The sequence below is a fragment of the Pediculus humanus genome, genomic scaffold (genome assembly GCF_000006295.1).
Source record: "Pediculus humanus corporis 1103172108302 genomic scaffold, whole genome shotgun sequence".
Classification (NCBI taxonomy): Eukaryota; Metazoa; Arthropoda; class Insecta; order Psocodea; family Pediculidae; genus Pediculus; species Pediculus humanus.
This window is the reverse complement of record NW_002987871.1, coordinates 221,435-340,033: the sequence shown is the minus strand read 5'-3', so window position 1 is coordinate 340,033 and position 118,599 is coordinate 221,435. Positions and strand designations below refer to the sequence as shown.

The following is a 118,599-nucleotide window of genomic DNA, read 5'->3' as shown; positions in this document are numbered from 1 at the left end:
GTTTATAGAAGCCACTCACCTAACCAGTTTTCTTTCTTTTTTCTCTCTCTCTCTCTCTCTCTCTCTCTCTCCATTTCACTTCTTTATCATATTTTTCCTACCGGCATTTTCATTTGATTGAAAAATCTTGAACTTGAAAATTTAGAAAATATTGTTTTGATATAAATAAATTTGTTTTTTTTCTTTGCCAAGACATTGAATATGTTGCCTCGAGTCCTTTTACGTCTCAAATTTTGCGACCTACAACATGTTTTCCATTTTTAATTTTTTTTTGTTTTCGTGTGAAACAGCAAAAGTAATTGATTTTCAGAATAGAGCTCCCCTTTCAAACACGATCGTTTTGGAATGATGTACGAAGTATCTTCTTTTTCTTATTTACGCCAATAACATATAAATGTTAAAATTACGTGATTTAGTCGTGGTAATGGCGGTGGTGGTAGTGGTGATGATTTTCAATCAATCGCAAAACGTTGCCCAATTTTAATTCAGGTTATGTCATTGAAATCCTTGTGGCGTTGTATACAAACAAACAGGCATTCATTCTCATTGCGAAACAACCAAGATGTATTATTCTATTAGGTATTCTTACATGTTAGTATCAGAATTTTGTGTTTCTTATCGTGTATACTTTAATCAGTTTTCATTTTCCTTTTTCTTTTTTTTTTTCTCTTCCTTTGACGGACCGCTTCGTACAAGAATCCCAATTTTTCGGTATATTAGTTACCATTGATAAAAAAAATTTTCTTTAATTTTTCTTCTTATCTGGTCAGGGCTCACGATTTGAATATTTTGAATTTTTGAACCTTATAATAATAATAATAATAATTAAAGATAGTAATTTTGATTTGTTGTTTTTCATTCGTAAATGTTAAAAATTATTACCGATGATGATGATGATGATGATGATTGATTTTATTATGAAACATAGTTTTAGGCTATCGAATTATTATTATTATTAGTCAATGAAATTATTACTTATCGGAATTGCAAAACGAATAATGTTAAACATTACGACCTAAAACAAGAGAAAAATTTGTGCGCAGCAGGTATTTTTTATCAAATCTTGTGGGTAATTGATTTTTTTTTTTTAATTGATTCCAATTATTATTATTATTATTTGCATAAATTACTTTAACATCAATTATAAAAAAAAAAAAAAAAAAAAAAAGTTAATTCATAAAGGGGGGAAAATTTGTTTTTTTTTTTTTTTTCTTTCCCTTTTCGCGTGATGAAAATAACGTTAAATTTATGCCAAAAGGTTTGTATTTATATATTGTGAAAATGATTAAATTTTAATATTAAAAAAATTTATTTATAAAAAAGTAGAATTTTTTGCATGGCGACTCGAGGGTTTAAAGTTGATCTACTACTATCATGTTAAGGATATGATTGACTCAGAACATTTACTATAACCTCCTTAAAAAATTTTATTATATATTTAACGGGATTTTAAATTTAAAAAAAAAAAACTACCTTTAAGACATTAATTATAAATTTTATTTTGAAAATGATTTGAAGGAGATGATGATGATGATGATGATTGTCGTCATGGAAAAATACTTAAATTTTAAAATTGCAAATTAATAATAATAATAATTTATTTGGCATTTGCAAATTTTTACACACGCAAGGTTTTTTGAAAAATTATTTTTACTGGGTCGTATTTTCTTTTTTTCTTTACCAATCAGTTTTGTAATTATTTCCTTTAATTAAAAAAAAAAAAATGTCAGGAAAATGTGTCAAAGTCGGAAAAATAACAGAAGATAATTTTCTTCAAACTTTTCGCAAAGGAAAAATAAATTTTTTTTTCTATAATAAAACGAGTTTGAATGTGTTTTACCGATTTCGTAATGTTTACTACCTTTTTTACGCTCGGACGTTTCATTGAAAAATAATAGTAATAATAATAATAATAATAATAATGATAGTGCATTGGCCCACATATTCAACTAACCATTCATTATTAATAGTTGGAAATGTTTGAATGTTTTTTTTTTTTATTGCAATTTAAATTTATATAAAATTATAATATTGCTATGAAGCTTTCACATATATATATATATATATATATATATATATTTACCGCCATTTTGTTTTTGAAATATATTAATTTTTTCCATTTATTTTTATCACTATCCAAAAAATTAATAATTTTTTTTTGATTCGTATCGTGTATCTGTCTGTTTTTCACGCATCGATTATTTTATTATTATTATTACTCACATAAACAATTGGAATTTATTTTTAATTTTCCTGAAAAAAAAAACCGCAAGTAAATTAAATTCATTGATTGTCATTATTATCATAACATCCGTTTAAATATATTTATAAAGGAAAATATTAAATATGATTCACAACATTCTTTTTTAACTGTTGTCATTGTTCTAGAAGTTTTATTCGGTTTTTTTTTTTTTTTTTTTTTAACGGTAAGGAAAACATCATAATTTGTTTTTTTTTGTGTTTCTGTGCACGAGTGAAATTTTTGTTTAAAAAAATGAATTTATTTTATATTTAAAGTTTTAAAAAATTTTTGTGAAAGTTTTATAAGTGATTCCCCTCCCCCCTTACGTTGAATTAAATTTAATTTCGTTATTTATCGACTTCAGAATGGGTGGGTGGGGGTGGGGGGTAAAGAAAAAAGGCGAGTCAAGTAAAAAAAAAAACATATTGATTCTAAACAAAAAAGATTATCATTATATTATTATTTATTTTCAGGTGTTAATATCACGTTATATAATAAAGTCAAAGGTTATTTTTTTTATAATATATAAATATTATTATTATGCGGTTGTAATATTATGCGATTCATTCATTGTCTATTATTAAATTTATACTGAAATGAGTACAAAGTAAATAAAACATTTTTACGATTTTCAGTTAATGATCGATTTATCATCATTATCACGTTATTATTATTATTATTATTATTATTTACTGAAATAAATCTCACGAAGTTTAAGGGGAAAAAAAAATTTTAAATCGATATATTTGTACGATTGGTATTATTATTATTATTATTATTATTATTATTATTATTATTAATTTTTTTGATTATTTTGTATTTTGATATACGTAATTCATTTTATTTGCGTATCGCATAATTGTAACGTAATATCATGTGTGCTGTTTGCGGTATCGTATTATATATATATGTGATTAAAATGATAACCGTACATTTAAATATTATTATTATTATTATTATTATTACGATATGCGTTATTTTAATTATTTATCAAAAAAAAAGTTATACTAAATTATATATATTTATTTATTTAATATATATTATTGTTTATATTTTCCAGGTGGTTCGAGATCGCATTTGTCTAAAAATAACAAAATGAAGCAAAAAATCAAGTTTTGTAAGTTTATATTATATATTTTTAATATAACTTGGGTGATTGGTTTAAATTGTTTACGCAAAAATATTGAACAATAACAAATATTAAAGCAGACGACGTGTGTTGACCGTTAAAGAAAGGGGAAGGGGAAAAAATTAAACTGTTACGAATTTTTTTTTTGGAAATTAAGGTTTCCACAAATATTTTATATATGAGCTATGGGGCATAAAAAAAAATAAGGTTTTTTTAAGGTTCAAAGTTTAAATTTATCATCATTAGGAATAATTTTTAGTTTAAAGGAGTGGGAAAAACAAGAGAGAGAGAGAGAGCCTAAAGGGTCAACGAAAGTTTGCTATAATTTTTTCGATGACGGTTTGTGATACGTAACGTACACGTAGAAATTTTTTCGTGGGAGATTATTCGTATAAAAAGTCGAGGAATTTTTTTTTTTTTTAAATAATTTTTTAAAGAAAATATTATCTGATGTTATGCTTAAAAAAAAAAGAAAAACTTTCGGCATTTAAATTGTTTCATTAAATATTATCAAAATAATCTCTCTCTCTCTCTCTCTCTCTCTCTCTCTCTCGATTGTAAATCTCTTGCTTACTTACGTAGATTTTCCTACGTAAGTTACGAAAATGTATATACGTGTAACAATAACCATTTTGATTCTTACGAATTGATCATTTATTATTATTATTATTATTATTATTATTATTATTATTATTATTATTACGTCGTTTATTAACGTTAAAAACAACTTATGTAAAATTTTTTTTTTTTTAAATCAACAAGTTTTATCTAAAGATCGTTGATTAAACTTTTTTAAATGACGGTTAAATGTAAAAAAAAATTTTACATCTTTTTCACGATGAAAAGCAAAAAGTGACATACATTTTATACACGTACGGAAAATTATCTATTTGCGGAAAAATCTTTTCATATATTTTCCAAATTGAATTTTTCTTTTTTTTGTAACACATTTTTATCCTTGCAACAATATGTAAAACTAATGACCTTATTTTAAACAAATCGCACGACGAATTACAATTTTACGCAGTTAATATACGGATTATGAAAAGTTCGGAAAAATGGCGGAGACGTTGAGCAAATCAAAGATGTTATTTTTTAAATATTTAGGAAATAATTTTTTTATAAGTAATACGAGTATTGATTTGCAAACATGTCAATTCGAATGTCTTCGATTTTCTAATTATCGTTTATTAACGAAACCTTTCACCATCTATCTATCTATCTATCTAGCTAGTTAACTTTCACTTGACTTAATTTTTCTTTTTACGAAAAAAAATTTATTTACTTCTAATTTTTTTTTTTTTTTTTTTTTTTTTTTGCGGTTAATTCCGTTATTTCGATGGGGTAACGACGATTTAAATTTACTAGTTTTTAGAAAATTATTATTATTATTATTTTTTTTTTTAATTTAAATATTATATTAAAAATCGAAACGAAAAATTTTAAAACGATGATGAATAAACAGAGCGAGAAAAAAGTTCGTAATTCGAATTGAAAGGGGGAAATCCTTTGTTTATCATTCGGTTAGGGGAAACCCCTTTTTTTCGATTATGAAAATCTCCCGCAAAAAATTTAAATTCTAACGAAATAGTAGAAAATTTTATTTATGTACGAACGACTTAGTTTACGCCATTTTAAATCTATCGTAATGATAATGTTTTCTCGGGGGGGCGAACAAGTTAATATTCTTCCCGTTTGACCATTTTATTCTAAACTCATTTAGTCGGTTCGAAATTCTAAAGTTTTCCCGAAACTTTCTCCCACGGGTTTTTTTTTTTTTTTTTTTTTTGCGAGAATTAAATTTTCTTTTGGTTTTTCCAATAATATTAGGGATTCCATCACAAACACGAGTTTAATAAAAAATGATTAAAATTTTAACAATAGGTTGGTCAAAAGATTTGTGGGAACCTTATATAAAAATAAAAAAAATTGTTTATTTACCGTGACGATCATCATTATTATTATTATTATTATTATTATTATTATTATTATTATTATTATTATTATCATTAAATCATTCACGTAACCAAATGATCATCAGATTTATGGAGTCGAAATCAAATAACGTTTATTAAATAAAAAAAAATGTTGTTTGTAAATTTTCGACGATAAGGTCTTAGTTTATGTGTAATTAAAATATAGCGCGTGCGCGTACTTTACCAACTCGGTGATAATAATAATAATAATAATAATAATAATAATAATAATAATTTTTTTTTAAATAAAATTTTATTCGTGCAAGTCACGATTAGAATTATTTACGTTTCGCTATTAGGAAAAAAAAAAAAATTAAAAAACGTTTAATATTAATAAGTTAATTAAACAAATAAATTAAATTTTAACGTTTAATGTAATCGTTAAATCGATTATTATTATTATTATTATTATTATTATTATTATTATTATTATTATTATTAATGTGCGAAGATTTTATTTAAAAAGTAGATCGAAACCTCAATACGATATGTTTAAATAATGAATAATTTTTTTAAAGTTAAATAATGATTACATGTAAAAAATGGATTTATAATTGCGTAGTGCGTATTAACACACACGCACACGCACACGTACACGCACATATACACACAGTCGTATTTTTACCTTTCTATATTTTTTTATTAGATTGTCAGGAAAAGAATGGAGGCTGAAAAAAAAAAAAAAAATTATTCGATATTCAAATTTTTTATCAATTTAATTATAATTTAATTTGATGTCGGGGAGTGGAGGGAGGGGGGGGTTATAATTTCTTGTTATTTACACGACGAAACCACAATATTTTCTCTCTCTCTCTCTCACTCACTATTTTTTTCTGTGGAAATTTATTTCCAGACACAACATGAGTTAATTTGTTTTGTCCTTTGTATGTTTTTTTTTAATTTTTTTCAACACGCTATTCGAATTGTGTGCGTGCGTGTGCGTGTGTGTGTGTGCGCGTGTGCTTCACATCATTTTTATTTTTTATTTTAAATCTGTAATAATTATCATTTTCGATAACGTTTTTGTATCCATTTTCACCTGGTTTCGAATGCAAGATCAAGGAAGTTTGAAAACATCTTTTCTAGTTTTTCTGTTACGTTTACGTATATATCGAATATTTTCCTTCCTCTTCCGACTTGGTTTTGCGTTTCTTAACATTTTTTTTTTTTTTTCATTAATTATCATTTTAATAATTAGTACGTATTGCGTTTTTTTAATAAGCCCCCCACCCCTTACTTTATTATTTTGATCATTGCACACCTGGTTTGTAGGAATTTCCTGTATCGTTCGTCCTTCCTTAACAATTCGAATTAAATAAATGAAAAAATGAAAAAAAAAAATATGCGTAAGCAATCCGATAGTCTAATAATAAAATGTTTATTATTTATTGCCCTCCATTTAATAACGAGCAATCATTTAATAAAAAGCCTTTAACTACGCTAATGTAATTTTATACAGTTAGGTTTTCAGGTAAATAATAATAATAATAATAAGGTCAGTAGTATTAAAAGTCTTTATCGTCTGCTGTGATTTCACGTGTTAAGCGTGTTCATCGAAAAGTATTAGTATAGTGACACATATTAATTTTTTAATTTATTTAATAATAATAATAATTGGCACAATCAATCAATCAATCAATCAATCGTCGATAATCGTCGATAATTATATAAAAAATTTATTTATTTATTATTATTATTATTATTATTATTTTAAGCGGGAAAACGGTGTTTTTTTTTTAGTGCGGGAAAATTATCGAAATGTGAAAGTTATATTATTTAAATGTGATCGCGATTTAAAAAATAATTTCATTATCGTTCGATAATCGATTGACAATCGATCGATCGATCGACCGGCTCCATTTTGCAAAAAATTAAAGAAACCGGAAATAGAAATTAAATTTTTTTTATTTTAATAATATAGTTAATGCTAACGTCGTAAAATTCACGAAATTTTTTATTTTATAGATAAAATGAATCCCGATGGATGAAATTTGAATTACCGACTGACTGACGAAACGAACAAAAATAATAATAATAATAATAAATTTATTACGGTAACAAAAAAACGCGAGTGAAAAAAGTTATAAACGAGCGACGAAAAAACGTTTTTACCCCTTCGCGGTTTTTTTTTTGTTTTTATTACTCTATGCCGGAAAAAAAGAGGGAAAACATGTTGGAAAAACGGGAGTCATTGCCTTTGGCGACCATATCGGAAATAGTTAAAGACGAAGATCGGAAAATCGAAAGGAAAAAATCAACGACGCGAAGCGAAGATAATTTAATACTTCAAAAAAATAAAACGCGAAAGAAAACGGTTATGATTTTCGGTAAGTTTTTTCTTTTTCAAGTTTTCTTTTACCCCCCGTACCCCCCCCCTCGTCACCCCCCCGTTCCCCCCGTTCGTTTTACAAATCGTGGTCGGAAATCAATTTAAAATTTTTTTTTCCCCGTGGAATTTTCCCGCGTGTGCGACCGTAAACGTTTTTACTCCATCGAATCCATTGAATACCTGAAAATAATAATAATAATAATAATGATAATGATAATAATAATTTGCTGACTTTGTGACATGCTAAACAAAACGAAACGAAAAAAAAAAAAAAAAAAGGTTGCCAACGTTTGTGTTTTTTTTTTTTTTTTTTTTTTAATTTAAGGTATATCAGGTCGAAATAATTGGTATAATATTTTGCCTTGGAATATTTTAAACACGGTTAAATTATACGGTAATCAATAATAATAATAATAATGATAGATTTTTTTTTTTTTTTTATAAATAACTTTTTTTAGTTTCGGTCTAAAAAATTTTGCGTTTTTAGGTTTTTCGGTTTTTTTTTTTTTTTTTTTTTTATAAATATATATTAAATATTTTAATATTATTAAAAAAAAAAGTGCGTAAAAATTAATTTTAATTTTTTTTTTTTACGGTCGTTTGTTTGTTTCGTCGCTTTCTATTGTTAATTTAAAAAAAAAAAAAAAAAAAAAAAAATTTGAATTTTTAATAAATATTCGACAAGGCGGTGGAAAAACAAAAACAAAAACAAAACACGTCATCAACTTTTTAAAAAAATAAAATAAAATTAGGTTAAACAAATCAGTTATTTGTTCCAACTCTTTCAAATATTGCGAAAGGCGTAAAACTATTAATAATAATAATAATAATAATTGTCGTTTTTATTAATTATGATTATTATTATTATTATTACCACCACGAAGGATTTGCGATAAGTCCAGGGTTTTAGTTAAACGTGTGTTTTTTTTTAATTGATGAAAAGGTCGGAAAATTTTATGTATAGCACGCGAAGGAAAGGGCATCGAATTTTCACATCGAAATGATTTACAATTTAATTTTATTGTGGATTAGTAATGATAATAATAATGATAATAATAATAATAATAATAATAATAATAATAATAATATAATATTATTAATAGCACCAACGAAATTCGAGCATTTATCCCTAAGGAATCGGGTAGGAACCTGGAATAAATGCTTAAAAACCCCGACAAATAAGAGCCTTGTCGTGTTTAAGAGTGATTAGTAATAATAATAATAATAATAATAATAATAATAGGAAAAGCGCGAGAAATTATGATAGTCGGAAATGGTAAATAAATTATTAATAAGAAATGATTTGCATTCAATAGTAATAAAAAAATTTAATTTTTTGGACCTTAATAGAAAAACCTTAGGTTTTTTTTTTTCGTTGCAATTTTCAAGGTGTACGAGGTTAGAATTTTTTTTTTTTTCTAAATTGCAAAAGGGATATGGTTAAATTTACGTGGCAACAACAAAAGTTGAAACGTTTGTTCGTTTGTTTATAGGAAAATCGGAAGTAAAAACGCTTCAACGCGAATCCGATCGTAAATTGTGGCGTATTATGTAAATACTAAACAATAATAATAAATCGCATTAATTATCAATTTAAGTTTTAAAACAATCGTAAAAATTTTTATTTGCCAAAGGCCGCGTTTTTTTTTTTTTTTTTTTTGGTATTAATTGCACGCATCGTCATCATCATCATCATCATCGTCACATCTTCTTCTCGGGTATATTGTTTTGCAACACTCTCACCTGAGAAAATTTAAGTCGTTTAGTTGATTGCATTTGGTCATTTAAAATAATTTTAATTACCTTTTTAACACATTTGCAGGTGATATTAAAAAAAAAAAAAAAAAACTTTCATACGAATACTTAGTAATAGGGGATAATAATTTTGGGGAGATTATTATTATTATTATTATTATTATTATTTGTTTTGTTCCGCATGTTCTAGTTTTATTAATATTAATATAATTAACCGTAATGACTTCATCACTTCCCTTCTTTCTTTTTTTTTTCTTTTTTTTCGAGAAAATTTAAATTTTGGGTGCGATAAATGTCGACGTTGCTTGTCCCATAATCTTCTAGTTTTTACCTCGGGCACGTTTTCCGTTCATTTTAAATTTTCCCGTCGAGTTTTCCCTTTTTTTTGGTTTTCCCAATCGAAATTTTATTCGATGAAATTGTATTCGTTTCCGTTTTTGTTAAGGTGGCAACGATGAAAATTTGACATAACATTTTTTAACGTTTTTTTTTTTTTTTTGCAATAAACGCCTTAAATTTTAAGTGACACGTGTATTTCTTACACGTGTTGAAATAGCATATAGTAAGTAAATACTTTTTAATTTTTCACGAAAACAATTTAAAACGCACACGTGTGTGTATTAGGTATTTCGATGAGTGCTTCCATCTATCTTTTATTTTTGTAAATAATTTTTTGTTTTAATAAAAATTCGCTAGGAGCGCTGTTAAAATAAACTTTCTCTTTTTTTTTTATATTTATATATCGGCTTCGCGTTTGTTCGCTTCGTTTGTCCTCCTTAGGTACGTCAGGTACGATACTCGTCCTTACCACTTACTTCGTCCAATAAATTTATTTACAAAAAAAAACAAACGATGCTGTTTGTTTTGTAGCTGTTTTGTAAAAAAAAAAAAAAAAAAAAAAGTACTCAAGGCAATCATTTGAACTTCTAATGATTCATATAAATTTATTGAACGATTCACATATATTTGAGTTTTGTAATTGTTTGTTTGTTTGTTTCTTTTTTTCCGGAAGTCGAGTTTTCTTATGTACTTTTACAATAACAAACAATGATGATTGGTTGGTTGAAACGTATCACGTAAATATCACATTATAATAACGAATATCATGTCATTTTTATTGTTTATAAAATTCGAATGACCCCAACAAGAATGTTTCGTTTTCGTTATGCAATTATTCTTCCGCGTTTGTATTAGGTTTCCCCCACCCCCCATCTCCCACCCCCCCTTCGTTACATCTTCCATAGATTTATATATTTGAAAATAAAAAATAAAAAAAAAATTTGAGATTAAAACGATAGCACATTGAAAGCATACAGGTAGTTGACATTTTGAAATTATAGTATACATAATAATAATAATAATTAAAAAAAAAAGTTTTTTTTTACGTAAGAAAAATTTTATCAACTCGAAACTTTCCCCCCCCCCCGTACCTGAAATAAAATTTTATTAAAAATTGCGTAAAATATATTTTTTTTATAATTACGACGAATTGGAGTAAGAGGTTTTCATGGAATTTCGTGTGTGTGCGTGTGCGTGTGTTGTCTCTTAAAAGTGTCAAAAACTTTGGAACGCCAAGGTTAACTAGGTTATACCTGATTCGCCGCTGTTGATTTTTTTTTCTTTTTATTATCCATGCGAACGTTTTTATTATCTTTCATAAATTGGAAACCGTCATAGTTTGTCGTGTCGTCTCTTTCTTCCTCGTGCTCTTCGTTTGTTTGTTTTTGTGTATTTGACCATCGAACGAGGATAGTGAATTCCCTCGCGTAGGTAGGGTTACATCCGAACATCGTCAAGGTTAGGACACGATGATTAAGAGAGGAAGTGATTCAGGGTTGATCGATCGATCGATCGATCGATCGTTCGATTCGCGTGATTCATTGTTTTTTCGTACGTGTGTTTGTTTTTATAATTGAAATCGAATTAAAATCTAATGCCACGACGCGATGTTTTTCGTACGTGTGTTTTTATAATCGAATTAAAAATCTAATACCACGACGCGATGTTAAAATTTTATAAAAAACCTTTGACGAAAAATTTTCATACCGAAACGACGTGTCATTAATTACATTATTATTATTATCATTTCAACGATGTAACGATGTCCTCTGGAACGATTTGTTTGTTTGTTTGTTTGTTTGTAGATTTTCATTAAAGTGAAAAAATAATAATAATAATAATAATAAATGTGACGTTAAACCTGGGGTTAAAATAAATAAATAAGGAAATGAGTTGTCTCTCTTTCTCTCTTTCTCTCTCTCTCGCACACACAGTGCATACCTTTGGGCTCTGCTTAAAGAAAATTATTTAAATATAATTATGTAAATAAGGAATTAAATTCATTGACGTCATTTTCTTTTTTTAAAAAAACGTTTACGTTTTAATATATTTTATTGCAATTTTTTTTTTATTATAAATTTTTGACGTACTTTTTAAAATTCTCGTTTGGAATTTGTGATGATGATGATGATGATGATGACACGTCGAAAAGTAAAACTTGGTAATTTTTTTTTATAAATAGGTAGGAAGTTATTACAAAGTTCAAAGTTAAAAGTTACACAAGATCAAATTGACTAAATTTTTCCAACTGAAAACAAACGAAAAGAAAATTCAAATCTTTTTAAATTTAATTTGCTAAAAAATTTTCCCTATTGAAATTTTATTATTAATTGGAAATTTTAATTGTAAAAAAAAAGGAAGTGACGACAACAACCGCTTGTATGACGTCATTAATTGACATAGGGTTGGGTTTACGAAATGTCGAAATATTTTCGAAATGTGAAACGAACATTTAAAAAAAAATTTACCGTCGCCGAAAAAAAAATTAAACAAACAAAATGAATCGTTGTTTGTTTGTTCGATCGTTTGTTTGTTTGTTTGTTTGCCTCGAATTAAATCGTTTAATTAATTTAATTTTTCTTTTTTTTTTTTATTCTCACGAAAATTTTTCAATTATAATACGTTCGACACTTTCGTTACGATTGTTAATTCTTTTGCCAAAAACAAAAAAAAAAGTTTCGATTTCGTTTCACGACATTTTTCTCATCTTTCAAATTCGTTATAAAAGAAAAAAAGAAATTATCATCATCATCATCATCATCATCATCATCATCATCATTATTATTATTATTATTATTATTTCAATTTTTTTTTCTTTTGTAGTTAATTGAAGTTTAAGTGAATCGGTTTCGCGGTTAAAAGGAAGCCATTAAAAAAAAAATCGTTTTTTTTTTTTTTACACTTTCGAGTTAAAATTTTATTATTATTATTATTAGGTCGTAGCTTTTACTTGTAGAAAATTCGTTCGTTTGTTTGTTTGTTTGTTTGTTTGTATTCGTTAATTCGGCAAACCTTTTGTCATTCTTTTTGTTTTTGTTTGTTTACATATCCCGATTTTGTAATTCGAAGTACTCCGTTATAGTAAATTTACGATATAAAAACTAATGATAATAATATTTTTAGCAAAAAACAAACAAACAAACGAACAGACACAAACGCAAACCGTGTGAAATTGTCCGAACCATACGTACTAAAAATAAATAAGATGTATATTTTTTATTGCAATCGTGAATATGAATTAAAATATTGCGAATTCGCTATTAAAAATTGTTGCTTACTCACATGTTGTTTGTTTTCCTCTCTCTCTCTCTCTCTCTCGTATAGTCAGTCATATAGTTTTAAACATGGAGTAGTTAGCAGACGTCATTTTATTTAATAGCATTCTATTGCACGGTTAAAAATCGTAATGGATTTCGTATTTTAATTTAATAATTAGGTTTTTAAATTTTTTTTCGCACGCACGCATAGTGTTTTAGAAAAACTCGACACAATACGAGGGAAAAGAAAGGGTGTTACAAGCACGTGCACACGCACACACACACACACACAAACAAACAAACAAACACACACAAAGGTTTAGGGGAAAAATTTATGACGAAACAAAGCGCAATGCCATTGTAAAAACGTCGTTACATTTTTGTTATTTGTTTTTTTGTTTTTGTTTTGGTTGTTGTTGTAAGCAGACGACAAAGATAAATATGGCGAAATAACGGGTAGCAAGCCATTCATTCCCTGATTGTTACATAAGCACTTTTATGATTTCAATAATTAATTTTTTTTAAACTGATAAATATATTTTCACGGGGGGGGGGGGGAAAAACGCGAAAAGATATTTTGAACAACGCGACAATATTATTATTATTATTAATTATTTAATTAATTAATTTATTTATTTCGAGATCATTTTCTAATTACGATCGTTAGGGTAGAGAAAACATTGAATTTTTTACCCCCCAGCAGGAATTTGAATTAATTAATTTTTGTAAAAACGTTACCACATGCACGTCCACCTCATCACCTTATCATCATCATCATCATCCCTTCTTCTGCCATCTCCCCCTCTCTCCTCCATCTTTCTCTCATTCATTTAGATTTTAGGGTTGGTTCTAAACAATTAACTTAAAATAATATGGGGGGGGGAAATGTTTTTACAGTAAAAAAAAAAAATTCGTCTGCCGTGAAATCATTTCACGAATGAAAAATTATTATTATTATTATTATTATTATTACGTAACGATTCATTGACGTTGTTTTTTTATTACTTTGAAATTTATTTAATTTAAAAGTTGAGGATTTTTGTCGCAATATTTTCATATATATTCCATTTGAATAATGGCGACATTTTCATTTTCGTTTTCCCTTTTGTTTTGTTTTTGTTTTTCGTTTTCGCATTGATTTTCATTAGAAAATTAAATTGAATTAACAAACAACAATCGTAGAAATAATAATAATGGACGTTAAAGAAAATATTTTCATTGGTTACAAATTGGACAACAATTCGCAGACTTTCTTGAAAAGTGAAATTAAACAATAAAAATACAAAAAAAAAAAAAAAATGAAATTATAAAAATTATATTTATCACGATTGTCTGTTTGTCGACGGTTGTTACAACAACTTTCACTTTTATCCGCTTATCCGCCATTTTGAAAAAAAATACACAACATATAAACGAGTAATTATTATTACGCGTGGTCTTTTTTTTTCTGTTATTGAATCTCGGCGACATTTTTTTTAATTTTCATTGATTCCATTCTTGCAACAACCGTAAAACAAACAACACATTTCGTTTGTTAATTATTATTATTATTAAAAAGAATGAATTTTAATTGATACTCGTAGTACAAAGTTACATATTCGTTTAAGTTTTTTAATTGTTTTTTTTTTTTTAATTTACCGTTTCCGGTAATTTTGTTTATTTTTTCGCACCTGACGAACGGTTGGCTAAATGAACAAAGAAAAAAAGCAGAAGAGAAGTTAATTAATCGAAATTTACGTGTAGAAAAAAAAAAAACAAAAACAAAATGACTATATTAACCTCAATATAGCGTACCTAAATACAAATTTAATGATGACTCATACGCGCGCGAAAAATTTATGACGTCACGTTTGTCCGCACAACAAAATTTACCTTTGGGGGGTAAACATAAGACTAAGAGGTCGTTTGTGTGTTGACTTATGATGACGTCACAACGATTTTATTTTATGAGTATTATTAATAATTTCTAGAAATTTGATGAAACTTTACTTTATTATTATTATTATCATTACCGAAAACGCTAGGCTTTATCGTTAATCCAGAAAAAAATAGAAAATTTTTTCGTTGTAATGTTGTCGAACTGATCGATTAATCGATCGATCGATCGATTTATCGCTTTTTTCGGGTCCTTGATGAGAAATTGTCAAAAAAAATAAAAAATCGTCCGAGAGAAAGTTTGCGATTTAAAAATAAAAATAATAAAAATAATAATAATGATTACGATAATGATTTTTTAAACGATCGAATCGATGAGAAAATTAAATAAATGGTAGCAAAAATGAATATATATCATTGAACGGTAGCAAATCGTTAAGAAAAAAAAATAAAATAGAAATTTCGTCGATTAAAAAATAATAATTAAACGGATAGGTGTTTGTTTTTTTTTATAATAAATATTAACCCCATTTAAATTTGTCTTCTTCCACGACATAAACGTCATCATAGTGTAAATGACGAGTAGTATTAGTAGCAGTAGTCATTTTTCATTTACTTTTACTTATAATTTTTTTTTTTTTTTAGTCCACTCTTATCGAAATCTTGTTTTTTTTTTTTTTTTTTTTTTTTGGTTTTCACCTTCGTTAATTTATTTAAATCGTCAAAGGATTTTCTATGCCAACCAACTCTCTCGGTCACCGCACAATAAATATTTTTAAAAAATTTATTATTATTATTATTATTATTAATGGAAACGTTAGCATGTTTGTTTTTAAAACTGCTACCACGTTTTCATCTCGAATACGAAATTCGTATAACGAATGAACGAGGACGAACGTAAGAAACAAACAAACAAACAAAAAAATCGTATTGATAAGGTCGGAAACGTATAACCTTCCGCGTTTGCGTTTAGGCTAAAAACAAAACAAACAAACAAACAAATTTTTGTTGTCGTTGTCGTCGTCGTCGTCGTCGATCACGTGATCGTTTTATACGACATGAGCTAAATTATATATATTTTCGCACGTGAATTTTGTTTTTCTCGCGCATTTTCCGTTAAATTTGCGTCGCGAAGCATTTTTCTTTTTTTTTTTTATTAAAAATAAATAAATAATGTTTACGAATAGTTTATAAAATTCAGGTTTTCGAAATTTTTCGATTTCGAAAAATTTCTATAAATTATAAAACCACGTCAATCAATAATTATTAATTATTATAATTCATTCATGGATTTATAATTCGAAAAATTAAAAACATGGCGGAAGAAACGTGTCAACGAGTATAAAACTTATAAACATTCACCGTTCGGGTAGAGGGAGGGGAAAGGGGGAAAGGGGAAAGGGAAACAAACAAACAAACAAACCTTTGCCCGAGTTTTTTGACGTAATCAAATGTTTTGATCCGATTCGTAAGAAAAAAAAACAAACTCGTTAAAATAGAATATAAATTTTTTTTTATATAAAGCAAAGGATAACGTCGTGTCTTTAGATTATATTTATTAACGCGCCACTTTCAAAAAAATTATTAATGATAATAATAATAATGTTAAGGATGAATTTTTTTTTTTTAATTATTATTTATTAATTAAAATTGTTTCTTGTTTGTAATTGCATATCTTAAACGTTGTTATTTCTCTTCCGTTTGTATATATGTATTTCTCTTCTCGTTTGTTGTTGTTGTTGTTGTTGTTGTCGTGTACAAACCCGCGGTGTGTGTGTGTGTGTTTGTGTCGTCCTTGACTCTTTGGAACCATTTTTTTTTCTAATGTATCATCGTGATTAAGTATTTTTTATATTTCTCTCGATTTTTATTTAAAAAAATGAAACTTTATTAAAATTCTAATTTTGATTTCGTTTTCCCAGTACCTTGTACGGTGCGTGTGCGTGTGTGCGTGTGTGCGTGAGTGCGTGTGCGTGCGTGCGTAATTTTTTTCCTTCTTTAAAAATAAATGAAGAAATGTTGGCTTAGTGAAATCTAAAGATTTTAAATCTCAGATTTTTCGTAATTTTTTCTATCTCTCTCTTTCTCTTTCTCTCTCTCTCCCATATTTATTTTGCGTTTGTGTTTGTTGTTGTTGTTAATTATTATTATTATTTTTTTGAAAAAAAACTCTGCGAATATTTTTTTTTTTGTAAATAGAGTAATAATGACGAAAAACTTTTAATTGCAATGATTTTAATGATTTATTGTTATTATTATTATTATTATTATAATTATTCCCTTATTATTAAAACGTTAAATAAAAGAAATAATGCGTAATAATAATAATAATGATGATGATGATGATGATGATAATAATAATTACAAAATTTTCACAGGGTCAAATTAAAAAAAAAAAAAAAATATTTGGTAACTTTTATTAAGCGGATCAAATTTTATGTAAAGACGGTTGAGAATATTTTTTTTTTTTTTGTTTATTTATTGCGTTGCTGGAGAAAAAAAAAAAAAATTTAACCAATTAAAGTCAAACGGTTGAAGGTCGTCCACTTGTGTTCCAGACTTTTTTTTTTTTTTCTTCCATGCCATTCTTTTCATTTCTTCTGCCCTCGAAACATATCGAAATATCGAGAGAAGGAAGAAATCGAGTGTCGAAAAAAAAAAAAAAAAAATTTTTTATCGGCCATGTTGTTTCTCTCTGTTTTTGAGTTATTAAACAGGAAACAAACGCAGGTGGACAGGGGAAAAAAAATTTTTGTTTATTTCCACGACTTCCGTTTCGTTTGTTTGCTGTCTTCGTCCACGTTTCCCCCCTGCCTCCTGCCCCTCCCAATTAGGAAGAATCGATTACGATAATTCTCCGTAAACTGTTTTGTTTTTTTTTGTTTTCTCTTCCAAGTTTTTTTTTTTTTTTTTTTATTATTTTATGGGAAAATTATGTATTAATTTTTTGCTCATTGTAAAATGACGTAATTGAAAAATGTAATAATAATAATGATAATAATAATAATAATGATAATAATATCGTTACATAATTATTAATAATTTAAATACAAAGTTTTTTTCTTTCTCTTTATCACGTTTTCTCATTGATGTAAGAAATAATTTTTTTTTTTTTTTTTTCGTTTCGTTTCGTGTAAAAACTTTTCTCTCTCTCTCCCTCTCTCTCTCTCTCTCTCTCTCCCCTCTTTCTCTCTTTTATTTTTCTCTAAATTTTTAAACAAAAAAAAAACTTAGAAAAATTTCTAACGGTTAAAATTTTAGGGGAAAAGAAAGGTTATTATAAACAGGTAGAATGAAATCGTATTACGTAATAAAATATTATGGCGCGTACGTGAAAAATTTAAAGTGGCACAAGACAATCCAATCACTCGTTGGTTTTTTAAAAATCGTTTCAATTGAAAAAATAAACTCGAACGGATATCGAACCGGTTTCGATATTTTTCTTTCTTTCTATCGTTTTTTTCGAATTTGATTTAATTAAACGAAGGAAAATTTTTTTATTTTATCAACTTTTTCAAATTGCGACAGAATTGTAGTGGTAGTAAGACAAAATTTAAATTTTTTGTCTCTCTCTCTCTCTCTCTCTCTCTCTCTCTCTCTCTCTCTCTCCTATCTACTGCCACTACTGCCACACCGTAAGATAAAAGTAATTAAAAAATTTTACGACGGGACCAAAAAGAAAAAAAAAAAAAAGTTAAATTAATTACGCGAAACATTAAATTATAAATAAACTTAAAATTTCCCTTTTTTTGTAATTACGTAGGCAAACATTATCATTATTATCATCATCATTATTATTATTATTATTATTATTATTATTATTATTATTATCATTATTATTATTACTATTAATAGAAGAAGAAGAAGGTTCGAATTAAATTATATATTTTCCCCTCTCTTTTATAACGAATTTTTTTTTTTTGTAATTATCGTAACTTAGGCTAAAGAATCCGGAAAAGGGAAAATTATTTTCCCGACGGTGATGATGATGATGATGATGATGATGATGATGATGATGATTTCCCCCCCCTTCCCCCCCGAGTAGGTTTCGTAATTATCATTATTTCTATTTTTTTTTCAACGAAAAAAAAAAAAAGATTGGATAGGATAAAATAAAAGATTTCATTGACGGAAAAGTAAATTTTCTTTTGGAAAACACCTGGGGAGGTAAAAATGGCGGACGGTTATTATCATTAATTATCACTCGAAATTGTTTTTAAAATTTTAGTAAAAATTAACGAATTGTTTAAAATCCTTCTAGAAATTTTTATTTATTTATTTTTGTGTGTGTGTATTTTTTCCAAGGGTTCACCTCGAAATAATAATTTTAAAAAAAAAAATTGTTTGGGTTAATAAACAATATCGATGATTGTAACGATAGTAATAATAATATTAAACGGAAGTCAATGATAATAACATTGTCGAGAATCAAATTATTAACGATAGGATTTAAAAAATTCAGTATTGCCAACTTTTAAGAAACGATAAGGTGGAAGGGGTGGGAGGTAGGGAGTAGAAACGTGCGAGAATTTATTTTTCTACAGACTTTTCACGTGTTTTCTCTCTCTCTCTCTCTCTCGTTATAATTGTTATTTCGGGTTCCCTCGAGATTTTTTTTTTAAAGTTAATTATTGGTATCTTTTATTGTTGGCAAATTTTTGTGAGATCTTTACGAAAAGAGTTTTTGTTATGCAAAAATCATTGTTTATAAAAAATTTTAACAAACGTTAAAACAATAATAATAATAATAATAATAATAGTAAAGCGTCGTTGCGCAATTTAAATTTTCTTCGCTTTTTTCGCCACTTTTTGTAATATATTTTAAGCGCCAGAAAAGAAAAAATTATTTAATTTATTGCAAAAAATAATAATAATAATAATAGTTTTTTAATTGGTTACAATTAGTTACGTGCGTATACGGAGGATTTTTTTTTTTTTTTTATTAACGTAATTAATCATTGGTCGATTTGTTCATAATATTTATCACGTGACCGTCGAAAATCGCTTTTCTTTGATATTTTCTCGGTTGATTTAAAAAAAAAAAAAAAAATTTTATTCCGGGAATTTTATTTATCCCTTCGTTTAGACATTTATCCAGGTTTTTGTGTGAAAAATTTTAGGAACGATACCTGAATACTTTCGTTTACCCCCCCACAAAGTCAGCATACATTTTAGTTAGGTTCTTTCGTCGTCGACATCATGGAATCCGATACGGGAAAAAATAAAAACGCGATGATGATGATGATGACGAGTATTATTAAAATCAAGGCCAAGGTAAAAATACAAATCGGGGACGATTGGGGAGGAGGGAAGGGATTGGGGGAAGGGAAGGGAGAGTAGAAAGGTGAGGGAAAGGTAATGGAAAGTTTGTATAAGTAGAAATCGTAAGTAGTATAACTCTTATCGATATCTACCCAAAAAAAAAATGAAAGTAGCAGTTTTAAACAATTTGAAAAGTAGTGGTAGTAATAGTATTAGGTAGTAGTAGTAGTAGGAGGAGTAGGAGGTTTTTAATGGGTAGTATAGTAAGTAGTTTTCGCGCGGAAAAATTACATTTAAAAAATTTTATGTGTTGGTATTGGGTTAACGATATCGACGGTTTTTCCGTGAAAAAAAAAAAGAAAATGGCGGGGATATTTTCCTTGCTCTTTCGCATCAATGCCGATTGTTTGTTGTTTGTTGTTGATTTTTGTAGATTTCAAAGACGCGCTAAAAAAAAAAAATGATGGCCATAATAATAATAATAAACTAATATTTATTTTTATTCTTTGACTAGTAAAAAAAAAGACTTAGACTTAGGCGTATGACCCCCTTTTTTTGGATCGTGTCTATTCGAAAATGAAAAGTTACAGGGGGAGCCCCTTTTTTTGTGGGATTCGTCTCCCATTCCAAAAGGAAAAAAAATTTTTTCTAGAAGGTTTATTATCATTGGGCTAGATATTTCAGGTACATGACGTTTAAGAAAAATTCGCGCCCCCCCCCATCAAAATCCAACGATAATAATGACGTTTTTCACGTGACCGTTAAGCTCTTTTTCTATAATTATTCGTTAAACTTTTCTCCCCGAAAAAAACAAAAAACCGCACATACATATATTTACCTTTGTTTCCTTTGAATCATTGGTATTGTATTTCGTACCTGTATATTTAAATCGCCAAGGAATGTGCAAGAGTAAAAAAACATCATTTTAATGACCCTGTAAATAATAATGTTCGTTATGTTTAACTTACGTATCGAAAAGTTTTCTACCAACAACATCGCCGACAATTTTTTTTTTTTTTTTTCTCTTAATCCAGTATTAAACTTAACCGAGTTGTTTCCACCATGGAGTGTCACTGGCTGGCAGGCACCGTCAGTTAGGTACGGATATCGGAGTTATCAACAACAACTTTAATTATTTTTTTATTTAGAAAATCGCAACAACAACAAACAAAAATTTTTTTTTTTTTTTTCGTTAATAAAATTTAAATATAAAATAGTATTATTAACATTGGATTATTGTGATTGTTATTCCGCGTGTTTGAATTGTTTAAAAGTAAATTTTTACGTGTTTTTATTCATTATTATTATTATTATTATTATTATTATTATTATTATTATTATTATTATTATTATCATCATCATTATTATTATTTTTTGACGTTACGCCGGATTCGTTATTGTTGTGATTCGTTTTGTGCAATTTTGCAAAGTTTTTCGTTTTTTTTTTTTGTTTTTTTCTTTGTAATTTAATTCTAAACGTTTTTATTATTATTATTATCATTATTATTATCATTATTATTATTATTATTATTATTATTATTATTATTATTATTATTGTTTTAAATTTGATTCAAAGAAACGTTAAAAAAATTATTATTATTATTATTATTATTATTACATGTAAATTTAAAAACGTTGATGCGTGGGCACAAGAGAAGAAAAATTCGTTAAAATAACGAGTTTTTTTTTTTTTTTCGTTTGTCTTCTGCCCCGATAAAATAAGAGTGACCGATCAATGACTTCTCATATTCTTTTTTTTTTCGTTTCGATTCGAGATGATGCGAGCGGTTTTGTTTAGTTTTTTTACTGTAACTGGAAAAAAAAAAGAAAAAAATTCAACGGGAATTTTTTTTTTTTCAAAAGTTGTCGACGTTGTTTTTTTTTTTTTTTTTCATTCGTATTCAAGTTACACGACGATAATTGGAATAATATTTACAATAAAATATAACGAAAAGTAATGACGTAGTAGTTGTCAGTTTAAAAAAAAAAAAAAAAATTGCTTTAAAAGTAGTTGTGGTAGAAAAATATATATTATTATTTAACTTTTACAACTCGTTCGTTTTAAGTAGGTTAGTTGTAATGAAAATAATTTTTTTATAACAAAATGTTTTATTAAGGATAAAAACTCGAAAAAAATTATAAAAACAATTTTTTTTTTTTTTTTTGACGGTTGTCGTGGCAGGAAACAAATTAAGAGAAAAAAAAATTTTAAAATTTTCGTCGTTTGTTTTTATTTAATTTAAAAAAAAAAAAAAAAAAATCCGTGATTTAAGTTTACGTATTTTTTTTTAACGAACATGACGAGTCGAAACGAACGGTTAGCTTCCCCTCACCTCCCCTACCTCCCATACCGCCTCCCCCCAAAAAAACGTTGCTAGGTTGATTGCAATACAAAGTGAAAGGAAAAATTAATTAATTAATTGTGTCATTACTTCCTGCGACGACAAGTGTCGTCGCGAACGAGAGGGGAGAAAGGAGAGGAAGAGGGGGAGAAGGGGACAAGGGAGAGAAGAGGGAAGTGAGAGAAAATCCCGGTAAAATTTAAACGACATTTTAATGTTTTTAAAAATGATAATAATAATAATAATAATCAAGGGTAAAAAACGTTCAGAAAAATAATTACTAATAATAATAATAATAATGGTTTGCCTTGCTGGTTAAACCTTTCAAATCGAACTTGTTTGATGACGGGGAAAGAAGAAAAAAAATTTTAACGTGTCACCAGAACCGTTTTTTTTATTATTATTATTACTATTAACGCAACGGTGTTATTTTTTTTTTTAACTTTTTTTTACTGTTACTTTTACTGTTTTTTTTTTTTTAATTTTTATTTTATTGCCGCGTATTGTGTGCGTGTGTGTGCGTGCGTGCGTGTGCGTAGGCCTTGTGTGATTATATATATATATTTATTTAGTAGCGTAAATGACACGTCAAACACGTTTTTTTTTTTTTTTCTGTAATTGTCGAATTAATTAATATATATGGTTTTTAAATTTCTTCCTGATACGGCACTGATTAAAATTATGTCATGAAATCAATTATCTCGTTATTAACAATTTTTTTTTCTTTTTTTTTCCTTCCGCCCGTTAAGAAAACAATAGAAATTAATTTTGTAGTAAAAGTAGTAGTAGTATTTGTTAGGAAATAGGAAAAAATTAGGAAAATGAGGAAAATTATTTTTGTTTACTTCCGGTATGACGATTTATTTGTATTTGGAAAATTCCTCAGCATGCATACACACATAAACACGCAATATTTATTTACAATTAAAGTCCCGACAATTTTAAAGTAGACATTGTTGATTCAAATTAAAAAAAAAAATATTTGACAATATTATTATTATTATTATTATTATTTATTTCCGGTTTTCGTGACTCATTATTGTATTATTGTTCGTAAAAAAAAAAAAAAGAAAAAAAATTTTCCTTTTTTCCGACATTTGTTTTTGCGAGTTTTTGGTGACTTTTTCGTCTGTTGTTTTTTTTTTAATATCATCTGGATAAAAAGTTTTTTTTGTTTTCAAAAGTTGGACACGTTGATTTTCGTAAATTTGAATTTCCCTCCTTCCTCCCCCTCCCCGTCTTATTACCCCAACTCGTTCAGCATGAATGAATTCATTTTCAATATTTAATTTACCACCCCCAACATAAAAATCATCATCATTATCATCATCTTCGTAAAACGAGTTCGATACTTGAATACTTTCGAATATGCGAATAATAATAATAATAATAATAATAATAATAATAATAATAATAATAATAATAATAATAATAATAATAATAATAATAATAATAACGCCGGCGTTCTTCCATTTTTTTTTTTTTTTTGCTTTCACTCGTCATCATCAATTCGACTTTCATTGCATGAAAATCCAAGAACAAAACAAAATCATTATTATTATTATTATAAATAAAAGACGAAGAATGGATTGCCATTAGGTTGTTTCGAATTAGAATTTTTTATAATAATAATAATAATAATAATATTTCTATTTATTCCAGACCTCTAATAACAAATTGAAAAACTAATTCGATTGTTAGTTTTTTTTATTATAAAAGTGTACGCGTTAAAAAACTAAAAAACTAAATTAATTATGCCATAAAAAAGTATTACGAGTTAATTAATTAATAAAAAGTGTTTTTTTTTTTTTTTATAATTTTAATAACGTAAATAATTAGTTTTTTCCATTGACATTTTGATTAAAAAAAAGGAAAATGCAAGGGAACAAAGGAAAATTTTCAAAATTTTACAGTTCTTTTTTAAGAAAGTGGTGTAAGTATATTATATATATTTATTTTTCTAAAGATTTGTGTGTCACGATGTTTTCTTTTTTTTTTTTTTTTTTTTAATTACTCTATGATAATTTCGTAAGGCGTACGAATTGTTTTGTTGTTGTAATCGACAAGGCGGTGAGAAAGTTGAAGTGTCAAGGGAAATTTTGCAAATGGGAAAAATAAATATTATTATTATTGCTTTAAAAAAAAAAAAAAAACGTTACAACGCTCGTTTTGTTTAGTATTATTTATTATTATTATTATTATTATTATTATTATTATTATTATTATTATTATTAGTTAATTTTTGTTAATCAAACATAATAATAATGATATTGACGATATTAGTTTAAGAAGAAAAAAAAAATAAATCGTTGGGGGGGGGGTAAAAATCGTTACGAGTTTTTTACTTCCGCTTTCGATGTTTACACACTCTATGATTTTTAATTTTTCGCTACCGACTTTGCGCGCGTAAATTTAAAATTTAAATTATTATGATGTCTTAACGTAATTGCGTGTAAAGGTGATAGAGTGAGAAAGAGAGAGAGAGGGGGGGGAGGGAAGGATTTTCCAAGAATAAAATAATAATAATTATTATTATTAGTATTTTTAAAAATTAATTAATTACTCGTAAATGTGATGTGATTGATGTGATGATGGAAAAAAAGGCTTTCGAGGTACGATGACGAGGGTTTAGTAAGTAAATCAGGTTCGTCCCAGTTCGAAATTTTCGCGGAATTTTCTCCCGGTAATAAGTCACGCGTTTAAAATTCACGCCCATTCGCGACGACGATATCAAATCGATAGTCATAACAAATAAGTTGAAAAAGGTATTCCAGGTAGGCGAGGGATTCGTTTACAAGGTTTATCTTATCGAAAAAAAAAAAAAAATGGCGTAAGTGTAAAAAGTAGTGCGAATAATTGTCTCGTAGTAGGTATGATAGAAATCTATCTAGGATATGAGGATATTTTCTTATCGGAAAAGTAAATCAATGTCAAATGTGACAGTGGAGGGGGGGGCAGTCATAAAAAAAAATTTCACTCTTTGAGAACTTTGACGTGAAAATGAACCTAGACCAAAGGTTTCCGCCGCCATTTTTTTTTTTTTAACCTTAATTATTTAACGGTTAGAATCGAGGGGGGAAAAAAAAAATTGACATTCGTGACGAAAAACGACCGTTAAATATTTTTTGTGCGAGTTTAAATTTTGAATTTTTTTTTAATTTTAATTTTAATTTTCTGGGGAAATGGGGGGGGGGGGGTTAAACCGACGATTAAGGCGACCCAGACGGTGACGAATAAAATTTTTTTTTTTTTTTAACAAATGAGTTAACCAATTATAAAATGCCTGAAAGGAAATTTTTGTAAATTTTATTTTTATTTTATTTACAAACAATGCCACGTCGTCGTCGTTACCGGATATTCCGTTTAAAAAAAAATGTTGCCAACATTTCAAAAAATAAATAAATTTATTACCAAATTTATAAAATTTGGAATTTTAAAAAATTTTAATTGGATATGTTAACGAATCAAAATTTTGTTACGCCCTTAAAAATGTATTTTTTTTTATTTTCGACTCATGCAAACCTAAAAAAAAATTTATTACAGGTTTTATTATTATTATTTTTTTTGTCAGTGTTGCGACAGGTACGTGGTTCTTTCTTCTCTCTCTCTCTCTCTCTCGCTTTTATTTCGTGTAAGAAAATTTTGACGTTGACGAACTTGCAAAACTTTTGCTTCTTCTTGGATATTAATTGCACCCTTGAATTGTCAGGTATCGTATTTGCACTGAGGCGACCTATCATTTCCCTTGTTTAAAATATTTATTCAAAGATACTCGTGTACCTTGAAAGAAGGATCGTGTATATAGGTGTACCACGGACATTTTTTCTTTTTTTTTTTTTTAATAAGGTACTATCATTATTATTATTTATAAAGTCGAACCATTTAATTTTAATTACATTAATCACGGCAGGCATTACAAAGAATATGGAAAACTCGTATTAATAATTCGAGTATCGAGGCATTGCCCGGAAGTTTACTCATATTTCTAAGAAAATTCGTGACGTAATAGAGGGATTCGATAAACCTGAAATCATTATTATTATTATCATCATTTAAAATTGGATCTAATTAAAAAATTTTTTTTTCTATTCCCTAACCTTTAGGGATACTAATTAAAACGTATAAAAATTAATTTTTTTTTTGACGTCATAAAGTTGCCAACATTGAAAAATTAAAAATAAAAAAAAAATCGTAGAGTCGATATAGATTTTTTTTTTTTTTTAAATGGCGTCCGTCAGGTGAAAATTTTATTAAAGGGAAAAACGTCGTCAATGTCACTCTGTTCGAATGATTTTTCCGCAAAAGTTTTCCGCCATTTTTTTTTTTTTATATCGATTGCATTGACGATTGCAAATGATAATATTTTCATTCAGGATTACCAACGTGATATTATTCAAATTGGTTTTTGGTTGGGTTCGAATATTGATATCCGCCATTTTCTTTTTCGTTAGAAGCAAGTTTAAGATACTCGTTGAGGTAATTTTTTTATTACTATTAAAAAAATTCTCGTTTCGCGTTATTTATAAAAAAAATATTCGTTTTTAATATTCATTGAGCGTAAAACTGGCTTTTTTTTTATTCAATTTAATTTTGTACAGTTCAATGAATTCGTGTCGTTAAAAAATATGCCTGATTATCTTTTCTTTCGGTTTTGAAAAAGAGAGAGAAAGAGAAAGAGAGGGAAAGAGAAAGAGAGAGAGAGAGAGAGAGAGAAAGAGAGAGAGAAAGAGAGAAAGAGAGAAAGAGAGAGAGAGAGAGAGTGAGTGAGTGTGTGAAAGAAATGGAAAATATTTAGTAAATTACATTACAAACGTTGTAAAACGGTAAATTCAAAATTTGTTCGCGTTTTATTTTCTATTATCATTATTATTAAAATAAAGCCATCGCCGACCGCCGGGGCACCAGAATAAACTTATAGAGAAAGCGGGTTAAATTTAAAAGTTTTAAAAACACAAAATTTGTTTTTTATCTCATCGTTCGCGTATCAAAATCATTTTAAAAAACAATAATAATAATAATACAAGAGGATGTTACGTCATTTTAATAAAAAAAAAAATAGATTATTAATTAAATTTCTGGTTCGATAATATTTCGATTATCGACTTCTTCCTAGTGCCACGTCAAATTCGTCTACACGTTTAAATTCATTAGAAATTTTTATTTTATTTTTTTTTCGAAGAATAAAATTTTTCTGTGCGTTCGAATTCGATAGAAAAATATTTGGGAGCATCGTTGTTTACACGTCAATTAAAATTACTGTTCTACTGCCACGTTTTTTTTTTTTTTTAGATCGGATTGATCGAGCGCTTACTGATATTCCTTAATATCCTTAATAATTCCTTAATATTTTTTTTTTTTTTTTGAAAGTAAAAAGAAAGTGATTTCTTGCCATTTGAATGAAAAACCCTTGAAAAATATATTATTATTATTATTTTTCTAACTCGGATAATATCGATCGATAATTTTTCGATAGATCGATCGATCTATCGGATCGATATTTAAAAAAAAAAAATTAAAATTTTTTTATTTATTTTATTTTCAGGGTTCGTCTTATTAGTTTCACTGTGCCTTCTTCTCATCGGAGTTTTAATAGTCATATTCTTCGGATCTTTATTTAATTTAATATTGGATAAGGTGAGTTTATCATCATTATTATCATTATCATTATCATTATTATTATTATCATTATTATTATTTTTTCTTCCTTCGAATGCGTCATCACACGCGTATATTTGTTCGGCTCATTAAGTGTTGGAGAATACTAAAAATGTTTGTTTATTAATTTTTTTTTTTTTTTCCGCGAAAACAGCGAGTTTAATACCTGAATCAGGTACTCACTCTTTCGCTGGAGAGTGAGAAAGAGAGAGAGAGAGAGAAAAGGTGTAATATTTACGCAAAAGATTATAACGAAAAAAAAAAAACTTTTTTTATTGGCTTTTTTTATTTATTTGCGGGGTTAAAGTTTAAGGTACGGAGGCTGGGACATTTTAAAAAAAAAAAAAAAAATCTCACTACTCGTTGAGATTTCATCATAAAAAAAAAAAAAAATTTATAATTTTTATTTATTAATAACTAAATAATAATAATAATAATAAAAACGACAGAGACGAAATTCAGGTCTGATCGAATCGAATAAAAACTTTTTGTTTAAATAATTATTTTTGTGCGGTTTGAAAATGGAGAAAAAACGGTTGAATATTTATTTAAACAATTATTACTGCCACGACTTTTGTGTATATAAATAATAATAATAATAATAATAAATTTGACACAGTTTAAAATTGGGTAATTTTATTATATTCATGTTGGCAGTGCCAAAAGTTACGAACGATCTCGGTTGAAAAATTTATAAATGTCGTGTCGTGTCGTAAAAAAAAAAAATTTTTTTTAAATATATTTAAAATACTAGAGTAAACCGTTTTAGGTTATTATTATTATTATTATTACTATTCAGGTACGGGTAACGTTAAAATTTTCGTTATTTATTAAATAAATAAATAAATGCACGACGGTGGCGACGATGGCGGTGGAAATTTGAAATTTTCTTTTAAAAAAAAATAATGTGCCATTTATTATTATTATTATTATTATTATTATTATTAATATTATTATTATTATTATTATTATTATTATTATTTGAAATTTTATTTTAGTATATGCGGGTAAACGGATAATTTAAAAAAAGATATAATAATAATAATTTTGAACTTTAAACTCGGTTCGCGTTTTTTAAATGAAAGATTTCATTAAAAAATATTCTAGTTTGCTTCTTTCTTAAAAATTTCACGTTCTACTATTTCGATTTAAATCTTAATAGTTAAAATGACGAGTTGATTTCGTTGTGTTGGTAACACTGTTTTTAGAAATTTAAATTTAAATTTTACCGCGCAATCGATATCTAAATTTAATTTTTTTTTTTTCCCCCTAAATTTCAACATTTAATTGAATCCGATTTGGTTTTTCTTTTTCAATCAGTTAAGATCATTTTAATTACAAGATATTATCATTATTATTATCATTATTATCATTATCATTATTGTTAAATTTTTCTTAGTGACGTCATCGGTAATTTTATTTAAAATAATCTCGTAATTCGAAAGTTAATAAAAAAAAAATGTCTCCATACTCACGTTGGGCGTAAAAAAAAAAAAAAAAAAAAAATTCTTTACGTAATTAAAATTAATAATAATAATAATAATAATAATAATAATAGTGACGACACGATATCGTAACGATGAATATAATAATAATAATAATAATAAATATCGAATCGAATCGAATCGAATCGTAGAAAATTTGTTATTATCGATTTTTTTTTTTTTTTTACAACATGAAAACATTCGTCCTTGTTTGTTTGTCTTTTCTCTCTCTCTCTCTCTCTCTCTCTCTCTCTTCCAAAATGAAAATTCGTTTATTATTTTTGATTAACGACCTTTAAAATAATAATATTTTATTTGAATACAAAATACAAAAAGTCATTAATAAACAAACAAACAACAAACGAAACAAACAAAACAAATTTATATATTGTTAATTATTACGTTACGACTACAAACAGATTTTTCGTTTGTTTTCTTATTTAAAAAAAAAAAATTGTTGGATTAATAAATATGGCGGAGCCGCGCCTTTAGAAACAAATTAAGTTTGTTGTTTGTTGGACGATAACGAAAAAAACAATCGAACAATCGGTTGTTATTAGGCGGGGCACTTTTAATTATTTTTTTTTTTACATGATAATTAAGATGGCGTCCACGAAAAAAAATTAATTGGGAATTATAATGGTATAGTAGTCAAATTTGTTTGTTGTTTGTTTGTTTGTCGTTCAACCCCTGAAAATAAAATTAAAAATTAATTACGAGTGTGAAAAATTTCTGTTTGTTAAGAGGGACGTTGGGGGGGGGGGAAGGAAACCTTGACACACATGCTAGAGTCCATTTAGTGAAATCGTTTAATTAAACATCGGGAACGTTGGAAAGAAAATTTGGAATAATTTGTTTGTTTGTTTGTTTGCTTTTTTCATTTCGTGTCGACCTTCGAATTGAATTTTTTACACGCAAGGCGGGGGGGGAGGGGACGATTTACCTTCTTAAAAGGTACGAAAGGATATTTTAAAAAGAAGGTATCGATTCATCCTTGACGAATGAAAAGTAAAACGTATGAAATTCTCATACGAGTAACGAAAGATAATTTAATATATATATAAAATAATGATGATGATGATAATGATAATGATAAGAAAAAAGAGTCATATCACTCAGTCAGGTGATTCGTCGTCGTCAGGTATCAACCGTATCAACGTAATAATTTTAAGGTTTAGCAATTATTTTTATAAAAAAAATGCAATTACGTTAAATGGAATGCACTTAAAGAAGAGAAATTTTATATCGTATATAAAAAAAAAAAAAAAAAACTGTAAATCAGCTTTCACTTGAATTATTTCAACAACAACAAACAACAAACAACAACCGTCACAAAGTACGAATTATTATTATTATTATTATTATCGAAGAAAATTCTTTTTAAAAATAAAATTAAATACGATATTATTAAACGTTTTAATTATCGATTGATCATTCCATTTTCGCGTGTATATTTTTATCGGGGAGAAAGAGGGGAAGAGGGGAGGGAAAGGGAGGGTAGGGGAAATGATAATAATAATAATAATAATTAACGATTTCACATGTTTTTAATTTCAGGAAATAGCATTAAGAAATGGATCCGTGACGTTTAAATGGTGGAAACTTCCACCGGTTAATCCAATGATAAAAGTTTACATTTACAATGTAACGAACGCGGATGCATTTTTAAACAATGGAGAGAAACCAATGTTGGACGAATTGGGACCTTTTACGTATTTGTAAGTTTATTATTATTATTATTATTATTTGGATGCTTGCTTGCTTTTATTATTTACGATGAAAGTGGAAGGAGAAGAAGAAGAAGAACTCGATTCGAAATTGATACGTCGGTTTTTTCTTTTTGCTTGTCGTTGTCTGCTTCCACGATCGAAACGAAAAAACTTTTTATCCTTATTAAGTTTCGTAATAGAATTTAAAACTCGCCATTTTTGGTTATGAATTGCCCGTTTTTTCACCGCCCTCTCGATAACGTTATCGAATGATACTTGTCGTGGTACCCGAGTCGAAGATAGTTTCATGTATTTTAAGGTACGAAATGCGTGAATGTCGAAATGATACGAAACGAAAGAATACGTCTCAGTATATTAGTCCTCCATTTTTATTATGATACCTGCTTGCTACCTACTAATTGATACCCATAAAAATTATATTAAAAAAAAAAAGAAAAAATGACGAAATTAACTTTCTTTGTTCGATAAATGTTTGAATTAATCAATTACCCGCGTACCCGTGTATTATTATTATTATTATTATTATTATTATTATTATTATTATTTGCAAATCCAACCTGAGCGTAATTAATCGTTTGAAACATTAATAATAATAATGATGATTACAATTATTTAAAGTCCAAAAGTTAAATTTCCAGTCATTTTTTTTACGAACATATTACTTTATTCAGGTATACTTTTGACGTCTCTCTCTCTCTCTCTCTCTCTCTCTCACGTACCTTATATTTTTTCGTCAATGTACGACGGATTAGGTACGATTTTGGATCTTATCCATTTATTTATTATTTCGTTTACGAGGATTAATACTTGAAAACCTAATTATTTAAACGAAAAAAATGGTGGAATCATCTTTAACCTTAAAAACTATTTAGGTTCGTGAAAAATGGCCGAGAGGTCATAGAGGAATTACGTAACACCTCGATGGATTTTATTCCAATGTCATAAACGCTCATAATAATAATAATAATAATAAGACTCGAAAGAAAGAATGATGATGTAATAACAAACGTGATGTCCGAACAATCATTGTTGAGCCGTTTGTTGTTTGTTGTTGTTGTTTCCTCACTTGGACGCAACCTGGTTGTCATCGCGAAATTCGTTACGTAAAAATTTTTTTTGCCGATGGCATTCGGTCACGTTAACGCCGTTCACCTCGTTTTTCTTTTCATTTTTTTTTAATGATGGAAAAAGGATGAAAATTTTTCAACGATTCCCCCCCCCCCAAAATTTTGATTTTTTTAAAGTAAAAATTTTAACTCGTTATGTAAAACATGTCGCCTATTTTTAAAACGAAAGTTTTCCTCTCTAATATTTTAAGTTAAGGTCGTCGGTCACTTTTTTTTTTTTTTTGACAGGAAGACGATGGTGAATGTTTAAAAAAAAAACTCGCGGCCATTTTTATTAATTCCAACAGATTAATTAATTTTCTTTTTTTTTTTTAATTGAGGGTATCGTTAAATTTCGAGACGGAAAAGTCACGCGATCGATACTTATTACGTAATAAATAACATTGTTATAAACCGTTTGGGGAGGTGGGGGGGGTAATAATAATAAATCCTGACGGTTAAAATGGCGTCGAGACGATATTTTTACGTTTGTCAAAACGATTCGTAAATTGTATTCTTTTAATATACAATAAAATCACAACGGTCGAAAGTCAAGGATTTTTCACTCCTGGAATATTCCAGACTGGATTTCAAACTGGAAAATTTTTTATTTATTTATATAAAGACGTAAATAAAATGCAAAAATTGCTTTTTTCCTGCGAAATAAATGACGTTTATTTATTTATATTTCGTTTCCAACCGCGATCGAATTAATAATAATAATAATAATAATAATGGTAGAAATTAACTAAACGGTAGCAAAAAAATAAAATGGCGAAAAATTAGTCGACCGTTGATATTAAACAATTAAAATTAATAATTTTCGTATTGAAAACCGCGGGCAATCGAGCCTAACACCCTGTCTAATTCCACGACTTTTTTTTTTAACGGTTAATTCGCGATTTGAGTAACGAAGTTGTTGTTTGCGCGCCTTTTTTCGTTTTTTAAACGCGGACGTTGAATAACGTAAATACTGGAAAAACTTACGTAATCAACAATGGCGACGGTTATGATAATGATGATGATGATGTTGATTGTGTGTTTTTTTTTCTCTTCTTAATTGCTTTTGATCGGAAGACGTTGTGGTTGTTGTTGTTGTTGTCGTCGTGTTGTTTTTACCCTTTACTCGAACAAGAAAAAAATTTATTTTGCCAAGAAAAATTTTCCGATGGCAAAATTACGTAATCATACGTTTTATATGACGAATCATTATTATTATTATTTTTATTAATAATAAAAAGCGATAATAAATCGATATTCGTAACCAAAAGATTTACTAATAACGGCGTTTAATCTTTAATATTATTAAATAATAATAATAATAATAATGATATTAAAATAACGCCATAAATTAACCTACATATTAATAAACGCATTTTCACCCTTTTTAGGAAATCAGGTACAGCTAGTTTTCGAAACCTTTTGAAAAATTTTTTATGGCGTGAATCATTTTTTTCCAAGATTGATAGAAAGAGAGAGAGAGAGAGAGAGAGAGGGGGGGGAGAGCTTTTTAATTGATGGAGAGGACATTGCGTTGCTTAATTTTTTTTTTTGTTGATAAGAAATTACGTAATGAAATTATCAATTAATTCGCGCGTGCGCATTTGTTACTTAATAATCTTATTGATGGAAGCAAAAACCTGACCGATAGCAAAACTGTATCAGGTATAATCAAATAATTAATTTTTTCGTAATTGTGTTGAAGGGAGAGAGAGAGAGAGAGAGAGAGAGAGAGAGAGAGAGAGAGGAAATTTAAAAATAAAAATCTTGTGACGAATTTAAAAAAAAAAAAAAACTTTGTGTCGAAACAAGTGACTCGGAGGAGGGAACTGGGGGCGGAACTAGGGGGAAAGGTGGGCAAGAGGGAAAGTGGGCGAGGGAAAAGGGGGGCAAGAGGAAAAGTGGGCGAGGGGAAAGGGGTAGGAAATAATACATTAAAATCAAATTTTTCAAATCTATGGATCAGGTGAAAAAGTTTTCAAAGTTTTCCTTTCTCTTTCTCTCTTTCTCTCTCTGTCTTTCTCTCTTTCTCTCTTTCTTTTTCTCTTACTCTCTCTCTCTCTCTCTCTCTCTCTCATTTGAGTTATTTCAGTCGAATAATATAAAAAAAAAAAACCTTTTGAAATTGAAAAAAAGTGAAAGTGAGGATTTTTTTTTTTTTTTTTTTAAAAAGAACGTTAATGACCTTCCCTGGATTTTAAAATCCCGTCGTGAATTTCATTATGGCGCCATTTTTTTTTTTTTTTTTCACATGACATCTTCTTCCTTTTCTTTTCTTTTTATTATTATTATTATTATTATTCCCGTTTGTTCGAATAGATTGTTGCGTGATTGTTTTATTGTTTATTGCCCCTTGTGTATCGTAATAAAAAAAAAAAAAAATGAAAATTTTTCATTATTGTTACGTAAGGATAAATAATTAAAAAATTTAAATAATTAATTTTATTCGATTAAAAAAAAAAAAAAAAGGGCGGCTGCCATTTTCATTTAAAATATTAATATTCATATTTTGGAAAACAGAAAAAAAAAAAAACGAAAACGAAAATCACCGGGGGGTAATTGATTGATTGAAAAATAGTAATAATTTTTTTTTCCCGCCATTTCTCTCTCTCTCTCTCCCTCTCTAGTTTTCTCTCTCGTTAAGAAAAATCCAAAAAGTTTTTTTTTATTATTTTCTTGCTTCACGTTTTTTTTTTTTTTTCTCGTCAAACTTTAAAAAAAAAGAATTACGAAATTTTTTTTTTTTTTTTTTAAATTTCGTAGTTTTTGTAATAAAAAAGAAAAAACGTTACGGAAAATGTCATAGCATATAAATACCACCGCCTTGTAAAAATAAAATTATTTACAATTTATTCGAGTTGTTAATCGATCGTTTTCTCTATGAAAATCTCGCTCGCCGCTGATCTGATTTTATTTAATAAAAATAATAATAATAATAATAATAATAAACCATTAACGGATTTAAAATCGTTTAAAATAATTTGTTTTTTATTCGTCCTCGTTTTTTATGTTTTTTTACTCTATGGTTTTTTCGAGTAATTATAAGTAACGTTTTATTACGTTCAATCAAAGTCTCAATTTATTTTATCCATTTTGAAATTAATTCTCTCTCTCTCTCTCTCTCTCTCTCTCTCTCTCTCTCTCTCTCTCTCTCTCTCTCTCTCTCTCTCTCTATCTCTCTTTCTCCTTTTACAGTTTTATGAGTAAAAAAAAAAAAACCGTCAGTCATGATGTTCGTTCGTTTGTTTTCATTTTTTATTTTCCAGTATTTTAATAACAAGAAGTTTGTCCAGATAGTTATGTAATTACAATAACAAAAAAAAAAAAAAAGAAAAAAACGCTTTCACTTTACGTATTTAGTTATATATACCTCTTTAATAAAATAAATTTTTTTTCTATTTATTTATTTAACGTATGAAATCGATTAATTTAAAAAAAAAAAAAACGTGTCAGCAGATGATTCGTGTCAGCTGTATTGATTTTTGTATTTTTGCGACAAGTTTAAAATTAATTCGATGAAAGTTGATGTAATTAATCAATTTTATTCGTTATTTTCACTTTTTTTTTTTTTTTTTAATTTGCCAACTTTTAAAATTTTCGTGGAAGAAGAAGAAGAAGAAGAAGAAGAATTCATATATTTTATTGACACGTTATTTTTTGGTTGAAATTATGGTTTTTTTTTAATTAATTTTCTATTCGAAAAGTATTTATAAATAGGTAATTGGAATAAGGCACACACCTACTAGGGTGAAAGTTAACGTGTCAATAGATTTCCTCGTTGTTGCCAAATGAGTGGAAGATTTTTTTTGGCAAATGTCGCGAGAGCAGCGTGAAAAAAGTAGAACTCTCGACGAAAATAAAATAAAAATGATTGATTTTTATCTTCATTTTTTTTTTGTTTCAGGCAAACGTGGGAAAAAGTTAACGTTAAATTTAATTCTAACGGTACGATAAGTTACCAATTGAAAAAAGTTTTTATATTCGATCCGGAAAATTCTGTCGGTTCGGAAGATGACATGGTCGTTATACCAAATATTCCCATGCTCGTAAGTGTAAAAATTTTATTTGAAAAAAAAAAAAAAAATGGCGGATTTTGATTTAATAATACTTCAAATGAAACCTTCCTTCCTTCCTTCTTGTTCACCTTGAAAACAATATTATGTTTTATGTTTGTTTTTGATTGCAAAGGTTGGAAGTGAGAAGAAGAAGAAGAAGTTCAACAACCGATTTAAATTTTTATTTTGTGTATCACTTACAGAGCGCAACATCTCAGAGTAAACACGCGGCGAGATTTTTGCGGTTGGCAATGGCATCAATTATGGACATACTTAAAATCAAACCGTTTGTTGAAGTATCCGTTGGACAATTGCTTTGGGGATACGAGGATCCCTTGTTAAAGCTTGCCAAAGACGTTGTTCCGAAAGAACAAAAATTACCCTACGAAGAATTCGGTTTAATGTATGGCGTAAGTGTGCTATTGATAATTTACGTGGATTAAATCGAACGTACGACAGAAACTCATAATTTTTTTATTTTATAGAAAAATGGAACTGCGAAAGACATAATAACCGTTTTCAGCGGTGCCGGAGATATAACAAGACTGAATTTGATAGAAAGATTTAACGGTTTTACTCATTTGCCACATTGGAAAACGGAAGCGTGTAATCGATTGAACGGTTCCGACGGTTCTCTGTTTCCGCCTCACATAACCATGAACACGACTTTACACGTTTACGAAAAGGATTTGTGTCGTTTGCTACCATTAATGTAAGTTTTTGACATCATCCCCCTTCATTCAATCCGAAAAAAAAAAGAAAAAACTGTTGAGTCAATCAACAACAAAGAAGATGAAGGAAATCTCAATAAGTAAACAGTTACTCGACCAAAAATAAGTAGCAGAAGATAAAAATAAATGAAAAACTGACACCTATCGGATATATTTATAATTAATATTTTCGTACCTTAATGCTCTCGAGGGCATGAGGGAATTTTCACTTTTACAATTTTTTGAAAAAGTGGGTGCGGAGTAGCGGTAGTTATAATTTTATATTGCATAATTCAATGTATACACAAATCATTTATTCGTGTCACTAGAAAACAAGGTCAAATGTGTGGTGGTGGTGGTGACACGTTTCGCAGTCCAAAATCCGTTTGTGATTTTAAAACGATTGGGATTTTTTTTTTTCAGATTCGAAAAAGAAGTTGAAACGAGCGGAGGAGTTCCAGGATACAGATTCACTCCACCGCCTGATGCATTTGCATCCAGAGAAAAAAATCCAGAAAATGATTGTTATTGTCCTGCGGGACCACCATGCGCTCCTCACGGTTTATTTAACGTTTCCCTTTGTCAATACGGTAAGACTCATTATTCAAAATATTTTTTTTTTTTTTTTTTTTTTTTTAAATTTTGTAACGGAAAATGATTGTTTTTTTCTCCCCTCCCCTCCCACCTCCCCCCTCACAGATTCTCCCATTCTCGTGTCTTTCCCACATTTTTACATGGCGGATCCAAAATTGAGAGAAGCCGTCGAAGGTATAAGTCCACCAGAACCGGAAAAACATCAATTATACATAGACGTTCAACCGGTGAGTATCCCTATCCCGTAAATAAAATGTCTTCTGCTAGATTTAAATTATTTTTAACGGTTTTTTATGATTTTTAGGTTATGGGCGTGGCATTAAGAGCGAGAGCTAGAATTCAAATCAATTTGGCCGTAAGTCAAGTTGTAGACATTAAACAAGTCGCCACGTTTCCAGATATTGTTTTCCCAATAATGTGGTTCGAAGATGTGAGTTTTATCTCTTTCTCTCTCACCGGAAATGAATCTTTACGGTTTCCGGTTTGATAATTTTTAATTATATTTTATAGGGTATCGACGAATTGCCAAAAGAAGTGACGGATTTATTGAGTCTTGCGACGAAAGCTCCACCGATGGCAAAATCGGCCATAAGTTATACATTATTCGTTATCGGAGCCATTCTTTTCATATTAAGTTTAACATGCATAATAAGATCGAGTTCGAGACAAGAAAGTCTCAATTTGGAAGGTACGAGTCATTACGTGAAACCTGAAAAAACGAAAAATGGTCACTCGAACGGTATAAATCCAGCATTTGAAAGTTCAAACATGAATATAAATTCAACTTAGTCTTGGTCTTTTTTTTCCGGAATAATAAAATATATTTTACATAATAATTAATAAGAAATATGGAGACATGATAGTTTCGCGTTCGTTTTTAATTTTTTTTTTTTTTTTAATTTTTCTTCTTCTTGTTGTTGTGAATGCGATAAACAAACATTTTTTTTTTTTTTTTTTTTTTTTTTTTACAAAGTTGGTAGGAAAAAAATAATTCTCGTACCCCAAATGAATGAGTGTGAGAGAGAGAGAGAGAGAGAGATGATGATATTGTGCCTTTATTACTACATAATTGTTTAAATTTACCAAAAAAAAAAAAAAAAAACGAAAAAAAAACGATAAAGAGGGGCCTTAAAAACTTACTTGAAAACTTTTTTTTTTTTAAATTAAATATTTTTTTAAGCAATATGTATATGTAATAAAAAAAAATAAATATACTCGATAAATAATAGATGATTCGTTCATTATTACAATATTGTTAATAATAATAATAATAATAATAAATTTTTAATAAAAGAAAATTCTTATAAAAAAAAAAAAAAACTTCGGCATAACGTATTCCGCGCGGAATTCAATTTTTAAAAAAAAAACCGTTAAATTAAAAAAAATTAGTTTCAATATTATCCGATAGGCGGCTCTGTTTTTGTGCGCGTTTTCAAAATGGCGTCGCGTATCAAACAGGTGTTTTTTTTTTATTCGTTTGAAAAATATGAAAAAAGTTATTAATAATTATTTATAAAAATCAAATGAATTAATTAATTAATTATTTATGTTAATTTTTATTTATAAATGTGTCAAATGTTTATTTTAATTCGTTTTAAATTAAAAACAGGATTACGACAAAAAGAAAAATGCTTGAAAAATTTCGTTTTTTTTGTCAAGTCTCTTGGAAAAATGTGTGAGTTTTAATTAATTATTATTATTATTACTATTACTTTTTTTCTAATTTAAGTATTCAATTTATTTTATGTTATGTTTGTTAATGACAACTTGTTTTTCTTTCTTTCTATAAAACTTTTCAAAAAAAAGTTAGAAGAATACATTGTAATTTATATATATATATTAATAGTATGTGATAAGTTTTTTTGTCAAATGCATGAATGAATAAAGATGATGAAAGGAAAAGGCTGAGAAAATTTATATATATATGCGTAATTTAAATAATTCGAGGGGGAAAAGTACATTTATTCTAAACTTATTCTATAAAAATAAATTTTCAAATTAAATAACAAATTTTCAATTGAAAAAAAAACTATCTGTCTGTCTGTCTGTGGGTTACATCCACCATAACATTCCATATAAAATTTATTATTATTATTATTTATTATTATTATTATTATTATAATTTATAAATACGTATATATGTATGTATATATATGTAGTTGTATTGTAACACATTCATTTGACAATCATTTATTTTTTTAAACAAATCATTCCAAATTATTATTATTATTATTATTATTATTATTATTATTATTATTTATAATAAGAAATTTCATTAATAAATTTCAAATAACATAAAAAAATTTAAAAAATTGAAAAAATGATGGTTTTTTTTTTTTATAAAAGAAAACTATTTATTGATAAATTTAATTTTTTTTTAAAGGGAAAAATTCAAGTCTTCCAATAAAAAAGCCATCTTTTCCCTTTTTGCTCAATTTCTTTTAACAATCAATCAATAATATACATTATAAAATATTGATTTATAATAATAATAATAATAAGATATTATGATATTTTTTAAATACTGTGATTGATTGGTTTTTTTTTTTTTTTGTAATTTTGTGTTGTTAAAACAGATCAAATAATAAAAGAAATTTTTTCGATCTGATTATTATTATTATCATTATCATTATTATATTATATGTTTTCATTAAATTGATTATTTTTAATAAATTAATAAATAGATTTTTAGTTTATTATGTAGCTTTAAGTGTTCATTTACATACATATTATGTAAAATGTTTTAGTTAATGCCTTAATGATGGAGTGTTTGTTACAAAATCATCCTGTTGAGTTTGTTGTGTTATACATGCAGACACATCAGCACACAAACACACACACACACACATCAGCACACACACCAGCAAACCCTACACATCCACACACACACCATCACACCCCTACACACACACACACTTTCTCTCACACACACACTAACACCCTCCCAGACACCCACCCACCCTCTCACACACACACATACTCTCTCAGACACACACGCACACGCACGCACACCCTTACACACCCCACACACACACACCCCCTCCCAGACACACCCACCCACTCACTCACACACCCTCCCAGACACCCACCCACAGCAGCACACCCCCTCCCAGGCACACACACACCATCACACCCCTACACGCATACACCCTCACATACACACACCCCCATACACAATTATTTTTAATTTTTCAAATCAGTTCACAATTCAGTTAACATTACAAAACAATTTTTTTTGTGTTTGTTTGTAGTAACAAACAGGAAATTGTCTTTTAAAATCGATTTCATCAATAATTTTTGCATTACATTATAGGTTTAAACAAACGTTAGGTTTGTTAAATTAGGTTTATTCTTATTGTAAAAAATTTTTAAGGTATATTATGATGACTTAATGATAATTAATTACAAGTTAAACAAACTTATATGCATAACGTTACAAAAATGACGTCAAAATTATTAAAAAAGTTTTTTAATAATTCATATAGGAGTGTATTTCTATGAAGTTAATTTAAGTCAATGAAAATATCATTTGTGTGCGCGTGTGCGTGCGTGCGTGCGTGCGTGTGTGTGTGTGTGTGTGTGTCATAAGTCATGTAATAACAAAATATTGTGAAATTTAAGTAACGAAAATTCAGTTAAAGGCTAAAGATGACTAAAGGTAAATTCAAGGTTTAGTTTAGTTATGCTCGAGGATATGTTTTCTAAAAACAAATGATAAACGATTATGCCTAAAGGGTAATAATAATAATTATTATTATTAAAAATGGATGATTTTTTCTCTTAATAAGTTTCTCTTTTAATTAATTAATTAATTAATAAAAACTCAACGAAAAAAAAATAGAGAAAATAAAATAAATTTATTCATATCGTGTTTAAAAGGTTTCGTTTATCGTAAAGGAAATTGATATATCTTCCATCTTTTTTTAACGGATATCGAAGACATATTTTATTCGTCTGCACGCATTTTAATCGAAATCTGTTTCCGGTTTTTCTCTTCTAAAATTCATTCACGCGAAATTCATAAAAAAAATTTTTTTTTTTTTTTTTTTTTTTTTGTTTTGATTAATTGATTTTTTTTTATTGGAAATTTATTTAAAATTTTTTTATTACCTAACCGGAAACTCATCCGAAATAAATCAATTTAAATATTTTACTCGTTTATTATTATTATTATTATTATTATTATCATTTTCGTACGCGATGAGTTTCATGTACTCGTCGAATAGTTAGTTATTTAATATTTATTCCAGGTTTTCTTTCTTTAAGAATAAATTTTCGAATATGAATGATACTTTTTTATAAATAATTATTATTATTATTATTACTATAAGAACGAAAAAAATTATACCCGAAAAAAAAAAAAACTATGTAACGTTCAGGGACGTAACTAGTATTAATATATTAAAAAACCCTTAACACGTATATTTAAATTATGAATGATGTCAAGTTTAACAACGTTAATGGGTTATCATTATTATTATCATTATCATTATCATTATTAAAAAGGGTTAAAAATTCGAATGACTTGCAAAATGTATTTTTTTTGTTTTTTTTGCATTATCATTATTATCGCGTGTGGTGATGGTAGTAGTGGCGGTGGTGGTGGTGATGGTGGCAGTCATTTTACATGACGATTTACGCATTTTTTTTTTTCTTATTCGGTTACGTTAATTAATTCCGTTAACCCCCCCTCCGCCCCCCAGCCCACGCCCCCACGCAATATCTCACACGTGTAAAAAAAAAAAAAATGGAAAGGGAAATGAAATTTATAATCGATGATAAATATTTATTAGGGTCACACATTTTTTTGCTGTCGAAAAATTTTCGTGTTTTTTTGTCGCGACATGGTAATTAGTAACCGGAAACGTGACATTATTATTCGAACGATTTGATTTCCGGGTGTTATTGTTTCACACCCCATCGGAAAAAAAAAACTAATTAATTTTAACTCTCACTCTCTCTCTCACTCTCTCTCTCTCTCTCTCTCTTTCTCTCTCTCTCACTCTCTCTGTCTCTCGCTTTCTCTCTCTCTCTCTCTCTCTCTCTCTCTCTTTCTCTCTCTCTCACCGTAATTGTGACAGTCCCAAAAAGATGTGTGTGCACAATAAGAAGGTCAAATCACACATCCAAGGAAGAAGGCTTTGAATAGAAAGAAAAAAAATTATTTTTAATTACTCACTCAAATTGATTATATAAATAACTCTATGATTTATGAATAAGAAATATTTCCATAGAGTATATATTAATTTTTCCATAGAGTTACAATGTCATTTTTTTTTTTTAATTAATGAGTTAACAAACAAACAAACAAACAAACAAACAAATGTTTGCTCTTAATGAGATTTGACAACGGATCAAATATTTTTTTTTATTTTTTTTTATTTCCTGTTTTACAAAACCTTAGCAGACGTTTTTAACGTTTTCCCTTTTTTACTCTATGCTTTCCTCCTCCATCTTAAATTTTTCAAGGGTGATTATTTTTTAGGTCATTCAACTCTCGTTTTCTTTATCTTCCAGGATATTCCAGAGGCGTAAGATAATTTTAATGCTATGACGCACGTGACGTACGATCCTATTAATAATTTAAATTTTTTGTTCGTTTCGAGAAAGTTTTATTAATTATTATTATCGATTTATTCGGTATACCATTGATTTTTTTTAATCATCATTGCAAAAACTGGAAATTTTCCTTTGAAATTAAAAAAAAAACATGAGTGAAATTTATTTATTTAAAATTAGATCGTTATAATTTTTTTTACTGGTTTTTAAATGACCTGGTATGAAGAAAATGCTTAAAGCACTACTTTCGCCGTTCTTAACCCAGAAAATAAATAAAAATTTTCATTTTTTTTTTATTATTATTTTCGCAATAAACGTGAGAAATTCCAAAAAATAACTGGAGAAAAAATAAAATTTTTTTTTTAAATTTGAAATTTACATTCGACAAGTTGGACAACATAAAAAAAAAAAAAAAAATTCGTTGTTAAATTTCTTTTTGTAATTATTAACGTTTAATTAATAATTCTATCGTTCTATATTAAAATAATGATAATTTTTACAAAACATGTTCACGAAAGAGGAGGGGGGAGGGGAGGGTTGGAAGGGAAAATTTCGTTAACAAATTGATTAATGCAACGTATGGAAAGGAGTCGTTTTTCTCCATGTGCAACAAACGAGACCTCATTTCGTGCGAGTAATGCATTAAATTACCGGTCGGAAATTAATGCAATCATCAAATCAAAGACTCGATTTCGTCAAAAACGATATAATAATAATAATAATAACGATTCGATATATCGAAAATGCGACAACAAATATTAAAATTTTTTTTAACGTTTTTATTTACCTAAAAAAAAAACAATTGTATTTAAAATTGTTAACCTTCACCTGATATCTGTTAAAGTTAATATCTACGGTTTACGAAATTATTATTATTATTATAGGTTTTTAAGGTACCTACCATATGATAGTTATAAATGGAAAATTTTATCAAGGTTTCGTCGTTGAGTTTTGCAATGAAAATAAATCATTTAATAAGGGTGAATAGTTAGGTTATCAGTAACGTGATTACGAGTGATAAATAACGGTTTTACACCCCCCTCTCCCTCCTTCCCGCTTTTCGGAAAAAGGTTTTTTTAACGTGCCAAAAAAATTTTTTTTTACTTTTTCAGGTTGTTGACGTTTAAGGGAAAATATTCGATACCTGAAACGATGAAAATCTGGAGTGTATTTAAGAATAACGCGGAGTACATCCGGTAAGTGAATTTTATTTATTTATTTATTTTTTTTACAAGCAGACGAAATTAAAATCGATATCGATATCGAGAGATTTGTTTATTTCTCACACCGGAAATACACACGGGTCAATGTTATATTAATTAGATTATTTATTTCCGGTTTATTTTTTCAACGTTTTCGATTTTATGACGAAATGAGACGAAAAAAATTTTTTTTTTTTTTGCACGTGTTCCGAAAGGTGTTTTCCAGTAATCTAATCTCGCGGTTGGCATTTTATTTATTTTGTACAGGCAATTGTGGAAATTTTTATTTAATTGTATATTACTGGAGAACGTAATGTTAATGTTTATTTTTTTAAGGTCGCGAACAAATTACACCGAATGGTTTTTTTTTTTTTTTTTTTACGCTAATTATTATGCGTAACAATTTTTTTTTTTCCTTATTACAACTACGCGTTCGTAATTTTCTGGAATTAAATACAGTTTTCCGATTATGTTTTTCTGGAATAACATTATGATAGGTTGTTATAACGTAACCTTTATTTTAATATTCAACCAATCATTTAATTCCATTTTGACATCGATTTTTTTTTATTATTCCTGGAGTTTTTTTTTTTTTTTTTTTGCAAATCTGGAATTGCAATAATTTAACATTGATTGTAAGAACAGGTTTAAAAATTTCGAAAAAAAAAAAAAAACCTTATTTTAAGTTTCTCAATTCATTACACATCATTTATTATTATTATTATTATTAATAATTCGATGTCGTTAATTAAAAATTACGCACGATTTGTGATGGATTTTAATTTATTTTATTTTAATTAATAATTATAAATAATCGATTACGTAAAAATTATTAACGGTTTTTTTTTTGGGGGGGGGGGTTTGCTCAACGTAATTTTACGTCTTTTACATTTTTGCTATCGTTTAGTTTTCTTTTTTGTAGCAAATTCGAAAAAAATAATACATAAATACGTTTTAATTTTTTTCCCAAGATCGTTATGACCTTTTCTCTCTCTCTCTTTCTATTAATTCACGTCGTTTAAAAAGTTCATTGAAAATATTATTATTATTATTATTAATCGTTTAACGCATTATCATCATCATCATTATCATCGGGTGGGATGAAAAAAAGAAAGAAAGAAAATATTTTGACATTGAAAAGTGTGAAATAATTTTTTTTTTTTGAGGTCGCGGTCATTGCATAATTATATACGTGTTATATGTTGTTTTTGTAAAACGAAAACAGGATTTCCGGTTTTTTTAAATAATAATAATAAATAAGATTTGGGATTTGGGGGAGGACGGGGGAGGAGGGGAAATAATCGATCAATTCGTAAATATTGATTTTAAATAATAATAATAATAAAACATTGTAATGGAAAATTTTTTTATTTTATTTAAAATTACGTAACGTGAAAATAATAATAAAAAAAATCATTGAGCAAGTTTTTTTTTTTTTTTTTAAATATTATTATCATTATCATTATTAACAACAGTAATTTATTATTTTATTATTATTATTATTATTATTATTATTATTATTATTACTATTATTTATTTATCGATAATTATCATCATCATCATCATCATCATCGTACTAAGTAATTATTACATACGTTCTCGCGCCTGTTTCTGTTTTTATTCTTAAAACGTCATAAATTTTAATATGACCCCACGACAAAAACAACAACAACAACAACAACAACCGGTGACTTTCAATTATTAAAAGGTTTTCCCCTCATTTCTAAAATCAATCAGCGAAGTTCAATATTATAATAATTATTATTATTATTTTTTTTTTTATGCAGAATCATTTGATTGTAAAAAAAAAAAAAAAAAATTTATAATGGGAATAGATTTTTAATTAACATTAACGTACATGACCTTTTATCACTCGTTATAATAATAATAATAATAATAATAATATTACACACGCGTGTTACACTTGTCCTTAACTTTTGAATCTTTAAAAAAACTCGTCATAATATTACATTATAAATATATTTTGTACACCCCTGTAATTTTTTTTTATTTTATTATGAAATTAGTTAAACGGGTTCGATCCTCTTCATTTTTAATAAAATAAAATAAATTAAACGTGTATGTTTCGCCATTATTACAAATAAAAAAAAAATTAATTTTTGTTCGGTTGTTGTTGTTGTTGTTGTTACGGGGTCACAGAAAAAAATTTCGCTTTTGAATAAAGAATGTATTTTACTAGGTGGAGTCAAAAAAAAAAAAAAAAAACTCATTAAATAAAAATTTTTTTTGATTTTTTTTTTTTTTTTTTTTTCAATACGTTTAAACTGACTAAATAATGATGGATGAATCGTCGTCGTCCCATGACACATGACAAGAATTAATGAGGGAAATGTGTTTTTTTTTTAGTTTATGTAAAAAAAATGACAACGTTTAAATACTCTATGGAACTTGAACTTTATTTTTTTAAAAATGACAAAATAGGGGTTGAATTAAATCAAAAAAAAAAAAAAAAAAATACGTTCGTTTACAATCAATTATCGTCCTTGAACGTTTAAAGCAACGTTCGAGTCCCGTTCGATATATCGATGTATCGTTCGATTAATCGATTAAAAATTTAAATTTTTTTATTAATGAAATCGGGATTTTGTTACACGAAGTAAAAAAACGATGGGTTATCATTATCGAATTCAAAGAGATTCATTTTCCAAAAATAATTATCATTATTATTAAATATTATCCCGACGATTATTATTATCATCGAATCGAAAACGTTTATCGAAAAAAAAAAAAAAAAAATTTCTCATAGTTTAATAAAAAAAAAAAAAAAAAAAAAAAAGGAAATGAAAAATTATTCGGATGATGATGATGATTATGATGATGAGACAAAGTTTAAAATTTAATAAATAAATAAATAAATGATTGCCGTCATTATTATTATTATCATTATCATCATCATCATCATCATCATTATTATTATTATTATTATCATTATTATTATTATTATTATCATCATCATTAAACGATGGTAATGTAAAATTTTTTTAAACGATATTTAATTCGTACGAATTAAATTTTTTTTTTTTTTTGTTAATTTCAAGTTACATGACCGGCATGTAAATTACCCGTAATTATTATTATTATTATTATTATTATTATTATTTAAAAAAAAAAAAGAAAATTTTAACGGAGATATAAAATAGAGTAAGAAAATGGGAAAAACGAACATTATAAGGTAAATTTATTTTAGTTAAATCGATTCGAGTGATTTTTTTATTTTGAAAAAATTTATTTTCGCGGTTTTTTTTCGTTTGTTTGTTTTTGTAAATTTAAAAAAAAAACTCACCGTTCGCGGCAAGTGTCGCGAATTAATTTTCATAGAGTAATATTATAATTATTTAAAAGGTAAATGGCATTGAAAATATTTCCTGTAAACGTTACGAAATACTATTTAAGTTAAAATTCAAAACGAGAAAATTTTTTTTTCTTTTGGAATATACGCGAACGAGCCCCCTCAACAAATCGAATTTTATAGAATGTTATAGAAAAATCGTGGTCGGTTCGAAGTCAGACTGGTTTTATTAAAAGTCCGTGAAATTTCATTAGAAAAAAAATTCGAAAATTTTATTTTATTTTATTATTAAAAAAAATTCTGACGTGTTTTTATTTCCCCCACGCCACCCTCCCCCTCCTCATCCTTCCCGCGGATTTCCAGATGTAATAATAATAATAATAATAATAATTTTTCGTTTTGTAACATTGGAAAAAAAAAAAAAAAAAAAGTGGTGGCCGCGAATTCGATCGGTAACGTTCGGCACAATAATAATAATAATATATATATATCTTAGTTAATATCTCTTCGTTCGTTCGTTTGTTGATAAAGGAGGTAAATAAAAGATCGTATCATGTGCGTGAGTGCGTGAGTGCGCGGCGCGGTAGAGAAAGAGTGGTTGTTTGTCGTTGTCTCGTTCTTGTCGGGTACGTTCCTTCCACTACCGTATAGTAAAAATATATATATGTATGCGAGATTCATAACGAGTCGTCAGACACGAAAATTTAAAAGAAAATTATCATCATCATCATTATTATTATAATTTTTTAAATCGAGATTTAAATCTCCGCCATATTGAATTAATGTATTTTTTTTTTTTATATATTTAAATTTTTAAATTTTTAAATTTTTTTTTTTTTTTCGCGGAGTCGGTTACGAGTTGTTTGTTTATATTGTCGATCGAATATTTTTTGTTTGTTCGTTTGTTTTTATCGAAAGTGAAATAAAAAAATTTTTATCCTTTGTTTGTTTGTTTGTTTGTTTGTTGTTGTTTAAATCAATTGAATTCGTATCAATTTTTTTTTTTTTGTTACAGCATCTATCGTGGACCGTGTGATAATTTATACACGATGTAAATAATATTATATATATATATATAAAATTTTAATTAAATAATTATAGATAAAATTTAATTAAATTTTTTATATAAATAATTAAAAACATTTAACCGCGAAAAAAATAATAAAAATTTTAAAAAAGTTTCAAAAAAAAAATGTCGCGAGAAAATAAACCGCGTGATGACGTAACGAAAACCCGTGAAAATTTCACAACGGACAACGATTCCGAAGATGTCAAATCGAATTTATTAAACGATTATAATAATAAATACGGAAATGGTGATAGGAAAAATGATGACGTCATTAAAAAAAAAATTAAAGGATTCGATGATAGGATTAGATCTGGTATGAGAAAAATTCCACCGCCGAAAAAATTAACGAAAGGTTAGTTTTTATTATTTATTTTCTTTCCATTCTCGTCCGTTATGATTTTATTTACTCTATGATACAAAAAAAAAATTACAAACGAATTAATTAACGTCATAGAGTAAATAAAAAAAAAATTATTATTTATTTCGCGTGCGTATTATATATATGTAATTAACATAAAGATTTGATATCAAAAAAAATTTTTTTTTTTTTTCCAAAAACGAACAAACGACAAACGACAAACGTTGACGGATAAGACAAACGATGCCAATTTGGCAACGTTAACTGTTTATTATTTATGTGTAACCAAAAAAAAAAAAAAAAAGAAAACCTGGAATGATTTTTTATTGTTTTGTTCCCGGTTTAATTTTTAAAAAATTTTCTGTTTGTTTTCCGAATCCTAATGTTGTTGTTGTTGTTGTTTGTCGGAGGAAGCAAGCAAACATACAAACAAACAAACATTTCTGAAAGGGAAATTTTTAATTACGTCATTATTTCTATAACGGACGAGATATATTTTTCATTTAAATAAAATTATCATTATCATTATTTTTTTTTCTAACGCTGCTTTGTTTTCAAAATTTAAATTTATAAAAAAAAAAAAAAAGATGGCGGTTGTGATGATGATAATGATGATGGTAGCGGCGTAAGTAATAATTTTTTTTTTTTATTATTCGTACGTTCAACTCGCTACGAAAGGGTTTTTTCTCATCCAGACAATTTTTTTTTTTTTCCTTTCTTTATTACTTCGGGGATTCCCCTTTTTTTTTTTTTTATTACGTAAACCGGTTCGTTGATTTTTTTTAATTTTATGACGCGGAAAAACGATTCGAATAAGATTACGTTTTTTTTTTTTTTTTTTTTTTTTTTCATTCAGAGCAAATCCTTGAGGTTTTCCACGTAGTACTTGTTTTTTTCTTATTATGGAACAAACAAACAAACAAACAACCGACAAACAAACGAACTACCTGTCGAGAAAAAAAAAAAAAAAATTTTCTTTTTAACGAAATCGGTGAAATTTTCATTTGGAAAAACAGAAAATTTTTTTTTAAAGTCTTAGAGGTGAGGCTTATTATAAACGACTTCGCAATTAACCGCAAGGACATTTTTTTTTTTTTCTCTATGACACGGTTAATAATAATAATAATAATAATAATAAGTAACACTTTGTTTCGTTTGTCTCTCTCTCTCTCTCTCTCCTGTGTTAAACGTTAGACAGCATAAGGTTAACATAATTTTATAGGTCGAGTTTTATAACAATTTAATTTTTCTTTGTGCTCATGTGGTACGATCGATCGAGTTCGATATATCGATTTAATAAAGGTTGACAAACGATACCGTTAGATTTAAATAACAAACGAGTTGATTTTTCAATAATCGATTTTTCAATTTTTCTTATAAAAAAAATGATTCCGAAAATATTTTCAACAACTTTCGAAATCGATTTACGATTTTCAAAGACGAAGGTCGACAACATGTGATTTATTATTATTATTATTATTATTATCTCTTTTTTTTACTCGTTTGAGTTTTTTTTTTTTTTTTTTTGTAATTTTTACGCGCGTTTTACAATTTTGTCCTTTTTTTTTTTCGCGTCGCCGTTCTTTCCCCCTCCTCCCCTCTCCTCTTCTTTCCTCTACCTCCCACTCCCTAAAGCCCCTCCCCCCGTCGTCGTCGTCGTCGTATCCGTTCCAGGTATGAAAACTTGATGATATTCTTTAACAACTCGCGAATATTTACGATAAAATAATTGCGGAAAAAAAAATCAATTAATGAATAATTATTATTATTATTAATATTTAAATGAATGCGAAATATTAATTTTATTATCATTATTAATTATTTGTTGTAATTATCACATGATGATGCAATTAGTCGGAAAAATAAATTTTCCGATTCATTGTTTTTTTTTTCTTTCATAATAATAAAAAAAATTTAAATTTTATTAATTATTTTATATTTGCACTTTGATATCTTTTTATTATTATTATCATTATTATTATTATTATTATTATTTCCAGTTTTTTTTTTTTCGTAATTCATAAATAATTTATTTATTATTATTATTATTATTATTCAAGGAAAATAACGTCTTAACATAATTTTTGCAAATCGTGCTCCCCCCGTCTCGTTTGTCGAAAAACAAACAAAAAAAAAATTTAAATCGAATTAAAAACAAAATGACGTCATATTTTCATTTTGGAAAAATTGTCTTCTGCTAAAATAAAAAAAATTTTTTTTTTTAAATTTTGCGCCATTTTGTAATTTTTTTTTTTTTTCGTTAATTCGAATTTTATTTTCGTAAAGAGCGACGGAAAAAATTTTTTTTTTCCAAATCATTCGATACTTATCGATATATCGATTGAATCGATTATTATATCTAAATAAATGGAAAAACGTTTTTTTTTGTTAATTCGAATTTTATTTTCGTAAAGAACGACGAAAAATTTTTTTTTTAAATCGTTCGATATTTATCGATATATCGATCGAATCGATTATTTTGTGTGAATAAACAGAAAAACGTTTTTTTTTTTTTTTTTTTGTTAGTTCGAGTTTTATTTTTGAGCGACGGAAAATTTTTTTTTAAATCGTTCGATTTCTATCGATATATCGACCAAATCGATTATTATATTTGAATAAACGGAAAAACGTTTTTCTTTTGTTAATTCAAATTTAATTTTTGAGCGACGGAAAAAAATTTTTTTTTTTAAATCGTTCGATATTTATCGATATATCGATTGAATCGATTATTATATCTAAATAAATGGAAAAACGTTTTTTTTTGTTAATTCGAATTTTATTTTCGTAAAGAACGACGAAAAATTTTTTTTTTAAATCGTTCGATATTTATCGATATATCGATCGAATCGATTATTTTGTGTGAATAAACAGAAAAACGTTTTTTTTTTTTTTTTTTTGTTAGTTCGAGTTTTATTTTTGAGCGACGGAAAATTTTTTTTTAAATCGTTCGATTTCTATCGATATATCGACCAAATCGATTATTATATTTGAATAAACGGAAAAACGTTTTTCTTTTGTTAATTCAAATTTAATTTTTGAGCGACGGAAAAAAATTTTTTTTTTTAAATCGTTCGATATTTATCGATATATCGATCGAATCGATTATTGTGTCTGAATAAGCGGAAAAAGTTTTTTTTTTTTTTAATTCGAGTTTTATTTTTGAGCGACGGGAAAAAAATTTTTTTAAATCGTTCGATATTTATCGATATATCGATCTAATCGATTATTATATTTGAATAAACGGAAAAACGTTTTTTTTTGTTAATTCAAATTTTATTTTTGAGCGACGGGAAAAAAATTTTTTTTAATCGTTCGATATTTATCGATATATCGATCTAATCGATTATTACATTTGAAGAAACGGAAAAACGTTTTTCTTTTTTTTTTGAATTTATTTTCGTCTGTTTGTTTGTTTGTTTTTATAAGGTAAAAATCAATAATTCGTTTGTTGTTTTTAAACGTTACCGTATTTGTATGAATCAAAGAATGAATGAATGAATGAATGAATGAATCAATTTTTAACTCTCGTAAGCTTTTACGATTCGTTATCGATTGATTACGTCATAATAATTACCGTAATAATAATAAGAAAAATGTACCGAACGGAAGCTTTTTTGTTAAAAGACTTTCGTAATTGTCAAACGTTTGTTAACGTAATAATAATAATAATAATAATCATTATTATTATTATTTTATTTGTTTTCGTAATTTAATTTTCTTTTTAAGAGGAGTAAAAAGGAGTGTTTTTTAAAAGTAATAAAAAAAAAGAAAACTTACGTCAACCCATTGTCATATTGCCAGGAGAATGACATTAGCGAAATTTATTTCAGGGTCAAGTTTGCCAAAAAACAAAAAAATTTAATAACAATATTTTGTCGTTTGTCGTTTGTCGTTGTTGTTATCGTAAAGTTGGTATTAAGTCAGGTTGTCTGCAAAATTTCCAGATTTCGTCTTATATATTTGGTTAAACACACTTTATTGCACTTTTACGTAATCAAGTTTATTAAATTATTTTTTTTTAACGTCAGGTAGTTTGTAAGACGAGACAGAGAGAGAGAGAGAGAGAGAGAGAGAAAAGCTTATAAGGTTGTTGCCATTGTCTATGACGTCAGATACAACAGAAAACGTTTTGGATACAACAAAAACAATTTTTTTTTTTTTTCTTATAATTTTCATAAGTCGAATCGAATCGAATCGAAATATATATCGAAGTTTCGAGTACGTTGAACCGAGATAAATAATAATTTTTTTTTTTAAAAAAAAGTGTAAATAGACCGGTTTTTTTTTCTGGGAGGAAAAGTGAGGAGGGAGGGATAGAGGGATAAGGGGGAGAGTAATAAAACTGGAAAATTTTTTTTTTTTTTAATTTTTCTCCAGGGAATTACGAAAACTGAATTGATCTGAACACAGGCACGGTACGGGAAAGTAAAAAAAAATAGATAGATACCTTTTTATAAGGTATCGATTTTATTTTTAAAAAAAATCAAGGTATCAATTAAGGTATAATATACTCGTTTCGTACTCGACAACTTAATAAAAAAAAAAAAAAAAAACGTGGCACTCGTACAAACAAGTTTTCACGGTCAATATCTTTTTATACTAATAAAATTATATTAATATACATATATACGTTTAAAAAAGAAAACGTTTTTGGCGCCAATTTTTAAAAATTCAAAATAAAAAAAATGGCGGAATCTTTTGTAATCATCCCCATCAGGATTCTTATTTCTTTCTCGTATAAATTTTTATATCTTTTATTATTATTATCATTAAAAAAAAAAACGTGTAAAATTCGAATTCCAGGTATTATGACGTCAATATCCAGTAAAAAAATTTTTTTTTGTTGTTGTTTAGCGATAGAAAAAATGACCTCAAAACCTGTGACGTAATAATGAAAAACGATTACGTTCAATGTGTTATTTTGTTGTTGTTGCCAGGATTAAAAGATTGCAAATTTAAATTTAAAAAAAAAAAAAAACATTTGACGGACCTTGATAAATACTCTAAAGATCAGTTAAAAAAAAAAAATTGGACTGGAATCAAACTGGAATATATTATTAATAATAATAATAATAAATTAATTTATGATTCTAATAATCAAACGCGTTAAACATAAAAAATTTTTTTACGTCACTATAAAATTCGAATTTGTTTGTTATTGTTTCAAACCATAGAATAATTAAACACACGTGTAAACAAACAAACAAACAAAAACTTCCAGAACGTTCGATATTGATAATTCAAGGTTTCCAAATATGGGAAAATATGGGAAAATCGAAAATTATCTACCGGAAGTAAACAAAAATAAAAATTAGTTAATGACCTAATTTTTTTAAACAAATCAATTAAATAAATAAATAAATAAATTGATTTTTTATTTTTTTTTTTTTACAGGAAGGATATTTTTAATAGTTTCTGGAATTTTCCTCATCATTTGTGCAATAAGTAGTTTCATATATACACCGTTTGAATTCATGATGCGTGAGGTAAGTAAACAAGTATATCATATAAATGTATAAATAACAACGGTGACGTCATCAAACAAATTATCCCGTGACGTATATTTATAATAGTATATATATAAATTACCGTAAGTTTATATATAATTAATAGAAAAACGTTGTGACGTCACTTGCGTGTTATCATAGACTACTAACGGTTTTTATACGTGTATATATATATATATATATATATATTATATTACGGAAAATATAACATTTTTTTCTATATTTAACGCATCGTCATTAATACTGCAAACATAATTAATAATAATAATAATAATAATAATGCATTTTAATTAAAAATTGTATGTGTTGTAGTATTACACGTAGTTGTTGTTGTTGTTGTCAAACCGGTTTCGTAATTTTTAACTTATTATTATTATTATTAACACAGGAATCTCCTCGCACACGACCGCCATATTTTTTTTTTATCCATTTCAGGTTTTTTTTTTATTGAGCTTACGTAAAAAAAAAAAAAAAAAAGAACGGGGGGACCTTAAAAAAAAAAACGGTAGCAAATAAAAAGTTGAGAGATAGGAATAGTAATAATGAGAATGGGAAAAAGATAAGGAGTAGGAGGTGGAGAAGGAGGAGGAGTAGAAGGAGGTGAAGGAGGAGGAGGAGGATGAGGACCAGGAAAAGGAGGAGAAGTAGGAGTAAGAGGAGGAGGAGGAGGTGGTGGAGAAGGAGGAGGGGAAGAAATTATCATTATTATTAATTTGTTGCAGAGATTACGAATGTTACCGGGACTTCCTCCCTACGATTGGTGGAAAGATCCACCAGATGAAGTTTTGCTCAAGGTCTACGTTTTCAACGTGACAAATTCAAACGAATATTCCGAAGGAAGGGATGATTATTTAAGGGTTGAAGAAATCGGTCCGTTCGTTTTTAGGGAAAAACTCAAACACACGAACGTGACGTTTAATAATAATGATACTATGACGTATACGGCTCACAGATCCGCGATATTCCTTCCGGAACTTTCTGGAAATCTTAGTCTCGATGTAAAATTAATAGTGCCTAATTTACCTCTACTGGTAAGATCCTGGTAGTTCCTTCCCCCTTTCTCCCATCTCCCTCCTTTCCCCCCACCAGTTCGCATTAATTATTATTATTATTATTATTATTATTTGCAGGGAGGAGCGTCTTTTTTATCAAAATATTCATTTCTCACAAAATTAGGTTTTAATTTAATTTTAAGAAGACTGAATACGAATCCTTTTATCGAAATAAATGCAAATGATTACATGTGGAATTGGACGGATCCACTCGTGGATGTTGCCAAAAATTTAATGCCACATTTAGTACCGGTATCAAACGTCGGAATACTCGATACGGTACTCGTTAATAATAATAATAATGATAATAAAAATTATTCAGAAAATTTTATATTAAATTTTTTTTGTTTTTCCAATACTAGATTTATAGTAATTTCGTGGATGATGTTACGGTTTACATAGGACCCGGAAACGATAGGAAATTTTTTAAAATAGATAAATATCATGGTTCTAATCGTTTGGGTTATTGGCCGGATGAACGTTGCGATAGTCCGGTTAATTCTTCCGAGGGAATCGCATATCATCAATTTGTTAATAGAAACGATACTATTAAATATTTAAGAAAGACTATATGTAGAGTAGCATCACTTTATTATAAAAGTATATATACCTTAAAAAATTGTTGTCAAATTAATCTCCTGCCACGACCGCAAAATCCATCATGAATTTCTTTCTTGTTAATTGCAGAAGACGTCGTTCAAGAATCTATGACTGCTTATAGATTCGATCTTCCAAAAGATATTTTTCACAGGCCAAATAATTCAAAAGATGATTGTTTTACTCTACCCGGTGATGACCCTTTACCCTCGGGTGTTGCCGATATAAGTCCTTGTTATTATAATTTTCCATTCGGTATAAGTTTGCCACATTTTTACGGTGCGACAGATGATCTCATGAAATATTTAAAAGTTAAGGGTATGAAGGCTGATGAAAAAAAACACGGAAGTTACGTCATCATCGAACCGGTACGTCATAAATTTATATTCTCTTACCCTATATATTTGTATTAATAAATTTTTCTTATTTTCCAGACGACTGGAATCCCGATGGAAAGCCGTGCTAGAAGTCAATGTAATCTTATTGTTAAATCAATGTCCGGTTATCCAGATTTTTTACAAAAATTTAGCCATACAATAATACCGATGTTTTGGCTCGAATACGTAAGTTTTACCGGAAGTGAGGGGTAGGGGGGAGGAGGAGGTTCGGAAAATTCTATTAAAAAAATTTTCTTTCTTTTTATTTTCAAGGGTCAAGTCGGTCTTCCGTGGTATTTGAGTAGTTTGATGTATGCAATTGTCATTGTTTTACCTTCTACACAATCCTACGTCTCTTTCGTAGTTTTAATTTTGGGTTTTGGATTTTTATACTACGGTTATTCTCATCATTTTTTATACCTTTATAGAAATTTAGTTTTTAAATATCACGAATTTAAAAAATCTTATTTTGGTTATTTTAAATAAATAAATAAATAAATAAATAAATATTACTTAATAATGATTTTTTTATAATAATAATAATAATTCCAATCTTTTGTCCAACACCTGCATTAAACTTAATCGAAAACAAACAAACAAATCATTATTTACAAAAATATTTATTTATGTATAAAAATAATTGGTATCACATTATTTACATCACAAATACAAAAAGAAAATTGTTCTTTAAGTTTCCGGTAAAGTTTTAAGTAAATCTTTTGAAAAATTATAAAAAACCGGTTTTCTTTTCCTTTGAGAATAACCAAATGTGAAACCTTTAAAACTTTGCTCTGTCTGTTTTTGTTTTGTCGATTTTGTATTTTTTTCTTCTTCGCTCACATCCATTGAATTTTCATCTTTAACAGGTTTTTTATCTGTAAAAATTTATTTATTTATTTAATTAATTAATATAAAATGGAGGAATTATGTATGGTTAAAATGAAAAGTCCCATTTACCATTTTTTTTGGTTTTTTTATTTTTTTGTTTTTTTTTCTTGTATGTGTTAAATCGATAATCACTGGGAAATTTATGGATTTCAATGCAGTGATTAAATCTTTTTTCAGGTAACATAAAACGTTCTGAACATTCAGGTACAAAACACTGAAACTAAATTTTATTTCATCATAAATATTTTTCTGTGTGCATTTGTCGTAGTATCGTTTGAATTCAATAGAAATATAAAAGTCAATAAATAATTCTAACCATTGGTTTTTTCTTTGCAAGTTCACTGAAAAAAGAATCATGCATTTCGGATAAATGAAGATCTAATAAATGATTATTTGGAAAATTTCTTTTACACTCTGAACATGTAAAACAATGACGAGAATTGTAGTGGGCTTCATATTGCATAACTGTTTCGAAAACACTTTTGCAACCAGGTAAATGACAAGAAAATGGTTGGTAACTGTAAATAAAAACATAAATTAATTAAATGGAATTGAAAACGAATCCATTTTGAGGGTTAAAATAAAATTAAAAAACCAACTTTTTATGATAAAATTCTTCTTCACCAAAATCTGATATTCCGAATGTTTTGAGAGGTTGACATATGTCATTAGCTTCTTTTAAAAATGGATCGTGAGGATGTCTACATCCAACACCTAAACCTTTTACATATTCAATTATATTTTCCATTTTTAAATAAATAAATACGTTTTTTTTTTGAATATATATAACGAACTACTGCATTAAAATTTGTTTTTATACGATATCTAATAATTGTATAATCTCATCAGTATGGAAGTCACTGAAAAACTATTTTATTATAAATATTCACGTTTCGCCATTCTTTATCTTTTTACTTATATTTATTTTTAATAATTATAGTATTAATATAATTCATTATGTTTTAATAATAAATTCAAAAAGTACTGAAAGGAATAACCAGATATTTATTTACTCTATGCCGTGTATGATCACCACTTGTAAAAAGTCGACAAAATGGCAGATTTTTTTATGAAATTAATTAATTTAAAATAAGATTATTATTATTTAATAAACTTTTACATATAAAAATAGTTTTTTTTAAAAATAAAATTGAGAGAAAAAATTATCAAAATTATAATATTTTTTTATTTAAAGTTATTCGTAATTTGTCGATCAAAAATAATTTTATTTTTGCGACAATTTATTTCAGTAAGTCTTTCCGGTTGCAGCCATATTTCAAGGTACTAATAAATTTTTAAATAATTTATTTATTACAAATCGTTTATTAATAAAATTATAAAATAAGTAAAATATATTTAAAATAAATAGTTTAAAGTAATTTTACATTTTGGTTTTATGCATAAGTTTTCTTCTAACGTATTTTTTACATTTTTTTCGGTTGATTTTTGACCCACGTTTTCGATGTTTATTTCTTGTTTTAACGCGTAATGACACATATTTTATTTTCAGATGCGGCAGTCAATTACTCTTAAAGACGTTGATCAACAGAAATTCGTTAAGGCGTTTGCTGCCTTTTTGAAAAAGTAAGTATATAATATCTAATATTAATTTCGCGAATATATAGACTCAAAACGAGTCATTCTGGTTTTATCATGCACACTTTTTTGGATAAATAGTAAAATGAATTGATATCAAGTTAAGTTAAATACATTGATTCCATCGTTATAAAATCATTTTAGATCTGGCAAAATGAAAATCCCCGAATGGGTTGATTTAGTTAAAACAGCCAAATTTAAAGAATTAGCTCCTTATGATGAAAACTGGTATTACACAAGATGTGCTGCATTGGCAAGACATATTTACTTTAGATCACCTGTCGGAGTTGGTGCTGTTACAAAAATATTTGGAGGTAAATTTTTAGCATGCACTTTCATATCATATTGGGGGGCTATCGAATGCTTTTATTAAACTGACAAATGATAATAATTTTTAGGAAGGAAACGTAACGGAGTTTGTCCTTCCCATTTCTGTAGGAGCTCGGGAGCTGTAGCGAGAAGAGCATTACAAAGTCTTGAAAGTGCTAAACTTATTGAAAAAACAGAAGGCGGTCGTAGGTTGACAAATCAAGGTAGAAGAGATCTTGATAGAATTGCCGCCCAAGTTTTTGTCAAAAGTAAGCAAGCAGCTGCTGCTGCTGCTGCAGCCGCTGCAGCAGTAGGAGTAGTTGTTATCCCTGCTACAGCAGCAGCTAAATAATAATTTGTAATATTACAATTTACTTTTTAATAATAACAAAAATGATTTTATAACAGATCGTAATTCATTTAGACATTTCCAATTGACTTTAATAATTTTTCTAATGTTAAAATTTTCAATTAATGGAAAAAGGGGAGGAGTAGGTTTGTAGTAGTAGGTATGCAAATAAGAAAAAACAGGAAACGTTTTATTTTTGAAGAAAAAAAAAAAAAAATTTATTTCAAATAATTTTTTTTCTTTCTAAAATTGGTGCATTATAATTATTATAATCAAAAATATTATTTGTGACGTCATCTACAATAAGTAAAAACCTCATTTAAAACATTTTTAAGCACATTTTTCAATTTATATAAAAAAAAAAAAAAAAAAAAAAAGTAACAAATTTAAAATGCATTACAACGCATTAAGCAAAACATTTTTTTTTTTAAATATATGGACGGTTAAGCCACAGTTAAAACAAAATTTACAAAGAAAAAAAGGGAAAAATTATCCCGGAAAATAAATAAAATAATTTTCACAAAAAAATTTTGTTCCCCATTTTTTTTTTTTTTTTTACAACAAACATTAATAAAAAAATAAATAAAATAATAATAATAATAGTGATAATAATTGTGTAAAACTACGAAGATTCCTTTTGCTTTGGGGAAATATAAGAAAAAAACCTGGAACGGATTTAAGAAAGACTTTGGCAAGCGAAATATTAATGGACTCGTCCTCCTCCTCCTCAATACGCACGGTAAGTGATAATAATATTAATAATAATAATAATTTTTTCTTTCAGTCTTAACTACCTTCTACCTTTTAAAAATATTTTATAATATATTATAAATACGCGTGTGTGTGTGTGTAATACTAAATATAGGCTATAAAAAAAGCTGAGCATTATTAGAGAGAGAGAGAGAGAGAGACGGTCGATAAAACAATCAATATAATCAATTTTAAATTATTGATTTTTAATCGTTAAAAAAAAAATGATTGATTGATGACGTCAATCAATCAATCAATCATCCGTTGGCACCGCCGCGGTAAAGAATCTTATCGATTAATTCTCACGTTTTGTTTCGCGATTATGATGATGATGATAAATACATAAAAAAATAATAATAATAATAATAACACACATAATAAAAACGGAATTATTTAAAAAAAAAAAAATTATCAAACGAAATAATATAATAATAATAATAATAATAATAATAATAATGGTAATGGCATCTCTCCGATTGGATTTTAACGTTTTTTTCCTTTTTTCTTCCTTTTTTTTTTTCCTTTTTTTTCCTTTTTTTTTTCCTTTTTTTTCCTTTTTTTTCCTTTTTCCTTTAAAGCGTTACTTGACTAGAACTGATTCCTTCGATTTGCGTCACGTTCCTCGCTGCTGCTGCAGATTTCAACCAATCCCTTAAACTTCTCGTTCTTTCTGCTAGCGTCGAATCAACAATGGCGGCGGTTAAACCGTTCGACGTACTCCCCCCCCCCGTCGTCGTCGTGATCATTTGAGTTTTAAACTGTTGTTGAACAGCCGCGGGCCTGAAATTTAAAAAATTTAAATTTTCTTTCAACCCCTTTCCCTTATTTCGATGATGATGATAATGATGATGATAATGATGATAAATTCGAATTCGTTTATTTACCTTTGAAAATTTGACGTCGACGTTATGACCGTGTTACGATACGGATAGGGTGGAGTCAATGGAAAATTCGTCCAACCGACATCACCGTAAAACAATTGCGGAGCAAAAGGAATAGAAGAAGGCGGAGGAGGAGGAGGAGCAACAGGAGCAAAAGAAGGAAAAACGGATGTCGACGACGAACCGTTTGATTGTTGATTTCCGGTTTGATTTTTTTTTATCGTTTCCCATATTTCCCGTATTTCCGTATTTAAATTTTCTAAACTTTGTATTATTTCCGTCGAATCTTGCATGTTGTTGTCTTCCTCGTAATTACGTCGTTGATTTTCTTTCGTTCCCGTCTTTGTTTTAACTAAATATACAAATAGGCAAGTTATTAATTTTTTTTTTTTTTTTCTTATTTTTTTAAATTTATTAATGTTAGTTTTCGGATAGTTATTATTATTATTATTATTATTATTATTATTATTATTATTATTATTATTATTATTATTATTAATACGTTGACGAATATAACATTTTCCGTAGTAAATCTATCTTACTTCCGCCGCCACCGACAACGTTTTGTGTGTCGTTAAAATCGGTGCTGCTGAAACCGGAACTTCCTGAATACGAACTTAAATCGCTTAAAGTTTTTTCATCTTCCCGGTTGTTGTTGTTGTTTGGATTTCTCACGGTCAACCTTCCGAAAAAATCTTTTCCCTTAACCGTCAACGAATCTTTTTTTAACGGTTGTTGCTGTTGCTGCTGCTGTTGCGATATCCTTTTAAGCGATTGTTCTAAATGTCTCAAACGTATTATTTTTTCACCCAAAAGAGCCCGAGTTCTATAAACTGAAACTTCCATATCCGTCAAATCTTTTTCTTCCTGATAATAATAATAATAATAATAATAATAATAATGATAAAATAATTATAAATTCCAGTTTTTATTTTTAGGAAAATTTTTTTTAGTAAACAAGGTTCGTACCTGATAAACTTGTTCGATAACCGATTTTGTACCGGGTTCGCCGTCGTCGAGTTTTTCCTTTAATTCTTTCTGTCGATTTTCGAAACTTTTTTTTTGACTTTTCAACGAATCTTTTGCTCTTTTTATCGACTCTCGTTCGAGATGAATCCTGTGTCGAAAGAAAAAAAAAATGAATTGGAATTAAATTGTCATTGAAATGACTTTCACGAACAAATCGACCGTGCGTACCTGTGTTTGAAAAATTCAATTTCCGAACTTCCAAATTGTGCGTTGTCGGTAAATGGATACCTCATGTAGGTATCCGTGTACGTCGCGACCGGAAATTGATCTTCTAATTCTTCCAATTTTTTCAATTGCCTCCTTAAATTTTCCACCGGAGATAAAACTTCCTAAAAATTTAAAATATTTGCGTTATTGCGCATGCGCGTTCGAACCTTAAAAGGCTGTGTTTCCACACGATCCACGTACCTTTCCTCTACTTTTGTTACTCAAATTAATCCTCGACGTGCTCGCAGCTTTTAATCTTGAAAATAATTGTTTCTTTTTTTTTATCGTTTGATTTTCATCCGCCATATTTTTTTCCTCGCCGGAAAATTCATCTTTATATTTTTCACACGATAATGACGTCATTCGTTTTTCACCGTCGTCCTTGTCGTCCTTCCAATTTTTCTTTCCCTTCTTGTTCGCGAAATTTCCTGATTTATCATTTTCCGTTACATTTTTCAAAACATTTTCCTCGTCATCTTCTTCTTCTTCTTCTTCCGTTGATCCCTCTCGATTTTTCAAACACTCCGAATTGAATTGTTTTTTTATTTTCGTTTCCTTTTCCATTTTATCCTTTTTGACTCCTTTCAGATCCTCAACGTCGACTCGTTTCGACGTTTTGTGCGACGATGATTTTTCCGTTTCCGATCCCGTCGTCGCACACGCAGATTCTTTTTTTTTCTTCCTTTTTTTATCATCCAGACCGAGTTTGGCTTCTCCTTTCAATCTCGCATATTTTTCCTTTAACGTTTTGTATTTGTCTTCGAGGAGACGTTTTTCGCATCGTATTTTTTCAAAAATTCTATCGAAACAATGAAAAAAATACATTTCCGGCTTTAAATGCAACGCGCGCTCGGAAAATATTCTTATGAAAATACCTCCTACCTTGCTTCCGTGTTTTCCGGTCGTACCATATCGAAATTTTCCGACAATAAGGTTTTCCCCTCGGTGACTTCGATTCTCATTTTAATCTCGTCCAATCTGTTCAAATGAATTTTCCTCAAAGATTCTTCTTCGTTTTTAAATTGTATTTTCAATTGTTCGACGTTGAGACCGTGTTCTTGTTTCATATTTTCCAACAGCAATTCGTGTTCTTTCATTAAATTATTTTTTTGCTTTTGATAACTTTCTTTCATTTCCAATCTCATTATTTCAATGACGGCTTCATTTTCCCGAACCAATTCTAATTCTTTTAATTTTTGAGATTTTTGTTCTGTAAAATAAATACAGCAGACATTTTTTTTTTTTTTTTAAATTTGAGTTGACGTCAAATAACCGGAAATACTTACCGGATAATAAATCTTCCATATTTCTTTCGATTTTTTCCATGTCTTCCTTATGATTTTTCATCAATTCCGCTTTCCTATCATTTATTTCCATTTCGAATGTTTTTTTCAATTTTTCCAATTCTTCATCCCCGGATTTTTTCATTTCCATTTTTAAATTATTCAATCGATCCTTTTGTTCGGACCTCATTTGAATTTTTAATTTTTCCATTTCCTTTTCTTCCAATTTTATTAATTCCTCTTTTAAATTTTTTAATTTATTTTCTATTTGTCTTTCGTGATTTTCCCGAAGTTTTTCTTCCATTTCGATTTCCCTTTTCTTTAACGATTCTTCAAATTTTTCTTTCAAATTTTTCAATTCTTCATCTTTTTTATCATCGAATGATTTTTCCACGCTCTTCAACCAATCCTCGTATTCCTTTTCTAATTTTATCATTTTCTCTTCTTTTATTTTATCGTATTTATTTATTTTCTCGTCTAATTCTTGAGTTTTTAACGTGAGATTTTCCAAACCTAATTGAGATTCTAATTTTTCTAAATATTCCAATTCTTTATTTTGTGAAAAAACGTTAACCAAATCATCCGACGAATCACTGTCGTCGTCGTCGTCGTCATTTCCGTTTAATATTTCTTCTAGTAAAAAATCTTTATCGCGATATTTAATATTATCGGTTGGAGAAAAATCCTTTTTCATATCTAAATCTAATTTTTTTTTTATTGTAAAATCAACTAAATCATCCAGAGTGGAATCGAATATCTTAGAACCTAATTCTGTACTTTTTTTAACATTATTCCCTGTTTTTTTTATCGTTTCATCGAAAAGATTTTTAATCTCACTTATTTTATTTTCATCATCTGTTAAAATTTCCTTTTCTTGACTATTATTATTGTTATTTGTAAGACGTCCATCTTGACTAGGTATGCTTCTGCTACTACTGCTATTACTCTGACTAGATTTAATAATATCAATAGATGATGATTTTTTATAATTATCAACATTAATACTTTCTCTAAATTTAATATCACTTTTTTTATTGCTTTCAAATATTTCTCTAAATTCTTTGACTAACATTTGACTAGGTTTAAATTTCTTTTGTTCTGTCATTTTGACAGAACAATCCATTGGCACATTCGCTTTTAACTTTTGTAACTTTTCTTCACTTAAACATATATCTAAATCATCAAAATCAACTTCTATTTGCCTGTTACCTTGTTTTTCCGATTTGTTCTCACTGATCAACCCATCATTTTTGCATGAATTACTTTTGTGTGTTGTTGTTGTCGCTGTTGCTGCTGGTAATTGTGTGTCATTTGTTTTGTTTGCTGTAGGAATTTCAAATGAAACTTTTAATTCTTTTTCTAAATTGAAACGAACACTTTTTCGATCATCATCAATTTCTTCTTTAGACATTTTTTTATCACCTATATTTTTTAAAAAAAAAAAAAAAATTAAAGTTAGATAAAAAAAAGTTTTTTTAAAACAATATTAATTACTATACTATATTGAAAACTTACCTCCTAAATTTAATTTTTTTTCAATATTGTTTTGATTGCTTTGATCTCTTAATATAGATTTTATATGAGAATCTGTATCATGTATCGGTTTTCTCACATCAGGTGACAATAACCCTTCGGACAATTCTTCTTTTGAAAATGATGATGTCACCATATCGGAAGATGGACTAGATTTCATTTTGTTACTTTTCAAAAATACCATTCCTCCACCAGCTAGTGTTAATTCTCTTTTACCTCCACCATCTCTTTCTCCTAATGAGGAAACACTAAATTCTGTACCATAACCTTCATCTTTGGTAGCTACACCAAAATCGCTTCCTTTAACCTCTGAATTGGGACTTTCAACATAACCTTTGGATTCCATTAATTTTTTATTCTCTGTTAAAAAATTTAATTTTTCTATTGTATTAGAATTAATTATTTCTTGTTTTGATAAATGCATAAATTCCATTGGACCAATATTTCTTCTATTTCTTATATCAGATGAGTTGGGCCTTTTTCGAACTTCAATTTCATTGAAAATAATTTGTTTTTCCAAATCTTCATTTTCAGATTTAAATAAAACTTTTTCATCATTGTTAGAAAAATCAGATTTGACACAATTATTTTTCAACAAATCTTTAGAAATAGATTTTTTAATAGGACTTAATGTTGTAGGAATTTTTTTAAGTATACTTTTTCCTAAAGGACTTAACGGTTCTAATTTTTTAGGTTTCAAACTCATGTCATTAGTCGTCAGAAGAATGGATGCTTCTTCGAAACTTTTCAAGTCTTCCTTGATTGAAGTCCTTGAATCATCATCAATTTGCTCTAAGGTAATAAAATTATTATTATTATTGATTTTTCTTTTTTTTTCTTTTACTATAAAATTTTTTTTTTTTTTATATAGTAAAATTAATTACCAGAAAAACCGGTTTCATTTCTCGCTCTTTTAACTAATGTTCTATATACATCATCTAATGGATGTTCCCACTGTGCTTTTTTTGTTTTAAAGTTAAAATAATATATTTCTTTTTTATCCTTATCAAAACTAAAAAAAACCAAAATAAAATTACATCTCATTAATTTGCAGTAACAATCGAAGAAAGAAAAAAAAATCATTAATTTTTTAAAACTTTTTTATTATTTCATATTAATTTTATTTTATAGATTTTTAACTACTTTTGTTTGACAGGAAAAAATGTATGTATATATAATATATATATTTATAAAAAGGGTTTTTTTAAAACTTTTAAAACCATTACCAGGGTTTCCATCCTGATGGTAAAGCTTGCATAAGGCCATCTTGAGCTAAATACAATAAATGAGATTCAGTCTCAACATCTATTCCAATTTTTATGGCATATTCATAAATTTCTGTAAATAAATTTTAGTAAAGTAATGAAAAATCAATCAATAACAAAATTCTAATAATAAAATAGCATTCAATAGTTTCATAATAAACAAAATTATATACATTATTATAAAAATGGGAAGGAAGAAAAAAAAAAAAAAGGGCGGGTGAAATTTTTTTTTTTTTTTATGTACGTAAAACATATATTTCGTTTTTTGCACAAATTATGGATTTATCTACTATAAATTCAAGTATTAAGAATATTTAAATCAATCATTAAAAGCAAAAAAAGGACAGAAAATAACATCTGTACCTTCGTCTGTGGGTTTACTCCCTTCATCGAACACTTCCTTCAAAACGACTTGACCAGACGTTGAGGAAAGGCTCATAATTTTTCATCTTTTCGTTTGCATTCGAAAAATTTCATAATTAAACTTTTTCTTTTTTTTTTTTTTTAAATAAATTAAAACTTTTAATATAAATAATATGTCGTGTACATTAACAAAGAGCTGCTTTCTTTTATATGAAAAAAATAATAACAAATACTCTCTCTCTCTCATTCACTGCATTGCGCCATTTTGTTTTTTTGTTTTTTTTTTTTTCGAAACCCATTCCAAAATTTTTTTTTCTCAATTTTACGTCACCAACCTTTTTTTTTTCGACGATCGTTTAATTGAAATTTTTTTTAATATTTAACAGCTTTTATTTAAATTATTATATCGTTTTTATTCAAAAAAAAGGTTAAAATATCGTCTGTTAGGTTGAATTCATATAAATTAAATGAAATTTGAAATTATCGGTTAAAATAATTAAAAACTAATTCAGTTTTATTAAGTAGAATAAAAAGTATTAATTAGTGGATTGAAGTTTTTTTTTTTTTTTTTAATATTAATCTAAATTATTTTATTTAAATTTTATTTTTTTTTATTGAAATAAATAAATGACTTATCGATGCATGAATTAATAATAAAAAATGGTAACTTTATTAAAACTTTTTGCGTTTTATTATAATTTTCATTTTTTTTTTTTTTCTCATATGAATTTTACCCATAAAATTATTTATTACTACTTTAATCAATTGCACGATTGAATAAATTTTAATGCAATAAAATTTTTATTATTAATAAATAAATTATTTTTTTTTTTAACATTTACAACTTGATACGTTTAAAAAAAATGTGTGTGTGAATTATTAATTAATTAATCAATCAATTCATTTATTTATTAATAATTAATAATAATTAATTTAATTTATTGATAATTTTTTTTTATGAAGAAATTTTTTTTAACTTCAAATTAAGGAAACAAGTTAGAAAAAATAATTTTTTTTTCCTTTTTTTTTTTTATTGAAATTTTATTTAATAATATTTAAATAATGTTTATTTCTTTTTTTTTTTTTGCATGTAAAAAAAATGGCAATTAAGTGAATGGTTGTCCTTGAAACAAGAAACAACATTAATTTGACCTTGGTGGTTATTAAACGAAAACGCTCACGCGGAAAAAATTAAAAATGTCTTCCGAAGAAATCATCGTTGAAATTTCTGATGGATTTTTACGTGGGAAAAAATGTATTTCCGTCCGAAATAATTTTCCTTATTTTAGTTTTCAAGGAATACCATATGCTCAACCTCCAGTCGGTAATTTAAGATTTAAGGTAAGTAAAATATATTATTTTAAAATGCATTCAATAATTTTTCTTATCGAAAGTAAAAAAATTTGGATTTTAGGCGCCATTACCGGTTAAACCATGGACGGGAGTAAGAAATGCTTTGGTCGAAGGTGCAAATTCTCCATGTTTTTTCTTATTGTTTAATTCGCCAGAAATAAAAAGGGATGAGGATTGTTTGTTTTTAAACGTTTACACACCGGAAGTAATTTTACACAAACACAAATTTTTAGCTTAGTTTTATGAAAAGTAAGTTTCTAACGAATTTATTCATTTGTTTTTTTTTTTTTAGATTCCATCAGAAACAAAAAAAGAACAACTTCCGGTTATATTTTGGATACACGGTGGAGCTTTTTGTGCAGGATCAGGTGACTCTGATTTATATGGTCCTGATTATTTAGTAACGGAAAATGTCGTCATTGTAACGTGTAATTATCGTTTAGGACCGTTAGGTAGAACCTTTTTTCCCCTCAGATATTAAAATCATGTCATACATCTTACCACTCATTAATTGTCTTTAATTTTAAATTCCAGGTTTTTTAAGTCTACAAAGTAAGGAATATCCGGGAAACAACGGTTTGAAAGATATAATATTAGCATTGAAATGGTGCAGAACAAACATTTCAAAATTTTCTGGTGATGCTAACAATGTAACAATTTGTGGAGAAAGTGCTGGAGGAGCTGCAGTTCATTATCTGACAATGTCCAAACCAGCCTCTGGACTTTTTCATAAAGCAATTATTCAGTCTGGAGTAGCATCCAATTGTTGGGCGATTTCAAAAAATCCAAGGAAATCAGCATTTAAATTAGGCGAAATTTTAGGATTTAAAACCGAAGATGATGATGATGGCCAACTTTTACTAAACTTTTTAAAAGATGTCAAAGTTGAAAGTTTAATAGAGAAAAGCGGTCAAATATTAAAATTAATTGAGGTAAACTTTTATAATCTAATTATTCGTCATCAAATTCGTTAATTACGTTAATAATTTATTATTTTAGCCTAACGAACATTTTTTCGAAAATGCTTTTTGTCCATGTATTGAACCGGAAACTGATGATGCAGTTTTAACAATGCATCCGGAAGATTTTTACAAAAATGGAGGAACCATAAACGTTCCAGTTATTATAGGATCAACCGATTTAGAAGGACTCATTTTACTTGTATTAAATCGTAAATAATAATAATAATAATTATCAAATTATGAGTTAAAGTTATTATTAATATCGTTAAACTATAAAAAAAAAACTTTTTTACAGGTCAATTTACAATAAATGAAAATAATTTCAATGAAAATTTATATAAATTAATACCGGCTAATTTTATTGGGGATCCTAAAAGCGAATGGGGAGAAAAAATGTTGGAAAAAATTAAAAATTTTTACTTTCCAAATGGATTCGATGTTAAAAATTATATAAATGTGAGGAGTTAGGAGGAGAGCTCTTTTTGTTTTTCTTTTGTTTGATAATAATAATAATAATATTGGGTTTTATTACAGGCTCTATCTTCGATTTATTTTTTAAATGGAATTAATCAAGTCATTGATTTTCACAGTAATTTTTCAACGGATAAAAATCCAACATTTGTTTACAAATTTACATACGATGGAGAAATTACAACGATAAAAACTCTTTTCGGTTTGCAGGAATGGAAAGGTAAAATAAAAAATTAACGGAAAAATTTTTTCACAGGACTTTGTACAAACGGAAAATTTATTATTATTATTATTATTTGTTTTTCGATCAAGGTACTTGTCACGGTGACGATCTTTTTTATTTGTTTCAAAGGAGAAGCGTAACAAAATCGAAAATATCACCGGAATCGAAAGATTTTAACGTTATGAAAAATTATACTAAATTATGGACGGATTTTGCCAAACGTGGGATTCCATGTTCGAAAAATTTATGGAATCCGATTTCGAAAAATAAATTGTCCTATTTGGAAATCAATTACGAATTAATTCAAAAATTCGATGAGGATAGAAAAGAGTACGAATTTTGGAAAGGTTTAAGAGAAATGGCGACGGGTCAAGGTTTAAATCACGATGTCAGATTCTGATAATAAATTTTGAAATATTATTATTATTATCGTATGAGTAAAATTCACGTCTTCTGCTTGTCAATTTACGTAATGATCGATATAATATTAATTAAATTATTTAAAAAATTCATCATCATCGATAAGATTTTTAATCGAATTTAAATGTAAAAAAACTAAATAACGGTTTCGTATGACGTCACGCGTGACGTCATTTTAAATAAAAAAATTTTTTACTTATGGTTAATAATAGAAAGGATTTCTGAATGAGTGAGAAACAATTATTAAAATTTATTTTTTTTTTTATTCGAAACAAAAATATATTCGATCGAATGATCGATAGATCGAACGATCAATCGATCGATCGATCGATAATTAATTAATAAAAACGTACGAACAAAACAAAATGAAATTATTTTTCGGGTAATTTTTTTTTATGTTCTTCCATTTTAGATTTTAAAAATGCATTTAAACTGTGTGCGAGATCTTTTTGATCGTTCATCTCATTGATCATTTTTTTCAAATGTTGAATAACAATTTTTTTATCTTTAATTATTTTCTTAGCCAAATTACAATGTTTTTCCAAATATTTATAATTGATTAGTCTCGCGGAAGTGACGTCATCCAACGCATCGACGGTATTGATATTAATAATAACATCATCGTCGAAAATAAATTTTTCATATTGATCGATATAATTTTTTTGTCGATTTGATACGTCATCGAGTTTAACGAGCATTTCCGCTTCCGCATTTAATTTTTCACTGTTTGAAACCAATTCGGATTCGAGTTCCGTTATTTGTTTTTGAACGTCACCCTTTAATTTAAAATCTAATATTTTTTTCGTTATTATTTGATCGGTTTGTATTTTTTTATTTTGTTTTAATAATTTAAATTGTAACGAATTGCAATAAATTAAATATTCGTTGCAACATTTTTGTATTTCGTATATTTTATTTTTAAGAAGCGACGTTGCATTTTTATTTTTTTCCAAATCTTCCGACCAATATTTTGCTTGTTTTAACATGTTCGAAATCGCGTTCAGAAATTCACTTTCTGGGAAAAAAAGGGAAATTTTTTTTTTTTTTTTCAAACTCACGGAAAAATTAGAATAAAATTAATAATAATAAAAATTAATAATAAAAAATTCAAACCTTCTATTAATACCGTTTTAGGTTGATTTTCATCAGTTAAAAAATTTAATTTCGATGATGATGATGATGATGATGATGTTTTTATTTCTTTTTTTTTTTCTTTTTCTAAATCTCCGACATTTTTTTTTTTAACACAATTTAAATCAATTATATTTTTTTCCTTTTGTTGTAAACCTTTGACAGGTATTATTATTTCGTATTTGAATTTACGCGGTTTATTTATTATTATTATTTTTGTTTTTTCAATTTTTTTATAACCAAAATTCCACATAACATTTTGTATTTTAACCTTTTTTAAATTTTTTAAAGACATTTCGATTCTTTCATTCTTTTCAGTTAATCGATTTGGAAAATTATTATAATTCTCCATTTTTTCCATTTCATTTTGAATTTTTATCACTTCTATTATATTTTTTTCTACATTTTCAAATATATAATTATAGTTAATAGATATGGGATATTTTTTATACATTTTCCATTTATCATCATTCGATTCTTCATAAAATTTGCAAATATCATTTTTACCATCATCATCATCAATCGGATAATTTTTTTCTATATTTTCATAAATTAATTTTTTTTCAACATCATCAAATGTTGTCATAAATTTTTTTTTATTTTCTTGTTGTCTTTGTTGTTGTTTGTCTGTTAATTGAGAAAGAGGAGGAGGAGGAGGAGGAGAAGGAGATTTTATTTGTTTTTCCACATCTAAATTTTCACAAAAAAAAAGAGATTAATTGAAAATTTTTTTATTAACATTTAATTTCTACCTGACACAGGTTTTTTATACCTTTTTTAATATTTTTATATAATTTTGGTATGGGTATCTTTGATTGTTTTGTGTACCGAATGGATGGCATTTTTGTTTCGACAATTTTTGCCAATTCATTTTTTTTATTGGATTCGATATTAAATAAATTTATTTCATTACTTTCTAAAAAAATATTTTCTTCTGATACTGTAAAAAATCACATTGAAAAGTTTTTTAATTATTATTTTAATGAATAATGTCAAACAAACATTCCTTACTCGAAACAGGTTTAATTATTTCAATTTCCATCCGTTTAAAATTTATTAATTTATTTTTTTAATATATTTTATTATTTGATCATTTTTTTTGTTTGTTTTTTTTTTTAATTTTTTTCTTTTCAATTGTATTTAATCGTTGATTAATATCAAATAATTATTATTATTATGTATAAAATACTTCATTTTTTTTTTTTTTTTTTTTTTATTAAAATAATATATATGTAATACCTTTGCGAATAATAATACTCGATACAATTCCAAAAAAAATTTTTATACAATATTTTATATATATTTTTTTACAATTTAATTTAATTAAAAACAAACAAAAATTTTGAAATCATAAAACAAAAATTTATGTATTTATTTTAGTAATCAAAATCATCAAATTTATCAAGACGCAGTTTAAACAACTGTCAAAAAAATTAACGATTCATTTTTCATTTTTTTGTAATATATGAAAATATTATTTGCATATGTTTATCTTATGCGCGTTGCATTTTTACGCGTAAGAAAATATTGTCGAAACGTGAATATTAAGTTGGTAGCGCTGTTGTAAATTACGTTTACTATTTCGTACAACAATCTAAAGTACGTACAAAATGATGTTAATAACGTTATCTCGTTATTTTTTTTTACAATTTTTTTTTACAGTTATTACTTATTCTTCATCTCTTGAATCCGTACAAGAAAAACAATGGACTAAAGCCGTGGGTGAGTAGTGTTATTTTTTTAAAATTAAAAAACCTAAATTTACGAAAGATTTTTACTAATTTTTTTTTGTTTTTTTTTTTTTTTTTAAATTGTTGATTTGTAATTACCTTATTTATCAAATTGATAAAACGTTGACACTTGAAATTTTTTTTTCATCGTAATTTATTTACAGTTCAAAAAAAAGCTCCTTATTGGGAAGGGGTTGCCGTAGAAGCCGGTGAATTTAAAAATTTAAAATTAACCGATTACTTAGGAAAGTACCTCGTACTATTGTTTTATCCGTTAGATTTGTAAGTTCAATAACATTACAAAGAAATTTCCTTTTTTTTTTCAAAAATATATAATTAGTTTTTGTTTTTTTTTTTTTTTTTTTCAGTACATTTGTTTGTCCCACCGAAATTTTAGCGTTTAATGATAGAATTACTGAATTTAATGAATTAAACGCCGAAATTGTTGTTTGCTCAGTTGATTCTCACTTTACTCATTTAGCTTGGACCAACACATCGAGAAAAAATGGCGGTTTAGGATCCATTAAAATACCAATGCTTTCCGATTTGAATAGAAAAATATCACAAGATTATGGGGTTTATGTGCCTGAATTGGGTCATACATTAAGGTATTCAATTGTTTTCTTTCAATTTGATTAAAAATCTATAATTAATTAATTAATAATCGTTGAATTCAAAAATAGAGGGTTATTTATAATCGATGGACAAGGAATTTTAAGACAAATAACAATTAACGATTTGCCAGTTGGAAGAAGTGTTGATGAAACATTAAGATTATTACATGCATTTCAATATACTGATTCACATGGAGAAGTTTGTCCAGCTAATTGGAAACCTGGAGCTGACACAGTGAGTGGGAAAAACTTTTCATCAAACGATCGAAAAAAAAATTTATTCCTTAAAAAATTTAATTTTTTTTCAGATTATTCCTCATCCCGTTAAAAAGAAATATTATTTTGAAAAAGTTAATGAAGATTGTAGCGGTCATTAACTTCCTTTTATTATTTTTACAAAACACAAAAAGTCACAAAAAAGACTGAAAGGGCACACAACAAGCATCACATTTTTTTTCGATCAAATAATTTTTTTTTTCGGTTTCGTTTAGATAAAAAATTATTTTACTCGCATTTATTTTAACTTTTGATTAATTGTTTTTTTAAATAATTTTTTTAAAGAGAAAGAAATAATAATAATAATAACAATAATAGTTGGCTTTTTCAATTATTTATATTTTTTTATTTACAAAAAATAATTTTTAAATTTTTTTTTTTAAACATTTTTGTCTCGGAAAAGATAATTTTAATGTGTTAATCGGTTAAATGCACTCATAACTTAACAATCAATCATTGATTTATGTGCAAATTGTTTAGGTGAGTAAATATTTTATTTTTTAAACTCATAAATTCTGTTTTTCGAATCAAATAAATTTGGTTATTTGGCAAGGCAAATATAATAATAATGACGGAAATAATTAAAAAAAGAATTTTATATCAAATAATATATATAACATGTGCAAAAGCATTAAATACAAAATTCGAATATCATAATAGCGTACCGGATAATCGTTAAAATTAATTTATACATATTTATTTATTTTTTAACTAAAACAATTTCTATAAAAAAATGTCTTTCTGTAACTTTAGAAGTTAATTTGTTAAAAAGGGTTTATTTCATAAACCGAAAAACTTTTTTCACTCTTTTTAATTTGTAGAATTTACACTTTTACCACTTTCTTCCTCATTTAAATTATTTTTTTCAGACTTATCAGTATTTAACGAACTACCCACGCTTGGATTTCTAGTGTACGAATATCTTTGTCCGTTGTGTTCAATATATGTTTGTCCAGTTTCAGACTGCAGTAAAATACCTATGTAATTGCTTGGTACCAGACCAATTTTACTATTTTCATTACAAGCCAGTATCCAGCCTGAAAATAATGTAAGTATGTACAATAAAAATTTTAAATCGATTAAGTCATAAAATAAATTACAAATTTTTACCTGGACAGTCAGTTGGTTGAAATTTTTTCGGAGCAATCATCAATTTTTGTTGTGACGAAATGCTTAATTCTTGATTTGAGGCAGCATAAAAATCATACATTCCAATCCCTAATGATCCTGGTTGCTCAGCAGGAGTCCAAATTTCTATAATAAAACAGGAATATTTAATCGTTTCATTTTCCAGGGAAAATGTTCTTAATGATTGATTGAAAAAAAAATTTTACATACCTTGAGTTGGACGAATATTTAATTCACTCAAAAGTTTAAAAATAAGATATGGCCCTCCAATAATTAAAGACATAAATATTAAAAATGGCCAAGTCTTTGTTTTATTATTTGGTGTGTTGCCTACATTTATGTTTGAAATTTCTTTCCAAGCATTTGACCACGATAATTCCGGATCTTTATTAATGCCTTTAAAAAAAAATTAATATTGCCATGTAATTATGATCCAAAGAAATTTAATCAATACAAATTTGTTGAAAGTTTAATCACCTAATATATAAAGAATTTTTTTATATATCCAATTTAATGTTTTTATTATTGCTAATGTTGAAAAAACTTGACCGAATGCATTTCGTAGTTTAACAAAATTATCTGCGACACCAAGTACTGACATATAAGATGAATAAATTGCATTAAATGATGATTCAAACATCATAACAACTGAACCAAATGTATGAAGAATTGATTGAATAGACTGAAAAGCAGGCCTAGAACTTTCTTCTGCTAACTGAATAAACCTGAAAAATTTTAATATTCAATCCCTTACTAAATAATTGTTCATCGAGTTTTCTGTACTTTAAATAAAATTAAATTAAACGTTACCTATTTTCGGGATATGTAGAACCGTAGGATCCAAAAGTAGGCCTAAAGCTATTAAACCCATAACCACCATAACCTAAATTTCCACTATATCCACCAAAGGATGGGGTATATCCCCCGTAAGAATAATTATTATAAGATGATAAATAAGAACCGTAATTATTATTGTAAGAATTTCGCACTGGTCTTGGGGGAACCGGAGGTGCAGGAGAGGCAAGAACCCTATTGATTGGAAAGTTTATCATAGGGGTTCTATTATAATTTGACCTGTATTTAATAATAATAATAAATTATTAGTCTTAATTAAATAAATTTAAATGAAATGAACTTTGATCATCTCAATCTAATCAAATTATCATCTAATGATTTTATGACGCCTAAATTAATAACTTACGTGGAATTATTTATATCGGAAAAAGTTAAGTCGGAATTTTGAAAATTTAAAGCTGGAGCGCCCCAATTCATAGAATTGCCAGCAGCCATTTTAATAAATTATGTTATCATTTAATATATTTATCGAATTATTTGTTTAGCGCTAAGAAACCATTACAGTGCATTACGTCACTAAAAATGTAAATTTTAGGTTGGTACAATTGATTTTAAAATAAATTTAGCCAACATTTCTTAGTGTTTGGTGAATTCAAATGAAGTTGGACGTCCGTTACAAGGTAATTTTATAAAATTTTTATTTTATTTTCTTTTTTTAAATACTTCATTTTAAAAGATTGACATTTTATTTTATTTTAAATCGATTAACAGTTTTTAAAAGAGAAAACTTTTAACTTTTTAAATATTATATTGCCATAAATACAAAAAAATATAATACAAATATATAAAAATATGAGACTCTTTTAAATGGACGGATTACAATTTGAAAAATTAATAAATTAATTTATTAATATATATATAATATATATATTATATTATATAATATTATATATATATATTATATAATATAATATATATTATATATATATAAAGAATATTTATATAATATAATATTTATATTATAAATATATTATAATATAAATATATCAAAAGTATAAAATAATTTTAGACTTTTAATCTTACTAACATATTTTTAAAATATAAAAAATCGACATTTCAATTTAAAATCGGTGAAGTAGATTATGAAAGAAAATATATGTAAATGTAATTGAGCTCAATCGTTTCAATTATTTTTATACAAAAAAATTGAGTTTTAGATTTAAAATAGTATAAATGACATAAAAAATAATATAATTTAGATTGAAAATAGTTTTCTACCAACTGACTCAATTCCTGTAGATGCGAACTTAAATTGTTAATATATAAAATATCAGATAATCTTTCCAATGAGATTACAACAATATATATAACAATAATTTATCTCTTTCTGTTTATAAAATATATGAAAAGTTTTTTTTTTTTTTTCTCGATATAAATGATTTTTTTAGTAAACATCTTTACTAGTTAGGCTAAGGCATTTATAAACTACAATACTTTTAAAATACTCAAAGGTACATGTTAAAAAATATTTAAACATTTGCATTTTTAACACACTGTTTTTACAATTTATGATAAAAGGCCAAGTTACTTACTTATTGCAGATATTTTATCATTATAAACTCATTTATGCCATTTTTAAATGTTTTGTACAAATTAGATAAACTAAAATAAAATTAGCTTAATCGTTTGAGAATACTTGACATTACCATATGAGTAAAAATGAGTTTTTAACGAACTGGAGCAGTAGAAATTGTACTGTGAGGTGTTGTCGGACGAGATCCTGCTATGGAATGTGTTGTAGAAGCATTTAATGAAGTCATTGTACCCATCTAAAAAAAACGAGTAACGAATGTAAAATTATACAGGTTTATATAGTATGGGGGGAGGGGGGGGAAATTAAAGTAATTAAAGTACTCACTCTTAAATGTGCTAAATCTTCCAATTTTGTCAAATCTTCTAATTCCAAATAAAGTGAATAAATTAAAATCCAACCGTATAAATTAATTGCGGAAAATATGGCCCAACAAAAACACATCAAAGCATTGTAGGAAAATATGAGATCATTGACTATGCAAAAAAATATAAATGCAAATATTCTGAAGAGAGTGAAAAATGCAAAAACATATAAAAACGGAACCATTTTTCTTTCATATTCTTTTCTTAGTCCGACGATTAAAATAATGGCAGTGATAAAAACGGCAACTGATGCAACAAGTGAAAATAAAGCGAAAACAATCAAGGCATTTCTCACTGAAATCAAAACAAAAAAACATAACTGTTAACAAAATATATATATATATATATGATGATAAAGTAATATTTATGGAAAATTTATATTTAAAAATAGATTACCATGTTTGTTTCCGACGTAAACAAAATCGAAACTAAATAAATAGTAACCATAATGAATTGAACCTGGTACTGCCACGGAATAACAATACAAATCAAACATTGATGTTATTAATGTAAAAATACTTAAAGCCTGAAATTTTAAAAAAGGTTTTTTTTACTTATTTAAAATTATGTTTAATGAATTGTTGTGTTTTTTTTTCAAAACGAAAAAAAAAAAATAATACAAACGATTGCATAAAATCCAATATATAGAGAAGCTCTCTGCACGTCAAAAATAAAACCGTTTGTTATTATAGGTTTTTTGTACCATGGAACTTTTAAAGATTTAAGAGAATGGACGGATTTTGTAGATTTTAAATTGGATGTCGATTTGGTTACGTGCGAGTACATGGAGCCAGTACCCATGCTATGTGTGGGAGTTTTCCTACCGTGATTCATTCTAAAACATATATACATATGGAACAAGGTAAATAATTAAAATATTTAATAGTTTCACTAATTAATTAATTAATAATAATAATAATAATAATAATAATAATAATAGTACAAACGGTGTTTGTATTTATTTATAAAAAAAAATATGGGCGTGACATTATTAATTTTCCATTTTCTTTTTAATTAATTTTAAATTTATTTTCACTCGAAAACAAATAATAATAAATATTTATTTTAAAACAATTAATAATAATAATTAAATTACTCACGTGACAATTTATTTATAAATAAATAAAAACAAATTAAATTAAACTATTAGGAGGAATAAAAAAAAAAAAAAAAAATAAATAAATAAACATTAAAACGTATCGGACAAAAATTGTAATTAGGGCGTGAGTGTCGTTATCGGGGCCCTTTTTTTAAAAAACATAAAAACAAAATGGCGGCGCGTGTTCTAACCGTTAATTTTCTTTTATATAATTAAACATATTCGTTCGACAAAACTTTTCAGGTAAACATTTTTAATTTTTTTATTAATAAGATTTTAAATTATTTAAATATAAGAACGAACGGGCGAGGAGGAGGAGATGAATAACAGCAAAAAAAATTTGAATTAAAAATTTTATTTATAGCAATTTGAGCAATCTGGAAACTATAATTATAAATATTCAAACAATTTTAAATTTCTAAAAAAAAATAAATGACACTTTTCTGATTAAAAAAAAAAAAACTAATAATAATAATAATAATAATAATAATAATTTCCAGACGATAATTTACAAACGTTGAAAAATAATAATAATGATAATTATATAAAATTATATGCGCGTCGCCGATGCTGCTGCTTTTCATTTTTATTTATTTATTTATTTATTTATTTATTTACAAGCTTTTACAACTAAGCCTAAATAATATTTTAATTTTTTCGTTTTATTCGTGTTTTTAACCCGATTCATTCTTGATATGAAATAAACGAAAACGAAAAAGATAAACATTGTAACAACAATGAAAAAGCAAATATTTAAATAATAATAATAATAATAATAATATTAAGAATAATAATAATGATTATTATTAATTCCATCGCGAATCGTATTTACCGTAACAGATCCACAAATCATTTGAAAAAAAAAAAAATGGAAAAAAAATGAATTTTTTTTTGTAAATATGGCAATCAAATTTTAATAATTAGAAATTATTATCATTATTATTATTTTAAAACTTTTAAGAACTTTATTTAAATAATATTTATTTATTTATTTATTTATTTTCTAACGTTTATTTATCATCATGCACGATCGTAGCTAATTAATTAATTAATCAATGGTGGAAAATAAGATTTAATCGATTTGTGATTTATTATTATTATTATCATTATTATTATTATTATTATTTATAATACATTTACAAATTATTATAAAAATTAAAATTTGAGTCGATAATAATTTCGCGTCGTCGTTCATACAATTAACAAACGAACAACGCGTAAAAATCAATGGCAAAAAAAAAAGAAAAAAGAAAATGGCGATTAATGATTACCGAAATTTTTTTTAAAAACAATTTTAATTATATATATATAAGTAATTTTTTTCGTTATTATTATCATTATCATTATTATTATTATTATTATTATTATTATTATTATTATTATTGTCACAATACAAACAGAAGAATAGGAAAAAATCTTTTTTCTTCTTCCACTTTTCATAAAATTGGGAAAATTTCATTTTCTTCTTCCACTTTTCTCCGAATTGGGAAAATTTCATTTTCTTCTTCTTCCACTTTTCTTTGGAATGAATGAATCAATTTGATCAGAATGCATTTTTTAAATTTGAGAGAGACAAAGACAGAGAGACGGGGGAGAGATAGTGAGAAAGAGAGAGAGAGAGACGGGGATTTAAATTAAAAAAAAAAAAGAAAAAATTACAACTCGATCGTAAATATAAACAACTTCCTTGTTGCTAGCAAAATTTTATTTGCGTTCGAATGAATCGGCGCGAAATTTAAAAACTTTTTTATTTATGTAATTTACTTTATCCGGTTAAGCGGTTTGTTTCCGGTTAAACGATCGACGACGACGACAAACTATCGCCACGACGTCATGGCGCGTTGTTCGATTCGGAATCCGAACTATAATTTTCATTTTTCACGTTGTTACGACCCGCAACGTCCTCGTCGTCGTTAATTACCAAACCGTCTTCTTCGGAATCGTCGTCGCTTCCTTCCTCCTCGGATGATCCACCAAAATTTGATTCTTGAGAGAGAGAGAGAGAGAGAGAAAACGATACATTAAATTTGTCGTGTCAACAGACATAAATCGAATTTCATTTATTATAATATATTACCGGTGAGTTGAGGTTGTAAATGTGCTAGATTTTCCGGCCAAAACCTTTGAGCTGCTTGCTTGCTGCTGGAAGAACCAGAATTCTTTGGTTTTTTAGATTTTCCACCGTTACTCGTCGAACCTGAAATGAAAGAGAGAGAGATAGAGAGAGAGAGAGTGAGAGTATATAAAATGAAATGAATTTGGCGGATAAACTCGTTTCGAAATCCGTTTTTACCTTCGCTCGGATTAGACGCATCTAACATGGGCTGAAGAATTCTTCGCCTCGCGTTTATGAACCAATTATTTACTTGAAGAAGCGTTAAATTTGTTTGAGATGCTATCTGTCTTTTTTCATCTTCCGTCGGATATGGATGCTTTACGACGAACGTTAACAAAAAACAATAATTATTATTTCCGGAAGTGAATCAAAGAAAAGAAAAGAAAAGAAAATTCTGACCGACTGACTTACCACTAAATGTTGAAACAACCACGAACGCATGACGCTTGTCGCGTGCTTGGGTAAAACTCCTCTCTTTTGTTTTTTTCCCTTTCCGCCTAAAAAATCATCTTCCTCGTCCATGGAACCTGGGGTCGTGGGTGACGGCGATAACTGTCCTGCAGAGAATTAAATCACGTTCATCGTCGTCGAAAGTAAAAACACGCACACGCACGCACGCACACGGACACTTACCAGCCGCGAGAAGACTGTTTTCGCTAGGCGGAGGACACGGATTAGCACCGATTTGACTGAGTGGGGTCGACCCGTGTACGATACCCGGACTACTCGGCGGATTCTGATGATTGACAGACGACAGAGAAGTGTTGCCCTGTTGCATGAATTGATACTGATTGACGGGCAAGTGATTGCTCGGATGGTGGGAATTGAGGTACTCGAACGGTGTCGAAGCGTTACTCGTCGTCAAACCCGGAGAACTCGATGGCGATGAATTTTGCGTGCCCGACAGCGAACCGACCTGTAGGAAAGGGAAGGGGGGGGGAGTTCTACATTAGTTATTTTACATCATTTCTTTTCGGAAAATTAGTCGACCCTCGTCTCGTACCTGCAAGCTGTGAGGAGACGTTCCGTAATTCCCGACGGGACTATTCGAATCACTAGAATTATTATTATTATTATTATTTTCGTAATTGTTATAATCGCTCCTCAGTAAATTTTCACTTTGCATTTTCCCCTTCAAACACGTTATGTATCTGTTACAAAAGTCTTTGCACAATTCTTGTACTTTTTCTAATTCTAATAAATGAATTCTAAGAACCTGAATCGCTTTTATCATCTGAAATGATAATAATAATAATAAGGATACAATTTTTCCTAATCACCCCTCCCTCCCGCCACCCTCTCCCCCTTTTTCAACTCACCAATCCGTCGACTTCGGGATCGTTAAGTAAAAACGGTTTCCTATCCCGTTCCTGATGTTGCACGAATGCTTGAATGTCCATGTTGAAACTCTCGGAATTGGGAGATTCGGCGGATTGAGTCGCTTGTTCGCAACGTTCGAACAAAAGAGCCAACAAAGGAAACAAAGGATGCCTGAAAATCGAACGGAATCGAACCTGTCACAAATCTCAAAGGAATCGATGATAACAATAATAATAATAATAATGAAGGATATAATATCCCGTACTTGTAAACGGCTCTTTTGTCGGCTTCCAATTGTGCCTGATCGGGTTGTTGCGTGTAATCGTTTGGTGGTTCCGTGGCAGGGTAACTTGGCGTCAGCATCGTCATCTTCTCCTGCATTCCTAATCACGTTCGGACATGAGTGATTTTCTTTTTGTCTCGCTTCTTTAAATCAAAACCACGACAAACGACGTCTTTTCCACTTCAGCATAGCATCACCATCTCCTCTCTCTCTCTCTCTTTTCCTCGACACGTTCTTCGAAACGTGTTATGACGAACGCGTAATCGCCGTTAGCCGAACGTTTTTATTAAAAACCTGCAAAACGACGACACAAATTAACAGGGAAAAAAAATAAAAAATTGAATATATTATTCGCCCAAAGAATTTTCTCTCTCTCTCTCTCTCTTTCTCTTTCTCTCTCTCTCTTTCTCTTTCTCTCTCTCCATATTTAATATTCATAATAATAATAATAATAACAACAGCAACAACCACACCGAAAAATAAAAATTAGAAAACACGAAAAAAAAATTTTTTTTTCACTTGTAAAACAAGGAAGAAAGAAAGAAGGAAAAAAATTAAAATTTTCATATTTCGGCTTGGTTGTTGTTGTTGTTGTTTGTTGTTTGTTGCCTAAAATCACATGACACACACACACACACACGTATAAACGTTTTCACCTTTTAATTAGATTTTATCGGTTATTATACGTACGTTCTCTCTCTCTCTCTCTCTTTCGGTTATGCAATCGACCATTAACCAAACATTAATTAAAAAAAAAACGCGTCTTATATTTAACCCGTATAAAATTTAATTTAACGATTTAAATATTTCCAACGACAACAACAACCAATTGATACAAACAAACAAACAAACAAACAAACGGATCGTTGAATTATTATTATTATTATAATAAAAAATTTCCGATTCATTAAATTTAAAAAAAAAAAAAACCCGCATCCTTTTTTAACCCCTTGTGCCGACGCCGCCTTTTGCGTGATTTCTTTTTTTTTTTTTTTTTTTCCCCCGTAAAAGAAAAATTCTTTCTTATCAAGAAGAATATTTATTGAAACCTTCCTGAAGGAATCGGAGACTTTTTAAGGAAGGAGAGGAGGGAGGGAAGAAAAAGTGAGTGAGAGAGAGAAAGAGAGAGAGAGAGAAAAAAAAAGGTTCAATTCATGAATATTTCAAACTCCTATGAATATTAAAACGACACTTTGGTTAACTTTTTTTTCTTTTTTTTTTTTTTTTTTACTAAAGGGAGACGGGGATCTTAGGTTGATTGGGGGGAGGTAAGGGGGTAGGGGGAGGGGAGGGAAAAGCAAAATAAGACGGTAAGGGAGAGAGTAAGAAAAAAAAAAAAAAAAAAAAAAAACAATCTTAATTTTATTACTCCGAAAAAGGAAAAATTTCTATTCTTCTCTTGTTTTCAACATAAAAAAAAAAAAACTTTGGATTTTTTTTTTTTATAAACATCATCCATATTTAAAGTCAAATCATTATTATTATTATTATTATTATTATTATTATTATTATTATTATTATTATTATTATTAAACGAAACGGGGAAAGTGGAAGGAAAGAAAGTGGAAAAAAAGACGAAGAAGAAGAAAAGTATTTAGCGGCGGCGGTGGTGATGGTGGCGGTGACGGGTAAGCGAGTAAGGAAATTTTAGTTAGGGGAGGGAGGGGAGGGGGAGAGGAGGAAAAAAAATGGCGGAAAGTAATAATGAAAAGTTGGAGGAAAAAAAAAAAGAAAAAAAGAAAAGCTTTCGACCTAATCAGCGTAAAAGTTATCTCATTATATGAAAACTAAAAAGATTTTAACTTTTTTTTTTCGAAACAAGAAACTCGTGCATTTAATTGGATTAGAGTTCAAGAAATTCTGTGTGATTTAAGCTAATCCTGTAGTGTAAAACCTTTTTTTTTTTTTTTTTACGACAGGAAAGAAGGAGAGGATAAAAGAGAGAGTGAGGGACAGAGAGAGGGAAAGAGAAAGGGATAAATTAAAACACAACATAAGAAGGAATCATCATTTTGTAAGTAAAGTCAAGGGTTTTTTTTTCTTTTCTCCCTCCCTCTCTCTCTCTCTCTCTTCCCTTTTCCCTCTCTTTCTCTCTCTCTCTCTCTATCATTCAATAAAGAGAGAAAAAAAACTTTACATCATCAAATTTTCTTTTTTTTCCCTTTTTCCCTTTTTTTTATATTCCTTATATCCTTCCGCAACCCTTTAGACGTTACCTTTTCACGCTTTCTTTCTTTCCTTTCCCCTCTCCCTCCCTCTTCCCCCAATACGAAACCTTTCACAACCCGACTAAAATTTATATTGATTCACGTTTCGATACAAAATTTATTTTTTATGCCCACTCGCGAAAGCGATTTTACCAACATCGAAAAACAAAAAACTAACTTGACTCTCCTCCTCCTGCCGCCTCGATTTTAAATAATAATAATAATAATAATAATAATTCCAATGGTTCCTACGTATGTCGTCGTTTTTTCCCCACATATTATTATTATTATTATTATTAATATTTAAAAAAATATCACACGTTGACGTCCTTAATATGCTTTTGACCTCCTGTATTAACCAACCGACCAACCGAACGACCGACTCGATTAATTCTTTCTTTTTTTTTTCGTCTGCTTTCTCTCTCTCTCTCTCTCTTTTATTATTATTAATTAATTAAATTCGTGAATTTTTCCACTGTTTACAATCTCTATAAAATAAACTCAAAAAGAAAAAAAAAAAATTTTCTTCCACGTTAAGTTTCCCACCTGGAAACAATCTGAGAAACCATTCGACTCGAATACCCGCGCTTTGAAAGAGAGATAGAGAAAGAGAGAGAGAGAGAGAGAGAGAGAGAGAGAGAGAGAGAGAGAGAAGGACAGTAAATAAAATAATAATAATAATAAAAAACGTGTCCGACGACTCATTCAAGTTGACGTGTACGCTATTTTTATACATCAAAAACTTGTCAGATTTAATAAATTTTTTAGCATAGTCTGCCTGAAAAGGTGAAACCGACTACTACCACTACCACCACCACCACCACCACTACCACCACCACCACTACTACTACTACTACTGTGTGTCATTTATATTGCCCACAATATTTTCTTTTACTTATTTATTTATGTTTAATAAAATGACGTCACTAACGACATTTTTTTCCCAGTTACAATTTACAAGGGCATAGTAATAACAATCGTTTCCTTTTCTTTTTCTTTCTTTTGCAAACCTTCTAGAAATTTCGCGGGTGACGGAAATAGAAAACGATATCTCGAAACAATTCGATCAGAACAAAACTCAAACGCCATTTTTTTTTTGGGTGTTTTTTTAAGAGACACGTGCCACGACGTAAATTGATTTTTAAAATGTCAATTTATCCAATTTATTTCAATGAGGTTTCTCTCTCTCGTGCAGCGCCGCCGCCGCCGCCATTGCCCTACCGCCTCTCAACTCATTATATTAAATCGTAATTACAAATTTTTTTTTTTTACGAAGGCGATAATCGCCATTTTTTTTCGTATAATGCTCTCTGTTAAATTAACATCGAATGATAATGATAATATTCGTTTAGGTAATTCATTCAAACGATTCGGTTTCTTATTCTAGTCCGGAAGGGGGGGAGGGGGAGAAAAATTACAAAAAAATTTGAACGGAAAATAAATAAAAACCCCTTCTGCTTTTCCCCACTCCCCTACCCTCCCTCTTCTTCTTATTGAGAGATTTATTTATAATTATTGTAATTAAGCAGAAATAAAAAAATGAAAAAAAAAAAAACTGGAACTGGAACAGATGTATTTTTTTTTTTTTTTTCATTCTAGACGTTTGGGATGAGTTTAATATTTTTTTTTTTTACTTATTAGACTCACGTATACCAACTTAAATTACACCTCAATTAAAAATTCATCGGTTAATTACCCGAAAACATTAATTATAATAATTTATGAACAACAACAACAACAACAACCATTTATTTCTCTTATGGAAAAAGGTGTGAAATAATGCAAGCGAAAACGAGTCTAACCTGTAATTTACCTCTTCTTCTTCTTCTTATAACTCTTTTTTCTTATAATTTCCTATTACACGTAAGGGCGACACCGACGGCGACGGCGAGGGGGGATGGGGAGTAAATTAATTAAAAATTCCCGTTGTAAATTACATTAAATAATACTTTTCTTTTCCCCTCCCTCACCCCTCACCCTCACTTCACGCAAAACCATACGTGCATTATATAAAATTAAGCAATTTAAAAGGAGAGAGAGGCAAAGAGAGAGAGAGAGAGAGAGAGAAAATGAAATCTCCCGATACATCTTAAACATCCATTTCCATGCGTGCATGCATGCATGTATAATACCATACACAACTTTCGCAATTGTTGCCTGCGGGTAGGTAGGTAGGTAGGTAGGTAGGTAGGTAGGTAGGTAGGCTACCCGATATCTTTTTTTTTTTGATTGATTATTACGACCGCCATTATTAAGGTTCTATCTAATTGTCCTCCTCTCTCTAATCCTAAATGTTCTTCATCGAGTCTCGTCTCTTTCTTTCTATATACCTTTAAAATTGAACCGTAAACGTTGAAACGAACGCAAGTAGTAGTACGTACTCTCTCTCTCTCTCTCTCTCTCCTTGTCAAAACTTGATTTTATAGTTCTACTCGGGTAGAAAGAGAGAGAGAGAGAGAGAGAGAGAGAGAGAGAGAAAATTGTAGTCTTTTTTTTTTCTTCCGAATGAATTTTATAGACGTTTTAACTAGTCGAACCTACTATATAATTACAAGTGAGAAATAACTTTTTTTTTTTCTTTTTCGCTATTATTATTATCATTATTATTATTTTTATTATTTCATTTATTAAACGCGACGTGTCAGAAGAGTTTTTGTCGGAAATGATCATTTCGTTCGAGGATGCATGCGTTGCTACGTGCAAGCTTCTGGTCGATTTCGATGTATCGATCACGAAACGATTTGACTTTATTAATTCGAGAAAATCTGGACCGGAAATACAAAGTCCTCAAACCGAATGTATTTGTTTGTTTGTTTTTTTTTAACTTACTAACAACCGCGAAACCCTTAAATTTTTCAAGTCTCTAGGTATTCGAAAATTATTAGATTGAAACCCGTCCCCCACCTCCGCCACGACTACGCTTTTGCTTCCACCGTTCTAGGTAGACTACATAGACGATCGGTCGGTACAGGTACCCTTTGTTTCTACCGAGTTATTTAGGCTTTCGCGATAAAACATTTTTAAAAAAATAAACAGCGGGGAGTTTGTTTTGAATTAAAACTATTGCCGCGAGAAAAATAGAAAGAGAGAGAAAGAGAGAGAGAGAGAGAAGATTCACGCACTTAGCGAGTTGTTGAAACATTTTAATGCGATTTCCCGCCCCCCGTCTCCCCATTATCGATTATTTTCGAAAGCCTTTCCCTTCCCTTTCCTCCCCTCCCCAATTTTTCGCATTTATTAACAACAAATAACGTTTCCCTCTTTTAAAATTTAAACTTTTTTTTTTTTTTTTAAATATTTCGTTATGTCTTTGCAAACTCTTAAAAAAGATTATAAAAAAAAAAAAAAAAAAAAAGATGGTGCGCCGGAAAATCGCTTGGAAAATTTATTTTTTTTTTTCACTCCCTCCTCCCTCCCCCCCTCCCCGCAAAAAAAAAACCCATGGCACATTCGAACCGAAAAAACCTCCACTCATTCTTTATTATAAATTAAGTTTTATACGAACCGATATTGATTGACGATTTTTTTTCTTCTTCGACAAACGAAATCAGGTACGCAAACAACCGACTGTGAAAATCCTTTCCCGACGACTTTAACAATGTGTTTAAATCTTTTCGAAGAAATTACGTCATCGAAAAATAAAATCCAACGGAAACAATTGCAGGATTACCTGTTTAAAAAAAAGAAAAAAAAAGGTGTAATTTAATAATAATAATAATGAAATTGAATTATTCACGCAAGGAAAGGTAAATTTAAGAACAATAATAATGATAATAATAATAATAGTAAAGTCAGTCACGTGGGGTGATTCAGTTGCACCAACTAAAAATTATTGATGCCACATTAAGGAGGTCCTAGAATTGAAGGTAAACGATAATTTCAAAATGGATGCCTAATTCGAGATGACAAAATTTATGACGGATAAGTGGGTAGGCAGAAAAACAATTTTAATTTTCCATCATCTCTCCCTCCCCTCCCCTCCCTCCCGATGCCAACGTTAAAATGATAATGATAATAATAATAATAATAATGATGATATTTAAAATATCTATCCGCGACAAACGGTTATTTTTTTCTCGCCGCATTTTTCTCACTCATTTCGAACTCGTTTCCGCCAAGACGATTCTCTCTCCACACACACACACCCCCTCATCCCCCCGTTCCCGTTCGTATTTTAATGTTGATGATGATTTCAATATTCGTGGGGGGCCTGACGTCGAATTAATTCATTCATGGGTGATTAATAAAAATCAATAAATAAAAACTAATAAATTTCAATTGATTGTTAAATGGATCAAAAAAAAAAAAAAAAAAAATTCACGTAAATAAGAAGAATAGAAAGGGAGAGAGAGAGAGAGAGAGAAAAAAGGACAGACGACAAATGGGGGAGGGGGGGAAATATTCAAATCGCTTTTAAGAAATCGAAAGGAAGAGGGAATAAGAGAAAAATTTCACGGGTGACGTGTCGGGAAACGGGGTCAATTTTTTTTGTGTGGGGAGGAGGTAGAAGGGTGAAGGGGAGGGAGGAAACACTCGAAATTTTATTATTATATCAGAGCCCGAATCCCGCTCTGGGGTCCACCGGATGAAATCGTTGAATTAATAAAAGTTCAATTTTCCTAAACGTTTAATTCACGGATGCCGAGGCAAGGGAATCAATTAAAAAAAGGAGGGAGGGAGAAAAGCGTCGTTTCGTAAATGTCCTTTCCTTTTATTATCATCATCATCATCATCATCACCATTATTATTATTATTATTATTATTATTTTTAGGTCGAACCTTTAATGTCACTTTTCGTGACCTTTTGCAAAAACTCTTCGCGACGCGATATTTCAGAGAATTATACAAAAAAAAAAAATTAATATTTTTCCCTCTTCTCTCTCCCCTCCCCCCGAATTCTTCTCCCGGAAAATTTTCCTTTGAAAATAATAGTAATGATAATAATAATAATAATAATAAAAACCGTCATTAAAATTAAAATATCGATTTGAAAATACTTCGAATCGTGTCGTCCAACCGCGACGTTATTTTCAATTTTTTAAATTTTTTAATAATAAAAACGAATTCGAAAATAATAATAATAATAATAATAATAATAATAATAATAATAATGATAAAAAAGTATAAAATTTGTTTTCCCGCTTTTCCGGAAGGATAAAAAGAAAAAGGAAAAGTTTGTCGTCGTACCGGTTTTTAATTTATTTTTCTTTTAGTTTTTTTTAAACCGGAAGTGAATTTCTTTCTTCTCTTCTTTTTTTTTTGTTTTTGTCTTTCTTTTCCCAACTCCCATTTTCCGAATGAAAATTTCATTTATATAATTTTTTCTACCTTTTCTCCCCCTTGCAATATTTATTTCCCTTTTTTCTTTCCTTCTTTCTTTCTTTTCTTGCAAAGAAGAAGAAAAAGAAGGAAAACGATATTCATTTCGTAAATTTTTTATTGATGTTTTACGCTTCCGTTTCCCGCTTTTCTCAAGTCAAAACGATGGAGAGGAAAAATTTCCCAAAGGCTAATTTACGATTTTGGACTTTCCCTAACTTTTCAACCTTTGGTACGCGGCAAGTTAATAGTTAACTGTCTCTATTTATTTTCTTCGCTTTTCCTTTTTTCTCTCTCCCTCTCTCCCTGTCTCCCTTTTTATTATTATTATTATTATTATTTTTTCCTTCCGTTAAGCTTTAAAAGCACCGAAAAACTCCCTACGCCCGCCCGCATTTTTTTTTTTTTTTCACGTTAATTTATACAGTCAATTATTTTAATTTGATTTTTAAATTATTTAAATTTTCTCTTACGCGGGAAAGAGAAATAAAAAAAAAAAAAAAAAAAAAAAAAGAAAAACGCGAACGGCTCGAAAACCTTTTCCTTCCTTTTTCTTTCTTATTTATAAATTTAACCTTTTGTTTTTTTTTTTTAAAAAAAACCAAGTTTTAATATTCCAACACTCAACCTTGTTTTTTTCCTTTTACAATTTTTTTTCCTTTCCTTTTTTTTCCTTTTCCCCGATACCATCGAAATTATTTTCTTGTAAAATTAAAAAATTAAAATCTTTACGTCGTCGTGTTTAACACAAAATTTTCCAAACGCAACAAAAAAAAAAAAAACACGTGTTTTTACGCGTGTATGCGCGTGTGCGTGTGTGCGTGTCGAGCGGAAAATTCATGTATTTTCCCACCTAAAATCATCGATCCGAAAAAGTAAATATTTTTTAAAATCGAACGTTCGAGTTTAACCTTCTCGCGCCTTTGATTTATTATAATATATATCCGCGTGGTAAAACAAACATTAAAACGAGAGAGAGAGCGAGAAGGAGAGAGAGAGAGAGAGACGAGAAAAACGATAGAAAAGTTAGGAAGGAAAATTCGGGAAAAACGCGGAACGAATGAAAAATGTTAATGACTCGAATTATTATTAATCTTTGAGAAAAGAGACAGACAGAGAGAGAGAGGTAGAGAGAGAGAGAGAGAGAGAGAGAGAGAGAGAGAGAGAGAAAGAAAATTACTTTTAATATTCTCACGTCAATAAAAGGAAAATTACAAATGAAAATCCTTCAACAAGAATAATAAAAACTATGTTTTCCCTCTCCCTCTCTCTCTCTCTCTAACGTGAAAAATCATCACCGACGTCGAATCGAATATTACAACACACCACAACCTCATCATCTCAAGTTCATTACGTCACTTTTTCTATTTTCTTTTCTTTTTTTCATTCTTTCTTAACATTTTCCCATTCATTCGTTTTCATTATCATCCTTCCGCAAAATAAAATCTTTAAAAAATATAGAAAGACAACAGAAAACAGAGAAAACGGAAAAAAGATGAGAAAAATAAAAACGGATAGGGGAAAAACAAGGGAGAGAGAGAGAGAAAGGAAAACCACGAGATGTAATAAAACACAAGCGGAGAAAAATAAAAGCGGGGGGGGGGGGAAAAAGGAATAAAAGGAAAAAAAAAAAACCATTGAAACAAAAAAAAAAAAAAAAGGAAAATATCTCAGTCGAATTTTCTTATGTTTTCTGCGTAATAACAACCGAGAGAGTAACACTTGCATTTAATGGTCCTTTTATATGAAATGAGTCAAAGGGAAAAAATTTCCAAAGTTTGAATTTTCCCCAACGTTTTCAAAATCCTCTTTTTATGTTTCCAATAAATTTTACATTTTATAATTTTAAAAAGAACCGACCGCTCGTATCCGATTGATTTCGAAACCCCATTTTTTTATAATATATACGTATATATTTATTTCCGCGTCGGTCGAATGAACGAATGAAAAAAATGCCGAGGAAAAACTAACTATATAACCCACATATACAAATACATGACGTGGAAGTAGAAAAAATAAAAAAACCCGGAAACAACAAATGTATATAAATATGTGGAGAAAACAAACAACAAACGTTGCGCGTTTGTCTCTACGTGTTCATCGAACAATACTCTCTCTCTCTCTCTCTCTCACACACACAACCTTTTCTTCACCTTTTTTCGAAAACGGCAGCGTTTTCATCATTTCATTTTCCCAATCATTCCCATCATTCATTTAAAAAACAATAATAATAATAATAAATTTCAATTTAATTTCAATTTATTTCTATTCTCTTTAAATTCACCACCTCAACACACATTATGCAATATTTAATAATAATCACGTCACTTAAACAATGTGCACGCCAATCTTTTTTTTTTTTTTTTTTTTTTTTTCTTCTTATTGTCCAACGTTTTTCTTTATGAGGCCGCCATCTTTGTTTTTTTTTTTTTAATCTGAATTGCTTTGCCGCGCGTTTAATTTGACATTTAATGGAGAATAACGTTTGAACGCACATTATTATTATTACACATGTTTATTTAATCCCTATGAAAAAACTAACTAACTTTACAGATGCTTTATTAAATAATTTTTTTTTTTAACTGAGACCGCCATATTGGGAAAAGAAAAAACAAAGTTAAGTCCCTCCTCCTCCTCCTCCTCCTCCTCCTCCTCTTCTTCTCCTTCTTAAATTAAAACATTTAATCGTAGATTTTTTTTTTTTTTTTTTTTTTTTTACTTTCTTGGGGAGCAACGAAAACTTTACCCCACGCGAATATAAAAGTCTATCTATATAAATTTTTCTGCGGGCCATTTTTTTTATAAAATCTCGCGACTAATTTAAACAAATAAAAAAATTATTATTAATAATAATAATAATAATAATAATAATAATAATAATAATAATAATAATAATAATAATAAAAATGTCGGTAACGTTGGCTTACTACGTCACAAATTTTCTTTTTAAAACATTAAATGTGACAAATTAACTTTTCCACCTTTTTCGGGGGGGGGGGAAATCGAATCGAACGGGCATGAAGGGGGGGGAAAAATAATAATAATAATAAATACCGTGACGATGACGATGATAATAATAATAATAAAAACAAGAATCTTTTTTTCATTATTCCTTAAAAAAAAAAAAAATGGGAAAAAAATGAAAAAAGAAAAAAAATTTCCTTTACGATACGAAATAAAAATTCTTAGCATAAAACTCGTAACCCATCTCTCTCTCTCTCTCTCTTTCTCCCCCTCTCTCTTTCCCCCCGTGCACACACACACTTACACATAAAAAAGAAAAAAGAAAGAAAGAAAGAGAGAAAAAGGGTCGCCCGAATAGTTATGTGGAAAATTAAAATTTCAATATTAAATTTTTTTGTTTTTATTTTTTTATTATTATTATTTTTTTTTTTTTATTCGTAGAGTTCATCATTATTTATTTCATCGTGTCATTGTTTTCCCCCCTCCCCTCCCCTCCCCCTCCATCTTCCATTTCGAATCGCCCTCGAATAATAATAATAATAATATTTTGACGTCTATATGACATAGAAAAAAAAAAAAACTCTCGTTTCATCTTTTCTTGTTTTTCTTTCTTTCTTTCTTATTATTATGTAAATGCTAATTTGAAAACGATTTTCCAGGCACTGAACCCATATTTTCCATCGATTATAATAAAAGATCACAAAAACGAAACGAAATCGGATTCGAGAAGCGACGACGACGAATATGAAACGTTATTACGTAAGGGGAAAAAAAAAAAAAAAAAACGTCAAAATTCGTATTTTTCCAGTCCAATCACGTCTCATTCTAATCCTAATCCTAAATCCGATTCTGAATCGATATTATTATTATTATTATTATTATTATTATTATTATTATTATTATTAAGGAGAATTCAAAACAAACTCATAAAGAGGAGAGAAGCCCACATCCCGAAAGAAAGAAAGAAGGAGAGAGAAGAAGAAAAAAAAAGACAGAGAGATAAAGATAATAAAGAAAGATAGAGAGAGAGAGAGAGAAAAAAAAATATATATATATATATTTTTATATATATATTATTTTTCTAGTCTCTATCTCTATCTCTATCTCTATCTCCATCTCCATCTCTCTCTCTTTTGCTGGAGCAAAAAGATGCATCATTTTAACTTTTAATATCTATCCAAATACTCCAGACATTTCATTCTCTCTCTCTCTCTCTCACTCACTCGCTCACTCTCTATCTTTTTTTCTTTTTCCATTGAATTGTTTTTTTTTTCTCTTTCCGTTTCTTTATTTTTTTATCTTCCTTTTTCTTTTTTTTTTTTTTTTTTTTGGGCATTGCAACACGATGACGAAAACGCATTTTAATTTTTTTTTTCTTCTTCGTCGCAACAAACTTTTTACTTGGTTTAAACAAACAAACAACCGAATTTCTTTTGGCATCTCGATCTCATCTCCCCTCCCCTCCCTCCCCCCAAAAAAAATGAAATGTTCTGCTACTTTCGATCGAATACCGTATTATAAATAAACGCACGAATTTTTTGTGTAAAAAAAAAAAAATTCCAGGGCACAACAACGACAACAACAACAACAACAACAATGATGACAACAACAACAACAACAACAACAACGACAACAACATTTTTACCTCATTTCTACAAGCAAAACAAACACGATCGATAATTTAAATCTTCCTAAAAAAAAATTTTTTTCGAATCAAGGTTCGGATTTTAAAAATTTTATAATCCGTTTCAGGTATGCCCCCCTCCCCACCCCCCTTAACGGTTTTTCGAATTAAAAACGATGCCATTTTTTTTCTCTCTTTTATTTTCTCCCGGAAAAAAGAAAAAAAAATGTAAAAAAAAAAAAAATACAAAATCCGGTTAGTTAAAAACGATTGAAAACCTTCAACGAAAACAAAAAGCTGCCAATAAGAAAAAAAAAAAAACAAAAACTAACAAAATAATAATAATAATAAAACCTTTTTCGAAATCGATTTTTTCCTCTACTTCTTCTTTCTCTTCTTTTTATGTATGAAAGGAAAGAAGAAAGGAATATGATGCGAAACGGTGAGAAAAAGAAAAACTAAAAAAAAAAAAAAAAAAAATTTTTTACATTATTAGGCCTTCCATTCACGTTTTCATAAGCAATATCATCGTTAAGTTTTTCCAAGAGAAAATTCTACCAACGATAAAAACAAAAGAGAGAGAGAGAGAGAGAGAGAGGGAGAATAATAATAATAATAATAATAATAAAATATATGCGTGTACATAAAGTCGAAAACGTTTCATAGTTTTCCAGGTTTTTTCGGCGTCGTTTCAACGTAACTGATCTCCTCGCATTCAAGTTAAATCAAAATTTAATCTTGTTTGGAATGCGATTTGCCTTCCAGACTTTAAGCACAGTCCCTCTTTAAACGCAATCCGCTTATTCGTGTTTTTTTTTTCTCTCTTTTCTTTTCTTTTAACGTCCTTCTTTTCTTCTCGTATCCCGTTTATATCAAATCAGGCTCAGACCCCGAAAGCTACAAAGAGAGAGAGAAAGAGAGAGAGAGAGAGAGAAAAACACTTTGATTTCTCTTCTACTACTACTCCTTTCTCTTGCTCCTTTTACCTCCCTCACACTCACATTTTCTCTCTCTTTCTCTCTCTCCCTCTCTCTCTTTCTTTCTCTCTCTCCCCTCCCCCTCCCCTCTTGCAACGCATAAATTGTCAGTTTTGTTCGTAACACGTTCCAAATCGAAATCATCGCCTACCTTGGCAAACAAAGAACAAAAATAAAAAAGAAACGTTATTTCCATAAAATTATTATTATTATTATTATTATTATTATTATTATTATTATTTTATTAACAATAAATTTTACTCGTGAATGATGACGATTAACTAACGAGTGCGAAAAGTATATTAAAAAAAAATTATTATATTCTACCAGACTTTTCCTTTTTTCTTTTTTAATACTCGCGAACGGCCATTTTTTCTTTTTTTTTTTTTATTTTCGTTAAATTAAATTTTTGCAATTAAATAAAAAAAAAAAAAATTTAAATTTAAATTTTTATACTATTAAAAAAAAAAAATAAGTTACTTTGTTGTTGTTGTTTGTTGTTTGTTGTTTTTATTTAAATTTTTTTTATGTTATTTATTTATTTATTAAGAGTTTTATACCTAATAAGGTCAAAACTTTAATTAATATTCTCCTACCTCCCTGTTTTTTTTTTTTTTTTTTTCTTTTTCAACTTTTTCTTTTCCTTTTTCTCCCTCCCCTCCCCCCGCTTCCCCTACCCCTCGTACACCTTATTTATTATATCGTAAAAAATCACCCTGACATTTTAATTAATAATAATAATAATGATAATGATAATAAAAATAAAATAAAAATGATTGACGAAACGCGAACCGGTCACGACGAAAACGATGACGGCGTTATGATTATGACACATTCATTAAATTTAATTTAAAAAAAAAAATTTTCTTTTACGATTTTTCCTTTTTCCTTTTGTTGACGTATTCGCGTCAGGTACGCATCAGGTACGCGTCAGGTTTTGTTAATTTTTTTCATTCGGTTTTCCAATGAAATGAAAACACACAAACGCGCGCGTCTTAATTTTTTCTCTTTTTTTTTTTTGGGGGGGGTATTCGAACAGTAAACAAACAAACAAATTTTTTTTTCTTTCTTTCTTTCTTTTGTCTCAATACGAAAAATAAACCCCCCATCCCCTTCCTCCCCCCTAAATAATAATAATAACGTTTTTCTTTTAATGTCTTTTTATTTTATTTTATTTTATTTTATTTTACCACCAACCCTGTTCCACCATCATCTCGTTGGACCACCCCAGCGCGTCTCTCTGCCTTGACGACGCCATCCGTTTTTCCACGGTTCTATGAATTTCTTTTATTTCTATTTGTTTATTAGACCGCCAACAGTACTACTAACTTTTCTTTCTTTCTCTCTTTCTCTCTCTCTCTCATTCTCTTTCCTTTTCTCATTTTCCTTAAAAACTTTTTCGACAAACAAGAAAATAAAATAGAAAAAAAAATTTCGATTTTTATTTCTTTTCTTTCTCTCTCTCTCTCTCTCTCTCTCTCCGACGCCTTTCCTTCTCAAATCAAATATTTTAGTTATTTTAAATGAAAATAATTCCCCCACCCCATCCCCTCCCCCGAGCCCGACAAAACTATAATTTCTGCTTCTTTTTTTTTTCCCCCCCTTTTTGTCGCAAGCATTCGTTTGGAAAAACAAATTTAAAATTTAAATTTAAATTTATTTACCATCATCTTGTCGGTCGGTTTTCTTTTTTAAAAAATTTTAATTTAAATGAAGACGTGTAAATATTAATAAGAAAACTAGCCACCGTAAAAAAAAACATAAAAAAAAAAATAAAATAAATAAATAAAAAAATGTAAGAAACGATTTCACAACGCATTGCTCTCCCAATTATTATCATTATCATTATCATTATTATCATTATTAAAATTTACAATTTTTTTTTAATTAATTGTTTTTCTTACAACAACCGAACACAGACAACCGAATGTTTAAAAAAGAAAACCGACCGAAAAAGACCACCGGCTTTTCTTCGGAGAGAGATAGAGAGAGAGAAAATATAATAACAATAATGCCAACTTTCCAAAAAAAAAAAAAAAAAAAAAAAAAGGTTTTTCGGGAGGTGCTATATCGTGTGTTAGGAATGGAAAAAACGAGCGCGCGCGAAGACCCCCGAACCGAGTTTTAAAAAGTTTCGACAAAAAAAAAAACCTAACCGTGTCAAAATAGGTATGCCCAGTTTATCGTGTTGTTATTGATTGACGTGCCTTATTCTATCGAACCTGTTTTTTCATTCCTGTTTTTGCATTCGTGCTTTTTTCATGCCATTTTCATTTAATTTTTAAAATCATTCAAATTGTCCGTTTCAATTTTCGCTCCTCTGACTTTCTACTTTATGCGATTATTTTTACATTCTTTTGATTTATTGTTTTTCTTCACGCAGGTTCAATTCGATTACATCGTCGTAATAATGATCGTACCATTACGCATGACGCACGCAAAGATTATTTTCACCTCGGTAAGTAAATATTTATTTATTTTCGAATAATAATAATAATAATAATAATAATAGCGTAAAAAAACGCGCATGTTTTCATCACTTTTCTATAAAAGAGAGAGAGGAAAATTCGATCGAGAAAATCAAGAAGAGTTTAAAAAAAAAAAAAAAAGAAAAGGCGGTTTTTATAAAACGTTTGAAAAATCAGTCGGAGGTTTATTTAATTAATGGCGTTCACGTTAGGTTGACTCAAGAGAGAGACAGAGAGAGAGAGAGAGGGGGGGGAGGGGGTAAAATCTCGTCGTACGGAAAATCTAAACAAAAACCTCAAAAAGTTTCAAGTTTTTAGTTTTTTTTTCCCACCTGAAAATTTTTTTTTTTTTTTTTTTTTAAACCTTTCGTTTGATTAAATTATATATCCTTTTTTTCTCCTCTTTTGTTTTCTTTTTTTTTTTTTTTTGGGGGGGGAGCCGAACTTTAAAGTGAAAATTCTCCATTTTCAAAAAGTTTTCCATACACACACACACACACACACTCTCTCTTTCTTTCACTCTCTGTATATGAGAGAGAGAGAGAGAGAGAGAGAGAGAGAGAGAGAGAGAAAAATAAAAAATAAAAATAAAATTTTCCAACCTTTCCCCCCCTCTCTCCTCTTCATCCATACTCTAATTCTTTTCATCTTAACTTTCAAAGAGAATTTCTTATTTTTAGAAAACCCTTTGTTTTTATTTTACGTCCCTTTCCACGCTTTCTCACCCCTCCCTCCCCGCCGCCACCACCACCACCACCGCCAGCGATTTTCTTTTTAAATGAACTAAACCGGAAAATTCGGTTTAAATTTAATGATGCTGCAAACACACGTTGAAAATTATATCGAAAAGATATTTTAAGCCTGATTTTTCCAAGCGCATCCGCATTCACGTAAACAGAACGTTCTATATATACACATACATACACACACACACACACACACACACACATGTATTTTTTCACGGGAAAAGAAAGAGGAGGAGGAGGAGGAGGAGGAGGGAGGCAAAAAGCAAAAACGAACAAAAAAACCTTTCGAGTCTACTAATATAAAACCCAACGTTTTACAATCCGTTCGAATAAATTCTCCCCTCCCCTCACCCGCCTTTTTTCCCACTCTTGAAAAATCAAACCTCACCAACCTTTTCCTATTTAAATGAATATAACCTTTCTTATTTTTTTGAAAATCGCATCGTGAGAGTTTGTAACCAACCATAAATATTATATCGATGTAAAATAAATGAAAGGAAAGTCGACTTTGCCAAAAAAAAAAAAAAAAAAAAAAAGAGAGAAAAGAAAAGAGAGAAGAGAGAGAAAAGAACATCGCGTTTAAATAAATTTTTTTTACTCCTCTCTCTCTCTCTCTCTAACTCATTCTCGTCCCGAGGTAATTTTCTAATCCTAGAAAACATAAAAACTCACCGAAAACTTTTTCCCTTTCCCTTCTTCTCCTTCTCCTTCTTCTTTTTCCTCTTCTCTTTTTCTTTTTCCTTTGTTTTTTTTTCTTCCTCCTCCTCCTCCTCCACTACCACCTAAAACAAATCAATAAAATTTTTTTTTTTTTTAGCCTTAATAACTCTTAATACCCAAAAGAGTGTTAAATTTCTAAAACTCGATATTACGCCAAAAAGTAAAAAAAAACTAAAAAAACTAAAAAAAAGGTTTTTAACTTTGAGGTTACTTTTCCAGATTATTCTAAAGGTCAAAATGAAAACGTGATACATTTACTGGAGAATTTTACACCGTGTTTGTATTAAAAAAAAAAAAATTAAAGTAAATTTGCTTCACACACACACACTCTCTCTCTCTCTCTCTCTCACTCTTTCGTGCTGTTCTACATTATCATTATTATTTTATTCTTGCGTACCTGTTTACTCGTTTTATAACAATAAGTAAAAATCATGTCAACTTCGTCGAACAAAACCTCCCAAACCTTTTCCAAATCAACCAAAGCAAAAAAAAAATTATATCAATCCATCATTTTTCACAACACAAAATTTTTCACAACCTTTTTCCTTTTCCTTTTTCATTCAACCTTTTTGGTTTTTTTATATAATTGCCTTCCAAAGTGATTCAATATACCCGATTCGACGACAAGCATTCGGCAACAAAGCCTTGCAACTATATCCGTCTTTATAATTTTCTACATCTTACCCGGGAAATTCTATTATTTCACGAGTGACGAACGAATCCATCTCGCGAATCAAAAACATTCGAATAATAATAATAATAATAATTCGAATTCGTGCCTTGAGTTTGTTACATTAGTACCCGTGTCAAGTGAAAATTTCATCATCCGGCTACTACCGAGATAACTCATTCATTACTTTTCTTTTTATACGTGAGACACGCAGGGAAAAAAAAAAAAAAAATTTAATTTGTGTAATTTTCTTTAAAAAACGTGTCCGATATTAAAGGACAAACTTATGGTAAAATTCAATTACACTCTCTCACTCTCTCTCTCTCTCTCTCATAAACACAATTTACGTACAATTTTTTTTTTTTTTTTTTTTTACAACTTCCGTGCTAGGAAGGATATCTATCATTTGCGGAAAATTTTTCTTTTTTTTTTTTTTACGCAGCGATTATCATTATACCGTATTATTATTATTATTATCATTATTACCTCACCACGTGCATTCATGTTTATGTTTTATTTTCTTTCTCAACTGCTTAATTAATTTCGTTTATCGAAAGGGGGGAGGGAGTGGAGTGGGGGGGAGGAGTAAACGATCTCACTGAAATACGAGTTTGATTCGAGTAAACATTTTTCAACTTTTTCTAGAAAATTTTCAATCGAATCATTCTGTATTCTGCTTTTTTTCTTTTCCACCTTGCAGTCACGAGAGAGAGAGAGAGAGAGAGAGAAAAAAAAGCTATACACATATTTTTATTTTTCTCTCTCTCTCTCTCTCTTTTTTTTGTATTTCAAACCCGCTAAAAGTGTTAAATAAATTTCCCATTAATGAATATATTTTATAATTTTTTTTTTCTTTTTTCTATTTATCTGATTTATTATCGCGATGCTAAATATTACGTACACACACACACATATTTTTTTTAAACCTGATTTCCAAGATCATCAAAAAAAAAAAAAAAAAAAAAAGGCTAAAGGTCAAACATTTGTGCTTTCTATGCCACGGGGTTCCTCAACAAATCCTAAAGAGGAATAATATGCGGGTGGGAAGGTAAAAGGAAAGACTTGAGAACCACAACACCCACAACCGTCGGCCGTGATGAAGCGATATTGAATCCGAATCGAATTTTCTAAAAGAGAGAGAAAGAGAGAGAGAGAGAGAGAGAAACGCATTTTACCTCACAGGTGATTCAGGTACCGGTTTTTTTTTTTTTTTTTTAATTTTCTTCCCACTATTCATTTGCCAAAATCTAACAAAAGCTCAAATCATCAAACACGCACGTACTCGCTAACAATTTAAAATTAAAAAAAAATTTTTTTAAACAACAACAACAACAACAACAACAACAATAATAATAATAATAATAATAATAATAATAATAATAATAATAATAATAATAATAATAACGGAAAAACCCATTCCACTTCTCACTCAAACAAATCCCTTCTCTCCCTTTTCTCCGAACCAAATTTTTTATTTTGTTCGATACCATCGATCAGCCATTTTTTTTTTTTTTTTTTTACCTTTGTCATTTCCGTATCACTTTCCTTTGAAACCTTTCCTTTCTTCCTTCAATATCAATTCAAACGAAAACAAAAAAACGGTTCGAAATTTTTCCTTTTTTTTCCAGCTACCAACATGCACACACACGCAAACTCACGAAATTTTTTTCCCGTTATGTAACCCCCCTCCCCTTTAACCTCACACCCTCCCCCCACTTTTTTTTTACCCAATTCGAGACAGAAACCTTTTTCGTCAAATTGAAAACTATTTTTGTCACAATAATAAATATTTAAATGGGCAAAACGTTGTGACGTTGTAGCGCACATTGATTCGCTTCAAAAAAAAAAAAAAAACAAAAATAATAATAATAATAATAATAATAATAAAAGGTATGAATGAGTGAATTTTTTAAGTAATGAGGAGACGATATAAATCGATTATGTAATATATATATACGACCGTTAAACTATTATATCCGTGAAAAAAAAAGATGAAAGAAATCTATTGTAGGTAAGTTATTAGTATTTGTTTGCAAAGTGGTAACGTGCCCCCCCCACTTACCCACCCCCCTACCCCCGCGATAATTTTGATTACGCGTGTATGGTTACTTTTTATAATGATATAATGTATATTTAATATGATGATGGCGTATTAGGATTAGTATATCGGGGTCCGTTTTTCGAATCCCCCCCAAGGGATTTTTTAAATTATGCGCTCCACTTTTTTTTTTTTTCTCCTTACCCCTCCTAATTTAAAATATATCCTAAAACCATTTTTTTTGTCCGATACATGTTTTATATCACGTTTGACGACTATCGTTAATAAATTTTATTCTTTATTATTATTATTATTATTATTATTTTACCGCATAATTTAATTCGTTAATGAATTTCATTAGTGTCAATCTAGAAAAATTCATGTTCTTTTTAATCATTTTCAATCCAATTTTTTTTCCCTTTTCCTTCGGGGTATCCAAAAGCAGCAAAAAAATAAAAATAAAAATTTTATGCGAATGATAATAATATCAAGGTACGGGCCCACGCTTTTCCATTTTTTTTTTTTTTTTTAAATGATACGCATTAAATTCTATATATATCTATTTTCTCTCATCGCAATTGTTTTTTTTCCTTTTTAATTCAATAATTATAATTTTTTTTTTTTTTACTTTGAGCTAAGCGATCCGATGATAATAACACCGTGTGAGTATGTGTGTCTTATTATTATTATTATTATTATTATTATTATTATTATTATTATTATTATTATTATTTTGTTTATAAAAACAATCCACATTATTTATATTCTAATGTTTTTCTTTTGCGAATGTGTTCCATGTGGGTGGCTTTTCTCCTCGATTTGCTCATCCAATCGTGACGTAATCAATCGATATTTTTATTATTAATAATTTACTTTACTTATTTAAATCCCGATACTCGTTTTCGATAGTTTTATCTGGTTTAAATTTGTGTCAAAAAATAAAAAATCCACAGGCGACACAGAGAGGAAAATATATATTTTATACTCTCTCTCTCTCTTTCTCTCTCGTTTAAAATTTTCTATTTTTTATAATAAGTTGGTAATTTTTTTTTTTTTTTTTTTTTTTCTTTTTCTTTCTTCTCCTTCTTTTTTCTTTTAATCATCTTTTCGTCAAAACATGGACTTCATTCTCGTTTTATTCATTTCATAAAACGTAAAATGTTTTTTTTTTTTATTAAATTGTAAACTTTTTTTTTTTTTTTATTATTATTTTAAACGTTTAATTTTGTTGCATCAAGATGGCCTCTTCTCTCAATGGTCAAGTTTGGCGAGATACAAGTTTTGATTAGTGCGATTAAATCCAACTTTTATTTCATCTCCATCTTTTTAATTCTATCTTTTCTCTCTCTCTCTCTTTAACAATTACTATATAATCCCAGCATTAACGATTTTCAACTTTTTTATAATAATAATCTTAAAAACTTTTTTTTTCTTCTTTCTTTGTTTAAATACTTTTCTAATAATAAATTTATATTTTATAAATTTTAATTATGTAACTACTATTTTGTAGAAGAAATACCACTTTATTTTGCATTAATAATAATTATATTTAATAATTAAATAAAACAATTTAATTAATATTTACTGAATTTAAAAAGAAAAAAAAAAAGGAAAAAACTTTTTCCCAAACTCTATCGTTCATTTTTTTTTTCTAAAAAAAATGCATTCAGTGGTGGTGATGATCAAACATAAAAAATTTAAACTCTTTAATAATAATTTAAATAAAATTTTGAATAAAATTGAATATTAAATAATATTTCTCATAAAATTCATTTTACTGTGTGTGTGTGTGTGAATTATTTTTGAAAAAAAAAAAAAATTGTCATTCGATAACAATTTTTCATCGGTCAATATTCGTTTAATTTCATGAACATAAACTCACTCATTTTTATTATATTAATTCAAAAAAAAATTGTTTTTATTGCCCACATTACCATAGAATATGTATTTTAACAGACAATAATAATAATAATAATAATAATGAAAAGAAAAAAAAAAATGATAATGATTCGATGTGAAAATGTTGTTATTATATAAAAATCATAACACAGATTGTGTTTCAAAAAAAAAAAAAAAAAAAAAACAAGTTTTAAAGTCTTTAATTAAAAGCAAATCAAGAAGCATCAAAATATATGTACATGTACATATATATAATGTTGTAATTATTTAAATAAAAATTTGCATTAAAAAAACAAAAAAATTCATTAAATCAAGTTTCCGGTAAATAAATTTTTAATTAAATATAAAAAAAAAAAAGATTGTTCATCTATTAATGTCACAACATTTTGCCCCATTATGTTACATATTTTAATTCCCATCAATTTTTTTTTTTTTTTTTTTTTTTTTTTCTAATTTGATAAATTATAAAAAAATTTCAATTCATTCTCATTTATAAAATTGGTTACAAAAAAAAAAAGTAAAAAAGTAAAAGAGAGTTTTTTTAAGATAATAAGATTCAATGGTGATCTTTTCAGTTAAAAGTTATCATAAAAAAAAAAAAAAAAAAACAAAAGCAACATTACCTTTCTCACGATTTGTTATAATTTATAAATAAGATATTTAATGAAACATTATTAAATAAATAAATAATAGAAAATATTCTTTTTTTATAAACCGACTGTTACAACGATAAAATTGATAAAAGAAACACTTAACCAAGTCAATAACGCCAAAAGATTTACAAAAATATTTATAAATAATAATAATAATAATAAAAACTCTCTCAAACGTTTAAATAAAAAATAATTTTCAAAATGTAAAAATAATTTATTTGTTATAATTGAAACTCAATGCACTCTTTTCAACAAAAAATTATTATTATAAATTACCTGACAGCTAGTAAACAAAGAGTCAAACTTGACTGGCAGGTTTTAAAATGTCACTCATCGTCAAAAATGGCGTCGGCCCTCCCTATTTCCACACATTAGTGGTCGCGCTTCAAAACCAATTATTATGTTTTCACTTTCAATCATTCAGTTTATCAATCGTTTAAATAATAACAAATCATTTTTTTTTACAATAAATTATATATAAATAATAGGCGAAGTTATTTTTTCAAAGTCATAAAATTGTTTTACCGCGTTATTTAAGCAAAATAGATATTTAAAATTGATAATAACTTTAATAAGAACCTTACGATTTCACGATTTTCAATTAAAATTTTTACATTTATTTAAATTGTCAACACAATAAAATAATTTTGATGATGTTTTTTTAACAACTAACGCTTTTCGATTAATAATATTAACACTTGTGTAATTATAAATAGATAATTCATTCACCGACCACGAGTAGAATACGTATAAGTTCCCTTTTGGTTTTCACTGGACTTATTTCATAATTTAACCGCTAGGGTGCAGAATGTATCAGAAGGAGATGTGAGAACATTATTTTTTCGGGGCCCTAAAATGCAGTAAATTCAGAAAAATATTTTTTGAATCTTTCGAAAGAAAAATGGCTTCATTTCGAAAATTGTCACGATTTTATTATTTAACTAATTCATTGCGATGTTTTTCTTCTACTGTTCAGGGATCAGCGACAGGTGAAGTTTTAAACAATGTAGAGAACAAGGATCAAAATAATCCTGTACAAATGAAAAATCCATATGAAAAAGAGAAGCCCAAGTGTATTCTATGTAAATATAATATTACACCGGACTTTAGAAATGTCAGACTATTATCACAATTTATATCAAGGCACACTGGTAAAGTCTATGGAAGACACATAACTGGACTGTGTGAACATAAACAGAAACAAGTTGAAAAAGAAATAATTAAAGCTCGTTGTTGTTGGTTAATGTTTAGCAAAATAAAGAATCCAAAGTTTTTTGGTGATCCTTCATTGTACAATGTAAATAATCCGTTAAGACCTCATAATTACTTTTAATATAAAAACTTTATTACTAAAATATCAGTTGAATGTTGTATTGATGCACAATCATGTATTGTTTTTTACAATTTAATGTGTTTTATAAGTAAAATAATTGTCAAAATATTGAGTAGAGTTTGTAATAGTAGGTTAACAAAGGATAATAAATAAAAATAAAAGTTACTTAATATTTAAAAATTTTTTATTATATAAAATTTTTTAATTATATAAAGTCATCATCTTGTTCCCAACCATCTTTATCTGACAAAAATCTTCGTTTCATGGATGTGTTCATGTATGGTCGCAAAACCCATTCTGTGGATGCAGCATCCAAGGCATCAATGGTTCCAAGTTTAATTTCATAAAGTTTAAGTTGAAATCTAGGTCCAACTTCTGTAATTTCTATATCTTTATTTACTTTTTTATAAACATGATGTCTAAACGAAATATAATCATCATGATTAGCAAATGTCATTATTCTTTTACTATCTTCCTTAGGAACAGGAAATAAATATTTAAGAATATTTGTCACTCTTTCTCCTAATTTTGTAGTAAAATTGTGGAATATTAAATGAGGAAATTGTTCAGACATTGTTTCAATTTCAGGTATATCATGCCTCATGACAACATCAGACATTGAAAAATATGCTGTGGGACCATAAGGTAAATGACAAATAGTTAATCCATCTGGCTTTCCTCTATTTTCATGTAATATAATAAAATCGGTAACTTCATTAGCTCTACAAGCATGAATAATTTGTTTCATTTCGTAATTACCACGATTTATTCTTTGGGAATTTGGAAAAATCAACTTCATTTCTTTAGCAAACATTTTCAATCTAGAAGATGGATCCCTTGACGTTGTTATTACGATTTTTGGATCCTTTACACCGGCCCATCTATACTCATCATCCTGATGTGTCCCATCCGTTCCTCCTTCTTCAGTTCCTTCAATAACGGACTTTTTTGGCCCTCCATCTTCCCATTCTATCTTATTTTGTAAATTGAGCGCTTCTTTTCGCAATTCAGTCGGTATTAACACATTATTAGTTAAACTATGTTTAATTTTTTCTTTTTTTTCTAAAATCTTTTTCTTTTTTTCTTCAAGTGATTTTCTAAATAAATATTCTCTTCTAAGTCGAGCTTGCCTTCGAAGCATGGTTTTATTATTATAACTATACTGTGTCGTCCATTATAAGTAGAGTTAGGGCTGCCAACCTTATTTTTTTTTTAGAGTGATTTAAGTTTACTGCCATTTTGAAAAAAACAAATGTTTTTTATTATTTCTCATTAGTTTTAAAAATGAATCCTTGCATCAATCCCATTCCAGTGTCAGATCCACATGGAGAAGACAGGTGGTTAAAACAGGTAAATTAAAATCAATTCAAACAATTATTTATAATTTTTTTAAACGTGTTTTATCACGTTAATTGTGAAATTTTTACGATAAACAGGTATTTTTACTGTACTATCAGATACCGGCTTGTATCTTGAATATTTTTATCTATCGATAAGACAATAATTTTATTATTATTGAAATGTAAAATTATTTTGTTGTAACATTTTCAGCATGAAAAATTTATTAGAGAATCTCAAGATAAAGAATCAGAAGTTATATTTATAGGAGACTCCTTAATTCAGTATTTGCAACTTACATCTGTTTGGATGAAATGGTTTGTTCCTATGCATTCTTTAAATTTTGGAATCGGAGGAGATTGCACTCAACATGTACTATGGAGGGTGTTAAATGGAGAATTTGATTATTGTAAACCAAAGGTTATTTTTTGAATCAATAATTTTAATTAATTTTTTTTTAAAGTAAAATATATTAAAATGATATATATATATATATATATATATATATTTAATGTATTCACTTATACAAATCTTTTATTATTTATAAATAATTATTTTTTAGGTAATTGTAGTTTTAGTAGGAACAAATAATCATGGAAATACTCCTCAAGAAATATCGGAAGGAATTTTAGAAATTGCATTGAAAGTTAGAGAAAAACAACCTGATTCTTACATAGTTCTTTTGGTAAGATATGGCTTTAAACTTTTTTCTATAATATAAATATATTTATTCTAAATAAATCAATATCTTATTAATTAAATTTTAGCACAAAGCAATTAAAAAAAATTATTATTTTGGTTATAAAGGCTCGGTTTATTACAAATTTTCCACATCTTATCTTAAATTTATTTTTAGGAGCTTTTACCTCGTGGTAAACATCCGAATTCGAATAGAGTCAGAAATGAAGAAGTTAACCAAATAATTAGGAATTGTGGAAAATTAATATCAAAATGTGAAATATTAAATCTTGGCAAAGATTTAGTTCAAGCTAATGGTAAAAAAAAAAAAAAAAATTATTAATTTTATAAAAAAATAGATTTCGTTCGTTTCACTCGAGGAAATTTTCATTCATAGGTGAAATTGATGACAGGGATATGTTTGATTACCTTCATTTAACAGCAGCAGGGTATGAAAAAGTTTTTGAACCTCTTTATGAATTGCTAACACAACTACTTGCTGAAGGAGAACCAGAACCGGATCTGGATAAAATATTGCAGGACTGAATTCTTTTTTTTTTTTTTTTTTTTTTTATGGCAAAATTAAAAATTGGCTTAGTTGCTTACAATCATAAATCAATTAAGCACCACTAATTATTATTATTATTAAAATTAAAGCTAAAATTTCATGTGATTTATTTATATATATATATATATATTCATGCTTATTGCATGGTTTTGCATTTTTTGATAATTTTTTTTGTGTAATTTAAACATATTTAAATTATATTATAGGTCACAATTGAAACTTATTGTAATTTTTGATTTTTTTTTTTTTACTTTTTTATTTTTTTAAAAAAAAATGATTAGCAATTCATTATTATTATTATTATTATTATATTTATCAAGTCAATTATTTCATTATTCAGGAATATTGCAATAAAAAAAAAAAAAAAATATTTTTTAATATTTTTATTTAAATGTAAGAAGTTATTCAATTAAAAGTATAATAATAAATATTTATGGATATTATGAAGAATAATGATGATGAAATACTTAAATTTTATTTTAATGTAGAAAGGAAAAAAAATAATTAATAATTTAATGCAAGCTTTATGTATTAGACTTTTATATTTATTAATAAATTTATCAATATTTTTGCAAATCCATTAAAAAAATATTTAATGTGTTTAAAATGCTTCAATTTTCTAAATAAAAAAAATATTCTTATTTTTTTGTCTGCTTATAATAATTTTATGTTTAATCCTTATTTAAAAGAAAATTAGTGGAAAATTTGGTGAAATGTTAAAAGCATGTCACAATTTTTATTAATTTTAAATGAATTACATGATCCTCTTTCTTATTAAAATAATATTTTATGTTAAATAACAATCTTTTTGTCAATGTGTTTGCAATTCAAAAGAAAATACCCAGCCATAATATTTTCTTTATCGAATATAGAATATGGTATTAGATTATCGACATGACAAATTTATTTAAAATAATTTCGTTTCGATAATATCGGGGATTTTATCGATAAAAATCGTTCGCTTTAATATTATATAAAAATAATATTCGAGTTAAATCCCAAAAATAATAAATTTTAAACCGAGTTTATAATATTAAAACAAACAAAATTTTTCCTATAATAAATTAGGTTAGATAAATAATTCGGTTAAATATCGAAAATTTATTATCGATGAATACACGAAAAAAAAATGGTTTTTTAAATGTAAATTTTTACCTATTTAGTTTTCTATCGAAATCCCGTAATATTTTTTGATTTTTTTTTCCCGTTATTGTAGAAATACTAAACTATTTATTATAAGTAAAAAATGAACTTATTAATAAATTCAAATCGTAAATCATAAACTAATTACGTAAACAAATTTGAAATTTTGATTTTTCGGGGCCTTATTAAAAAAATACGTTAGTCTCCAGTTTGAATTTTGAGAGTTCTGACAAATAATTAGTGCAAAATTATTCGAATGATGATTTTATTTGAAAATGTTGCAAATTATTTTTTAATATTTTACAATATCAATAACAAATAAGTATTAAAATTTATTAATAATTAATAAAATTTACTTTTAGAAAGATAAAACTTAAATTTAACACACATAATGAGGAATGGAATGAAACGAACTTTTTACCATAGCGTTTAATTTTTGAAAAAATGAAATTTACAGACGTTAAAATCCACGAAAAACTTTCCGTTTATAAAAAATCTTTTGTAAGTTTACTACTACTTGCTAGTACAAACTCTTATTATTAATGTATATTTTTTAATAGTTAATTTCATAATCGACATTTTGAATCGTGAGACGACGACGCCATTAGTTAAAATACATTTTTAATTACAGGATATATAATATTTGAAATAATATTCATGACAATATGCTGCTAAGGGTTTAAAATTGACGATGAACATAAAGATATGATTAGGTGTTCCTATCTATATTTACTTTTGGATAAGTCAAATCTTTAAACGTTTACAGTGTCGGAGTAAATACTTTTTTTTTTTTTTTTAAAGAAAAATCTATATCGTGTGAGTATTTCTTTTTTTCAAATTATTTTTGACAAGATTTGAAACCGAACAAAAGAAAAAATGACTCTAAAAATATTATTTAACTTTAAATAGTATTTAATTTAAACGTTCAGTCACAATTTTGCATAATCATTTAATTATACATTGAAAAAACTACAAATTCTTATTAATTTGTAACGTTTTTTTTTTTTACAACATAATTATTTTTTACAATAATGTTTTTTTCTCTTTAAATTACTTTTTTTTAGGTTTTAAAGAAGATGAGGAAAAAAAATTATTATCGTTTATGCAACCGCAGACCCAAGCCGTTGTTGTTGTTGTTGTCGATTCATCACTGATATTTATCTAAATATCTGATTCAATGTAACAAATGAAAAACTTTTTTTTTTTTTTTTTTCTCTCTTAAAATAATTATTATTTTTAAATTTTATTTTATTTTTTTTTTAAATAAAAATTTGTTTTCATTTTATGACGCAGTAAGTAAATAAATTGAAATTTATTTAATTAAATAATAAAATAACTATTTTAATTAAGTGTAGTTTTTTTTTAGTTTGAATGTGGTTTTTTATTTAAACATTTATTCATAAAGGAAGTAAAATTATTGTTTTGAAAAGTGAACAATTTAACTTTAAATTTGTACTTTAAATTTTTTTTTCAGATAATGTGAGTAAATTAAATAAAAAAAATATATTTGATGAAATTTTCTAATGTTGAATGAATCGGAGTTTAATAAATAAGAAAAAAATGTTCAATCTAACAAAAAAGTTTTTATTTTAATCGCAAAGAATTATCACAAAAAAAAAAAAAATTTAAACATTTTTTTCAATTTAATTTTTTTTAAATAAAATATTGATAACATGCTTACATATATTTTAAGTATTATTTATTTAAAAAAGAAGCAATAAATGATAATAATCATGTTATTATTAAATTTTTATATTTCTTTTGTTTTGGGAGAGGGGGAAGATTGTAAAAAAATTTTTTATTCAAGTTTAAATTTATTAAATTTATTTTTGTTTTCAGACGATGAACTTCTTCATACTACAAAACTTTCTATTCATTATATCAATATCGATAAAAATATTCGGACAAAACGTTGAAAATATTTGTCACGTTTGTTTTTGCACGGAATTGGAATTGAATTGTCGTAATTTACAACTTCATAAAAATTTTCAATTTGATTCGTGGAAAAATTTGTCCAATTCAAAATTTTTAGAATGTTATTTCGACAATAATCATATTGGTCATTTGACGGCTTTCCCGCCGTCTCTTCCTTTCGTTAAATTAAGTTATAAAAACAATCGACTCATTAAAATCGACGATGGAGCTTTTAAAGCTTTGACAAAGTTGGAAGAATTAGATCTGAGCATGAACGAGCTCACATCCATTAATTTACTTCCATCCGTTTTTGAGGTAAAATTTTTTTTTTATTCAACATATATATACTCTTGAATAAATTTTCTCTCTCTTTTTAAAAATGACATTAATAATAATAATGAAGTTGCTGTTTTTTTTTTTTTTTTAGGGTCCTTACGATGTCGGATTATACGAACCGTTAAAATTAAAAATATTAGATTTATCTTCGAACGAACTTCACACGTTACATCAGGATTTATTTGAACATTTGCCACATCTTGTCCGATTATATTTGAAACAAAATCCATTTAAAATATTAGATAAGCCTACCGTTATTGCAATTTCAAGTCTACCAAATTTAGAAGTAAATTATTAATTGATATGATAACTCTCACGATAATCAAACTTTATATATATTATTTATTAAACCGTGAGAAAAAGAACGGAATCCATTTTTTCAAACTATTTTTAATAATCGTGTCGCACACAGTATCGAATGAAAAAAAAAATTAATTAATAACTTTTAATTATTATTATTATTATTTTTTTTTTTAATTTTTAGGTTTTAGATTTATCGTTTACGAAAATTAAAGAATTACCCGGTGGTTTTTTACACACTCCGAGAAAATTACAAGAATTAGTTTTAAAAGGAAATTTATTTTCACAAGTTCCTTTCGAAGCTCTGACCGAAAGCCACGATTTAAAAATATTAAATTTAAATAAGAATCCAATTAAAATTTTATCCGGTGAAAAGTAAGTCTCAAACTTTCAGAAAACACTCCAGTTTTTTTTTTTTTTTTTTTTTTTCATTTAATTCCATCAATGACGTTTAAATATTTTTTTTTTTTTTTTTTTAGGTCGTTTCCGGAAATGCCGTCACTCAAACAACTTCACATATCATTTATGTCAAATTTAACAAGAATAGAAGAAGGAGCTTTGAGCGGATTAACTGGTTTGGATTATATTTATTGTAGAATGAATGAAAATCTTGCATATATTTCACCCAAAATATTTACGAAAAGTAATTCGACTGTGGAAAAATGGCCGAATTTAGTTAAAGTTAGCAAAATTTTTATTTTATTAAATTTAAAACGTTTGTAACGGTTTTTTTTTTGTAAATTTTTTTTTTTTTTTTAGCTGGATATAAGCGATAATGCATTGAGATACATTGATCACGATTTATTTAAACCGATTTGGAATAATATTAAACACATAAATATAATGGGAAATCCATTAGTGTGCGATTGTGAAAATCAATGGATGGTTAACGAATTGGTACCTTTGTTAAAAAATTTATCGAGTCCAGTTGAAGGATTAGAGTGAGTTATTTAATTTTTTTTACTTTTAAATTAAACAAATACGTGTTGATTACTATGGATTTTTTTTATCAGGTGTGCAGAACCGTCTGCTATGAAAGGTCAAAGATTTGTTAATCTCCATGCAAAAAATTATTCAATGAGATGTTTAGATATTTATGGAAATCATCCGGAAAACGATGGCCCCATTTTAATTAGTATATTTATTATTGTGATATTAGGATTGGTGACTTTGATGGGTCTCGTCGTTTGGATAAAAAATAATAATATTTGTAGGCAAGGAGGTCGCGTGAATTATCACAGAGCATTTTATCGTCCAACAAGACAGGATGATTTGGAAAAATTTTAAATCGCAAAGACTCCATTTTGTTTTATAAATTCAATTACATAAAATTAAAAAATTTTAATTCGATCAAAATGTAACAAAACAATTTTTTCACTTAATAATAAATTATTTATATTTAAATTTAAAAACGTATTGAAAAAAAAAAAAAAGAATTGATACGGTACTGATTTCGTTGACACGCACGCACGCACGCACACGCACACATGTATTGGAAGTAATTTGTCAGATGAATTGATTGGGATTCGGGATTTTATTAAGTTATCCTTCATCCAAGGATTTTTACTTTTATTCTTCTTCATATAGCGGTTTCAATTTTCACGGAAAGGGTTTTCGAAAAAAAAAAAAAAAGGGAGGGGGATTCAATAAGTCAAAGGAGTTTATTTATTTTTTATTTATAAAAATTTTATCGTTTTCACACGCACACACACACACACACACACAAAGGAAAAAATCAAAGGAAAAAATCACTTTTCCCTTTTTTTTGTGTTTAAAATAATTCGCTCTGTAATTACTACAAGAATATATTTGTTAAAATCATTTATGTTATATAATTTATTATTATTATTATTATTATTATTATTATTATTATTATTATTATTATTATTATTATTATTATTAATATACTTATTGTAAATTGATATTATGTAAAAAAAATTATCTATTATTTTTCGTACAATTTTTTAAATAACATAAAACGTTTATTAAATTCGACGGTTTTATTTTAATAAAAAAAAAATATTTTTAATTATCGAAAAATACATAATAATAATAATAATAATAATAATAATAATAATAATTGACGACGGGAAAAAAAAAAAAATTAAGTAAATTAAATTTATTTGCGTCGGTTCATTTTATGTATAAAAAAAATTTATTTTATTGTTTGTTTTATTAAAGAGTACGTAAGGCAGTAAATCGTGACAAAGAAAACGAACGGAAATAATAAAGAAGTAAAAAAAAAAAATTTAATAATATTAATAATAATAATAATAATAATAATAAATTGTTTACACGTGTCCTTAAATTTACTTTCATATTGCCATTGAATTTTTTTTTTTTTTTTTTAAATCGTTAATAATTGTAACATTTTTTTAAAATGTAATCAAATTTATTGTGAAAATTGAAGGTGACGTATCGGTAATTAATGTATAAAGAAAAAAATAATAATAATAATGATAATAATCGGGAGAAATAAAAGAAAATGTATTTTGTATAGATAGGATAAAAACGGGAATGGGAAAGGAGGGAGAGAGAGAGAGAGAGGGAGGGAGGGAAAAATCGGACAAATACCTTAATTAAAAGCACGCGTGTTCAATAACATAGCACGAGTTATTTCTCTGAATTCATCTCTGAATTCAACAAAAAGAGTATGAGTCCCGTTTTTTTCTCTCTCACTCACTCTCTCTCTCTCTCTCTCTCTTTTTTTTTTCAACATGTATTTATATAAACATAAACAAAGAAAGAGTGAGTGAGAGTGAGAAGGGGGATGAAAAAAACATGTTTCTCTCGATAATAATTTTTGTATAAAAAAAAATTATTAGGGTTGATAAATATGTTTATATGAATGCAACCTGTTATTACCCTGATGACGTCATTAATAAATGACGATTTTCACGGTAATAATTTTTGTTAAAACGTTCGTTTAAAATTAAATTATTCGTCGTCGATGAAAAACATTTAAACAATATCTCCCTATACTCCCCCCACCAATTTTTTTTTTTTTTTGGGGGGTGTAAGGGGATATTGCGAGTTTAGAATGTGAAAAAAAAACGAATTTGTTGTTGTTGTTTAAACAAACATTGAATTCGTTTTTTTTTTTGTTTTTAAAGATAATAATAATATTAATAATTAATTAAAACAGTTTTCTTTTCCTTTTTTTTTTTTAATCAATCTAACTAATTTACGTTAAAGATCAAATATGGCGATGAGAAATGAGGATGGGAATAAAAAAAAAAAAAAAAAATGGAGAAAATCTTTTTTTTTTTTTTTCGGCGATAATAATAGAAAATCGTCAATTAATTACTCTTGGGGCTAATTAAGAACGAGACGATTCGTAATATCTGACATTTCTCAGGTTACAACGACGGGGGGAGGTGGGAAGGGGGAGGGGGTAATTTAACAAAAACACTTTTTTTTTCATCTTGCCCCCTTTTTTGTTATTTTACAATAATAATAATAATAATCTAAGAGCGTTTTTTAAAGAAACCAATGTTGTTATTGTTTCACATGTTTTTTTATATAGGGGTTGGCCCCCCCTTATGTAGATTATTGAAAAGATTGACAGTTTTTTTTTTTTTTAAAAACACTTTATCCTCCTTTTTCTCTCTCTCTATCTCTCTTTTCTCCTTATTATTAAACCTTTTTTCCTCATCGTCGTGAATTTTTTTTTTTTTTTTTTTTAGTAAACGTATTAAAAACATTTATAATTTTTTTTCCTTTTTTTTTTTTTTTTTGTTAATAAGCTGTCATTTTATTTTATCCTTTGAATAAGGAAAAAGGAAAAGGAAACTAATAAAATTTAATGATAATAATAATAATGTAAAGTATAATAATAAGAAAATCAATTTATTATTTTCTCAAATTTTTTTTTTTGCCGTTTTATACAAAAATAATTTAAAGCAATTACAGTGTCTTTTTAATTTGAGAAAAAAATAAAATTGAATCCCCCACCTTTTCCCCTTCTCCCTCTTCCTCCTTCCTTCTCCCTCCCCCTCCCCACACGCTTTTCCCGACACAAATTTTACATGTAATTCTGTTATAAAGGTTTTGTATTAAATGTAAAGTGGTGGGCGTTTTTTTTTTTTTAACGTTAAATTAATTCTAATTACGACGGGGATTCGACATTTTTATTTTTGTCGTACAAACGAACAAACGAACGAACGTACGTACGAAAATTATTTATAAATAATTAAATTATTTACAATGAACGTAGCGATAGAAATTTTTAGACAAATGTTCATTGGAAATATTTTTTTGGAAAGAGACACGATAAATTTTCTCAAAAAAAAAAAAAAAAAAAATTAAAAATGTATCGTGGGATTAATTTTCTAATGTCAAACCTCGGATTGTATAACAATCCAGCCATATTGTGGCATTTTAATGGCATTTTACCTGTACAATGAATCCCCCCAAAAAAAAAAAAAAAAAAAAAATATTTACCTTAAAAAAAAAAAAAAGGAAATTTTACTTTTATATAAATAATGTGACCGCACATAAATATCAAATTCTCGCGTTAAATTAATAGAGTTGATAAATTTGTCGTGTCAATAGATTATTTATAATTATTATCGTTTATAATATCTTTACAACTAAAATTTCACATCGGTTTTTCTCTCTCTCTTTCTCTTTCTCTTTCTCTCTCCCTCCCCTCTCTCTCTCTCTTTTTTTTATAAACAATTTAACGACGATAACAACAACAAAATTTATTAATTATTTATTATAAAATTGCTTAAATAATGAAAAAAAAAAATCTGACATCAAAATTAAGCATTTTTTCTTTTTTGCTGCCTTAATTAAAAACGATGGAGCGTGATGATTATTAATAATAATAATAATAATAATAATAATAATAATACTTTTATTACGTCATCATCTTTCTTAAGTGGGAAAATAATTTTTTATTGACCTTTTTTTTTTTTTTTAATTAAAAATTTTTTTAAAAAAATGTATTGTTCAGGTTTTAAACGTCGCTTTTCATAATTAAACATTTAATTTATGAATGAATAAAAAAAAAATTAAATTATTCGAACCTTTGATATCAAATTAATAATAATAATAATAATAATAATAATAATAATAATAATAATAATAATAATTAATTATAATGTAATAGTATTATTATTAATATTATCATTGTTTTGATTTGTGAAACGCACAAAAATTATTATTATTATAAAATGAGTAATTTTAAGTTAAAAAAAAAAAATTTTGGGGGTCCTTTTAAGAATAATAATAATAATAATAATAATAATATGTTTTAATTTTAAAAGCTAGCGTTATTTTCATCTCTCTCTCTCTCTCTCTCTCTCTCTCTCTTTCTCTCTCTCTCTCTCTCTTCAATTAATTATAAAGACGGTAATAATAATAATAATAATTTATTAAAAGCTTATTCGATTTTTTTTTTTTTAAATTAAAAATACATAAGCGAATCAATTAATTATCCTTTTTTTTTTTAAAAAGGAAATTGTTTCCGTTTCCTTTAAACCTTTTTTTTTTATGT

The 118,599-nt window shown here is 27.6% G+C and overlaps 14 protein-coding genes across 14 annotated transcripts; 8 read left to right on the top strand and 6 right to left on the bottom strand.

The window, feature by feature from the left end:
- Nucleotides 1-24,381: 24,381 nt before the first annotated feature.
- Phum_PHUM569610 (scavenger receptor class B member, putative) lies at nucleotides 24,382-38,629 on the top strand (the record flags this gene model as incomplete). Its single annotated transcript, XM_002432052.1, has 10 exons — nucleotides 24,382-24,439; nucleotides 28,049-28,140; nucleotides 31,203-31,363; nucleotides 36,386-36,527; nucleotides 36,740-36,946; nucleotides 37,022-37,248; nucleotides 37,670-37,836; nucleotides 37,946-38,067; nucleotides 38,145-38,270; nucleotides 38,351-38,629. 10 exons carry the CDS (start codon nucleotides 24,382-24,384, stop codon nucleotides 38,627-38,629), a joined length of 1,581 nt encoding a protein of 526 aa, XP_002432097.1.
- Nucleotides 38,630-55,576: 16,947 nt separating this feature from the next.
- On the top strand, nucleotides 55,577-57,357 carry Phum_PHUM569600 (scavenger receptor class B member, putative; the record flags this gene model as incomplete). The annotated part of the gene is made up of 6 exons (XM_002432051.1): nucleotides 55,577-55,876; nucleotides 55,976-56,176; nucleotides 56,260-56,497; nucleotides 56,585-56,862; nucleotides 56,929-57,061; nucleotides 57,098-57,357. The coding sequence occupies 6 exons, from the start codon at nucleotides 55,577-55,579 to the stop codon at nucleotides 57,355-57,357; spliced, it is 1,410 nt and encodes a 469-aa protein (XP_002432096.1).
- Nucleotides 57,358-57,558: 201 nt separating this feature from the next.
- Nucleotides 57,559-58,507, bottom strand: Phum_PHUM569590 (uncharacterized protein; the record flags this gene model as incomplete). The annotated part of the gene is made up of 4 exons (XM_002432050.1): nucleotides 57,559-57,746; nucleotides 57,829-57,979; nucleotides 58,076-58,277; nucleotides 58,359-58,507. The coding sequence occupies 4 exons, from the start codon at nucleotides 58,505-58,507 to the stop codon at nucleotides 57,559-57,561; spliced, it is 690 nt and encodes a 229-aa protein (XP_002432095.1).
- A 762-nt stretch (nucleotides 58,508-59,269) lies between these two features.
- On the top strand, nucleotides 59,270-60,159 carry Phum_PHUM569580 (40S ribosomal protein S19, putative; the record flags this gene model as incomplete). Its single annotated transcript, XM_002432049.1, has 4 exons — nucleotides 59,270-59,343; nucleotides 59,500-59,669; nucleotides 59,754-59,933; nucleotides 60,149-60,159. 4 exons carry the CDS (start codon nucleotides 59,270-59,272, stop codon nucleotides 60,157-60,159), a joined length of 435 nt encoding a protein of 144 aa, XP_002432094.1.
- Nucleotides 60,160-61,020: 861 nt separating this feature from the next.
- Phum_PHUM569570 (TATA element modulatory factor, putative) lies at nucleotides 61,021-67,400 on the bottom strand (the record flags this gene model as incomplete). The annotated part of the gene is made up of 13 exons (XM_002432048.1): nucleotides 61,021-61,050; nucleotides 61,348-61,543; nucleotides 61,822-61,996; nucleotides 62,187-62,511; nucleotides 62,614-62,761; nucleotides 62,842-63,002; nucleotides 63,082-63,679; nucleotides 63,763-64,090; nucleotides 64,167-65,585; nucleotides 65,679-66,488; nucleotides 66,590-66,708; nucleotides 66,923-67,034; nucleotides 67,325-67,400. The coding sequence occupies 13 exons, from the start codon at nucleotides 67,398-67,400 to the stop codon at nucleotides 61,021-61,023; spliced, it is 4,497 nt and encodes a 1,498-aa protein (XP_002432093.1).
- Nucleotides 67,401-68,521: 1,121 nt separating this feature from the next.
- Phum_PHUM569560 (Esterase FE4 precursor, putative) lies at nucleotides 68,522-69,856 on the top strand (the record flags this gene model as incomplete). The annotated part of the gene is made up of 5 exons (XM_002432047.1): nucleotides 68,522-68,665; nucleotides 68,739-68,882; nucleotides 68,970-69,129; nucleotides 69,212-69,609; nucleotides 69,677-69,856. 5 exons carry the CDS (start codon nucleotides 68,522-68,524, stop codon nucleotides 69,854-69,856), a joined length of 1,026 nt encoding a protein of 341 aa, XP_002432092.1.
- A 3,638-nt stretch (nucleotides 69,857-73,494) lies between these two features.
- Phum_PHUM569550 (Peroxiredoxin-4, putative) lies at nucleotides 73,495-74,605 on the top strand (the record flags this gene model as incomplete). The annotated part of the gene is made up of 5 exons (XM_002432046.1): nucleotides 73,495-73,606; nucleotides 73,779-73,896; nucleotides 73,983-74,222; nucleotides 74,298-74,463; nucleotides 74,537-74,605. 5 exons carry the CDS (start codon nucleotides 73,495-73,497, stop codon nucleotides 74,603-74,605), a joined length of 705 nt encoding a protein of 234 aa, XP_002432091.1.
- A 709-nt stretch (nucleotides 74,606-75,314) lies between these two features.
- Nucleotides 75,315-76,684, bottom strand: Phum_PHUM569540 (Peroxisomal membrane protein PEX13, putative; the record flags this gene model as incomplete). Its single annotated transcript, XM_002432045.1, has 5 exons — nucleotides 75,315-75,541; nucleotides 75,615-75,758; nucleotides 75,843-76,028; nucleotides 76,110-76,357; nucleotides 76,443-76,684. The coding sequence occupies 5 exons, from the start codon at nucleotides 76,682-76,684 to the stop codon at nucleotides 75,315-75,317; spliced, it is 1,047 nt and encodes a 348-aa protein (XP_002432090.1).
- A 1,470-nt stretch (nucleotides 76,685-78,154) lies between these two features.
- Nucleotides 78,155-79,217, bottom strand: Phum_PHUM569530 (uncharacterized protein; the record flags this gene model as incomplete). The annotated part of the gene is made up of 4 exons (XM_002432044.1): nucleotides 78,155-78,256; nucleotides 78,346-78,677; nucleotides 78,780-78,909; nucleotides 79,008-79,217. 4 exons carry the CDS (start codon nucleotides 79,215-79,217, stop codon nucleotides 78,155-78,157), a joined length of 774 nt encoding a protein of 257 aa, XP_002432089.1.
- A 2,096-nt stretch (nucleotides 79,218-81,313) lies between these two features.
- On the bottom strand, nucleotides 81,314-83,299 carry Phum_PHUM569520 (Homeobox protein PKNOX2, putative; the record flags this gene model as incomplete). Its single annotated transcript, XM_002432043.1, has 8 exons — nucleotides 81,314-81,468; nucleotides 81,560-81,679; nucleotides 81,776-81,914; nucleotides 82,010-82,155; nucleotides 82,232-82,514; nucleotides 82,602-82,832; nucleotides 82,918-83,089; nucleotides 83,184-83,299. The coding sequence occupies 8 exons, from the start codon at nucleotides 83,297-83,299 to the stop codon at nucleotides 81,314-81,316; spliced, it is 1,362 nt and encodes a 453-aa protein (XP_002432088.1).
- Nucleotides 83,300-106,387: 23,088 nt separating this feature from the next.
- Nucleotides 106,388-106,819, top strand: Phum_PHUM569510 (uncharacterized protein; the record flags this gene model as incomplete). Its single annotated transcript, XM_002432042.1, has 1 exon — nucleotides 106,388-106,819. One exon carries the CDS (start codon nucleotides 106,388-106,390, stop codon nucleotides 106,817-106,819), a length of 432 nt encoding a protein of 143 aa, XP_002432087.1.
- Nucleotides 106,820-107,024: 205 nt separating this feature from the next.
- Phum_PHUM569500 (U3 small nucleolar ribonucleoprotein IMP4, putative) lies at nucleotides 107,025-107,960 on the bottom strand (the record flags this gene model as incomplete). The annotated part of the gene is made up of 1 exon (XM_002432041.1): nucleotides 107,025-107,960. The coding sequence occupies one exon, from the start codon at nucleotides 107,958-107,960 to the stop codon at nucleotides 107,025-107,027; it is 936 nt and encodes a 311-aa protein (XP_002432086.1).
- A 143-nt stretch (nucleotides 107,961-108,103) lies between these two features.
- Nucleotides 108,104-109,381, top strand: Phum_PHUM569490 (platelet-activating factor acetylhydrolase ib, putative; the record flags this gene model as incomplete). The annotated part of the gene is made up of 5 exons (XM_002432040.1): nucleotides 108,104-108,169; nucleotides 108,371-108,577; nucleotides 108,720-108,842; nucleotides 109,014-109,152; nucleotides 109,233-109,381. 5 exons carry the CDS (start codon nucleotides 108,104-108,106, stop codon nucleotides 109,379-109,381), a joined length of 684 nt encoding a protein of 227 aa, XP_002432085.1.
- Nucleotides 109,382-112,388: 3,007 nt separating this feature from the next.
- On the top strand, nucleotides 112,389-114,383 carry Phum_PHUM569480 (carboxypeptidase N subunit 2 precursor, putative; the record flags this gene model as incomplete). The annotated part of the gene is made up of 6 exons (XM_002432039.1): nucleotides 112,389-112,775; nucleotides 112,888-113,082; nucleotides 113,281-113,471; nucleotides 113,576-113,777; nucleotides 113,856-114,037; nucleotides 114,110-114,383. The coding sequence occupies 6 exons, from the start codon at nucleotides 112,389-112,391 to the stop codon at nucleotides 114,381-114,383; spliced, it is 1,431 nt and encodes a 476-aa protein (XP_002432084.1).
- Nucleotides 114,384-118,599: the final 4,216 nt, after the last annotated feature.